General features: G+C 38.0%; 2 protein-coding genes across 2 annotated transcripts; both read left to right on the forward strand.

Moving 5' to 3' along the window:
• The first annotated feature begins 22,105 nt into the window (after nucleotides 1–22,105).
• LOC149808386 (DNA polymerase epsilon subunit 4-like) lies at nucleotides 22,106–25,444 on the forward strand. Its single transcript, XM_089976524.1, has one exon. The coding sequence runs from the start codon at nucleotides 22,148–22,150 to the stop codon at nucleotides 22,556–22,558; it is 411 nt and encodes a 136-aa protein (XP_089832650.1). The 5' UTR covers nucleotides 22,106–22,147; the 3' UTR covers nucleotides 22,559–25,444.
• A 14,089-nt stretch (nucleotides 25,445–39,533) lies between these two features.
• Nucleotides 39,534–117,543, forward strand: LOC149808387 (acid phosphatase type 7-like). The gene is made up of 12 exons (XM_089976538.1): nucleotides 39,534–39,751; nucleotides 57,200–57,394; nucleotides 60,275–60,460; nucleotides 65,909–65,934; nucleotides 71,262–71,359; nucleotides 76,398–76,466; nucleotides 82,398–82,512; nucleotides 87,979–88,086; nucleotides 92,076–92,204; nucleotides 96,392–96,463; nucleotides 99,389–99,526; nucleotides 113,637–117,543. Exons 1-12 carry the CDS (start codon nucleotides 39,646–39,648, stop codon nucleotides 113,694–113,696), a joined length of 1,302 nt encoding a protein of 433 aa, XP_089832664.1. The 5' UTR covers nucleotides 39,534–39,645; the 3' UTR covers nucleotides 113,697–117,543.
• The last annotated feature ends 26,636 nt before the right edge of the window (nucleotides 117,544–144,179 follow it).

Genomic DNA, 144,179 nt, shown 5'->3' on the forward strand with positions numbered 1-144,179 from the left:
CTCTTAATTTTGTTATTTATAAATGTATTGGTCTGATGGGTGTTGATGGGATTTGAGTGTTGTGTGTTCAATAATTTGGTGCCTGTGTGTCTTATTTATTTTATTTCCGCCTTGCGCAGTGGGCATGAGGACTGGGCTTTTGTCCCCTTATAGTCTTAATTTTTATGGGGACCTGAGTCTTTTTGGTGTTTATTTATACATTACCAATCTTCGTCACCTTGTGCAACCGGGCCTGGTGGCAGGGTTAGCCACCTTATACACATTATTGTTTCTTGGATGGGTGAGTTGTAGAGTTATTTGTGTAGTTCTTTCAGACATGTATGGTTAATATTGTATTAATAACCTGAACACATGCAGTGGAAGGGAGTGTTAATTAATTATTTTTTTTAATTTTTTTATTTTTTTTATATATAAATAATATATACATACACACATATATACATATATACACATACATACAGATATACACACATACATGTATATCTACACACACACATTTACATACACAGTTTTCTTTTTTATTATTTTTTATTTATTTTTATTTTTAATTTTTCCCCTTTTTTTCCAATATGGACTTGCCATTTGCCTACCTGTCTTACCCTACCGCTTTAGTCTTTTCAGGTGATTGATGTTTTGATTTGATTTTTTCCCAGTTTGTTGACTGTGTTATTTATTTCAGGCTAAATCTACTTTGATAAGACAGATATCTTTGCCGTATACTCTGGTCGCTATGACTTTTCAAAGACATCTGGTCTTTTTTATTTTCGAATTTTGAGTTTGTTAGCCTGTCTACTAGTTATGATAGGTTTGGACTTATTTGTTTTGTTTATTTTCTTAGCTTGTGGATAGATTTATTTATGTAATGTTATTTATGTGATATCTTACCCTACCGCTTTAGTTCTATCTAGTCATTGATGTTTTGTTTGATGTTATGTTTTTATTTTCTAATTTTTGCTTACATTTTATCATATTTGTTAATTTGTTCAAGGTACCATAGTATATTTGGTTATGTAGTTTCGATGGTTTTATTATATACCTTGTTTAATATTTCTGAATATGTTGTAGGGGATCCGTATTCCTTCTGTTGTTCTTGAAGTTAGTTCGTTAATTATGATATTTGGGGCAGGTGTTGAAAACATGGTCTAATGTTTCCACTGTTGGCCAATGGGGACAGTTTGTGGTATGGTTTGTTTCTTTCTTGAGATGTTTTCCAAAACTGCTTCTTAGTAAAGTTTATCCTGTTTTTGACCTATTAATAATGCGAAAGTCGGTCGTTTCTATGTCTTTAGTTGTCAAGATGGTTCTATTGACCTCTTTTTGCAGTTGGAATATATGTCTGCCCTTGTTTGTATTTTCCCAGAGTTGCTGACATTTCTTGTTTATTTTAATTCTTATTTTACTATATACCTCTTAAACACTGTAGTCAAGGTGTGATAGTGTATTGTTCATGAGGTTAAGTTTAGCACGTTGGTCACATTTGTCATTTCTTATTAGATTTATATGCGAAGGCACCCATAAGAATTCACTGCTTTGTTGTTTTCCTTCAATCTCTCTAATGGTTATCATTGTTTCATCTAACATTTTACCTTTGCTTTTTGTTGTACCAGTCTCCAAGGGTTTGAGTACGATTAGATATTCTGTTATAATAACGTTCTGACTGTACGTTTGTGTTTTAATCCATTTAAGTACCTCCTGTATTGCTCATAATTCTGCTGTATAGATGGAACAATCATCCGGGAGTCTGTCTCCGAGTGCAACCCGGTGTTCGGGTGTTATTATTTCAGCTGCTGTTCTTTTTAGTTCTTGGGATGTGGATCCGTCTGTATAGATTTTAAGGTGTTCATAGTATGTTTCCTCAATGGTCTTGCATACTTCTGTTAGTGTTCCTATAGGATTTTGTAGTTTTTGCATACTTCTGTTAGCGTTCCTATAGGGTTTTGTACTTTGCATCAAAATGTATGGGCAATAAGGTTGATTTTGGGGGTGTTCTTTTTCCATGGAGTAGGATCGCATATTTTGCACTGTTCTAACGCTTTCGCTTTATAAGTGTAAAGCTCGGACGTGAAGGAAAACATCCCCTGACACCAAAACTCACAAGACTGACTGGCTATTTGGATCTGAGACGCTTTCGCTCAAACGGGCATGAACGTCTAATTTATGTCTGATACCGACTATTTAATTAATCCGGGGTGGGGGGTTGGGGTGGATTTGAGCCTCTTCCCCGAGTCATTTCTTTGCTCTTAGAGTATTATTTAATTAAACCATCGGTCGTGAGACTAATACCTAAAGGTTAAAGTCCCTAACGACCTGGATGTAAGGCTTGCATGCGTGGGAATGAACCCAAAACGCATTAAAGTTGAATGATAATTCTTAAGTCTGTTCTACAGAGCCAGGTGTCTACCAAAGCATTACGTGACGCCCGTTGATGTCACATCGGAACACCTGGGTTTAGATGGGTGGAAATTGTTCCACATCTCCGTCATGGTACGAATGTCCAGGAGAGGTAAGGGAGGAAAAGGACCCGACAGAAGGCGCAAACGCACAGAGCCCTGAAACGCCAGCCCATACTTAATCAAATAAAGTCCAGTTATTTTAATGGACAATACAAAATAAATACCAATAATGTGTAAGGCACCTGTGCAATTAGTCAAATCGAAAAATGTTCCTAAATCATTCTATTTAGAGTTGGAATTTTAGTGTATAAAGTGTACACACACACACACACACACACACACACACACACACACACACACACACACACACACATCATTTTGTATTACGCTTAAACGTTCAGAATATTAAAATAAAATTTTGATGGCGGTATCGAAATGATCAGATTAGAAATATAGGTAGAGATATAATCGAAAAGCAGTCTCTAAGCCAAAAGGGAAACCGCATATTAATTTACTTTGGCAATTGTGATAGGTAGGTCGACCGTTTCCATGTCGAGTTTCGTCAGGAGTGCACCGGTACTGAATTGGCTTCCCCATGGGGTGTTTCAGTTGTAGTCCTTGCAGTCCACGGCAAACACTCGTCCTTGTAGGGCTGGTGGCTCAATTTTTTTTTACTCCATTCCAAATGGTACGTTCTTGGAGCACGTGGACGCTCGAGCATACTGCTTCCCGTGCGTCCCATCATGCCAATTCATCATAGCACTAGTTGGTACTCCGATGTTTTTCCCCCTCTATGGCACCTAAGTAAACCACTATTATTTCTTCAAGCAAGTGGCTTCCATATGAAGTAATTCGGCAGCAATATTCGCTGTCTACGGCTACAACATATTCTTTATAGGGCTGGTGGCTCATTCTTCTCCATTCTAAATGGAAATTCCTGGTGGCCGCACGTGCACGCTAGAGTTTACTGCTCTTCGATGTTCACTGGTCGAAATCTTCAACCTGAATGAAACTCATCAGATCCATTTTACTATCGATTACAGTATTTGACAAGCTATGGAAACGAAATACTTATAGACACACTTCTTTTTATATATGCATAAAACAAAGAAATGAAGTGCTTATATGCACACTTATATTTGTTAACGTATAGACAAAGATAGATACACAAATTTTGGCAATTGGACTAGGATCTATTTTCTAGAGTATTGGGGTAGCCCTAAAAAGGGTTGTTTTGTGGACTGTTTGTTTTGGCAATCTTTTATTGTCTAAGATTGCGTCCCTGTTTGGTGGCAGGCTTTCCCACAGGATAAGATTTGCTTCGTCGAAAAGAGGAGAATTCTTTCGTGTCTACAGGACAGTCGACAAAACCTCTGCCTGGTTCATGATGTTGTTGCTGCTGCTGCTGCTCTCTTTGCTTCTGAATTCTGTACTTCTCCGTCCATTCTTGTTTCATCTTCTTGATTTCTTCTCTGGAGACTTCTTCTATCAGGTCTTCAGCCCATTTCACCATTCTGACATTCTCTGTCTATTCAGGCTTGTGTATCAGGATTTGCATGACACGATGCAAATGCATGCAGGCTTCATTTAGGTTAGCTAAATTAGAAGTTACCTCCATAGTTTGACAAGTCAACAATGAATGGTCAGACTGGAAACTGCTTCGATTTATATGGTTCAAGCGCGGAAGCGATAGAAAACATCCGTTCGATTTTTGTTGGGTCGGAATACTATAGAGTTTATCTTAGGGTGATAGATAGAGGGAAGTCAAAGAACATGTATAATGACAAAAATTGAAAACAAACGACAGACACATTTTTATTCAAACAACTGATAACCAGCAATTTACAATAAAACAAACAGTTTTTGACAAGGTTGACAAAGATGTGAAATCAAGTTAGGTTTCCACTGATGGATGTCATTGGGCCATTGATGTACACTGCATTTCCTAGCTAAAAACAAAAGATAGCCATAATGGTCACAAAACCATTGTTCTGCTTTGTCATCGTTTCTAGAAGAGTTACGATCATAATAAGTCACTAAATCCTCTAAAAAATATATCCAAGACTGCGTTGATGAAGAAAATACACACAATATTTTCCACACGCTAGCGAATCTGTGCCTTGTAATTCCACATTATTGAATCATATAGCCTAGGCATGTCTTCTCATAAAGTCGATGATGTCGTCTTCCAAAGGTGGCAGTCCATACGAATCAAAATACTCGACACAACCCTCTTTAGGGAAGTAGACGGCTACCCATTGGATTCCTGGGAGATGACTGTCGTACGTGTTAATGACATAAGCTTGATGGTTTTGAGGTTTGCGATGAAGAAGTTCGTCTTTAGCACACACGACAAGATTCCAAGAAGTAGTGTACGAACTGTTGTTTTAAAGGTAATAAAGTTCGCAGGTGTCCGTTTTAGTTTTGTTGTTTTTTTCCACAGGTAATGATAAGTCATCAATTCAATCCTGAATTTTTACTTGAAAATCTCTGAAAAGTAACCGTTTCTTCGTTTGGTCTCCCCACTGTGAGCCAAGAGAGCTTTGATGTGTTGGACCTCTAGAGCAATCAGTCGAGGAGAGGAATGATCACGCAAGTCTTTATGTCACTGATGCAATACTGCTTCTTACGAGATGAGACACAAGCGTCCTCCAGATTCTCGTCCAATTTTTCAGCATCATACATTCATCGTGTTGATGATAATTTGACATCCATAGCAATCTCTCTTGATCAATGCCTTAATTGTATCAGCCAGGTGTTTAGCAGACAGGAGACGAAATCTTGTTCTTGTTCTGGCCATCTAGACCTCATCAGTATGCCCCCATCGTCTTGTACGGCTTCCACGAATTCCTCCTATTTCATTTCCATAGATTCTCCACCATTCAAAGAAGGGTTACAGTCTTCCATAGCTTCTAACAGTCTAGAACGACTTCTCTCAAAATGTTGATTTCTATCGTATTGTCGAATTTGGCATACAAGCTGACGTTTACCGTATGGGGTAGAGCTTCTGCAAACTGAAGTTCCACACGCAGTTGGCCAGATTTTAAAGGGTGGAAATGTCCCTTGTCACTGCCATGGTCTGGAGTGAAATCAAGGGCCCACAAAGATAACCTCCTGAATAATCTTCGTACGAAATGCCGTGACTGGTGTTGGTTCCTAACTGTCCTATGGCATCTTACAGGGACAAGTTCGACCTCAAGTAATTCTTCTGTGCAAAGTTAGGTTCAAAAGGATTGGTACACAAGGTCTTGCCATCGCGACTGACTTCGATTTTGGACATTCTGTAGTGCTTAAAATGGAAAGGATTTTAATCGTGGGCTCCATTGAGGGCTGTACTGCTAAAGACGGTAACGATTAAACGTTTGGATAACTGTCCTAAGAAAAGATGATCTTCCATCTTGGAGTCCAGACACAATGGTGAAGGTTTTCACTTCCAAGCGCCGTATCGGATACTTGGCAGTCGTTCTGCTCCAAGTGTGACTATTGTCGTTTCCCGCTTTAGATATCATTTCCACACGACGCACGTAAAGTCTTGGATAATGGTTTTGAACTCGTTGGCATGAGCCATCAATTGGAAAACGGTATTGCTGAGATTTAGTCTCAGGCGGATATCAGCTCCGTTTAGCAAATACTTGTCTTGCGACCACATGTCCAAATGCAAACGATCCAGCAATTCTAAACTACGTCCTTGCAGGATTTCTTTCGACGATCGTTAAAGCCTATATTGTGAGGATTGACATATACTGTCAGGACTATGCCGTTAAACTTGTCCTCGCCTGTTGTGTCAGGTTTCCATACCACGCAAGCACCCAGACGTGCTTGGTTTAGAAATCAAGTGCGTTTGTCGGTTTGCCATCGACGAGGGTGACGAACGTTTTGTTTCAACATCAGTATTAGGGCTCGCACTATCTCACTGCTCGATTTGGAAGCCAATGACACGACCCAGGCAAATAAGAGACATCGGCGAAATCGGCGTGCCATTCATGATCGATGCCATCCACTCGAGTTCGACTTCTAGAAAAATTGTGTCGGATGGGTTTGTGTAAGGTGTACGTGGCTTGTTCTTGTAACCATCTTTGCACTTGAGGTAAACGGGCACTTTTCAGTCGGGTTTTCAAGCACGATACAATTTCTGAACTCCTCAGTAACCTGCAGGATGGGTTGGATCGTAGTAAATGCTGGCTAACACCTTCTCCGTTTTTTCATAAGTCACCCATCTTCACTGACGCTACTTTGGATGAGGCGAGATAGTGGTTTAGAAACGGCTTTACGTGTCCGGAGTGACAAGGGAGTAGAAGTCGAGGGAAGTGGTAAAGGATGTGGTGGTGATGAGATGGCTTTGATCTTTTCTGTTCTCATTTCTGGTTTCCCTTCTTTCTTTTTCACATCTATCGAAGGAGGAGTGGGCATTATCTTTTAAACTGAAGCTTTGAATTCTCGTCGATTGGTGGGGGAAGGGGTCAACAAGGACGCTTCAGTCTTAAAAGGGATGGAAGCTGCTGACCCTGTTTGAAAGATTTCTCGTGTCGCTTCTTCTTCTAGTAACAATGGGACTGGGGCTCTCTTGACCGCTTGGGTGGCGGTGGTAGTGGTGATGGACGTTTCAGAGTTGATAGAGCTGTTTCGTCTAAAGCTTTCTGGCGAAAGAGTTGCAGTCATTGCAACACTTGACCGTACCGTTGAGATTTTTCCGTGTCTGACAAATCTCTCCGATCCATCAACTATTGCAGTTCGTGTTGTAACTGGGACATCTCGGTCAAATAATGATTGGGAGGTAAATGCAGGGTCCTTTGCTGTTGCCAACAATGGAATTTCATCCATCTCTTGTAATGCACTAAAGTCAGTGTTCGTCCATCCATCAGATTCCAAAGGTTACGTCTGAGATCTTTTTACACTGAGGTCACATTTATCTTCTTGATCCTTTTTTTATCTTCCTCCCATTAGTCCTTTTAGCATTAGTCCCAATACTCCTTTCAGAAAAGGTAATAACAACATGGGAAGAATTCCTCGGCATTGTACCAACATCTTCTTGTGACGGATGGGTATTTTATTTTTGACCACTTGGCGAAGAACGTGTCGATTCTTACCTTAGCATTCTTTCTGATGTTGAGACAATAGTATCGTGCCTTTCAAGATATTCAGGCAACATTCACACACGGTATCGACGACGTCTTTGGAGGATGTTTGAATGAGTTATTTTCCCATGGGTGGATTGGCTTTGGAAAGGATGGACAACTCGTCCCAAAGTTTGGCTAAATGAGAAGGAAGTATTTTCCTTTTCTTTCTTTTGGGGTTAGAAAAGGGAATGCTTCTGAGAGGTGACATCTTTGTTTGGTCCAGAGCACAAGAACACTGATTCCCATTCCTTACCGCAGGACTTTTTTTTATACTGGAATGAGTCGCCACTGATAGTCTTTACGTCATATCACGCGTCGTGAAGGAGTTCTCAACGGACGAAATAGGGACAGTTCTTGCTTGAATAAATCCACTAAACCCTGTAATATGCCCAATCTCTCTTAGACTTTGATTTTGGAGGCAGGTACTTTGTGAGCAGCTGCCGCTGCTGATAAAGAGTCGACGGTTGGCACAGCTGGATAAAAGTTCTTGGAGACGCGGGTTTCCATTTTTCCATAAAATGAAGACAAACGGGTGTCAAATTGGACTTGGCAGGCATCAATAGCAAAGGAGAAGTGGAAGAACATGTAGGTCGTGGTTTGCAAATGTAAGGTTGCGTTCTGACCGAAGTTCCTCTCTAATGGGTAGAGGCTGTTTTCTGGAGCTTTTCTTTTTCTGGGGACTTTTATTTTTCTGAGGGGGTGACCTGGTCTTGACACTGTGGCTCTTTTTCTTCTACTTGGTCCGTTTGGCACTTTTGAGTGTGGATTTATTCTTGTGGAGGACTTTGAGGGCATTGAGGTGCCATTTTAAGAGGGAGCGAATGATGACACCTCCTAGAGAACCGCTACCTCCAGATTTCAAAATGATTTCCTTTTTTGGTTTGAGTGTCGATGTGGAGATCTGCCAGTTGCGTCAAGGCTACTTTGTTTCTGTGGAAAAAAGCGTTTGGTTTGATGTGGAATGTGAAAGATGCCTTGCAGTAATTGACGTGCTGTCACCGTAAACCGTCGTAAAATTTCTTTGAGACTGGCTTCTAAGACATGAGCACGTATTTGTGGATTTTTCGCGACTGATGCCGTACAAGGCACGAATCAATTGGACGGGAAGATGATAGTGAAGAGATGTTATGTTGACGCTTTGTGAGACAGTCCTAAAGTGTCTGAGGTTTCTTAAGTCAACGGGGACGTGTACAGGCTCTCCATACTGGCACCAGTGGTGAAACAGATGGGTACGAAATCGCAAATAATAGGGGGTGGTAGGCTTTAAATCAACAAGTAAATAGGCGTGTAGGGTTCGAGTGGCATCGTCGTACGTATGAGTCAGCCAGGGAGTTCTTAACGGTTTGACTAACACTATCACTTGGATTTATTTCTAGGGCTTTTAAACAAGACCATGTATTGAGCATTGAAACTGATGGTGCGATGGGCTTTATTTTGTTGAAACAAATTTTGAGTGATGTAAATGACACTGGAATTACGATGATGTCCTTTGTGTGTAAACCACAGTTTAATTTCTTCATCCTCTTCTCCAACATGTCGTCGAAGATGACCAGATGGGTTTCACTGGAGTCAGACACGATCCCGTCGTCTTCGCCAGGAATGCCTTCCACAAACACGACGGAATCGCCTTGACTTTCTTGCAAGAGACTATACGCCGATTGCCACCCTTTGTAACACCACACGATCGGTTGAGGTGGGCGATCGATCAAATGATGTTTATGTTCGATCAAACATTTGATAAATTCGGTTTTGCACGATCTAAGTTTTCCTCGATGACTTTGAAAGTGGAGGAAGATGGAGCAGAGACAGTATAGGTGGCCTAAGTGTAGGGAATGTCACTTTTGACACGAAGGCAGACAAGACCAGAGGATTTTTTATTACTTTATTCTGGACACTTTTATTGCAATTATTAAAAGTGAACAACACGAAAGATAAAAATACCTAAAAGCCAAATGGTTAAGTACAGCGAAAAAGTGCACAACGATCAAAGTGGAATATAAACAAGTCACTGAACAGCATGTTTTTAGTAACATAGGTGCCCTGGGGACAGTGTGTAATGTTCTAGTCACGTACATCTGTCCCGTGAGTCTGTAAGTCACACATATCGTCGTACACATCTTCAGTACCTAAAAGCTGACGAATCTTTTTTCCCGTACCGGTCGAGAAGTATCCAGATGAAAACACAAGGCCTTTAACAGAATGAATCTTTTGTGGAAATTTAAAGAGACCACTTCCATGTCTTACTTGATGGTAAGTAATATTTTAAAAGAGCCCACAAGGAATCGTCTGGTAAGCGAAATCCCAGAAAAGAATTCACTAAGACACACAAAATACGTTGACCCCTATTCTTGGGACATTTTTCGTAATAAGTGTTGATTATCCTCCACAGTTTGAATACTCTCGTTGATTTCCTTCCACGGAATCTGTTGTATCACAACTGATAAAGATCGCGGCGATGCAGTCCGTTTGTATACCCTCTTTATGGTAGCAATAAGTGTACTTTCTGCACAGAAATGATCATACTCCAGTGGCGAATCTAAATGGTTCAGACACAACCATGCACTTCACATGCTGTTCAGAAGTTTCCTCTTGAACTAAGTTTAGGTTGTTTAAAGGTTTTGATAATCCTCTAACCCTTCTTCTGTAATTCGTTGCAGTATGTCTACCTCGTAGCAAAAAATCACTAACAATCCAATTCCAATCCTTCTTGTCCGTGAATAGAGGATCAATGTCTGACCACTGGAAATTTTTCATCAGAATCAGTCCTTTTATAATATTCAGGTATCAGTGGTTTAAACATTGGTGGCATAACGGATGCAATTGTTCCTTACGTTGAACTTGTATTTTGACCCACTCTCGGCAAACCACGAATGTTCTCTTGTAAAGTATCTATTCAGTGTCCTCAAAGAATCACGAATCTCTGGGTAGTGGAAAATAGCCTCATTTATATTTGTGATTGAAATGGTATCCTCCCATAATCAGTCTTCGTTTACCTTGGAAAAGAGAATATTTTAAAATGGAGAAATGATTCTGAGTTTGAGTTTCACTTGTATTTTGACTCTCGGTAACAGCGTTCTCTCAGTCCCAGATGTAGATTCTGAACGTCCTCTTCTAAACTAGACATTCACAGCAATGTCTTTCTTTTGACTGAGGTAATAAAAGTACTTTTTGCACAGAATAGATCTTACTGTAGTAGCGAATTGTAAGTATTAGGATTAGTAGCTACCAAAGTCTTCTAGTCCTCATCCAGTTCAACAATGTCGGAAACTGGAACGCTTTCAAATGAATCAGTTCTCTTATAGCATTCAGGTAACAGTGGTTCCAACATTTGTGAACCTCCGTTACGGATGCAATTGTTTCTTGCGTTTCACTTGTATCTTGACCAACTCTCGGTAAAGAATCTTGTAAAGTATCCCTCCAGAGAACACTGAGGTAGTCCCACTAAAGGTAGGTAATGACAATCCGGAGACCATCGAGCATGTTCCAGGTAAGCCGAGTCTTTCCACTCCCACTCGTGAAGTGACACACCGCAACTGAAACACTTGACCTTATCCCCTTTGCCCACGTAGATAAATCCGGCTCTGGCTAATTCTTCGGGGGTAGGTCCTCTCATATTATTAGGCCATTTTCCTCGGAACATTTGGAATCGACTTTCAAAGTTGCAGTATTCAGGCAAACGTACAGGGAAAGAATGTTCGTCTTTCAAGGGTTCATTTCGATGAGGGTATAGCGACAGGAGATTACTTGGGGTTGGATGACGTCGGTATGGTGGTAGCTGCATGGCTTCACGTGAAGGTTGACATCCACCATGAAAACCAGTAAAGAGTCCACGATAACGAGTGGCATCGCTTTCGCATCCGTCAGGTTTGACAGGCACATCATCACTTTCCATAGTAGGTGTAGTGGTAGTAGTAGTCAAAACAAACTTCCCATAATGTCCTGCTGAAGTAGTCATGGCAAAGATCCCATGATCTGGTACTGAATCGATGAGGTCACACCGTACGGCATACATGCAATCGCAAGGCACATCATCGCACTCGAGATTTTTCTCGCCTGATATTTGCTGTTTAAATGGATTCATCTTTCTCGCTTGGTCTTTGTAGTTACAATGAACTATCGGCCTTGGACGTTTTCCCTTTTTATATGCTGACCAATATCGACATGACCATATGGTAAATTGAAGTAATTGGGAAGCTGAACTCACGTCTGTTAAACGATTTGATAGACTTTTTCCAAGGGCAGAATGAAAATTTGGTGTGTGGGTAAACGTACAATCTTGTGCGATTCGTGGGTGGTCACTTTAAAATCTTCATCCTTTCCAGACTGCAAGGTTTCTTTCAAGACCCCAAAGTTCACTACTCGACATTAATAGACTTTTTCCAAGGGCCGAATGACAATTAGATGTGTGGGTAAACTTATAATCTTGTGCGGGTCATAGGTGGTCACATTAAAATCTTCATCTTTCCAGACTGCAAGGTTTCTTTCAAGACCCCAAAGTTCTCCACTCGACTGGGGCGATAATTGAGAGTCAATCCTTCCACTCTACACTCGGTGTGCAAGTCTCCTTGTCCCGGTATTCGTAGCTGTAATTTTTATGTCCACCACTAGCAAAACGTAGAATCGTGTCGTCGGTGTGCTCGTCCGTCCAGTTTCTTAAACGGACTTCTTCGATTTTATGGTAACAGTGTCGCAGACGATCTATGTAGATCCACTTGTCCGTGTCAAAATACAGTACACGATCTCCTAACATTTCTAAAACTTGGTACAATTTTAAGCGACCATGGTCTGTCACGTCAGCCGCAATGATGACATTTCCAAATTCGTCAGTCTCTACAAAGTCCAGGTCTTCTTCGTAATTGACTAAGATCAAGTCCTCACAAAGGAAGTCCGCGTGTTTCATGCATTTAATTTTGTCGTGAATCATGTGAAAGTAGCGGGAAGGATTGGACAAATAATGTCTTGGGTTAACACGGTCGTTGCGCCATTTTACCCCACAAGCCATTCAACATCACTTTGGCAAACGATCGCATTCCTTCGTTTTTCTCGATGTTGTCTAAAGAGATGACTTACTGCTCCAAGTATTTCTCTTTGAATTTTTTTTTTTGGTCTTCGGGAGTGTGGTACTAGGAACGATGGCCGCTGACTTCTTATTTCAGTTTCAAAAAAGCATCCACGTAGTCTGCGAAAATGCCTTTCTCAGTTTGGTCAACCATGTGGTATTTTTGTGTCTTGAGAAAGTGATAAATTTCGTACACTTCTAACAGTTAGTATGCCAGGTGCAGAGTTTTAAACAATTCCACGATGACCAACGTTCACGTCAAAGCGCGTTCTTCCTGGGTGTGCTGACAAGGTTGGTCTTAGTTGCATGTTTCGGTACAGGTACGACCAAGGGAAACAACAGTTTTCTTGTCGCACGAGTAATGTAAAAAGCGTATGGCTTTGACCGAGTATTCACGTTTGACGAAATTGGCCATTTGAGAGTTTATGATAGCCAGGGTGTTTTCGGGATGAACAATTGGCGGTATATTAAAGCACAATTGCAGCTTTCAAACAATCGACCCCTCCGTGCTCCATGAAAAGTTCTCGAAATTTTGCACAGCAACGCTGTAAGTATCCACGTCGGAACTATAATACTTTAGCATTTCTTCCTGAAAGTCGAAGGAGTCAGAGGAGTGAGTGTGTTACAAAGCGTAGAAAGCTTCTCTTTGTTCGGTGCGCATGTTGTCCGGGTGGTAATAGTGAACCTCAGGCATATGGGGAAGAACGGTGTGTTGATTGGCTTCGGTATTGAAAAAGTGCGGGAATAGCCTTGGTCAATTCTGTCATTCCAAGCGTTAAAGCCTTTCGACTCAAAGGCATGGCCAAGTAATTCGTCGAATCTTTAAACTACATTTGTTCCACTTTGATGGAAATGATTTTGGCTCCGTTCATAGTCACTTTGGGACGTTCGGTACTTTGTTCCGTATTTTATTAGAGAAGAAACAGTCCATCGTATCCCGAGAAAATGTGAGCCATCACCGTGGCATGGCGATGACAATCTCCGTAATGTTCGATGTCCTCTTGGCTCCACGTCTAGTCGATGGGGTCTAAGATCCATTGAGCAAAATCGGTCTGCGTGTTAGGTCCTCGAAAGATTTTTTCACGTCCTCCAGATATCTTGATGCAGTGAGGGCAATGACAAAAATCTCTTGGATACACTTATCTCACGCTCGGTGAGCCACACAGAAATTAGGAATGTGAATACCGGTCTCTTGCATGCATTCGAAATCGACAAAGATGAAATTGACGTTCTTCTGGTCATCGTCTTGGTATTCTTCTGGTCATCGTCTTGGTATTTTTTTAATGAAGCATTCGTGTTCCAAGTTCACAATTTGGTTATAAATGTGACAACATTTCTTTCCTGAACATACATGTGCCTTGGTATTATTGCTACCTATCACTTGTCCACAAGTAGGGCACAATCTTAAATGTTGGCAAGGACATTTCTTCAGGGCTGACAAAAGTGCGCTGACAACCATGGCAATGCACTCGTTCTTGTCCTTCGTCAAAACAGGGTTTATAGGCAAAACATCCCTCACATTTCAAACCACAATGTTTGTGTTACTATCGATTGTTATAGCCATAGTCACATTTCTCACAGTAATAGCTGTATCCCAGGAATCCGGTGATACTGGTAATGGCATCGAAATGTTCATAATGATGATAGACGTGAATGTATTTTCCATCTTGAAAATGTTGGCCTCAAAACAACAGAGGTCCGCGCACATTTTGAGGATCCACTTTGAAGGTGGAGCGTGGATCCAATACATCTTGCAAGTTTTGCATTTCAGGAATGCCAGAGGGTGTCTCTGGATAGCCCCGCTTGCGGTAACAGGAGCTGATTTTCTTCGATGTTTGGCTAGTTCCGATCATTGAATAGTTTTCCAGGCTCTTTGCCTTTCTACCGTGTCGTTCTTGTCGGCATACGTTCATCCCACCACGATGGCACGGGCTAAACACGTCTTGTCTTGAGGGTTGTTAATATGGACGAGGCTTTTCTTGTTGCTGAGAAGGTCGTCAAGCAAAAACACCTTTTTTGCGTCCTGTCCCTTCGGGAAGAGACATTTGGGTCATGGACAGTGTCGCTTTTCGTCATGAACAGTGTCGCTTTTCTATCGGTGAGATGAAACTTGTCGTTGGATTGTTGCACGTGTTGAATCTTGTCGATGAATTTGGAAGGTGTCAGTTCTGTTGGGCTGCTATACTCGATCCAAACGGGGGACTTCAAACTGTCATAATGAAAGGAAAGTCTCAAGCGATCGTGTTCTTTGGCTTCACATTATGTTTTTCATATTGCCATCTGCATAATATTCGTACCTTGGATACACGACTCCAGCTCCCACGGATACACACCTCCAGCTCCCATGGATACAAGTGTCCAGCTTCCGAGAAAGGTTGATAGTGATACTAAAACGGGATATCAGACCCTTTCTGCATAATGTGTTCCATAAGATGGATGGTGGTCTTATATAAAAGTTTTCCAAAACTACAAAGATACTGGATGGGGGGGGAGGTGAATTGGATTTCTAACGTAGCTTTAACAATTTTTCAGTCATATCGCTATGATGTCTGCATTGTAGCAGTTTTTAGTGATCTCTAGCACTGGGGCATCATGCTGCAGACATGTAGCATGATGTCCCACCCAGTCACATTATCCTGACACCAGGTCGCCAAGTCCTAACACTAACCTCTTAATGTTGAGCGCCAAGCGAGGCAACTGCTATAACCATTTTATAATAAGTGTTTGGTATAACTCGGCCTGGGTTCCAACCCTTGACCTTCCGCATCGGACGCTCTAACCACTTAGGTCACCGGAGCGGTCGGGATGGAAGGTACTTTTTCTTTAGTTACAAAAGTACGGGATGGAAGGTTATAGTGTAGACGCTTTTTCTTTACTTACAAGGGTAATAGTGTAGACGCTTCTTTTTAGCTACAAAGATACGGGACGGAAGGTAAATTGTGTAGAAGTTTCCTTAGCTGCAAAGATACAGAATGGAAGGTTATCGTGCAGAACAGTTTTATTTAGCTACAGAGATACAGGATCTTCTTATTGATGATGTTAATGATTTTGTTAATTCTATTGAAAAACTTGGCAGGGGGAGCTTATTTTCAAACAATAGGTCACTGTCTTTTTACGTTCAATACATTCGTGGTTAATCCTGATTTTCGTTTTCTCTGTACAAAATTTCACTCTTCTTGTTCGTTTCTGGTGTTTTATTTCATCACAGTTAAGTATGGGAATTAGTAGTGTCAGATTGTTTATTTTGCATCCTTTAGGTCCTGACTTTCTCAGCAACAAGGATAGCACTGCTGCAGCGATAGTCGTTCTCGATGTACAAGGTAGCACACAAACTGTCTGGGTAACAAATGGTTTATAAGCCGTCCTACAGTACGATGAGAAAAGAAACAGATCGTCGATCTTCTCCACTGTTCACTCCTAACCAGCCTGGCTTGTTCTACTATGTGTTGCAATCAACCTATTTGTTGTGCGGGAAAAGTATGACCTTTCTAGGTGCCACTAGTTGCTGTGAGGGAAAACTATGACCTTTCTATATGCCACTAGTTGTGTGGTAAAACTATGAACTTTCTATGTTTCACAAGTGGTGTGGGAAAAGTAGGACCTTTCTATGTGCCGCTAGGTGTGCGGGAAAATTAGGGCCTTTCTACGTAATACTAGATGTGTGGGAAAACTAGGACCTTTCTATGTGCCACTAGCTGGGAAAACTAATACCTTTCAAGAAGCCACTAGTTGTGCGATAAAACTAGGACCTTTCTATGTGCCACTAGTTGGGAAAACTAATACCTTTCAAGGAGCCACTAGTTGTGCGGGAAAACTAGGACCTTTTTAGGTTCCACTAGTTGTGTGGGAAAACTAGGACCTTTCTAGGTGCCACTGGTTGTGTGGGAAAACTAGTACCTTTTAAGGAGCCACTAGTTGTTTGGGAAAACTAGGACCTTTCTAGGTGCCACTAGTTGTTGCGCGGGAAAACAATGACCTTTCTAGGTGCCACTGGTTGTTGTGCGGGATAACTTGGACCTTTATATGTGCCACTAGTTGTGCGGGAAAACTAGGACCTTTCTATGTGTCACTAGTTGTGTGGGAAAACTATGACCTTTTTAGGTGCCACTAGTTGTGCGGGAAAACTAGGAACTTTCTATGTGCCACAAGTTGTTTGGGAAAACTAGGACCTTCTAGGTGTCACCTATATAAGTACAATATTTCTCCTATTGTTTGTTTGTTGTATAGTAGGGCGAGTTTTGGTGTTTACTTTGATGTTTTGGGTTTGGATTTTGTTTTGTGTTTGTGTCTGGTGTTGGTTTTCTGTGTTTGATTTGTGGATTTGGTTTTTTTGTGGTCGGTGTTTATGTTCGGTTTCGGATTTGGTTTTCTATGTCTAGATACAAGCTTGTAGAAACATGCTGGAAGTCGTGCATAAAATAAATAGTAACCCCAAGTCAGGGTAGTTTAGAGGGGGAAAAAATGCGCTGTAATAAAACAAAATCTTTACTTTCGCTGATTGTTTGCTGCTAATTACCCATTGTTTGCACATTGTATGTAGCTTGCTTGCCACGTCCGGAGGTGGGGTGGGGGGTAGAAGCTGTGGTGACTAGTCAGGACCTGAAATAGGCAATAGGTGGCACAACAGGCAATCTGGAACTACTGAAGTAAATTTATTATAACATTCATCTGCATTTCAGTATCATTTAGCGCTTACTAAACGTCATTGAATGTCTTACGTTCATTTGTCTAAGGTCTAAAGAGCTTGCTTTTACAGATCACCGACGTCTCGCGTCTGTGCTCATGGTTTCTCGGTTCGTCTAAGGTGAATATGTGAGAGAGTTCACCAGTAGATTGTCGTGGGTCGGTGGTTCTTACTGGGGTTCTCCGTCGTCCTTCCTCTACCAATTATACAGGCCGCTTTGTATAGCCTGTCATGTGCTGAAAAATGACTTTAAACTCGCAAAATACAAAAGCCAAATGGAACAGAAATGATGATACTTTCTTCAGGAATGCCATGTGTGTGTGTGTGTGTGTGTGTGTGTGTGTGTGTGTGTGTGTGTTTGCGCGCGTGTGATAAAACCAGTTCGGGATGTTGACTGATGAGACTGAACAAGGAGAAACTATTAATCGTACACATTTAAACTCGTCCCGTGGTAAATGGGACTTAACAATAAGTAGTAAATATTCATACAACAACCGTTGTCTACTGAAAACTCCAGACACGCTCAGACTATAAATAATTTTCCTCTAATCAATGCATGACCACAGATATCTCAACTACACATCTGCATCACAACTTTACAATTTGCATAGCAACATCCCACTGCATGGTTTCTCCTTATTACATTTCCGTAACGTAGCGCCAGTACTTCACGCCGTGAAAATATAAATACAACTCAAACATTAAACACAGGGAACTATTTTTCCGAATCTAAACCTAAGTCAGTCAAATCATGATTTCAAGCCTCATTTTGCCTGTAACTCTACACTATATTTACCATATATCAGCAATAAAAGGCGTCTCCAGATAATGGAATAATCCATTCTAAATTATTCAATTGAACAAATTATCAATCTCTATCACAAATACGTCACATGGAGACACACAATCAATCAACACAATTATAATGTATACGAATTATTTTGCTAAAGGTCTACTTATGCTGCCCTGACCCAAACTACCCACGAAACTAAACCATGTCATCATGAAATCTCATCAACACTGCTCTCTGTGACGTCTTTCTCTCGCAAATGGCTAATTATTCGGGCTGACGACTATTTCCCCAACACGGACTTCCCATAATCAAACAGTAATTTAAAAAATCTTATAAATCCTTAAAATGGAGAGGTATGCACAAATGGCACATACCCCAAATTTATTACAATACAGATTTGGTCACTCAACCTGTTATATAAACTTTTAACCGATTAAGCAGCTTTTCTCAACTTGAAAGCCATTTTCAAAATATTTCAGCCAACATGTGAACATCCGCCATTTTTGTTTAGATTCCTACTTACCACCTCCCTATCATCAAATTTAAAACAAAATAATAATAAAAAGAATAATAAAAAGACTACCAGTGTCCAAACTTTTACTAAAAACCCGGACTACCAACAATCATCCTTTTCAAGTAAAGTTAATATTTTACGAAAAACCCAGAGAACCGACAATCGCCCTTGGCCACAAAGGCTAATATTTTTTCGAAGAACCCAAAGTATCGACCTTCACCCTTGACCACTAAGGTTAAATTTTTACGAAAAACTCTAAGGCACATACCTTCAGCATAGGCAACCGACCTTCAAAGTTTTGTAATAAAAAGTTAGGTCTCATCATGATATATAAAAAATTCATACACTACTGACATTCCTCCTCGCCCAATGAAATTCAAAATAATATATAAAAACCAATGTCCCTGTTATTCACTTTTTAGGACACTTAATTACAGCATAAATCACCGGCCAATATACTTTTTTATATATAAAAAAACAACATATATTAGTGATTTTGAAACTATAGGAACTCTTGTTGTTTTGCTTTTTATATATACCGCAACAACCCTATCCCCCTACAAGTCGTATAGAAATTCTCTAGACCAATCAGCTTTATTGGTTTCCCCTATGAAAACCAGGTCACTTAATTTCTGATCGGCTGGCAATTAAAGGACCTGGCCTTGTTGGCAAGTTAGAAAGATCTGGAAATGAACAGTTGACCCTCGTCCTAGTTCTGAAACTGTGTCTTAGCTTTTATACAAGGGATGTTTACCTGAGAACTGATTATTCATACCTTAAACATCAGTCTTACTGGAGTCATTTAGATGTGTTCAATGATTATTTCGGAGGATTTATTTATTTCAAATATTCGTTCAAGGCCAACATCCTACGTCGCGGAAAATGATGCAATGAGGGACATTTAAGCCGACATATTTGACTGAACTGTTGAAAATGATCGGTTGAGGTGTTGGAAGAAATTACACGTCATACTTTATCCAAAGGAAGATAACTTATTAGCCGATAATCTGTTGTCTTTGGTACACACCATCATTTATCTGAAAGATTTGATTGTCACGGAATTTGAAGCGAAACTCAAATTCAGTCGAAGCGAAAATCCATTATGGCGTCTTACAATTCTCGGAATGCTTCACTTCCAATGACGTAGGTAGTAAGCGGCGTCATTGTAATTAAAAGGTACTCGTAAACTTCAGGACAAAGAAACTATTTTGGAATTACTGTGAACCCATGTAGAGACATTTTGTGTTATATTATTGTGATTCATCAAGATTGTTAGTACGTCAAATTATTCCAGACTATTGTCACATCAGCACGTTAGGTTGGACTTCATTCGGAATACAACTAAAACTGGTTTGGAATACTCGATACTTTTGTACTTGAGATGGAACTTTTAGGACCATTTAGGATTTCATTCACCATGCTGTAAGTTGTTTTTTAAATTTTCACTTTGTATTTTAGGGAAATAAAATATTTGTTGAATTTTACAAAACTTGCTGGATTTCATGCTTTTCTGTTACTTATCTTAAGATCAAATGGTCGTAACATATCAAATTACAATACTTTTATACAAACGGTCAAACCTAGCCATACTGTACCGAATATGAGTCCTAAATATATGTAAATATAAAAATCCAAAATTTGTAAAAACAAATCTACTGGCAAGATGCAATATTACATATATGTAAATAACCGTATATATATATATATATATATATATATATATATATATATATATATATATATATATATATATATATATATATATATATATATATATATATAAATTCAAACAATAAAATAATTTCGCACACTGAGCCATTCAAACAAGTATTCTTCTTTTCGTACGAGTTCTATAAATTTAATTTCAAAGGCGTCACGTGATCTATTTTATCGGTAGAGACTATTTAGTTTAGTAAAACTTGGAGGCCAATACATCTGTCCCAACGTCGGCATTACAGCCACAAAACAACGTTGGCCCAGACAGTGTTTTCCAACATCGGAAATTGAAGAATGGTCTGAGGTTGGTTCAACCATGCGAGTATGTATCTGCTAACGTTTGTCCAAAGTGGGCGTGCTATGAGGATATTTACTCGTAGACGTATTTTATGTTCAAATTTAGTTTTTTCTCAAATGTCTATAGATTAAATAAACTCCGAAATTCTGTTATTCCGAGGAAGCTGTATTCGTGGCTGCGAGTTGTTTACGGTCATCGAGAAAGTTTCGAATCCATTGACATGAACGCTCGTCGTCAAAATCCTTCAACAGCCATTAATCTTCTTTTGGGGACAATACATGGTGCCTTTGCTAAATCAATATGAGCAGTGTTTTTTTGTTTCTTCCTGAAGTGCAAGATTAATGTCGTGGAGCAGGGACCACATGCCCCGGGTCCATGTGATGGCAAACCACAATAAAATGCTTCCGGCTGGGTGTGGAACAGAGTAATTCTATTTAAATTTGTGGTGTTCTTTGGATTTGCATTTCACTGCGCAATATTCACGACAGTGACTGATTTTTAACACGGAATGATTGGGAATGAGTCATTTTTTATTTTGAGATGTCTTTTAGCAGTCTGGTGGAAGTGCACAATTAAAGTAAGTGTGAAAAATGGTCAAGAATTATGTTTTCAATGACCCGGAATGGAATCATTACCCTAGTAGGCTTTGATCAACTATCATTAAAGAAAGTGCAGGGTAATATCTGACAAGTAGTAGTGTGTGTTAATGTACTGTAATGGTACTATTCCAGTTAGGAATTCTAGTGTCATTAGAATGTTGGTCTGAGTTCAATTCGGAGAAATGTATGTAGGTATGACCCTATCTAGTCATAGAGGCACACTTCACCACCACCACCCCTTCCCATCTTGCATTGATGTGTGTTTAAATAAACCATATATAGGTTTAAACTGTCCAATACTTAGCCTAATATAGCTGTGATAATTATACACATATAAAATACCGTTTAAGGAGTCTTTCATCGTGTATTTATAGATATGTATCTTAAGTGTCCCGGCTCCCCCACCCTCCAAAAAATCTTAATCTGCTCCTATTTTCCAGTGTTTTATATCTCAGACCATAGCTGCTCAGTAACTGCAAAATAATAAATTCACCATCAATACGAGTTGCTTTTCAATAACAGACCGATTCAGTTAGTATGATCTTTAATCTATTCTCTGAGTAGCTATTCGAATAACTTTCAACTACAATTCTATATTATTCTTTTAAATATTGGTATGACATTTTTCGATTGTATAGTCCCTGGGTACAATGCAATCGCTTATTCAAAATGAGACTTAGTGGGGCGTCGTTTTCGATTAAATATAAACTATATTGCAGATTTACACCGTCTAATCTTGGTATCAAGAGCAGTTGGGATATTTAAACACATTTTTAAATCATGATATGTGAAATTTTTTCAAGAAATTGCCTTCTCCAAGATTTTATAAGGACAGATGGAGATTCCATAATTAACAGCATAACGACAGGACGACTGAGTCATGACTAATTGGTGTCCTTGCTTCGCAAGCCGGTGTGGGATTTAGTAGAGACAAACAGAACCGGAAATACTTTAAAAATTTACAGTTTTTTAAAATGGCGGGAGAGGAGAGCGAAGTTGTGCTAGGAAAGGAAACTACGAACTCTGACATGAATCAGGACTCGGTAAATGAAGAGGTAAAGAGTGTAGATGAATCTTCGAACGATAAAATATTCAAAGTACCACCAAATCCACAGAAAAGCGACATTCCGGCAAATGATAAGCTGCTGAAACTACCACTGAGCCGAGTGAAAAGCATTATGAAAAGCGATCCGGACGTTACATTGGCAAGCCACGAAGCAGTGATATTGCTTGCAAAGGCCGCAGAACTTTTCATACAGATGTTGTCAAAGGATGCAGTCGGAAGTACTGTGCAGGGCAAAAGGAAAACTTTGCAGAGAAAAGACTTGGATCATGTTTTGGACACTAGGGATTCCTACTTGTTTTTGGAAGGCACCCTCGATTGAAGCATAAAAACCTCATTGTACAACACAGTGGTTAATAGCATGATGATTCGTTCCATTTTTCAGCATCGTGTGTATTCATGGACAAAAATATTTTGACACTTGCTGTTTTAAAGAATCAGTTCAGACTTGTATAAAATAATGCATTTTAAGAAAATAACAGAAACTACATAATTATGTATGACATGTTATGAATATGTATAAAATAAAATTAATATGCAGGCTACAATGGGCTAATCCCGCATTTTTGGTATGGTGAAACATTTGGTATACTCTGGCAGAGGTCTTGCTAGGATTTTAAAACTAAAATTCCAGGACTCCAATTTTGGTAAAAATAGGAGTCCCACCAGGAAAAGTTGCAGTCCCCTCCCTGAAAATGTTGAACTTTGCAGATTACGAGAACTGTTGGTTGCCGTTGAGTTTAATTTACACATTCTTTATAACACTGACATGTAACACTTGTTTGGCCTTCAGAGTTGAATTCTGTCAATTTAAGGTCATATTCCAAACACTAAGCCAGGCTACATGAGTGCCTGCAGCTTAGGTCATGTGATGGGTGGGTCACATGACCCTGCTCTGGAAATCATACTGCACAAATATATATATATATACCAACAAGTTTAATCATGCAGATGAAGCTGAAAATGTCACAAGATTCTGTTAAAAATGCTTAGTAAATATTAGATTTAGTTTCAGACTGCTTACTATACTAACTATACAACTAACTTTCATGACCGTGACTGACTGACCCTGCCCCCTTGCAAAAATACCTGTGCACACCCATGATGCCAGACATCACACATTTTCTTACACTTGGCTACTGTCCCATCCAAACTATCAGTTCTAGCAACTTTAGCACACTTCTGAATCTCATTAAAATCTTTGTCATTAACTGTATAATACTTATTCAAATTTGCAAATGACATTTTGTCCAAGTCTTGATTTCAAGGTCACATTAACTGTTTATTCAGCTACAATCACAAATGAACACAATAATGGAAGCTAAAGTTCCTATATACTCTTATAATAACCACATGTACATCTCTGGGTCTTTCTGTCTCAGAATTCCGTTATTGTAAATATCAGTACATTTTCCCACCCAAGCAGCTAGTCGAAGTCTTTCAACTTGCAGGCCAGCTATTGTATTGTGTTCTTTTGATGTACATGTACTCTTATAAATACAGCAGGCACATCTGGGGGTCTTTTAACCACTGAATTCTGTCATTGTAAATATTAGCACAGCTAAAATGATCAAATCATCAACACATTTTCCCACTTAGTAGCTGGTTGAAGTAGGACTGGCAAGTCTTTGAATTTGCCACCCAGCTATTTGCATACGTATGGAAGACTTCTGCATGGGTGATTTTCTCTGTCCAAGATAACAATTTTTTGTCCAAATGTCAGTAATTAAGCGTTTCTGAGACCTGTCTGGTCTTGCCCTTCATCTTTTCTTAAAATTCTTCAGTTTTCATATAATTTCTATTTATAAAGTAATCTTTGTACATCATGGAAGTGAATGTCAACATGTCATTAATCTAACAAAATATTGTTATATCTAACTATACAATGACAGGCATGGGGTGTTTTTATTTATATTTTTTTTTGTTCTTGTTATCAGAGTTTAAGGCTTGAATGGATCAAGTTGGAGTCAGTTACTTACTTGAATGATAGCAATTTTTTATTGATTAGAAACTGGTGATAAAATTTAATTGTAAAATTATGAATGTGGAAAATAACTTTTCATTTTGCAACTGGTAAAGGGAACATTTAATAGCATTTGGGAGAGACTCATTTTGTCTAAATTATTTAACTCAGCCAAAACATAAAGAGGATCATAATGCTGGAGGTAGTTAGTCACCTGGCATTTCATTTACATGTAGTATTTACCGATATTTAAAGATGTAGTTGTCATACTTTTTCATACAACTGTACAAAGAGGCAGAGAATGATGACATTGATACTGATATACTGATAAAATTGTTAGTGATATTAAAGCATGGACATTATGAACATTTGATGAAGAAACAAAGTAAAGCTTCAGGTTCCTTGTAGCAGATAGCATGATATATACAACACTTATGGAACCAAGACAGATTTGTTACCAGAGTATATACATAAATCATACTGTGGCTGACTATTTGGTAGACGCATTCAAGGAATTCTATTTGTTTGCTTGTAATGTGTGTACATTTGGTAAATGAGCTATGTATACATCAGTAGAAAAATCATTTTTCAAGCCAAAAGGCAGTTAAATTGCTTGTAAAGAATAATTATGAATAATGTGATTGCTTTTTTAAAAGCTAATAGTGCTAGTTACTGTAAAAATGTGTCATGTTATGTATGTGTTTATTTAATATTATGTACATCATTAACATGTATACATAAAGTCCTACACTTGTTGAGTATATTTTTGTTCATAAAAATTGTTTAATAAGCCTACAGTAAATTTTTGCTCAGAGAAATTATTAAGTCAGCAGTTAGTATCACATGAATGTAAGACTGCGATATGGTATTGCCTTTGACAGCATGCATATTCATTTTCTGAGCAGCAGTTAAATATTTGTTTTCTTTCCTTTATGATAAAAAGGGATTATTCCTGATATTTGTGTCTTAAAAAGGAAGAATGTTTATTCTACTCTTTCATGTTCATAATAATGGAAGCATGTTGAAAGCAAACTTTACAAAGAGAATTCTAATCATGTAAAATTATGTACTTCAAAAAGTTGAGTGGTGTTTTGGTAAATTGAGTCGACCCATTATTTGCTACTGTGGCCTGTTGTTCTACTTCAATGTCTATTGGACAGTACCTATATTTTTCATGTTTTAGATACTTGAATTCAGTGTAACAATGTTTTAATTTACTGTCATTAAATATTGTTTTATATAGTATTCCTTTATTTTGCTGATACTATTATGCATAAATTGGTGCTAAAAATTACTCAGGAAGGCTCATGAGATCGCCTGTTGTCTGTCCTACATAGGTAGCTACTTGTCTTTACTTGCTTGCAAAATACTGCTCCAATGGCCTAGTGGTTAAAGCATCTGCCTCAGATATGGTAGTCGTGTGTTCAAACCCTGGCAGAGTCATACCAAACACTTATTAAAAAAATGGTACTAACAGCTGCCTTGCTAGGCACTCAGCATTCATAGGTTAGTGTTAGGACTGGTCAGCCTGGTGTCAGGGCAATGTGAATGGGTGGGACTTGATGCTACATGTATGCGTCATGATGCCTCAGTGCTAGACATCAATATAAACAGCCACAATGCAGACATTGTAGGTATATGACTGAACAATTGTTAAAGGTTGCCATGAAACTTGGGAGACTACTTTGTGCCAAGGTCTAGCTGGGGCAGTATGAAAATGGCATCATGTTGACAGCCAGTATGGCTGTCAGGGTGGCTGTTATAAAAAAAACATTATAGCTACTTCTCCTGAACTGATGTTCATATTGACAAGTGGTTTTCACTAAAAGACTTCATATAATTTCTCGTTGGTCCAAAGTGCAAATCTTGAAAGTTGTGCTAATGCTAATCACAAACATCATCTTTTTGACTAGGAGTTTTAACCAAGTTCCTCAATAAAAATGTTTCCAACCTAGCATCGGTATGGCTTCTGTGACGGCCAAATTTAAAAGTTTTTTCTTGCCATTGCTTCTGAACAGATGTTCTTATAAACATGGATTTTCTTCAAAATACTTTTGATATCTAGTTGGTACTAAATGAAAATTACATTGTACTGATTATACCTCCAATATGGCCACCATTAGACCATTTTGAAAATCTTGTTATTGCTACTCCAAAATGGCTGGTCATATGAGCATGAGAATTTCACCAGAAGACCTTTTATGGTGTCTAGTTGGCCCTAAATGGTGCCAGTCTGATTTTTCATCCGGTCTCCTGACCTGGCTATAAAGGTGAATGAGCTTATGGTACGGTCCTTGCACATCATTCAGATATTGTGCAGTTCACAATTGCTGTTTACAACTTCTCATTAACCTGCTTGACAAATTTGAAATTCACCATCAGATATGGCAGTTGTTACTTAAAATAGACAAATCTTTCACTGATTTCAGTTATCAAGCTAGACTTGAAATTTCAGAAGTGACTTCTTTTTGACAGAAGAGGGAGAAGTAAGAGCTAAACAGGGAGAAGTTGGAACAAAGCATTTAAATGCAATGTGTGTGTGTGTGTGTTTGTTTTCATTCGCTTATTTGAAATCTTTGTTTCCAAGTATGCATATTTGCATTTGACATTGGTTTTAAGGAATACTTTATTTTCAAGTAGAAAATTTTAGTTGTATGTATATTATAACATGTGTAGTTTGTGTTTAACCATTATGATATTCACATGCAGTGTATTTTGGCTGTTTGACTTGAAAAGAGAGCAACAGAAGCTGTATTAATAGAATGTAATGAATTTTAACTGAGTAACTAGATTACAGTATTGAATTGCTTAATCTACTGCTGTTAATCAAGAATATGTTTTTTACTTTCTTAACATTCACTGTCAAATGTCACTTGAAAAGATTTCTGAACTTGTTTGAAACAACCCCAGTACCATGTACATGAGAGCAGATACACCTGTCTTCAGATGATACTGTTCATCCTAATTTCTTTGTTGCCAATAGAACATTACTATAACTGTTCACAGACAAAATGTAACCATTCACTTTATAGCTTCATTACACCAGTCCATTGATAGGACTTCAAATGTAAGGTTTTTATTATTTGTCTACACACTAGTAGCAACATTAGGGGCCCTTAGTGGTCTAAAGCGTTTGTCGTTACGGATCACTGCCATCTCATCTCAGTCTGCAGGGGTTCGAGTCTCTGATTCAGCCAATGTGGGTATGTGAGAAAACTTGCCAGTAGCTTCTCATGGGTCGGTGGTTCTTTCTGGGCTTTTCCCGGATTCTTCCTCCACCATTAATACTGGCTGTCATGTATAGCCTATCTTGTGCTGAAAAATGGCATTAAACCCTACTACAACAACAACATGAATAAGTAGCAACATTAGGCATTGGTTAAATAGTATTTACTGCTTTTTTTTTTAATTTTCACAAAAATTAGTGAAGTCAGAAAACAACTTTTACCTTATAACACTTCTCGAATTCCACAACATAGCATTTTCCAATATGTTTCTGACCCTTTAATTGCATTTAAATAACAATATTTAGATCTTTCTTTTTATGTAATGTGTATTTTCCTGAATAGGTTTTCCCAGTCTAATAAAGTGGTACTTCCCAGACACAGCAATGTCTGCCATTATTTCTCCAAGATAGGTTCACTTACGGTTTCAAACTGATTTTATGAAGAAAATAATGTACATGTGTACACAATGCAGTTAAAATACTAATTTAATTGATCCTATTTTTAAAACATGACAGATGGGTCACTGATATCTGTTGTAGTTATAGGGACATATACTGACCTGTGGCGATACTCCTAGGTATCCTCCACCTTAGGCATTCTTTCAGGGTGTCTTTGTAGCACTTATGTGGTTGGCCTTGTTTTCTTTGGTTATGTGCCAATTCCACAAAGATCTTTTTCGGGTAATGGGTGTCATCCATTTGGATGACATGGCCTGACCAGCGACGTTGGGCTTTGATCAGCATTGACTTCATAGCTGTTGCCTTGGCTTTAGCCATGATTTTGAGGTTGGTAACCCTTTTTTGCCAATGGCTTCCAAGGACAGAGCAAAGCATCTGCATATGTAATTTCACCAGTTGCTTGACGAATATGCAGTATACAGTCAAGGTCTCACAGCCATAGAGCAGGGAAGTGAGGACCACTGCATTGTACACCTTCAGCTTGGTGGATAGGTGTTATGGTGGCGGTGTGAGATGTGATATGATCCCCCGCCTCTATGGACCATGCTTTGGCTATGGTTATCAAAGAGATGCTCGACCACGGTGGTATTGCCTGGATCGAGCAAAAAATAAAAGATTAAATCAATGGAGGGAGTAACAGAGATCTGAGCAAAGATATTGAATAGGATGACACGAATCTCTGCACTTAACTATAACAATTTAATAAATTGCATAAACAAAATTAAATTGAATGATATTTGAATGATACACTTTCCCTTCGAAATTGAATTAATAAAATTTACGCGAAATGCAATTAGCTGTTCTATTATACCGATAAAAAAAATAATCTTATAAATCGAGTGAATGACGTGACTCAGATTGCTGGCATCAGCATAACCTGGTTGTTTCTGGTCCTTTACTGTTGGTGACAGGTCAATGTTGCCATATTTCTTTTACTCCTCTTTCTCACTGTGTTTCTCTTTCCCACTATCATGTTCTCTCATTGCCCAACCTTTGGCTCCTCGACCGCTACTTGGCTCTCTGTTCCCACTATGTGGTGCACAGGTATGGAGCTATTGTTTTCCTCTGAGCCTTTCAGAGACAGGCTCTTTCTATGCAGCCTAATCTCTCTTTCCTTACCTCAACTTCTTCCAGACACCCGTCCCGTGGACAATTTTAACGAGAAAAGTACTCTATACTGATATCTGAACCAGCTTAATCTTCCACATAACAAATTGGACTGTCGAATTTCGCAAGGGAATTTACTTGAAACATTGAAATTTATATGAGAAACACACTACCTCGTTTAGCTTAGTCAATTAGAATTAACATTCTCATACCGCCAAAACTTTAACACTCCCATTGAAGTCAAAAAAATTATCTGTAGTCCGCCTTTACTAATAATAACTATTATGGAAAATATAATTTTATAACACCTATTTCAAATGACCCAAGATTTCCCAAAATTCTGAATCAGTCTTGTCTCTAGTTTGTCATTGTCTCCACTTGAGACCCTACGTTAAAATATCTATCGAATCATGCCTCCACAACAAGAGGTTAACCATCAGAAACTACCAATTTATTACGAACCTAGATCATACGTCATTCTTAATGTTAACGCGTCACATCCAATCCAATCAATCAGTCACATTGACTACTATAAAATGTGCTGCGACAAAATTTTGCACCATTATAATAGGGTAACATTGTGATGGTCGAGTAATATGTTGTGAAGCCTTCCGAGTGACTGGCTTCCAGTACCGATTCTTGCGGAGATCGTATCAGGCGAACCACCACTGGAGATGACACTGCCTTTGTATTTCAAGCTGTCCACAGTTTTCAGTTGAGTGACATCAATGGCGATGACAGACTGAGGCGCACTTATGTTTGGGGATGGCTGGAAAAGATATTCAGCCTTGCCAAGGCTAATTGTGAGGCCGAATAACTTGGAGGCTTTGGAAATTCTTGTTAAACATTGCTGGTCACTTGTCTTTAGTCCGAGTTTCCTCTCACCCTTGCCACCCCATTTCTTGATATTTGGACATTTATGTTGGGGTGTATGGTCAGAGTGCATTCCCTATCGAAAAGTTTGAAATCGCCTACACCCCAACATAAATGTCCAAATATCAAAAAATGGGGTGGCAAGGGTCAGAGGAAACTCGGACTAACTTGTCTTGTGTGCCATTAGAAATCACAGTCATCAGCAATCGGGACTTCCCTGGTGAGAACTTCCAATGTTTTCCTTTTTGCTGTGATTCGTCTCAGATCGAAGAGTGAACCGTCAAGCCGGTGTCTGATGCACACTCCCTCTTGCAGATCATGGGTCACGTGGTTGAGGACTTCATGGTCACAACTCTTTATTTAGGTTTTCCCTCGCTCTCGTCAGTATACATGTGTTATAACGTATCAGATATTAGCGCTGTTTGGGATTAAGTAATGAAACCTGGTATATTATGCATCATTAGAAGGTGCGCTGCAAACAACAGGTGGGCCATATCTTCATCGTCAAGGTCACGACTTAACAGTAAATTTTTGGTCACACTTTCCTTTCTGGTCGATAATCTTAGATCTGGTTGATACTTAGGGATACTGTTTTATATACTTACATATCAGTATTAGAGGGTGTGATGTATACCACATTGGTGGACGGAAGTTCAAGGTCAAGGTTTGGTAAATATATCCGGTTTTCGTCACACTTCTTTCTGCTTTTTAACTTTACAGCCCTTTCTACTCTATTATTGATATTATCAGTGTTCCCACGCTATCGTGAAAAAGTCGGAAGAAATGATAATTTTTTTCCCGACCGTGAAAAATCCTTGAATATTGCAAATATTGACGAAAGTCGGGAAAAACCCGGGAATTTTCCTCCACAATTTAACGCCCGAAACAATTACGTAACTGAGTCATAACTGAACTGATCGTGAGTTAAATGTGTCCAGTTCTAACCAGAATATTAGGAGGCTGCAATATGGATCATTTGGGTGCTTGCCATAAATTATTTGTTGAGACAATCCAGACGCTCAGTGGATTAGATTCGTCTAGTAGACTTTTTGTTTCACAGACAGATCGATATCCGTTTTTTTTTTTTTATATATGGAAGGTATGAAAACCAGTCTAGTATCACGAGAGGCCAACATGGTGGCGTTAAAACAAAGCCGCTTAGCGGATGGGCTAGCAAATTTAAACGTTGTTAAATCGGGTTAAACCTGCATGAAATCGATATGAAAATTATTTATTTTCTCAGAAATTGCGAGTATTAAACTCGTTATTTCTTTAATCTGCTGAAAGACGATAAAACTAATGCGTCGATGAAACTTGAGCTGGTACAAGCGATTTCGATTGCTAATCGCACGAGCACACATAATCTCACAACCGTCATTTTCAAATATTGTAGAAGAAAATAAATGAAAGTCGTATACTGGTTGTAATAAAAATACAAAAACGAAAGAGCACAAAATTCTCTATATTTATTGCGAGACCAACTTCCGGAGCTATGTTGTATCACGTGACTACCACGTTGACATGTGCTCTCTCACGCAGGGAGCATACGAAGCAGGGAACCCGACTACACTGCTTGATGAATCAGACTGGCCAAGTTTCTTGTAGTTGTTCTTGAAATAAATATGTTGAGAATGATATGTTCTTTCTGTTTTTACAAAAGGTATCAGACTTTCATTTAATATAATTAAAATTTTGTACAACAACATTATAAAGGAGTTTGCTGTTGATATCACTTGACTATTGGACTTCCGATGTCGTTATTTGAGATTTGTGAAGTCATGTGACTATTAACGCAAATGGCGAGTACTGGGTCAGGTTTCATCTATGCCGAGTTTCGTCTAGTCTGTCAGCGGATTAAAGACATAATGATTATAATACTTGCCATTTTTAAGAAAATAAATAATTTTCCTATCGATTTCATGCAGGTGTAAGTCGATATAACGTAGTTTAAATTTGCTAGGCCCGCTGGTAAGCTATCTTACGGTGGCGGCAGATTCAAATTTTTTTTATATGTAATTGCTCTGAACCCACACTCCATCCTAAATGTCCAGATGTGAAAAATGGGGTTGGAATATTCGGAGGAAACCCGGATTAGAAAAATTGCGAATCTTTGAAATGAACTATGGTGCGAAACTATTACACAGTGACATGTAGCTTGAAGCACTGGTTTCATATCTTAAATAGAATGCAAGAGAAATGGGAAATTGTCGTCCCTTTTATTATATATTAAGAAACGATAATAGCCCATGTATCAATACAGGTTTGGGGACTGGTTTATTGAACTACAAGAAGACAATTAAATATTACAGAAAATTCAGTCCTTGTTTATACAACAATATATAATTTTGAAGGTTCTTTGTCAAAATTTAAATCAACCCTTTTGTAAATGTATTTAAATGATGGAATTTGTAACCAAATCGTCGAAAGGAATTTAGGTTGGTTGAAAAATCTTGTTTGAGATTTTATTGGCACACATAAATTCAAGGTTAAACTTTTTTCATTACAAGGTAAGATTCTAATACTTTGCCTTTATTGGGATTTTTTTATAATGTGATAGGAAATGTTTAGTTTGTATAACATGCACATATATTGCTCTAGAATTCTATAGAATTAAAGGTTTGAAGGGAAACGAAATAATTTGTGCTCATTATGTTGTTTCCACGTAGCAACATAATGCAGGTCAGCAAAGTAAAGTTAGAATTTGTATTATGTACATTGAAATGACTTTAAATGCCAGTTTATAGGAATATGGTTAGATTTGTTTCGTGTGACTCATTTTGTTGTTTTGTACATGATCATCTTTTCTGATATATATGTTTTTAGAAAGTCTTGAAAGAGAAACATCTTCAGATTTGGGAAATGCATGTTTTATAATCCAAAATGTTCTTTAATTTCATTCAGTAATGGTCATATGTGAACCTTGAAAAAATTAATTTCATCCTGGACAAAACCTGGAAAAGACATGGAAATTTATATTTAGAAAAACATGGGAACCATGTATTATTATTATTATTATTATTACTCAATTCTTTATTGTATTAATCACAAGTAGCCCAACCCCCATAATTGTTTTACACTGTTATACGTGGATGACATGATTGCCTTTGCCGAAACTGCTACTCAACTTCAAAGAATTTTAAATAGACTAAAAGAATATTGCAACATTTATCTGGAAACTAAAGATAAACATGGAAACACCCCCACCCACTTGTAATTTTTCGAAAAGGGGGATATTTGAAAGGATATGAAATTTGGTATTTTGGTGATTGCGTGATAGAGACAGTATCTTCTTATAGATATATATCTTTGCTGAATATTCTCTTCTAAAAATTCACAGTTTATGTGCCGAAAAATGCTGACAGCACAAGCGGCAAAGGTACTTTATGGTTTGAAGACTAGACTTAAATTCAGTGAAAAAATTACGATTCTATAATGAGACAGAAACGATCTGAGCTGTCAACTGACTCCAGAAGCCTGTGTCGGCTGCCACAGTGTATCCTTAACTTTTAGTCATAACTAAATTTTAACAATTTAGCTTTAATTATATGAAGTCCCAGTGGTTTTGCTTTTTTGTTTGCTTTGATAAGGTTAATCAATCCATTCTTGTGCATAATCTAAAACAATTATGGCATTATGGATAATAAATGACAATGTTTTCTGTAATTGAAAGTAGCCTTTATGAATCAATGATTAATACAGGTGTTCCTAAGAATTCATATTGGGACTTTTTTTATTTTGTAAATGTTGTAAATTGTTGTTTCTCTTGAACAAGCAACATGTATGTAGATGCTGCTGCTTGTTATTTGGCTGGCAGAAGTGTTAAATCAGTTCCGCAGTCTGAACTAACTTGGGCGGGGTGGGGTGGGGTACCCTCCACAGATATGAACTTTTGAGAGACTGACAGGCGTAAGGTGAAGTTGTTTGCATTTTGTAAAATGCAAAATGGAGAGAATATTGGCATATCTCTGTTACTTTCATGTACTTTGGCTGAAATTTCTTTGGATATTGTACTTGTGGAAATTGTAATTGATCTAAGCACACATGTAACTAAAATGACCGCTCCCATGTGCTCGAAAAAACAAGCCTGAATTAGTCTAGAGTACACTATCTTTAGCAGGTATTGAAAATGGGGAAAATGAATGTTGCCGGACTACACAATACCAGCTTCTGATAGTGCAATGAATAAATTACCAAATATATCAAATGTACAAAATCTTATCGGCTCTTCTTTTTTTTTTCTTCAGTTTACCACTCAAGTCCAGGAAGTGAAAATCCCCAAGCGGAGCTAGCATTATTTTGGTTAGGTGCATATCAGAAGTAAGGCCAAGCTGTATACTTTAGAAAACATACTACAACAATCATTCATACACCAAAATAAAGGGAATTCAAAGTTCTTTTAACAATACCAAAGATGTACAAGATATTTTAACAAGTGAGGAAAACCGGTGAAATTCTTTTTCTTTGAAAATCTAACCTAATGCAAAATATGCAACTGTAGAGTGCCACCTAAAGTCAATAATTGATTGAACATCAAGAAGCTAAGTCTCCACATTGGCAAGACCAGTTCAATGCTCATATGTTCTAGAAAAAAGCAACATTACTTTTTGACACTAACATATTTCTCAAACTCAACAATGAGTCAGTCTCTAGAGTCGAGAACTGCGAGCGATTACTTATAAATTATTTAAGATAATAATTAGCTTTCCAACTGCAATTAAATAAAGCATTTGTAAAATTAAATATAGTGGGATTCCAACATATGTTTCTTCTGTCATTCCAATCCATACCAGGATAATCATATATAAGATTCTCGTTATACCACATATCAATTTATTTTCGTCCGTTTTGGTGCATTCTGCCAAAGTCTTGGATTGATAGGCTTCAGAAACAGAAATCACAACATGCGCATCATTTTAGTGTCATTTCCGAACTCACCTTGTTCATCAGCTCTGAGTAGTATAAGTAGACGATTGAACCTCAATGGGACTTCCATGGACTCCTGTTCAACTCATATTGTCCCTAGACAGGTCCAATACATTGTTGCTATACATTCCCTACGTTAAATTCCCGTTGTCTCTATACAGGCCCACACATGTTAAGCATTCTCAGTGTTAAATTCCCATTGTCACTATACAGGTCCACCCATGTTAAAATCCCCTTCTCCCCCAGTGGGCCACGACAATTTTTAAAATGGAAGTCCCATAGTCCCTATATCGCCCCACTATACTACTCATACATAAACAACTAAATATAGACATACACAAACAAACACAACATACACAAACAAATATTTATACAATACAAAGACAACAAAAGTTTGTGGTGTAAGAGACGGTATGTTTGTGAAATTTCATCTACAAAAAAGACAAAACAAACACAACAAACAAACAAACAAATACATATGCAACACAAAGACAAAAAGAATGCGTAGTGTAAGGGATAGTAGGTTTGTGAAATGTCATCTCCTTTTCCCAATCTAAACAATGGCGTTATTGATAGTGCGTGTATGAGGTACTGGATTGTATATACGGTGTGGGGTTGTATATTTGTGAGATTTCGTCTCCTTTTACACCCTAAACTAATACAAGGTGTGTGTGTATGTGTGTGTGTGTGTGTGTGTGTAATTGACCATTCTAACTTAAAACCCTTTAGCATGACCCTTCACCTTTGACCCTATAAACTCTTTTGACACTATAAACCAGATTTGATGCCATAGAGTACGCCCATATCTACTCTATCGCCCGTTTAACTTAGAAATTCCCATACTTACCTAGACTAGCGCATATCAAGGTCAACTCGAACACTTACTAAATGATCGCCCAAATGAGGTCAGCCACTTATAACAATGCTACGCTCTGAAGCTATAAATATATACTTGAGGTTTTCCATAGGATTTCCCACAAATTGTTGCCATAAATATATATGACGTTTTTCCAGGGTTTCTCCATAGGATTTTCGTACAAAAGAAGATCACCCAAAGAGTCCTTTTCAGAGCCACTCATTTGTCTGGAAAAGATATGCTCTTTCACTAATACCATCTACCAAGAATTATTTTTGTTTGTTGTCTTTGTGTTGCATAAATATGTTTTGTTTGTTTTTCTATGTTTTGTTTGTTTGTGTATGTTTATGTTTTGTTTGTGTTTGTCCCTGTAAGTCCATTTCACCTATCTACCTACCTACTTACAGTAGCGCGAATTGAGGTCATCTTAAACACAGTTACTAATTCACTGCCCGACTGAGGTCAGTCACTTGCAACACTGTTGCCATTTTCCCCCTTGTGACCTGTGCCTTGACGTCACCCATGTTTAATTCCCCTTGTCTCTATACTGCTTCACCATGTTAAATTCCCATTGTCCCTATAAATTTCCTTGTCTCTATATTCAATATTTACTTTTTGGCGTGGAAGTCCCATTGAGGCTCAATCACCTCTCCTTAACTAGAGTAGCGCGAATTGAGGGCAACTCGAACACTGTTACTAATTCACTGCCCAAATGAGGCCTGCCAATTGCAATACTGTTGCCAATGACATCACCCATGTCCAGTTCCCATTGTCCCTATAGTACCCCACCATGCTAAATTCCCCTTGTCCCGATTTTCAATATTCACTATTGTGCATGGAAGTCTCATTGACGCTCAATCGATCGTCCCCATATATTATTGCTCAGTGTTTTAGTATTCCAAACAAATCAGCTACGATTGGCGATGTTTAATATCGAAAGCCGTGCATGGCTCTGAAACACTTACAATACCAGTTTATATTAAAGTCTCTAGTGATTTCACCACTACACTAGATAAGTTTCAAAACGGGATGTATATATTTGTAGAGATCGCGACAATTCTTTTTGGAAATTTGAAAAACAGGGCATGGAATGTCCTCACATTAAATATACAACTCCTACAAACTTTCAAGAACCTTGAAGGAAAAAAAATCATTTTAACATTTATGTCCTGTGATAAAGCGTGCTGTCATCTTTCAATTCTGACTCTTTATAGACGTATCATTGTTTTATGTAAAATGATTTATGTTTAATAATGTTTTAATATCTTCTTGTCTGTTTGTCTGAATCCTTTAAATTCGTTTTTATATGTATTTTCTTGTGATAAGCTGTGTTATCATGCTTTAACTGTTTTGACCCCTCTTAATTGTTTTATGTTATGTGATATATTAGGTATGTAATATTATTTTACTGTGTTTATATATTTTATTTTTAATATATGTGTTTGCACGTTTTATTTTTAATATCTGTTTGTATATTTTATTTTTTATATCTGTGTTTGTATGTTTTATTTTTAATATCTGTGTTTGTATGTTTTTTTTTAATATCTGTGTTTGTATGTTTTATCTGTAATATCTGTTTATATGATTTATTTGTAATATCTGTGCTTGTATATTTTATTTGTAATATCTGTGTATATTTTATCACAAGTACATTTGCATTATCTTAATGTGTGGTGATGCTTTTATTTTCGCATTGTGTCTAGTGGCTACTATAGCTTCCATGAACTAATTGTGTCTAGTGGCTACAATAGCTTCCATGAACTAATTGTGTCTAGTGGCTGCAATAGCTTCCATGAACTAATTGTGTCTAGTGGCTACTATAGCTTCCATGAACTAATTGTGTCTAGTGGATTCAATATCTTCCATAACTAATTTTTCTTATGTAATTGTGTCGCATTGTGTCTAGTGGCTACTATAGCTTCCATGAACTAATTGTTCTTATGTAAATTAATGCAATTTCGACTCTGAATTAAAAACAAACAAAAAATTGTCTTTCCATCCCTAAGTTGCAACTGTTGACTACTCATTTTATGGCCATTGTGTTCTTTTCTTTGTACTCATTTTACGTTTATGCTTATGCTTGCCTTTTTACGAAGTCACTTAAAAAGCACGGTATAATCATCCGTAAATCAATCTCTCTCTCTCTCTCTCTCTCTCTCGGGACGTCATTTCGACTTTTTTTCGGGCGGGGGGTGGGGCAAAACTTGATTCATGCAAATGTCAACGCGCTGGCTCAGGCTGAATAACAGATTAGAGAGATAGTAATAGCAGGGACGTCATTTGAATTTTGTTAAGGGGGGGGGGGGGCAAAACCTGACGGGCTTGTTAATTTTCGCATATAGGCTACAGCAATTTTACAGCACATGCAAATTCGGGGGGTGGGGTGGGGTGCCCCCTGCCCCCCAAATGACCCCCCTCCTCTCTCTCTCTCCGTGAAGGACACACGGTTCTAATGATATGGAACATAAAATATATGGGTTTGGCCGACCAGAATTGGCTAATAATGTAAGTTATGTTTTAGGGAAAAGAATCTTTGAGAGCTAGTCCTAGTTGTACTTGAAAAAAAATAGTCATTGTTTTATTGATGGAATTTCAGTCGTTTAACAGTCTTGAGTTTGGAACACTCGTTACTAAAATTAGCACCCGACTCTTTGGTGCGGAATTGAAAGCACATGTTTCAAACACATGCAGGTCCCGAAAATGCTGCGGCTCAAATCCTTTCATCGACACAGAATCTGACATCCAGGTTTCATCTATACTGATAAATCTAGGTCTGATCATGAGCACTCAACATTTTTAAGTTATTGAATTTTTAACATCATGGTGTTTGCATAGGTTTACTATAGGAACTGAATTAGTACCGCATCTCTCTCTCTCTCTCTCTCGCAGGAGTCCGAGACGTATCGTCGCAAGTTAGGGGCGATAATCAACCAATTCTGTTTATCACAAAGGGACGTATGTATGGATTATCGACAATGGGTGGGACTTTCCGCCTCTTCCATCATATTCTAGAGAACAGTCTAGTTCACTAACCGCTTAACTGTGTTAGTCGTGATTTTATGACGAAAAGTAACTGCTGGGAGAGAGTTAAGGGAACAATACTACCATATTGTTACATGTGAACGAAAGAAGTTGAGGGGGCAGGGTCCAGTTTTTATGTACAAATTTAATGTCGCATACACCTGCCTAATATAAAAATTCATTAAAAGATAATACATAAGTGAGGTCAAAAAGGTCCATATTTCTGGATAGGTATTATGTAGCGCAACATAATCATATCACACACTTGAGCTGACAAGTCTAGTGAAGTTCTTAGAATAAAATGTTTATGCACCCCAACCCCTATTTTATACATTCATTTTTCACATCCGAAGGCAATTTTTGACAGCATGTGGTATTCACAGTGCAAACGCAAGGCCTTTCCCTGGATGAAAATTTTGAAAAACGTTGTCTACTAAATAGCTTGATGCAATTCAGAATAATTGTTATCCGAGCCGTTTTTGAGATATTCTACTTGCCTTGAACCCACGTGTCTACTGCTATGGGAGGGTAGCTCTTCTTCCTAGTCGACTATTGGTATTTCACTATCATCATACTGCAGAGTAACTATGGAAGGTTATGTCTGACATCAGTTTTAAGAACAACACAAGCCCGAAACACCTAGTTCACAAATATATCCATATCTTTAATTATTACACAATAATAGCTCAAAAACTCACACCATACCCTTAAGTTAAGAAATTTGCCAATTTACGAAACTGGACCCTGTCACTCGAGAATATAATTCTCAGTGGCGACACCTGGTGGAAATGGCCGAGCGATGTTCCGATCGATGTGCAAAACTAGTCTGGTACCTTGCTCACGATGCATTGCACACAGAGATAATGGAGGCCAGGGTACCAGACTACATGCAAGAAGTGTCCGAATAACCCGAAATTCCCGTAATCACATGATATATGAGGAAAATCATCAGGTGATCGTATATTTAGTGTTTCCAAAGAAATGGCGAGGACAGAATTCTTGATTCATCTCGCTGTGACAGTTGCTCACTTGATTTCCTGTCATGGCCTTTCAGTGCAGCCGGAACAGATTCACTTGTCATATGGAGGTAGTTTTGAGAGTCTTGATTTCCTGCGTCTGCTTCACAAAATATTGTACTGAGTACAGACGACCAAATATTTCCTTGTTTGATGATGAGTATGGGAGTTAATGACTGCGGTCCCGTATGTAAAGCATTAGTTGAAAGCTGAAGAGTTTAGTATGGCATTTTTTTCTTTTCCTGTGGGAGTTAATGACTGCGGTCCCGTATGTAAAGCATTAGTAGAAAGCTGAAGAGTTTAGTATGGCATTTTTTTCTTTTCCTATGGGAGTTAATGACTGCGGTCCCGTATGTAAAGCATTAGTAGAAAGCTGAAGAGTTTAGTATGGCATTTTTTCTTTTCCTATGGGAGTTAATGACTGCGGTCCCGTATGTAAAGCATTAGTTGAAAGCTGAAGAGTTTAGTATGACTATGAGTGTACATGGGGTATCTGATAACTAGATCCTTGAAATAAATAGACTTGTCATCTCGCTTTCAGCAATCTCCATTTCCTCATCCTACCCTCCCCTTCCACTGTTCATTTTTTTTTCTTAATAGACACACACACACACACACACACATATATATATTATATATATATATATATATATATACACACACACACAAAGTGCTATGGCTAGCTGGCCAGTGATGTCTGTAGCTATAGTCTGGCTATACTTCCCGTTTGTTTGTACCGACTACTGATTTAAATAACGGTAATCTTTAATGTGATACAAGTGCACAGAACTTAGTTGATTCATTCATTGATTTAAATTTCTAACCTGAATGTGACCAGAGCGGCCCTAATACTTGCATTCTCTGCCTCTTTCATGCTTAACACACTTTCCATGCTAGCATGGCGCCAGTTTGCATACACTATGGGCAAGTTGATTTCCTCAGACAACATTGTGGCATAGTTCATCCTATTTGGCAACTGCCAGATAATTCAGTAAATTATCATAATGTTGAGAGTTTAGAGTTATATGCTTTGCACCTATGTATATAGAAATTACACCACTTGTTAAATCCACGTGAAAGGCATATTTGTAATTGTCATTCTTTACCTTTGCTTGATTTGACATTATAAATATTGGAAGCAGACGACATAGTATTTTCCTTCCACATACATGTGTAGTCATTGATAAACTATTTCGCTGAAAATGGACTTTTCCAGGAACTGGAAATGAATCTTGAGCATGGCTGTAGTTTATATTTAAAACTTCCACTTAGCATGAAATGCACAGACAATGACAGTGTTATGGCCTCCCTGGACACAGGTTAGAAATTATAAATCAGTGACTGAAATGAGTAAGTTCTGTGCATTTCTGATCTAATTTATACTTTTCATTAATGAAATTAACAGGGAGGTACAAACAAACAGGGAGGTATAGTCAGACTATAGGTGTGTTATATAGCTACATCCACACATAAAGAGTGCATCGACTGTGTTTATAACATGCACATTTATAATTTAAAGAATTTCTTTTCTAGACTTAGGAAAATTTGCAGTACATACTGAAAATTCATTTAATTTCAGTGGATGATTTTGCTCTAATAAGGCCTTGATTTTTACCTAATTGCTAATTTAATGAAAAGGCATACCTGTCTCTGCTTTGGCCGTTAATTACAAATACTCTAGCTTTGGTTCACTAGTTACAAATCAGTGGTCTCGCTAGGATTTTAAAAGTAGGAGTCCAGGACTCCCATTTTGGTAAAATGAGGAGTCCCACCATCAAAAGTTGCAGTCCCTTCTTTCATACAGAATCAAAAAAGACGTGAGTGCATCTTTTTTTAGATGGAGAGGTTTTCGTAATGTAATCACTCACTTTAATGTAGCTTCATTACAACAGTACATTGACACGATTGCAAATTTATGGTTTATTTATTTGTCTACGTCCTTGTAGTAATTTTAGGCAATGGTTAAACAGTATCTGATTTGCTGTTTTTTCCCCGTATTTTTGCAAATACTTGCCAGGTCGGAAAACAGCTTAGACCTTAAAGCGCATCTCGCGAATTCCACAACATAGCATTGTCCCATACATTTCTAACCTACATAATTTGCATTTTAAAGTTAGATCTTTAATAAAATAATACCTTGGCTTTGCTTTGAATGATCTGTATATTTTTTCAGAAAATATTTGCCCGATGATTTATGAAAACAGACAGTCTGATAAACTGATACATCCCAGACTTAGCGAAGTCCGCCATTATTTCCTGTTAGGCCTACTGGTTCACTTAGAGTTTCAAACTAATTTTATGACAAAATAGTGTATAAGAGGCAATTAATATATATCCAGATCACCGATTCTGATCTTAAAACACGTCTGTATGTTTTATCATCAAAGGATATCATGCAGAAAATTGATAGTTGCTACCTTACTCGGAAAAGAGTTAATGGTCAGTCAGCTATCAAAACATATGCATGTGAATGGGCAAGAGTTTGTTTGTCAACGTAATTGATATCAAATCTAGGCCTAACTACTGATGTATTGATGAATACATTTCTCTACAACACTAGAACTAACTGGGCTAAGGCGAGCTGCATTTAAAAAATATGGTCAGTCAATGTACCTCTTAAATAGCTCTTGTTCGTCCATCAGAGTGATACTGAATTTTGTCAATCCAAGTAAGGACTTATTCCAAACACTAAGCTAGTATCACACACTTTCTTACACTTAGCTACTGTACTATCCGAACTATCAATTCTATCAGCTTTAGCAATCTTCTGAATCTCATTACAATCTTTGTAAGTTTGCTGTTTGACCCCAAAATACTTATCCAAATTTACGAATGGCATTTTGTCCAAGTCTTAACATGTCTTGATTCTCGTGCACTACTTATTCCGATACATTTGGAAATGAACACAATAACGAAAGCTAAAGTTGTTTATTTGATGTACTTTTATAAGTAACCACATGTACATCTCTGGGTCTTTCTGACTGTGAATTCAATCACTGTAAATATCAGTACATTTTCGCATCCAGCTGCCAGTCAAAGCCTTTGAACTTGCTGCCCAGCTATTGCATCATGTTCTTTTTGATGTACTCTTATAATGGCAACATGTATGTACATCAAGGGGTCTTTCAGTCACTGAATTCTGTCATTGTAAATATCAGCACGTCTAACTTATCAACACATTTTCCCACAAAGCAGGTGGCTGAAGCAGGACTGGCAAGTCTTTGAATTCTGCCGCACACCTATTACATGCATAGGGAGGACTCCCGCCTCAGTGATTTTCTGCATCCGAGATAAAAAAAATTGACGTCCAAAATACGCGTAATTAAGCGTTTCCGAAATCTCTGCAACTATTTCAGTTATTTGTGGCTATATCATTTAAGCACACAGGTTTCAAATAGTGAGAGGTGTAGACAATAAATTCTTATTGACTTTCAGACATACCCAGTAGGCTTGTTTTTTTCAACCATAATGAAATGGAAAATCTGGATGCAATTTTGAACCCAGTAAAAGGATGTACTTCCTGCCAGGTAGTCATTGAATACCTGGTATATTGAAATGTTTAGCTGGCATATGTTTTCTACAAGGATCAATTTGTGCCTTAGTTTTGAGAGAGGATGTATACATTTTTATATCAAGGAATGAAACAATCAAATGCATATCAGATGAAAATGGATCTTATTATTGTGGTACCAAATGTTTCGGACCAATTGTCACATACAGCAGTGCTCAGAGAAATATTTTTGTAAGACACAGGCCCACTTTGAAAAATCACAAGCCCTGACTCAGATTTTACAAGCCCTGACTCCAATTTCCATATGCCTAAAATTGCCATACTTATTTTTTTTTTAAACTATTATTTGTCACATAAAACTTGACAATTACAGTACTTCAGAAATGAAAAGAAAAAAACACAATCATATGAAATTGAATTGTGCGTTTATTCAGATCTAAAATCGTTCACATAAAGCAATGTTTTCATCCAGGTCCTGATGTCTTCTATTGTCCCGTGTCCTCCTGACTCAATGGATCAGCAGTGTTCAAGTTCATTAGTATCTGAAGATTGTCTTGCTTTATAACTTCTTGCCATTTCAGTGGCAGCTGCACACCTCACAAATTTTTCCATAATGTACTTATCAACAATGATAGAAATATTAAAACACATTCTTCAGTATAATTCTAAATTATTCATTGAGTCAGTGAATGCCACCTTTTCCTGAGACCCTAAACTGTTTGTTTGAATCATTAATGAAATCATTGCTTGCAGCAGGACACCAGGATTGTTCTGTGTGTGCAAAGACTGTTGACAGTAATCATATTGATTTACTTGATGGGTGGCATAACATTTGCCCATTTGCACTGTAAGCATATATTGTATCTTGTCAAGTGCGAGATTTTAGTAGGTACTCAATTAACACAAGAGACAGATCAGTTAATCATCAAATGGAGTTCAGACTCGTGATCACTTTCTAACTGTTATGATAGTGATGGCAGTAATTTCATTGCTCCAATGGATTAATGGTGGCCAGGTTTTAGTGACACATCAGCAACATCACTAACAGGGGGATAGTGGATTAGCATTAATTTTGGCCCTGATATAACTGCCATTTTACTTGTAAGAATATGTTGTAATACAAGATGCAAACAAGCAAATAATAAATTCCCAACTGCAGCATTACAGTAAGCCCAAACTGGATCAATAATTTAAAAAACCCAACTTCAGTCAGTAGTAAAGATTTAAAGGAATTTATCTTTGTTTGAGATATTGCACATAGGTAACAACCATGCCTTGTATAAAATGAGAAAGAGTGGAAATTTCCAATAAAGACTTGTTGCTTCTAATCACATATGAATTGAATCAATTTATTATTTGACCATAAAATCCAATTTTAGGAAAATATGTAATTTTATATTTTAACACAAAATTCATGCCTTTCTGCTTAAATTCTTTCCAGTATGCTTTTTTGTAGTTTTTATTTGTACTTTGGTAGAAGGGTGCCAATTAGAGTTTATTCAGGATGATAACTTTCATCTTTTAAAAAGAAGTCTTATCCTAATAGAATGTAAATTTTATTATGCACTTTTTATCTATTTTATGTGAAATACAGTAAAAACTGCTATGAGTGACCTCTGCTATGAGCAACCACCTGTCATTTCCAACCACAATTGTAATGCACAGATCGATTTTATTATATAAATGCTCTGTTATGAGCGACCACTTGCTGAACACAACCAGCAACCATGATGTCTTGGCAAAATATGCATTTCGACACTGCTATGTACAACTGCATTGAAAAAACAAGGATAAACTCAAACAACCTTTATTTAATTCCTGTAAAAGCTACTGCTCATACTGTTCTAAAAAATTTTAAATAGTAAAACATAGGCTGGCTATTGATGTGTGATTTTTGTTAGCTATGCCTATAATGTTTTATAGTTTCCTGCTTTGTATGCTCCCTGCATTGTTCTCCGCTATTTGTATCGGGGTGAGCAATGCAGGGAACATAAAAAGTGGGGAACCAGACTAATTATTCCCACACTTAGCCTTCTTCCCAGCATTATCATAGGATCTGGCATCCATATCAACAACCATATTGCGAGAACAGACACCACTGACCTATATGTAATCATTTGTTACAATGACCACTTGATTAGTAATGATTGTTCTGATCAAAATCAAACATTAAAGGAATATTAAAAAAAAATAAGGATTGTTGCTACCGGTGAGAGATGCTACAGTCCGTAAACCAGGCTAATGTGTATGTCATGAATTGCCGTTGTAGTGCCAAAGTTGACGTAGGGGTCACATATGTTGTTTGTCTTTAGAGTTAATTCGTATTGCTGGGGGTGAATAAGGTCATTGTCTATTAAACCAGCAAGAGAGAATCGTTTGCGGGATTCCATTGATAGTGTTCAAGACTTGTGATGTTTGTTGTATTTCCCCCTGATGTTAAGTGATTACATCCCAATCACAAAGCTGTTGTCTATTCAAGTTAGTGTGACCGGTTTCCACACTTTTCTTATAGAGTTAATCCCTGTATGTCATCTTTGAATGAAGCCTTTGACTTTTGTCTCTGAGTAAATGGTTCTGTTTCTGGATGAGATAATAATAATAACAATAATAATGAGGACTTTGTATAGCGCCTAATCTTTAGAAGCTCTAAGCGCTTTACAACATTAGACAAGACCTATAAGATAAAAAACATATAATGATATGATTACAAAAACAAACGCCATGAAATTAGTAAACATAAAAAAAACGTGCTAAGAATATTTAAGGTCGAAAACATTATTAGGTCTTTAAGTTTGTTCTTGCAGTAGAAATAAGTGAGTTTTGAGAGCCCTCTTGAATGTGATCACTGTGTCTTTGTGTCTAAGTTCAGTGGGCAATTCATTCCACGTTGATTGGCCCTGGTTTGCAAAAGAACGCTGTCCATATGACTTTGTTTTCATAGTGGGAATAATGAGTATACGATTGTCAGAAGAGGAGCATAAGTATCTTGCTGGTGTGTACACTTGGGTGAGGTTGGATAGGTATGTTGAACTCGAGTCTGACAGTGAAACGTAGTACAGAGAACAAATTTTGTGTTTGATTCTGGATCTAACGGATAGGCTGTGTAGGGTACAGAGCAGTGGGGAGGTGTGCTCTGATCGTGGTACTCTAAGTATGATCTGAGCAGCTGTGTTTTGAACTTTTTGAAGTTTCTGGAGCAGATATTGAGATGAACCAGACAGAATTGAGTTACAATAGTCCAGTCTTGAAAGTACTAATGAACACACAAGTGTTTTAGTGGCATCAGCTGAAAGATATTTGCGAATTGAGCTGATGCGTCTCAGCTCGAGATATGCAGCCTTGCATATGTTCATGACATGTTGGTGCAGTGTGAGAGTACTGTTCAGAGTAACACCTAGGTTTTGTACTGATTGTGTGAATTTAATGTTGGTGTTGCTGATATTTATTGTTTGAGGTAAAGGATGTGAATGAGAAAGTCTTTGTGTTGTGATCAGAATGGCTTCAGTTTTATCATCATTCATCTGCGGCTTGTTACATGTCATCCATGATTTCACATCAGAAATGCACCTCTCTACACCTTGGATGGTAGCATCAACTTCAGTTGGGTGGTTAGATTTGTATATTTGGGTAATTGTTTCTTTTTATTTGTTAGAGATGCAATGCACATATATAGATTTTTCATATTTTCCTACAGCCCAGTCAAAACCGTCTTTACGTTGGATATTACAACTGAGCACTAATAATTTTAACACCTAGAACCTTAATAACAATGGACAAACCTTCAACTAAAAAGAGACAAATTTTAAGGCTGGAGAAAACAATTATTGTAACTGAAAGAAGTGAAAAATAGCAGACCACTCACAAAAAAGAGGTTTAAACATTGATAAAACAAATTTAGGTTGAAATAAAGGAAAAGGAGTAATTCAGAAACGATTTCATATGCAAAAATATGTGATCTTCAAATGTAAATATGATTTAATGTTTAATGATAGAAGTATATCTTTATTGCTGTATAATTTTGTTTTTAGATGAATATATACAATATTTAACCAAAAACTAATTATAAAGAATAGAATATATGTACAGTGATTGTGGTTATTTTTCTTGAAATTATTCTGAAGCTGGACCTTGGAAACTGGTCTTTTTTGTACAAACCTGCTATGAGATACCACCTGTCTTGAGAGACCACTTTTTGTTGGCAGAAAGGGCAGTCTGTCATAACAGGTTTTACCATAATTGTATTGTCCACTTTGAATGATGTTACTAGTGACAAGATTGCACATGAGAACATTATCAAAACAAAGAAAGCATGTGACCAGGATGGTTTCCCCCACTTGAGCATCATGTGCTGATGCATGTAATCAAGGATGTTAAGAATTATTCAAATCATTATGCATAGCATACATAATTTTTCTTCTCATTGCAACATTTAAATTGTTGCATTTGCATTTAAGTACTATTATTATATATAAAATACAGTTAAGCTGTATTTAGCAGACTAAACAGAGTTACTAAGCTAAAATCATTAAGCTAAAATTGGATGGCTTCCCTAGATAATGACCCATTAGTATAATGATGTGGAGGAGTGTGGAAGTAGATAATTTGTAATATAGGTAATTTATTCAAAACTGCATAGGTATTGGGCATGGTTATGGACTTTATATTTGCATTTAAATCGAGTCCAACTGCAAACAGCATAGATCCTGATATGCTGTCACATAATGTGCATGAAGATCAGGGGCTTTGTTCTTTGTTTGCTAATTACTCTTGATAAACTACATAGATCCTGATCTGCTGACACATAATGTGCATGAAGATCAGGGGCTTTGTTCTTTGTTTGCTAATTACTCTTGATAAACTGCATAGATCCTGATCTGCTGTCACATAATGTGCATGAAGATCAGGGGCTTTGTTCTTTGTTTGCTAATTACTCTTAATAAACTGCATAGATCCTGATCTGCCATTGCATTATGCAGATTGCAGTTGGAATTTTTAGTAAGTACATATAGTAGTTTGCAAAATGTCAGTATACAAAATTGTTATTTGACCAGCAGTTTTGGTTGGCATTCTTTTAACAAATTGAGATCAAAAGATGTGACTTTTAATCATGAGAGTAGGACCTGTATTTCGTGGCATGTGACATTGTCACATTTCATGATAGACCCAAGCAGGCACTAACAAGGAAAATAATAAGGCTATAGCTTACAATGATGTCTAATAATGTAGATGCATGAAAAATGCAATACCATGGTTTTTTAGGCCAAAAATAGCTGTTTCCAGAACCAAAGGTTTTTGCTCATGTTAGATTTAAAGCAGAGGCCTAATCAGCTTGACACAGACAGACAAACCTTTGCATATCTTAGTGTAACTTTGTTATTTTATAGAAAAGCTCATAAGCAGACAAAAATCATGTTCAAATTTAACCCATTTTTCTTATGTGTGGACCAATGAATTCTGTTGGAAAAGCGAGAAAAACTTTCTTTTGAACTTCCTTTTTAAGTGTAAATGAAAATAAGCTTCTGGCTTTGAAAAGTTATTATGGAACCATTTTAGAGAAGTTGGCATTAGTTGTCCTCAGCAAACATTTTGTAATGGGCTTTTCTTTCGGATTACAGGGTATAAAATTATCACTGAAAATACCCAAAATGTATTTGGACAGGGTCTCCATGAGCATGTTGTTACGTGTTTAGGCTCTTGCAAAATGTAACAAGAAAAAAGTGAAGACAACAAGCTTTGTAAAATTTAACAAATAATTTATTTCTCTAGAAAAACAAGGTAAAAATAAGAAAAAGAACTTGCGGTTTTACAAATCAAATCCAAAAATAATCCAAGAATTAAAAAATAGAAGTCCTAGTAATAAAAAGTCCTAATGAAGCTGAGTTCGAATCCCATTGAAATCCAAAATGGAAGGCGGTGACGTATGCTGTGGTCAGCATTGTATTGATGTGTCAACAGTTCTTAAATGAATCACAGAAAATAATATTCCAATTTGAATTCTGTATAAATTTTGATAAATGTCCTTGTCCATGAATTAATTTAGAGCACTAGTATTTCCAGGGAAAAGAATCACTTTTCTGTAAAAAATAAAATAATTAGCCACAAAACTGGTCACAACAGGACGTCTCCAGTGTTAAGGCAAGTATGACTTATTTCTCAAAATATCAATAATAAATCTAGCTGTAACGCAAAACAGATGCCCAGACATGGGTCAATCCTTTGAAAAAACCTAATTGATATATGTTATTTAACGGGGGGCCCCGAGTGGTCTAAAGTGCTCTCCGTCACAGATCACTGCCATCTCACCTCTGCCTGCATGGGTTCGAGTCTCTGACTCTGCCAATGTGGATATGTGAGAAAGCTTGTCGGTAGCTTCTCGTGGATCGGTGGTTCTTTCCGGAGTTTTCCCGGGTTCTTCCTCCACCATTAATACTGGCCGCCATGTATAGCTTATCTTGTGCTGAAAAATGGTGTTAAACCCTATAACAACAACAACAACATGTTATTTAACACATAGTCCAAGTATGACCTTGATTCTGCTTTATGAATCTTACTCTTACTTTGCTACAAGCTATCACTGGGTCTGAATCAAGGTCAGGAACTAGGTCAGCATTAGATGCAATGTTTTTATAAAGTTGTTTATGTCAAAAATAAAAAAAGATCAGTCAGTACTGAACTCTATTCCAGTAAATAAAGTTATATTACAATAGCATGTAATGGAATAAAAAAAAGTTTAAAACAAACAAGCATTTTAATTAAATCAGATGTAAATTAAATCAAATTTACATAACAATGTCAACATTTCCTGTAGAAAAGATCTGTCATAATACATTATTTAGGCATATATAAAAAAATGGTACTGAAAGATAAGGTCCTCAGTTAAAACATTATTTAGGCATATTGTGACGGTTGCATGCATTGAGGTGCGGTTCTTCCAATATATATTAATTAAATTATGATGAAAGTTCCACCCGGGCTCATGGGGTTAGAAAGTTAAATTAGTGACGAGGTAGATTTACAGCTCTGAGCCCCCAGTCAGCAATGCCGACGGTTAAATTATAGAGAACACAAAGATGAAATTCAATTAATAACAATTTAATAAATTCAATAATTTAAAATGATAAACTCTCAATCACCCGTCTTTCCCTCGACCAAGTGACAGCCTAATTCATCCCATGATTTACATTGTGAGTTTGATTTTTTTCCCCCTGTCCTTGTGTCTACTCATCTCTTTCTTTCCTGCTAATTCCTTCCTTCCTTCCATTCCTCCAAAACCTCCTTTGACCTTTTTCCCTCTCGACTATCTCCTCCTCCAATTTCGATCCCAATTTCCTCTTCCTCCCTTCTCTCCCCTTTTTGTCCTAGACTTCAGCTTCTCCTGACTTCTCTCCTTTCTTCTCCTTTTCAATGTCCCTATCTGAGACTACGGGAACAAACTGTAACTGGTCAGTCGCTCAAAGCTTCCTTATTTGAAGCTGTCTGTACTTAGAATTTCCTGTTCTAAGATATTCCCGCCAATAATGAATGGCTGTTCGGAGTTATGCTATCCTCCTCTGGGCAATTTCTCTAGTGAACTAATTCTTGCCGGAAGACGTGGAGATATCATTCTAGCACAATCAGGGTCTCTCCCCATCTCGATTCTGATTGGATGGCACTGTGACCCTGTCCAATCGTCTTAGTGGCCAGTTCAACCTGGCTGGCTGTCTGCAGGGAAAAGAAGTTAAGACACTTCCACTTCTTTGGGCAACTTCTTTTGATCTGGACAAACGTTTCCACATCTAGGTGATAATTGACTATCTGGTGGCCTCGCAGCTCCTAGGTCTGGCTCTCCACTTCTAGCCATGGCAATCTTACATAAGGGATTAGTGCTAGCCTGCGGCAATGTTTAACATCAAACAATGGCTTGTCAGAGTTACCTTGATTATAAATGTTTCAAACTGGGGCTACTCTGAGTCGGTGTAAACGTGACACCCCCCCCACGCTTGAGAATAAAATCGGGATTTTATTCCCTCAAAATTACTTCAAATGCAAAGGCATTACTACTCGAAATAAAGAACAAAATCATCGCAACACTACACACTGAGTACGAACATGAATATATATATATACACAGCGATCTATACCATTTCAGCGCTTCTGCTCATGAAATCGGTGCCTACGTTCTCAGTTCCTTTCACGTATCTGATCTGCATCTGGTACTGCTGTAAGAACAGTGACCATCACATCAATCGTCCAATCGACAATTTCGCCTGCGGGAGATAGGCAAGTGGGTGGTGGTCGGTCTCCAATATGAACTTCCGCCCATATAAGTACGCTCGAACCGTGATATCCCGAACACGATTCTGAGGCATTCTCTCTCCAATATGGAGTAGTTCTTCTCGGCAGCAGACAACTTCCGACTGCTGTACGTGACAGGAAAAAGCGTCTCATCGTGCTCCTGCAGTAGTACTGCTGCCAGTCCCATGTCACATGCGTCGGTGTAAAGAACGAAGTCTTTTGCTAGATCCGGTAGATGGACAGCTGCGTAGGATGTAAGTCTATCCTTCAGCGTTTGGAAAGCATGCTCACACGCATCTATCCAAATAACCTTACTCAGGGCCCGTTTCTTGGTTAGGTCAGGCAATGGCCCCACAAGCGCGCTGAAATTGGCCACATACCTCCGTTAATACCCGGCCAATCCCAGGAATGACCTCACCTCAGTTTTCGTGGTGGGCCGTGCGGCATTTCTCAGCTGCTCCACCTTCGACTTCTCTGGGGACAGCGTGCCTTGGCTCAGGGTATGTCCCAAATAGTCCAATGTCCGGAACCCAAGGTGACATTTGGAAGGGCGAGCTGTCAATCTCGCCTGACGTAGCCGCTCCAAAACGTCAGCTAACAGAGTGAAGTGTTCGCCCCACGTCTCTGTGGCTAACAAGAGGTCATCTATAAAGTTGTGGACACCCCTATCGCGCAAGGGTTCCAACAACTTCCGCATCATCCTAGTAAAGACGCGTTCTGGGCGCGTTCTGTACCCCCAAGTCCTGTCGGGAGTAGCAAAAGCGAGCTTTGCCCTATCATCCCTTACCGGAATTTGCCAACACCCCTTGGACAAATCCAGCTTGGAGAAATATTTCGCTTTAGAGACAGAAGCAAAAATCTGTTCTGGGTCTGGTAGCATTTCAACTTGAAATTCTGTCACCTGATTCAGCTTCCGGTAGTCGACACAAAACCGATGGGTGCTGTCCATCTTCTGCATTAGGACTACCGGAGAGCTGTATGGAGAGTCGGCGGGTTCGCTTACTCCCAGAGCAATCATCTGCTCAATCTCCTCCCTTACAACTTGTCGTTTTGCGTGGGGCAAGGGGTAGGGTTTCCGCTGGACTGGCCGGTCGTCCACCAGCTTTAACCCAAACTCGACAAGCGACATTCTCCCGGGTATTTCCGTAAGCACGTTGGAATACCCGGCCAGCAATGTCTCAGTCTCTTCCCGCTGTACCGCAGTCAACATGGGGTTGCACTCCACGTCTGAGGGTGTCTCAGCCCTCATTAACGGACAGCTCGGGACAATGTTGGCGCCTTCCGTATCGCCTTCGGCGTCCTCAGTGACTATCGCGGCGATTACAAAATCGCTGACGGTCTCTCTTTCCCGGTATCTCTTAAGGAGATTGGCATGGTACAATTTCTCCTTCGTTGGTAGCCTTATCCGATATGTTTGACCTCCGACCTTCTCGTTGACAACGTATGGACCTCTCCAGGAAACTTGCACCTGGTTGTGTTCTTGGGGCAACAGCAACAACACCTTGTCCCCTACTTCATACTGGCTTGGTTTTGCGCGCTTGTTGTAATTCTTCGCCTGACGCGCCTTTGCTCGCTTGAGGTTCTCCTGTGCGAGGGAACAAACTTCCTCCAGTTTGTTGTGCAAGTCCGTGATGTACTGGTAGGTAGTGCGTACCTCCTTCACAGCGTGATCGTCCATCCACAGCTGTCTCAGTATGTCGATTGGGCCACATACGGTCCTCCCGTACAAGAGTTCAAAGGGAGAGAACCCTAAACTCGCTTGTGGTACTTCCCGGTATGCGAAAAGCATGGCAGGAATATACTGATCCCAATCCTTGGGGTGGCCTTCGCACAGCTTCTTGAGCATGTTCTTTAGGGTCCCGTTAAACCGTTCGACCAGACCGTTACATTGGGGGTGATACGGTGTAGTCGTGAGGTGCTTAATTGACATCAGTCGGTTCACCTCCGCCATCACATGACTCATGAATTGCGTCCCTTAATCGGTCAGGATCTCGTCGGGTACTCCGACTCTTGACCAAATCCCAAACAGCAGTTTCCGAATCAATATTACGCAACACGACGGCCTCCGGATAGCGTGTAGCGTAATCTACGACCGTTAAAATAAACTGATTTCTGTGCGACAATGCGGGTTTTATCGGTCTGATCAAATCCATTGCGACACGTCTAAATGGTTCATTGATAAGGGACATACTCCCCAAGGGGACAGGTCGATGATCCGTTTTCGGTGCCATTCTCTGACACTTGTCACAGGAGAGACAGAACCGCTTAACGTCTCCCTGGACCCCTGGCCAGTAGAATTCTTTGACAAGACGGTCACGCGTCTTGGCAATTCCCATGTGTCAACCCATGAGACTCTCGTGCGCGAGTTTCAACACTTCACCTCGCTTCTCCTTTGGCACGATGACTTGCTTAAAGTGTTCGTTACCATTCCTGGCGTGGCGATACAAGATCCCCTTCTTGTACGCGAACTTCACCGCGCCATTCGGAGTTTCTTTCTCCATTCCTGCTGCAGCGAGTTTGTGCAACTGCGCCAGAGTTGCATCTTCCTGTTGCAGCTTCCTCAACTCGGCCGGAAGAACATTACTCACTGGTGTCGATGTAACTTCCGTCAGCTTCGCTTTCGTGTGCAGGTTTGGGGGTTCGGTTGTGGCAACACATAACGACATCTCAGAGTGACATCATGTGATAGACCATACAAGCACGCAGCTTCAATTTTCCCCTTCACATACGGTGAATTGAGGTCAATGACAGCCACTGTCAATGAGTCATGCGCGCTGTTTGCGTACTGAACTTCGATTACCTCCCCTGTGTAATCCTCGGGCTTAACGTACTTCTTGTCGACAAGGACTGGGATGCTACACCCAGTGTCATACAAGATGGTGGCACCTTCTCCGTTGACAGTAGCAGACTCAAGGTTTGCTGTTTTACAGCTTGCCTCCGGCTCGCACTCCTTCCTAGCGACGGCATTCACCTGGGTCTGCCTGCCCTTGGGACAGTCCCTGGCAATATGCCCCAGGCGCTTGCAGTTGTAACACGTCGGCGGCCCTCGCCAACCTGCAAGTCCCGCTTTCGTGGGTGAGGCCTGTCCAGGTCCATGGTTGGCATCCTTACCTGTAGATCCCCCTCTGACCCTCCCATCGCCCTGACGGTTACGGACAGCGGCTCTACCTCAACCACACGGCGTGACTCAGTGGGTCGAGGTCGGTCCGCACCCCCGGAACCTCCACTCTTCGAGTGTGCCTGCTTGTATTGCTCCGCCATGCTAGCGATCTCTTTGAGCGTCCAGTGCTCTCTCTCTCTGCTGGAAAGACTGTCAACTCGCGACGGTAAGTACTCAGGACATGTTCCTTGAGTATAACCTCGCGTAGCCCGTCGTACGATTGTTCGACTTTGGCCATCTTCAGCCACTTCTCAAATAACCCAGGAACACGGTTGTGGAATTGAGAGTGGGTCTCCGTTGCCTTTTTCGTCAAGTCCCGAAAAAGTTTACGGTACGTTTCAGTGGTCAGCCGATAATGACAAAGAAGGGCCTTCTTGAATGCATTATAGTCGTCAGCATTGTCTGCAGCTAAGCCGTGGTAGACTTCACGAGCTGCACCTTGCAAAAAGGCTGAGACATTAATCGCCCAATGTTGCTCAGAAATTTTATGAGCGTGAGCGAGTTTCTCAAACTGCACAAGAAAATCGCCGATAGACTCCTCCTTATCGTTGAACCGCTGCATATTTATCTGGACTTTCTGGGTGTCTCTGTCCGCTCATATCTTGGCCAGCTCTTGGTCCGCTGCTATCTTGGCCAGTTCTTGGTCTGCTGCTATCTTAGCCAGTGCTTTCTCCGCTGCTTTTTCTGCCTTCCGTTCCTTGATTCTTTCTTCAATAAATGCTGCCAGGCGATCTCCCTCATATCCGAGATCTTCCGAACCCATGGCATGGTACTCCTTGATCATTTGCCTTTCTGTAGCCATATTGTTATACTAATAGGAAGTGATACCTTGTCTCGACCTTACTAACAATGGACAAATACTTACCTGTCGACAGCAACTAATTTCGTTCAGGTAAGATATTTGCTCGATATTTGCTTCACAATTACTGCAAGTAATCAAAGATCTACCAAGCATGCAAATATCAAATATAACAAACACAAGATGAGAAAATCATAAAAATTCAAAATACACAGGATGGAAAATATCTCACAACTATTTCACACTGTTCACTAATACTCCTAACAAATAAACTTTAGGTCATAAAATAATATTTATGTCTAATTCAAATCCCGGTCAAAGCGCCCACTGTGACGGTTGCACACATTGAGGTGGGGTTCTTCCAATATATATTAATTAAATTATGATGAAAGTTCACCCGGGCTCGTGGGGTTAGAAAGTTAAATTAGTGACGAGGTAGATTTACAGCTCTGGGCCCCCAGTCAGCAATGCCGAATGTTAAATTATAGAGAACACGAAGATGAAATTCAATTAATAACAATTTAATAAATTCGATAATTTAAAACGATAAACTCTCGATCACCTGTCTTTCCCTCAACCAAGTGACAGCCTAATTCATCCCATGATTTACATTGTGAGTTCGATTTTTTCCCCTGTCCTTGTGTCTACTCATCTCTTTCTTTCCTGCTAATTCCTTCCTTCCTTCGTTCCTCTAACACCTCCTTCAACCTTTTTCCCTCTCGACTATCTCCTCCTCCAATTTCGATCCCAATTTCCTCTTCCTCCCTTCTGTCCCCTTTTCCTCCTAGACTTCAGCTTCTCCTGACTTCTGTCCATTCTTCTCCTTTCCTCCGTCTCTCTATCTGAGACTACGGGACTAAACTGTAACTGGTCAGTCCCTCAAAGCTTCCTTATTTGAAGCTGTCGTACTTAGAATTTCCTGTTCTAAGATATTCCCGCCAATAATGAATGGCTGTTCGGAGTTACGCTATCCTCCTCTGGGCAGTCTCTCTAGCGAACTAATTCTTGCCGGAAGACACGGAGATATCATTCTAGCCAAATCAGGGTCTCTCCCCTATCTCGATTCTGATTGGGTGGCGCTGTGACCCTGTCCAATCGTCTTAGCGGCCAGTTCAACCTGGCTGTCTGTCTGCAGGGAAAAGAAGTTAAGACACTTCCACTTCTTTGGGCAACTTCTTTTGATCTGGACAAACGTTTCCACATCTAGGTGATAATTGACTATCTGGCAGTCCCGCAGCTCCTAGGTCTGGCTCTTCACTTCTAGCCACAGCAGTCTTATGTAAGGGATTAGTGCTAGCCTGCAGCAATGTTTAACATCAAACAATGGCTTGTCAGAATTACCTTGATTATCCATGTTTCAAACTGGGGCTACTCTGGGTTGGGGTAAATGTGACACATATAAACAAATTGTTGGTACTGCAAGATAAGGTCCTCATTTGGAACATTATTTAGGCATAAAAGAAATGGTACTGCGAGATAAGGTCCTCATTTGGAACATTATTTAGGCATATAAACAAATTGTTGGTACTGCGAGATAAGGTCCTCATTTGGAACATTATTTAGGCAATTAAACAAATGGTACTGCAAGATAAGTCCTCAATTATAACACAAAAAAATGGTACTGCAAGGTAAGGTCTTCAATTGGAACATTATTTAAGCATATAAATAGTATTGCAGAATAAGTGCCTTGTATGGAAGATTGCATGAAACAAAGATAAGAAGGGATGGAATTGCAGTTGGATTATGCATTGAGTATATGATTTGCTATTTTTCAGTTGATGCCACCAAGATGGCAGTCACTTGGAGTACACCTGATCCAACAAATGCCTCTGTCGTGGAGTATGGAATCAATGGCTTCAGTCAGGTGGTAACAGGAAGAATGATAAAGTTTGTAGATGGAGGGAAGGGAGCAGTTGTCCGTTACATCCACAAAGCTGTCATGACAGCACTCAAACCTGGGGCAAAATATGGTTAGAAAAAAGAATGAGGATTTCTAAATTTGTCGTTACAGCTGTTGTCTGTTAAATGTGATACTAGCGTAGCTTTACTTTCCTGTTGCTGCCATTTTGTTCTCTTTTTCTAAAGAATTGCTCATGTCAGTTTTAAATAGATGTAAACATTTTTTAAATATTACTTTGTCTCTACCTTGTTTTCTTGAAAGTGTCACATCTTCAAAATGAAATGATTAATTTTCACTTTGTCTTTTTTATTCATTTTGTCAGAGGGATGCAATTTTATGTATTTTTTCAAAACTTTTGTGCATCTTTGCTTTCATTTTCCATGTAATGAATTCATAACTACTGAATTACAGTTGTTCTGTTATAAAGACTCTATGGTCTTAAACTAAGTAATAGAAAAGAGTGAAAAACAAAAAAGTTCTGTAAGCTTCAACAAATAATTTATACAAAACAAAGTAAAAATTTAAAATGAACTTACAGTTATGTGAATTACGTCCCAAAATAAGCCAGAAAGTTCTATCACCAGTCCTAATGAATAATGTTCTAAACAAATTTCATTGTTGGACTAATTAAGATCCAGCATTGAAGGTGTTGATGTGCCTGTAATGGCCTGTGTCATTGTGATGTGACAACAGTCCTACAGTTAATCACAATAATATAATCCAAGATGTCTTTGTTTGAATTTACTGTAATTCCCAGTTAATGACTTTGTCTAAGAATATTATTGATCACTTTGTAATTACAGAGAATACTAATTTAAATAAATAATTCCAACCCAGATGAAATACTGAACAAACAATATGATTGATTTCTTCCAAGATGTTTACAAGATAAAATATGTTACTTAAGCTATAATAAGGATGTGTTAAGATCAGGTTGGCAGGGTATTGTTATGGGGGGAAATCCAATAAGCATGACTCAGACACTAATAAATTGTTTACTTCTATAGATAATGATCCTAATATTTAACCTATTCTCTTTGAAAAACCATTAGATATGTATTTTTTGTTTACCAAATACAAATATACCAGTGTCTCTGGTCAGGAACTCAGTGAACTTGATTTTGGACAAGGTCAGGTCCAAAAATACAATTAAACATAACACACAATGATGGAGAAACAAAACCTAACAAACAATACAATTAAATATACATAACACTGTTTAAGACATTAAACTCAGAAGACCAGAAGAGTGTTAGTTTGATTCCACCCATCAGGACCATCTAGATTGGTTACCATGGTGTGTTTTGGTAGAGGCACATGCTTTAGCATGATATGACCTTCATATTGTTGCATACCTGCCATAACATGCCATGTAAGATGAGAAACATTATTATGGACACATAAACCCCTTGAAATGGTTATGTTTTGAAAAACAATTTTCAGAAATTTTAGCCCCGTTTTTTTTTCAACAACAGAAAATGAATATTTCTTGACCTCCACAATGTATGTATCTAGTGTGTAGTATGTGTATGAATAGTAAACAGGCCTGCTTAAAGCTCGATGTGTATAAATAGTAAACAGGCCTGCTTAAAGCTTAATGTGTATGAATAGTAAACAGGCCTGCTTAAAGCTCAGTGTGTATGAATAGTAAACAGGCCTGCTTAAAGCTCAGCTAATCCTATCCTTGGGGCATGCAGCTGATATAAGGCAATTAATAGTTAAGGTGGTCAGAGATCAACAACTACCTTTCCGACATTACTTAATTGGCTAACAATAGTTTGGGTGACCTGTTGAGCAGGGGTGACTGCAGAGTTACCTAAGGATGGGACACATACTTGTATTGGTCAGCTGTTAAGTTTTATGGATGTAGGCCAAAACATGTTTAGAGGTCAAATGGGGAAGGGAGGGGGAGTGACCTGCCCCTTGTATGGGTGCTCAAGGTATTGAGTCAAACTCTGCTGTAGGAGAGTGCTTTTAGCTAATAGGTAATATAATTATTATAATCCAGTATGTACATCCAAGTCATCCTGAAGAACAGGTATTATTACACATCACTGCATCAAATGAGAATGTAGAAGCCCAACTTTAATGAAGTTAGTGATCAGCAGCTTTCTTTGCACCACAAACAGTAGCAGCACTGGGTTGTCACTTTATCGACCCTACCTGCTTGAATTGATTTGTAGAATATTTATCTTCTCAGACTGAACAAAATAAGCATTTTTCATAACTTTAATAAGCTGGCACTGAGTCAGTTATCCCCTAATTACAAACAGATTCTATTTATTTCTTGATCATATGATCAGCAAATCTTGTTGTCTCGTATTGGAATGCACACAGAGTATCATTTTTCTTCATTGCTTGTATGATGTGATTGTTTGAAATCAAATAAAATCTAGGCTGTGAGATTTTGGATCATATGACCAGGCATTGTGAGAAATTGACAGATGGAAGGTTCACTTTTTAAACACTAGTTTTGTCTCAAGTGTCAGAGACTAAAATATATCTTTATTGTTATGAATTAATAGCTCTAAACTATCTGGTTGTCAATTTCAGGTAGGTAAGAGTTGATACAAGGTCATTTGATTATGCTAGTTGCTATGTAAAGCTAATATCCTATATTACCACATGTTTTTTGGAGAATTCCAACTTTCTGATAAGGATGCGCCAAACTCTCATCACAATATAACTGTCCAGATATTTAATACAGTGTCAGAGGAAACTTGGATTATTCGTGTACATGCCAACCAACATCTAATATCCTAAAACATGCTTTGAATACTTAATTATGTAGTTTAAACAGCTGCCTTTTGGTCATGAGAAAAGTCTCCTGAGATACCAGCCACATAATCCAAAGTATTATATAAATGTGTCTGTTTAAGAGAGGTGACTATTTAATAGACATGATGTTTTAGTTTTATTGAAAGGTTTTTCTTCATATTTTATTGTACAGTGTACCATTGTGGTAGCCCTCAGTTTGGATGGAGTGAGGTATTTTACTTCACAAACAGACTGGAAGACTCAAATTGGAGCCCACGAATTGCCATGTTTGGTGACATGGGCAACATAAATGCCCAGTCACTGCCCAGGCTACAGAAGGAAGCAGAGATGGGCATGTATGATGCAATACTGCATGTAGGTGAGTACGTGTTTAGAAGTCACATACTTTATGACACTTCTAGTTGGAAAAAAATGGGAGGGGAGGTGTCAGAGGATTAATAAAGAAGCCTAAGTCCTTAATGTCGAGTTGATAAAGAAAGGCCTAAGTCCATAGTATGGGGTTAATAAAGAAAGCCCCAAGTCCTTCTTAGCGTGGGGTTAATAACAAAAGCCCTAAGTCCTTAGTGTGGGGTTAAGAAAGAAAGCCCTACGTCCTTAGTGTGGGTTAATAAAGAAAGCCCCAGGTCCTTAGTGTGGGGTTAAGAAAGAAAGCCCCAAGTCCTTAGTGTGGGGCTAATGAAGAAAGCCCTAAGTCCTTAGTGTGGGTTAATAAAGAAATCGCCAAGACCTTAGTGTGGAGTTAATAAAGAAAGCCCTAAGTTGGGGGCCCCGAGTGGTCTAAAGCGCTCTCTGTTACGGATCACTGCCATCTCACCTCTGTCTGCGTGGGTTCGAGTCTAGGATTCAGCCAATGTGGGTATGTGAGAAAGCTTGTCAGTAGCTTCTTGTGGGTCGGTGGTTCTTCCCGGGGTTTTCCCAGGTTCTTCCTCCACTATTAATACTGGCCGCCATGCATAACCTATCATTTTTTTAAATTTTTGTTTTAATTTTTTTTTGGGGCACCAGACAGATGCCCCGCCCTACTTAGCCAAAGCTTTAAAAGGTTTTATGTGTTTTTGTTTCCCCCAAAGGTGTGTTGCTTGTGTTGTTTTTAAAAGGTTTTTAAAAACTCTTTTTGGTTTAGAAATTTTGAGTGGGGTATTTCTATTTTTCCCGAGTGTGTTTATAGGATTGATCGTCCAAGAGTGATTTATATTATCCTCTTGGGGTCTCTTCCCTAGTTTGATTGGTCAACCTTGCTAGGGTCACCTACGTCCCATGTTTGCTATGTGTGTGTGTGCTATATGTTTTGAGTGCTATTTTTGTTTTCATGTTGGGACAGCAAAAGTATGTCAAATATAACCCAGTTGTCTTATCTTCTCCCGTGTTTATCCATACACCGGGAGTGTTCATTAAAATTTTGAAATTTTGCGGAGAGTGTTTTTTATATGCTTACTTTTAAAACCTTATTGGTTCATATGTGTGTATTAAAACTTTCCACTCTGTCGTATAATATTAAGATTCAGACTGTGCTCGAGGTGAGGTTTATACTTCTTTATTTTTGTATGTCTCCCATCTCGAGCAGGTCTGTCTTGTATTGGAAATTTATGCCAAAAAGCCAGAAGAGTTAATAATATAGTTGTCTCCCTTTCGGGATCGTATGTACAGTAATGATCTGTACTAATGTTAGTAAAGTAATTTGATAAATGCTAAATAGGATAGGGTAATAAAAGGGCTGTATATTGTATAAAATGTATAAAGGGTCCAATCCATAAGGGTTCTTTTCCAGACTCTTTTATGGGCCTGTTCACTTCGCATCGTGCCATGTGACATAGCCCCATAATGTCCTTCTCCGTACTTTCCCTTACGGTTGGAAATATCATTTTTTATCTTGTTATTATAGCTTGTCCACATGATTTTATGGTTGAAACTATAAAGTTGATTATTTTGTATAGTGTTTGTTTGTTGAAATTTCTGTCCAAATACAGTATGTTTTGTTGTTTATATGTGTCGTTTTTTTTATTTCAGATATAACTTTTTCTCTGTTTTCTTTTGTTTGTGTGCAGTGTAGTAGTGTATTTTAGTAAAGGGACCTTTTTTACACAGTGGACATTTAGGCGGTACTCTGACCATATGCCGTCTCGCTGCCGCCTCTCCCGTCAACCACGCATCATGCATGTATTTGAAGCAGAGGCTTTGAATTTTTAGGGAGCCTAGTTTCGACCAGTGCCCCCATGCTCTTTTCCAATTGATATATAAATGTTCTCTTTCTATTTTGCATAAAATTTTTCCCGTTATCTCTTCTCTTATCCATGTATAAGTCAATTTCTCATCAGTTTCCCATAGTTCTTTTTTATCTCTGTATTTAAATAATAAGTCTTTAATACTCTTAATTTTTCTAGGGCTCTCAAGCAATTTAGTAAGATGATTGTTTTTATAAATATCCTCCCTATTCCTTAGTGTAAAACCAAACCAGTAAATGTATATTCCCTCCCATGGTAATTTAGGATCTGTATTTATTCTTTTAAACCTATTTAAAATATTTGTTACTTTTAAAAGTATGGGGCTAGGTATTCCTATTCCCCCCCCTTTCTTTGGCCCTGTATAAAGTTTCTTTATTAACATAATGCATTTTAAAATTCCATATGTATTTAATAATCTGGTTATCTATATTATTTAATGTTAGGTTATTTATGTCAATAGACTTCATGATATAATTTAAATTTGCGTACATATATGTTTTTGCCATTGGTATTAAGCGCCATTAGAACTTCTCCTTGCCTTGGCATAGATTGTGTGTCTCCAAAGTCTAACAGCTGGCATCCTTTTGGGTGGCAAACAACTAATCTCCTATCTTCCACTATTGTTTCAAAATACTGTTTTAGTTTAGACCCCCATGGCACTGTTCTTGGTTGCATCGTTTCCATATCCATTTTCTCACAGGTAGGTGCTGAGCTGTCTTCAAAAGATTACAGGTCGCACACTACTATGTATATGTTTGTTAAGGAGAAAAACTGATTTTTTTGAAAATTTTGCAGGTCAAGATACCTATTCTTTCAAATGCTAGTTAATTTTAAGGTTCCCTTAAACAATTTTTGCTGTTCCTATGTGTAAATCTAGGTGATTTAGAGCAGATGTCTAAACTGTAAAACGTTTAGACGTTGTAAGTATAGCTCAGTTCTGTCAACTGCTTGCTAATCCCAGCCGGGATTAATACATGCAGGAGTCAAAAAAAAGACTAAATGTAATTAATTAGATGGATATCAAAACATACAAAGATATTAGTACATTGAAATTTCTCACCACACTCTCTATATCCCACTTGCTATGTCCTTTGCTTTGTCCTTGCCATTTTCAGATGATAAAACAACAGACTGTACTTCTCAAGAAGGAGTATAAGAATAGCCTATCATGTGCTGAAAAATGGCGTTAGCCCCACAAAAACAACAACAAAACCTTAAGTCCTTAGTGTGGGATTAATAAGGAAAGCCCTACATCCTTAGTGTGGTGTTTTAAGAAAAGGCTTATGATGAAAATAATTGTGTTTAAAGTATAGAAAAAGCTGCAGTATGGGTAGTACATGAAATTTGTATGTGCAAATTTGTAATGTGTTGTCATCTGCAGTTTTTGCTAATGAGCACAGAAATGAAAACTAATTTTAAAATAGCCATCGTCATATGGACCTACATCACAGTGTCACAAAAATGCCATTTTCTTTTTTCTCTATACAAAGCTGACATTCAGATGCTGTTTGTATGGAAGAGTTGTTTCAATTCTGTATCTTTCGCATTTTGGGGAAATTCTTAAGTGCAGATAATAATCAATCTGAATATTTGGATGACTTTAGCTGCATATAGGTGAGGTGTGTTAAGGAAGCTGATTCACAACAGTAAGCAGTACTTGTGTTATTTTTTACTACACTGATAAAAAAGAATGAGTTATAGTAAGAAATAAAAATTCCCTGGTATTTTTTCATTACCACAATCATTTTAAGTTGCATTAAGCTTTTTCATTTGCTTTTGAGACTATATTTTACCCTTGTACAGATTCAAAAGAACTGACAAACATGATCAGAACTGATAATGCTAAGATAATTCTTACATAAATGTGTGAATATCTGATATACATATAAATTAATATCAAAATTTATTATTTCTTTATTTCAAAATCTGATTATATTTCTTAATTTTAAAATCATGATATAAAATGTCAGTCATTAGTTCACAATATTGTTTACTTTTTTAGTTGTATCTATCTTTTGATCTGGTAAAAATGTATTGTCATCTGACTATTTTAAGGAGTATATTTTGATTCGACATGCGTATGTATATTGTTTTGTCTGTCTTCTCTATAAATTGTTGTTGTTATAGGGTTTGACACCATTTTTCAGCACAAGATAGGCTATACATGGCGGCCAGTATTAATGGTGGAGGAAGAACCCGGGAAGACTCCGGAAAGAACCACCGACCCATGAGAAGCTACTGGCAAGCTTTCTCACATATCCACATTGGCCGAGCCCGAGACTCGAACCCACGCAGACAGAGGTGAGATGGCAGTGATCTGTGACGGAGAGTGCTTTAGACCACTCAGCCACTCCGGGCCCCCTTCTCTGATAATAATAATAATAAAAATAATTCTCTTTAAATGTCAAAGCATGAACATTTTTAACGATCTCTTATTAAAAATGATACAAAAATATTATTAAGCCATTTTTAAAAATTCAGATTACATTAATTTGTAATGTATGACATATAATAAAAAATGAGAAATTATATATTCTACTACATTATATTTTTATTAGATGGAATGGCCTAATATACATCACAATATGCTTGGTTTTAACCAAAACGTTCTTGCATGTAAAAATAAAATTTGGTACATCTATTCCTGTCTACAGCTTGCAAAACACAAACCACTATAACTGCGAAAATTAAAATAATGGGGATGAAACTTAAGTGAAAAATTCTCAGTCATAAAAATATAGCATGATATAGACTTTCTTATTTTTTCTTATTACCTGCCTTTTAAAACACACCAGCACTGTCTGGAAATGTGGCAGGTATGTGATAGAGACCAAGTACAGTACTCCCTCACAATAACAAGTGGAAAAGATGTGAAGCAGTAGAGAAACTTTGCATAGATGCAGTTATTAAATGAGTACTTAAATCATACATGGGGAACAAAACTGAAATGTCTTCTTTATTTTGATATATCTTATTGGTGGCTGAGCTTGCTGATGGGGTAAAATAATCAGCCTGGAATCAGAAAATGGAGGTTGGGCAGAGTTTAGACCACGTGAATTGGTCACCATGTGTTTTTTACTGTGTAGAAGGCAAATAAGTAATGTAAATAGTTTTGCTCAGATGAATTCTCAATTTAAAGAATGAAAAGGCAAACAATTACTAAATATTCATGACTGCTGAATATTATCACAACTGCTGAATATTATCAAAACTGCTGAAGATTATCATGACTGCTGAATATTATCACAACTACTGAATATTATCACAACTGCTAAAGATTATCATGACTGCTGAATATTATCACAGCTGCTGAATATTATCATGAATGCTGAAGATTATCATGACTGCTGAAGATTATCACAACTGCTGAAGATTATCATGACTGCTGAAGATTAAAGTAACTTGTGTAGGTAATTATCATTTTGTATTGAATGTTCATCTCTTGTATTGATATGGAAAAATTAACAATTTATCAAATAATCATTTCACACCCCTAGTTAAATATGGGGAAAACTTGACAAGGAAACATGATTGCATGGGAGAGATATGACTGTGCAAGTCTATGTGTTAAATTTGTTTTTCAGGTGATTTTGCATATGACATGGATTCAGTAAGTATAGATTTTTGCATCTGATGATAAACTCACATCGTACCAGGGTCCATGCTTGACTAAAATTTTAGGGCTAAGTGAATTCTCTCCCATATCAGAATGAGGTGATGGAAAAATAGGGGGCATAGGGAACGTAAAGAGGTCAGAATTAATGGTCATCATTTTACTAAATCTTTGATCCAATTAATGGAAAAATAAAAGAAATTATTCATTGAACTTTATGAAAATGTTAACATTTTTCTTTGTTTGATGTAGCAAAATTGCATGGCTTTGCAAAAGATGTTAACCTTGAAAATAGGTTGTTATTGAAAATAAGTGACACATTGAAGTATAAGCCCACTTTCTTACTTTTATGGGATGAAATACGAAATAGACATGTTTACCTTTACTACGGGACTGTAAGTCTCCACAGTATTAATTTACCTGTGATCAGCTACAAACACATAAATTTCACTACAGCTTAATCCTTAATGGGGAAACTTTGATAGGAAAATCCTGAATATTTAAATAAACTTGCTGTCATAATTGTTAAATTGATGCAAAACATGAACCAAAAGCATAAATTTACATGTTCCATATATAGGCTGCTGAACAGAAAACAAAAAACCAGAAAAGATCTCATAGAATGCTCATTATACAAAACATACTAATAAATCTCTCATAGAATGCTAATGATACAGTATACTAATAAATCTCACATATGATGTTCATTATACAACATGTTAATAGATCTCATAGAATGCTCATTATACACCATGCTAATAGATCTCATAGAATGCTCATTATACAACATGCTAATAGATCTCTCATAGAATGCTCATTAAACAACATGCTAATAGATCTCTCATAGAATGCTCATTACACAACATGCTAATAGATTTCTTGTAGAATGCTCATTATAGAACATGCTAATAGATCTCTCATAGAATGCTCATTATACAACATGCTAATGGATCTCTTGTAGAATACGCATTATACAACATGTTAATAGATCTCTCATAGAATGCTCATTATACAACATGCTAATATATCTCTTATAGAATGCTTATTACACAATATGCTAATAGATTTCTTGTAGAATGCTCATTATACAGTGTTTATAGATCTCTATGAATGCTCATTATACAACATGCTAATAGAGCTTTCATTAAATGCTCATTCCATTGTTCATTTAAACAATCAGCAAAAGTACAGCTTAATGATGATTTGTTGTTTGACTTCATGATTCTTATTATTATCCATGATATGAAGTTCTTACCTCATTGTATCATGGCACCATAATGTTTAATATAGCATGTTATCTTGTCCATCCATGTCCTATTTTCTTCTACTGCTGACAAATTTTGTATGAAGCATGCATTTGTGGCAAGGAAAAATGATTTGTTTTGAGCTCAAGATCAAAGGTCAAGGTCAAAGATTGAAAGAAGGAAGACTCTTTGCACATGATAACTTGACTTGTATACCAGATACCTTGACCAGAGTTTTGAATTGCTTTACATTTGAGATAAGATACTGTGGAAAAATACTAAGTTAAAAGTTAAGGTGATGTTCGTTCTAAAGAAAAATGGTTTCTGCACAATATCTTGAGTTCTTTATAGATGCTTTGACTAAAAATTATGGATACCTTTCATTTGAAACAAGAAAGATACCTGTTAAAATTTGGGGTAAAAGATCATATATCAAGGTCATTGGAATTAAAAGATGGAAAGATGGCTTCAAGAAAGCTGCTCATGTACATCTCTTTTTGAAATTATTTGATAAATAATTTTTAATCACTGAATTAAAGGATTTCCACAACTCTTTGATAACTGGGAAATCATAAAATAAGTGTTCACTATTTTCAGTGTCTTGTTTCCAAAATTACATTTATCAACATCAATAAAATTTGTTTTGGTCAAAAACTGATTAATTACAATAATTCTGTGGACTGCTCTGGTGGACTAAGTGGTTAGAGCATCCACCTCAGATGCAGAGGGTCTTGGGTTTGAACCCATGGCTGAATCATACCAAAGTCTTATAAAAATGGTGCAAGTAGCTGCCTTGCTTGGTGCTCAGCATTAAGAGGTTAGTGTGGTAAGTGACTGGTCGGCCAGGGGTCAGGATAATGTAACTGAGTGGAACATAATCCTACATGCCTGTGGCATGATGCCTCATTGCCAGACGTCACTATAAACTGCCACACTGTAGACATTGTAGCAGTATGTTTGAAATTTTTAATTCTGTGTTAAAAATCTAAATCACACACACACACGTAAAATAATTCTGTGTATGAATTCAAACTCAAAAGGCAGTAATGGTTATATTTTTGGTGCATTTCTTTGCTGTATTAGAGATTTTTATCCATGTTTCCACATTAATTATCTTGACCATGCCACGTTTTCCATAAGTTATTTTATTGTACTCTCCACCAAATCTTAATATACAGTTTTTAAAATCTTATTTATTTATTAACAGTAAAAAAGAGTTTAAAAAAATCTGAATTTATTTAGAGTGTTTCCCTTGTTAATAGAACTATTTATTTGTCTTTTCCATTGACCTGTTATGTTTTTAAAACAATTGAGCAATATTCAATGAAATTATTAGTGTGAGCTTTTTGATGCAGTGCTTCAAAATGTAAGAATGATCCTTGATTATCAAAAGATTTTGGACACATCATTCTGTTTGACTGCCATTTTGTATAGGAATAAATATTATTAATATTGAAATTTAGAATGTCCTGAGACAAGGATTCTTTCACTGATGAGGGCTCATTTTTCTGTCTTGTTAAGGCAAGGATAACATGTTGCTAAAATCTGTTATTAATACAGTTACTAATCTCTGTGAATTTTGTCTCCCCTAATATTAATATCTGGATTCCTCTTAAACTTTTCCTAGAACTTTTGTAGCCACATTCTGTCAAATTCTTTCTTCATTTGTAATATGGTGTTTAATCCAAGTGATCTTTTGTTTTATAAAAGAGTGAACATAAACCATGCCTTGACCACCATCTCTAGAAAAGGCTATAGTATATCTCCTTTAACCCTTTCAGTTTTGCCACTCTAAATAAATATTTTAGAAATAGTTCAATTCATTTTTTATGTATAATGGAGGACTGGGCAATGCAGATAATAAATTAATAAATTTTTGCGAAATCAGTGACTTTATCAAAGTTTTTTTTTCCAGTAAGATTTCTCTTCATCCAACAATCCAGAAGTTTTTTTAACTTTAATTTCTTCACATAATTTAATTCTAGCATATTGTCTAGGTTTAAAGAGAACACTATTCCTAAAAGTGAAAAAGACCTAAACATTTCAGTGTCTAGGCTTTTTTTTTCTTCTGAAAATTTGTTCTTTCCTATCTAATTGGCTTTTGATTTTAATATTTTACAATGCAAACCAGAGACAGATGCAAATTCCATGGGTTTTGATGGTAGACTGTAAAGACTGGAGAACCATCCTATAGTAAAAAGGCATAATCTGCATAACAATCCAGTTTAAATTCTCTGTCATTATAAAAGATAACAGTGACATTTCTATTATTCCTGGGATGTTCTATTCCTGTAATAAACAGCTATGGGGCTGATGGATTTCTTTGATGGCAACCTCTCTCTAAATGAAAGAACTGAGACAGATGACCATTGTTAAAAATACTGTACTGGACTTGTTGCAGAATACATTGACAGATAAAATCAGCAAAAGTTAAAAGATTTCAGAGGACTTTCCAACAAGTCCCACTCAACTGAGTCCAGTGATTTTTCAGAATCAATTAATAATGGCCAGACTGATCTGTTTTGTACAAGTAGTTCATGAAATCACAAAAAATTATAGTGTTTTGACCCATAAATCTCCCTTTCATAAAACCTTTCTGATTACCATTTATAAGAGAAGGTAGGAGCTTCTTTAGCTTAATAACTATTGAAACTTGCTCTTTTTATAGTCTACATTAAGCCGTGAAATTGGTCTCTGATTACTTATAAGTTTTCCATCTTTATCATCTGCAGGATTGCATGTGATAATTCCCTGGGACTAAAATTCAGAAAGTTTTGTTTTCATGTCCGAAACTTTTAGATCTTTATAAAAATCAACCAAAATATTTCGAAAAGAACTTAGAAAATTCATGTTACCATCACACAAGTTTTTATCATGATGCAGAAATGTTCCCTTGGCAAAGCCTCAAAAGTGAGGCCATATACCTAGTTAATAAAGCCCTGACATTTAATTTTAATATAATACAAACAAAAAATATTCTGTTAATCGTGTATAGGAATGAAGAGTATCAATCACATTATGATAATAAGCAAATAAACATAATCTTTCTTAAATGGTGTACCCTGAAGCATTAAGTTATTAATAATTTGCCTTAAAAGCTGGAGCCTTTTTATAGTGCAAAAACTTAGATTAGCCTATTGTCAGCCCTAATCTGTGTCGGCATACAAGTCAAGTATTGTTGTAACCTCATGTGCCTTTTGAACATTTTATGGGTCCTCGTCTCACAGAGAAGTGTACTACAGTACATGCTAACTGAAATTAATCTGTTCCAGCATTGTCAGGAATTCTGCAACTACAGTTCATTTTAAAGTTTAATGTAAAATTCAGTTTGATTGGGAGGGGTTGTAAAATTGAAATTTGGGATCGAAATCTGTTTTTGGTATTTTGAATTAAGAGGTTTTAATTTAATGAGAAAAAAGATAATATTAAGGTAGGAAAAATTCAAGACTTCAAATATTTTTCAGTCTGGAGAGGATTCTGTTATACTGAGGTTTCAGTTTTGAGAAGTTTCATTGTAATATTGCTCTGTTCCCCAGGGATATGGTAAAAAGTACATTAAAAGTGTTGGAGTTAAAATAGGTAGCTGATGGGATGAGTTGGTTTTTTAAACGATACTTGTATCATTATAACTGTATAGTGATGTTCAAAGTTTTATAAAACCAAGGTTTTATAAAAATTGGTTAAAATCACATCATGTGATGCAGAACTTGAAATTGTTAGTTAAAAACCTCAAAAGGGACAATTTTTCTATTCTTGCACACCTCATATGTTATTTGATAATATTTGTCAGTAGTTTTGAAAACATAGTTCATTTTTTTATTCTGGAGGTTAATTTTTTTGGTTGTTTATAATTATATGTAGCAATAAGCATAGGATTAAAGAAGTTGTTAATTGATTACAGACTGTGCGTGAATAGCCTTTGCTTCACTATGGCTGTTTATATTGTGTTTAGTTGATTTTCAAACCTTATATCTTTTGCTGTGACAGTTCATGAAGTGTGTGATCAATTTTGAAGCTTCATGACTTGGTAAATTCTATAAAATATGAGGTTCAGTTCTTATATAATCATTTTATGTACAGGATAATGGAAGCATTGGAGATGAGTTTATGAGGCAAGTTCAGCCGATTGCCTCCATTCTTCCATATATGACTTGTCCTGGAAACCATGAGGAACGTTAGTAAGTATATGTTATTTAACTATCAAAACCATGTTAGTAAGTATATATTTTTGAAATATCAAAACCATGTTAGTAAGTATATACTATTTAAATGTCAAAACCAAGGGAATAATTATTAAGTATATATTATTGGAATATACCATCTAAATATAAATTATTCACATTGCAGCATTATTGTAGAATGTTTAGTGTACAATATAAAAACAATAAAAATCAATAATCCACTTATGACATAATTATGATTAGAGAATTTTATTACTGCAGTTTTATGACTGTCTGTTATAGTTGTAATTAAAGTGGCAGCTATCTTGTATGGTGTATCCAGTATAGATATACTGACTTTCTTTTTAGAAGTGGGAGTATCCACATCACAGCCATGCACCTTACAGTTAAAACTATCACCCATTATTTTACACTGATATTTTTATTTGTATTCATCATTGATTTGGGTAACAGAAGTATTGTCTTCTGAATATTTTAATTATTACTTTAAATGTAATGATACTTAATAGGACTTGAATTTGTATTTTTCAGACTGCATTATTTTGAAATGTGTGGCATATAATTAGCAAACAAAGATCCATATTGTACTTAAATGACATTTGTATGATTCAGAGAATTTTGTCCATCATTACATTCCCATTTTTTTAATTTTACTGGTTATAGCAGTTGGTATGATGCACATTGTATACAATATAGATGTACTGATTTTTATTTTACCTGCACAAGCATCCACATTACAGACATGCACCTTATAATGTATATTAAAAATATAATTTCTTTAATATTGCAATTGATGTTCATAATTTTTTGTACTGAATTGCTAAAGTTTGCGCTGATGGAACAAGTTTTGGTTTGAAATTTTTAAGGTGTGAAGAAATTAAATCATTCTCAGCTAGATTCTAACTGTGTTAGGTAAATACTTTTAAAGACAGGAGGTGTGGTACGATTCATAATGGACTGGACCCAGAACATAGTATAGTTTAGAAATGCAGGCATGGTTAGCACCAGTTGTATGGATTAGAAGTGCAGGCATAATTAACACCATTATTATATAGATTAGAAATGCAGGCATAATTAACACCATTAGTATGGATTAGAAATGAAGGCATGATTAACACCATTAGTATGGATTAGAAATGAAGGCATGATTAACATCATTAGTATGGATTAGAAATGAAGGCATGATTAACACCATTAGTATGGATTAGAAATGAAGGCATGATTAACACCATTAGTATGGATTAGAAATGAAGGCATGATTAACACCATTAGCATATGGATTAGAAATGAAGGCATAATGAACACCATTAGCATATGGATTAGAAATGAAGGCATGATTAACACCATTAGTATGGATTAGAAATGAAGGCATGATTAACGCCATTAGTATGGATTAGAAATGCAGGCATGATTAACACCATTAGTATGGTTTAGAAATGCGGGCATGACTGACATTTTTAGCATGGGTTAGTGATGCATGCATGACTGATATTTTAAGAATGGGTTAGAGATGCAGGCACGACTAACATTTGCAGTATGGGTTTGAGATGCAGGCATGACTAATTCCATTAGAATAGTTTAGAGATGCAGTCATGATTAACACCGTTAATATGGTTTAGAGATGCAGACATGACTTCTAACACTATTACCATATTTACCATATATATTGGGACACAATCAAATAATTCTTTTTTTTCCTGTCCCAGAACTTATGGTGAAACTTCTGTCATCTAGGTCATATGACCGAAGACTTAAGAAACGATATAAATTTGTAATGCATTTGTGCTTCCCCCCCATTGCACGTTGCAATAAAATAGATAAACAAAATGCTTATTTGATAATAAAAAGGAAGAAACTAACCTTGTATTGTTATCATTTATTCCTTTTATTTGAACATGAGCATTAAAGAATAAAATATATCCACGAAATCCATATATGTAGCATAGGCTTCCATACTGTAGCATGTATTGCTTATGTCTGATAACAAGACATGTTGTTCATTGACATGAACATTTAGAAACAAATCATGTTTGGTTGTGCTCAAAGGTTTGAATATTTTGACTGGATCCAGCAAAATCGCAAACAAGAGGGAAATAATCAACTGATATCTTGAAGAAAACTGTCATTCACCCATGACATGTTGTTAGATGCAAACTAACCAAGATTGAATTGTATCCAGGTTTACTGTATGACAGTATCTCACAAATAAAAATCATTATTTGAAAACTCATTCACTTGAGTGCAAGTGGCAATCTTTTCGCCAGCACATGTTACAAAAGTATCATTAAAACAAGTTATTGCTGTGTATAATATATACACGCAGACATCAATGCTCCTTCGTATTAATTATAACTGAAGATGCCAAGCACATAGAAGCCTGGGTGGTGAATAAACACAACTTACAGCCAGCAGTAAACTCCTTCTTTGAACTTATCAACAGGACATCAAAGATAAAGGTTATTTTTATTACAAAGCAAGCCGACCTTGGAAGTTGACTTTGGATACTTTGAAGTGGTGGGTTATTTTTAAAGGATATCAATAGAAAGGTTTATTTATTGTAAAGCAAGCCAACATTGGAAGCAGACTTTGGATTCTTTTAAGCATGCCTATTTTTTAAAAGTAATATACAAAGATGGCCGAGATATGGAATATAACTTTGGTTCCTTTTCACCGGTATTCATCGGAATTTCGAAAATAAATTGAAGCAATGGAACAATGTTTTTTAAAGTGACACAATATAGTGCTTTGTGCACAGACAGCATCGATGGCCAAGTATCGCCCAGAATATGTGGAGAAAATAAAATCGTGTGTTGAATTTGTGAAGACCAGAAGAGAAGCAGATGATTTTGTGAGTGAGAGGGAAATAATCAACCATTATATTGAAGACAACTGCTGTTCACACATGACATGGTGTTAGGTGCAAATAACCAAGATTGAATTATATCCAGGTCAACTATATGACAGTATCTTGAAAATAAAAATCATTATTTGAAAACACATTCACTTGAGTGCAAGTGACAATCTTTTCGCCAGCATGGGTTACAAAAGTATCATTAAAGCAAGTTTTTGCTGTATATACTGTGTACCGATTTTTATTAATTATAACTTCAGATGCCAAGCACATAGAAGCCTGGGTCGTGAATAAACACAGCTAGCACCGAGCAATAAACTCCTTCTTTGAACTTTCCAACACGACATCAAAGACAAAGGTTGTTTTTATTACAAAGGAAGCTGACTCTGAAGCCGGTTTTTCTTCTTTTTTTTGAAGGATATCAATAAAAAGGTTATTTTATTGCAAAGCAAGCTGACCTCGGAAGCCAACTTTTGGATTCTTTTAAGTGTGCCGATGTTTTTTTTTGTGTGGAATATACAAAGACAGCCAAGATATGGAAGATAACTTTGGTTCCTTTTCACCAGTATTCACAGGAATTTTGAAATAAATTGAAACATTGGAACAATTTTTAAAGTGACACAATATAGTGCTTTGTTCATCGATGACCCAGCGTCGCCCAGAATATTTGGAGAAAATAAAATCATGTGATGACGTCATGAAAGCCAGAGGAGAAGCAGATAATTTCGCCAACAACATGATCGTTAACATGGATGAAATTCTAGTGTACTTTGATCGCATTCCTGAATGGACTGATGATAAGATGGGGGTCAAAAGTGTGAAAATTAGCAGGACTCGTGCAGATTTGAAAAAATCTGACTTTAGTCCTTGCAGTTTCTGCTGCAGGTGATATGTTGCCTCTAACAACTTTTCAAGGTACAAGAAAGCTAAGAAAAAGTATTCTTGCACCGAAAGAATGGATTGTACATGTGCAGGAGAAGTGTTGTGTTGATGAGCTGTTGCCGAAGTGGATTAAAGAGTTTTATCTCAGGTACACAGTTTTATGTTTTAAAATAAAATTTCAGTTGAAGTGCATTTTCTGAAATGTAATTTTCGAATGATTTAAAAGGTGTCCCACAACTTACGACTAAAATCAACGATGTGTCCCAGAACATACAGTGCACAAAAAAAATACTTTTAAAATTAATTTATGGTGCCTCAACAAATATGGTGTTCCAACATATATGGTAAATATGGTAGCATGGTTTAGAGATGCAGGCATGACTAAAAACATTTTTAATATGGGTTAGAGATGCAGGCATGACTACTAGCACCATCAGTATGGGTTAGAGATGCAGGCATGACTACTAGCACCATCAGTATGGGTTAGAGATGCAGGCATGACTACTAGCACCATCAGTATGGGTTAGAGATGCAAGCACGACTAACACCATTAGTATGGGTTAGAGATGCTGAAAGCACGTACTGACATTTGAGTTTTGAGTGATTATTCAAGAATCAAGTCAGCATTTTAATTTTTTATTTTTTCAGAATCCTATGGCTTGTTTGAATATTTGTTTAAGTGCTGATATACAAAATGAAACATTTCTATGAGAAAATTTGCCACTTTTATTGTGGCAAAGTAAAATGTTCCTAATATGCGTGAGAATAGAGAGTTTGGTTAGAAAGGGTTCTTTTATATGCAGTGAGAATGGAGAGTTTGGTTAGAAAGACTTTTTTTTACATATTAGACAGGTTTTGTAAATGACAGTTATACATATTTTTGTTTGAGATTCCCAAAAATGTTCAATTTAAGCTGATGCTGTTTATATAATAGTCAATTATGTACATATATCTTATAAGGCAAGTGAAAAATGTTTGGATGCATGGTGTGAGTTTCATCTTTCAGAAAGAAATGAGATTAACATTTTCTCACTATTCCCTTTTTATCCATGAAATTCACAACCTGATCTCCTTAACATTAGGAAATTTCTGCTCTCTCCAAATCCAGCCTACTAGAAAGATAAAAATGTATTTTCATCTATATATCATATAGATGAAGGGAGGTATCATATATATGAATGGAATTATTGTATATTGAGGGTTGAATTCAGAGGTAGCTGAGAGTAATTTTCTAATGTTCATGTGATTTGGTAAGTATATTTGGAGAAACATTATTTATTTATTTTAAATTTCCTTTTTCAGTAACTTTTCCCATTATAAGAACAGGTTTATGATGCCAGGAGATGAAGATGGATACAACATGTTTTACAGGTAACACACACACTTAATTATTATTTCACCATTTAATGCATGGATAATATGGTCAGTGGATGTTTTTTTATATACTATTATAACATCTGCTCATTCGACAAGACATCTACAGTAACACCAGGGAATATGCATATTTTGTGTTACCATACAATCTGTTTCAGTTGATATAAAGTGCAAAATAGTTTTGTGATATCACCTGATCCAGCTTAGTTAGACATCTTGGCATCCGTCCGTCTACGGGAAACGATGGCGTAGCTCCAAAGTAAGCTTTTGTTTATCCTTCTTTCTAGCTCTCTTTTCTGCTTGTTTTATTTTTCTCTCTTCCTCTGCGTTTTGAACTCCCTGCCTGACAGCTAGACGCCAGCTGGGACGGTTGTTTGCACAGCTCTCCCAGTCGTTGACATTGATGTTTGCTATCTTCATATCCTTCTCGCATACATCTTTGTAGTGCAGATGTGGTCGTCCAGTTGGTCATGCACCTTCTGCTAACTCCCCATATAACAGGTCCTTGGGAATGTGGCCTGGGTCCATTCTCTTGACATGGCCAAGCCAGCGAAGGTGCCTCTCGCTGAGAATGGAGAACATGCTGTTCATGTTGGTGCATTCTAGAACCTCTGTGTTGGGTACTTTGTCCTGCCACTGGATGTGCAGAATGCGCCACAGACATCTCAGGTGGAAGCTGTTGAGTTTCCTCTCATGTCTTACATATGTGGTCCATGTTTCGCTGCTGTAGAGAAGTGAGGTGATCATGCAGGCTTGGTAGACACGCAGTTTGGTCTTCTCTGTGAAGTTGGGGTTGTTCTAGACCCTCTGGTTAAGTCTGGCCATCACAGCTGCTGCCTTGGCAATCCTGCTGTTCACCTCAGAAACAATGGAGAGTGAGCTGGAGATGTTAGACCCGAGGTATGTAAAGTTCTTAACAACTTCCAAGTTGTACCCATTGATGGTGACAGAGGGAGGGGAGTCTGATACAGCTTGGCACCAACAGCATTGCAGGAGTTGCCGGAATGACATTGAAGTCAATGTCAGACCACCTTAGGGACTCCATCTCTGGATTTTCTGTCGGGGTTTACTCCTTTAGCCTTTCCCATGAGTGGGTATAGCCACAAGGCAGCAGAGGTTTGGAATCGGAGTTTTCCTTCTCCTAGATGAGCTACCATCCAAGGTTTACGAGTCCCATCTACCCGAAGCAACTGGTTTTAAGGCGCCAGTGGCCCGCCTTCACTCCTTCTCCTTTTAGTGGAAAACGTGGTCTGCCAGATTTCAAATCTAAGCCACTTGCGAAGGCCAGGAGCTGGATTTTAGTTGACAGAGGCAATCAGAGACGCAAGCCGTATGGGGCATTTTTGGAGGATTGGGGCACTTGTCTTCCACTCCCACCCCGGGCAATGTCAACCTTAGACCACATAGTTAGACATACAAACTGGAAATCAGAACCAAGTATAAAGGCTGCATTTACCAAAAATTTCTAAATATATACACATTATACAGTAAAAGAAATGATGCAGTTTAATTGAATTTGTTAGAAATTCCTTCTTTTCCCTATCTACTCATTAGGCTTACAGCCCAGATGATAGCTATTTATATGTAATGGTGTATTGCCACATGTCACTTGGCTTGTGATTATTTCATGTCTTAATCACAGGATTCAGTTTGTGAGATACAGCTTTGTTGAATACTAATATGTCTGATATTTTAGTTAAAAATCCTTAGGACTGTCATGATATTGTTTCCCATTGCTACATATATGTACATGACGTAGAAATCAGTACTACTAGAAGTACTGCCTGAACATGTATATCGGATGAATTTGTAAGGTCTACAAAGTCCTGGTCATGTATATTGGATGAATTTGTAAGGTCTTCAAACAGCTGGACATGTATATCAGATGAATTTGTAAGAACTTCAAAGTCCTGGTCATGTATATTGGATGAATTTGTAAGAGCTTCAAAGTCCTGTGCACGTATATTGGATGAATTTGTAAGAGCTACAAAGTCCTGGACATGTATATTGGATGAATTTGTGAGGTCTACAAAGTCCTGGTCATGTATATTGGATGAATTTGTAAGAGCTACAAAGTCCTGGACATGTATATTGGATGAATTTGTGAGGTCTACAAAGTCCTGGTCATGTATATTGGATGAATTTGTGAGGTCTACAAAGTCCTGGTCATGTATATTGGATGAATTTGTGAGGTCTACAAAGTCCTGGTCATGTATATCGAATGAATTTGTAAGGTCTAGAAAGTCCTGGTCATGTATATTGGATGAATTTGTGAGGTCTACAAAGTCCTGGTCATGTATATTGGATGAATTTGTGAGGTCTAGAAAGTCCTGGTCATGTATATTGAATGAATTTGTGAGGTCTACAAAGTCCTGGTCATGTATATTGGATGAATTTGTAAGAGCTTCAAAGTCCTGTGCACGTATATTGGATGAATTTGTAAGAGCTACAAAGTCCTGGACATGTATATTGGATGAATTTGTGAGGTCTACAAAGTCCTGGTCATGTATATTGGATGAATTTGTGAGGTCTACAAAGTCCTGGTCATGTATATTGGATGAATTTGTAAGGTCTACAAAGTCCTGGTCATGTATATTGGATGAATTTGTAAGGTCTTCAAACAGCTGGACATGTATATCAGATGAATTTGTAAGAACTCCAAAGTCCTGGTCATGTATATTGGATGAATTTGTAAGAGCTTCAAAGTCCTGTGCACGTATATTGGATGAATTTGTAAGAGCTACAAAGTCCTGGACATGTATATTGTATGAATTTGTGAGGTCTACAAAGTCCTGGTCATGTATATTGGATGAATTTGTGAGGTCTACAAAGTCCTGGTCATGTATATTGGATGAATTTGTAAGGTCTACAAAGTCCTGGTCATGTATATTGGATGAATTTGTAAGGTCTTCAAACAGCTGGACATGTATATCAGATGAATTTGTAAGAACTCCAAAGTCCTGGTCATGTATATTGGATGAATTTGTAAGAGCTTCAAAGTCCTGTGCACGTATATTGGATGAATTTGTAAGAGCTACAAAGTCCTGGACATGTATATTGGATGAATTTGTGAGGTCTACAAAGTCCTGGTCATGTATATTGGATGAATTTGTGAGGTCTAGAAAGCCCTGGTCATGTATATTGGATGAATTTGTAAGGTCTAGAAAGTCCTGGTCATGTATATCGGATGAATTTGTAAGGTCTAGAAAGTCCTGGTCATGTATATCGAATGAATTTGTAAGGTCTAGAAAGTCCTGGTCATGTATATTGATGAATTTGTAAGATCTACGAAGGGCTGGACATGTATATCGGATGAATTTGCAAGGTCTACAAAGTCCTGGTCATGTATATTGGATGAATTTGTGAGGTCTAGAAAGTCCTGGTCATGTATATTGGATGAATTTGTAAGGTCTAGAAAGTCCTGGTCATGTATATCGGATGAATTTGTAAGGTCTAGAAAGTCCTGGTCATGTATATTGGATGAATTTGTAAGATCTACGAAGGGCTGGTCATGTATATCGGATGAATTTGTAAGGTCTAGAAAGTCCTGGTCATGTATATCGAATGAATTTGTAAGGTCTAGAAAGTCCTGGTCATGTATATTGGATGAATTTGTAAGATCTACGAAGAGCTGGTCATGTATATTGGATGAATTTGTAAGGTCTATGAAGGGCTGGTCATGTATATTGGATGATTTTGTAAGGTCTAGAAAGTCCTGGTCATGTATATCGGATGAATTTGTAAGAGCTTCAAAGTCCTGGTCATGTATATTGGATGAATTTGTAAGATCTGCAAAGGGCTGGACATGTATATCGGATGAATTTGTAAGGTCTACAAAGTCCTGGTCATGTATATTGGATGAATTTGTAAGATCTGCAAAGGGCTGGTCATGTATATTGGATGATTTTGTAAGGTCTAGAAAGTCCTGGTCATGTATATTGGATGAATTTGTAAGATCTGCAAAGGGCTGGACATGTATATCGGATGAATTTGTAAGGTCTACAAAGTCCTGGTCATGTATATCGGATGAATTTGTAAGGTCTACAAAGTCCTGGTTATGTATATTGGATGAATTTGTAAGATCTACGAAGGGCTGGATATGTATATCGGATGAATTTATAAGGTCTACAAAGTCCTGGTTATGTATATTGGATGAATTTGTAAGATCTACGCAGGGCTGGATATGTATATCGGATGAATTTGTAAGATCTACAAAGTCCTGGTCATGTATATTGGATGAATTTGTAAGATCTATAAAGTCCTGGACAAGGGTATCGGATGAATTTATAAGATATACATGTGAGTCGACACGTGTATAGTATGAATTTGTAAGGTAACTTTGTTGCCATTGTGTGCCTAACAAAACTAGCACTTTGTGGGAATTCTTTGCAGTGGTAGTATTCTTACTTTTACATTTCTTCACTGAATTGTAAATTTCTTTTCTGAGTTGTTTTCATGGATCACAATCAGAGTCATCCTTCCATATCATGAGTGATTTTATTGATTCTAAATCAGGGAGGATAAACATAAAAACCTACAAGTCAAATACAGAATAACTTATATGGTCTGAAGGCATCAGGAAAATGTGTGATACAGCATTTTAAGAAGTCTTCTTACATGAGAGGGAAGATGCATACCTGTGTTAGAATATGCGAACTGCATATAGACAACAAAGGGGAATCTTAATATTGATAAAACTCTTGTTGAGAATAAAAATAAAAAATTGAACATTGAGCCCACAAATCAGTTGTTACAAAAATGAAAGCAGAAGAAATATTTGCTAAGGACTTCAGCACCAATATTATTGGAGAACAAGGTTAGTTGATGTAAAAATGAACATAGTGAAATTCTTCCACTATTGCTTAAAGTTTCTTAGTTTTCAGATGATATTTTTTGTTTCAATGAAGAAACAACTTTACAAGACATTATGATAATAATGGCCACCAGGAGCATTTTGATATGCTCCCAGAGTCTAAAGTGCATTTTTGACTGAGGGCCTTCATCCCTCTGAACCAACTGATCAGGGGTACCACTCTTTGATACCCTACTGCGGTAGGATCCCCAAACTAACCCCTTTACAATTTCAGTTTGTATTCATCTAAAGAACTCAAATCCTGTATGTTTATAAAAGAAAGCACCACAAGATTATTATGTAAATCTTCTTTTTTGGCAATGGATTTATGCAACTTGGTTTACCTAGCCCACTTAAGTCCAGCATAGAGCATGCCAGGAGCATCAAGGCATAATTGAGACCATCCAGCATAAAGCATGCCAGGAGCATCAGGGCATAATTGAGACCATCCAGCATAGAGCATGCCAGGAGCATCAGGGCATAATTGAGACCATCCAGCATAGAGCATGCCAGGAGCATCAGGTCATGATTGAGACCATCCAGCATAAAGCATGCAAGGAGCATCAGGGCATAATTGAGACCATCCAGCATAGAGCATGCCAGGAGCATCAGGGCATAATTGAGACCATCCAGCATAAAGCATGTCAGGAGCATCAGGTCATGATTGAGACCATCCAGCATAAAGCATGCCAGGAGCATCAGGGCATAATTGAGACCATCCAGCATAAAGCATGCCAGGAACATCAGGGCATAATTGAGACCATCCAGCATAGAGCATGCCAGGAGCATCAGATCATGATTGAGACCATCCAGCATAGAGCATGCCAGGAGCATCAGGGCATAATTGAGACCATCCAGCATAAAGCATGCCAAAAGCATCAGGTCATAATTGAGACCATCCAGCATAGAGCATGCCAGGAGCATCAAGGCACAAATGAGATGTTTAAAATTTTCTGGAAAAGATAAAATTATATTTTATTTGCACACAAATTGTCAGTACATCGAGAAGTAATTGTTTTAATGTCTGAAATTTGAATAAATGCTGGTGTACTAAATTCATTTATGTATTCTTTCAGCTTTGACTTAGGACCAGTCCATTTTATATCTGTATCAACAGAGTTCTACTTCTTTGTACAGTACGGGTTCTTACAGCTCATCAGACAATATGAGTGGCTTAAGTCTGATCTGGCGGTGAGTCACAAATCATCATTAAAACTTAGCTGAAGCAGGAACTCAGTAAACAGAGCTGTAAATAGTTTATTTAATGTATTTTTTTATGCAATTTTTAATTCACCTGGCTGTAAGGCCAAATGAGCTTGTGTTATAACTTACAGCCGCCTGGCTGTAAGGCGATATGAGCTTGTGGTATAACCTATAGCTGTTATGTCAGGCATCTCTAAGCAATTACTATTTTAAACTTGTCAAAAACTGTTAGACCAAGTTTTACTAAAATTTGCAAAAAAAACCATCTCATCATGAATGGCATTGAGATTTATACATATGATGCGAATCTACATTCAGATATTTACATTAAACATCTTCTCAAAAAAAAAAAACATGCTGTACAGATATAGTAAAATTTGATTGAAAACATCCTGGCATAAAGACTGTTGAAGTTTATTCATTATGCCAGTCTGCCTTCAGATATGGATGTCATTACTTTAGAAAAGAAAATGACTGTATTCAACTTGACAAAATCCACTAAACCAATTTCAGCCAAACTTGGAACAGAGTGTCCGGCATAAAGGTCATTCATGTGATTCTTTTAAGTTCATTCTGTCAGTCTTCAGATATGGTTGCCATCACAAAAATAAATACCAATTGATCATCTATCAATGCCTGCTATTTTCAACTTTTCTGAAACTCTAACAGACCAGTTTGCACAAATTATGTCCAATCGGACATCAACTGAATCACCATTAATGAATTGGGAAAAACTTTAAAAGAATTTGTGTCCAAAAGTGCTGAACAAATTTTTATCATATTTGACACATAACATCCTTAACTGAAGACTTTCAGAATTTATACAAATGGTGCTGGTCTGCCATCAGATATGGCCACTGTTACTGCAAGTGGCAGAAAATTTTCAAATGACTTTTTCTGAAAAACTGTTCAACACAATTTGACTGAAAGCATTGGACAAAAAAGGCATTATAATTTTGCACAACACTAAAGCTGACACACCATCAATGTGGCCACCATTACTATAATTGGAAAAACCTTTAACATTTTCATATAAAAAAACTGTTGAATAATATTTCACCAGGCATGGCAGAAAACATTCTGTGATCTTTCAAACTGATGCAAAGGATGCTGATCAGAAGTGGATGCCAACTTGGCACAGTGTCCTGTCATATAGGCCTTACAATTTTGTATAATATGTCCAAAATCACTGAACAGAATTTGATTATATTTGAGACAAATCATGATGGTAATGTATAATTTTCAGATTTGTACAAAATGACATTGATCCACAATAAAATTGCCCCACTGTTACTAAAAATATGTTAACTCTAAAACTTTTGAATAGAATATGACCGAAAGTGAAATGATACCCTTCTGCCACTAAACACAGTTTTTGCAAATTGCAAAGAATGCATCCTGTCATGGAGGAGTTTAAGGTTTGTATATGTGATGCTGATTCACCATCAGATATGCCAACTCTTACTTAAAATAAAGAAACCATTAAACAACTCCAAAACTGTTAAATATGATCAAACATGACAGAAAACATCCTGGCATGAAGACTTTTAAAGTTTATAAAATGATGCTGCCATTTCTAAAAATTAGAGAAAACTATCACTGGCTTCTTTCCTAAAACATCAGTTTAGAATTTTAACAAACTTGATGGAAAGCATCCAGGAATGATAATCTTTTAAACTTGTACAAACGATATAGGTCTTCTACCAAATATAGTTAATACTCCTAAAAATATAAAAGCTTATGAATTGATTTATGAAACTACTAATCAGAATTCAACAAAATTTGATTTAAAAAGTATATTTTGTTATGACTTTATAGTGTTAAAACAACATTAAAGAGCAAAACCAGCAAGATTGGTATAATTGAAAAATATTAATTCATTTCCCTAAAATGCAAAGTGAAAGAATCAAAACATAACATACAGTATGATGAATGGAATCCTAAAAATGTTTAATTTTCTATCAATTTCTTAAGTTTTGAGTATTCCAAATGAGTTTGATAGGTATTGTGAATGATGATCAGCAATGTACTGATGTGTCAGCAGTGCAGGAGAAATCATTATGATATATATAATTCCAAAATGTCTTTAAATAAATTCACTGTAAATCTTCACAATCTATACCCCAAAAGTCTTTAAATAAATTCACTGTAAATCTTCGCAATCTATACGCCAATAGTCTTTAAATAAATTCACTGTAAATCTTCGCAATCTATACCCCAATAGTTTTTAAATAAATTCACTGTAAATCCAGCTATTATATACCCCAATAGTCTTTAAATAAATTCACTGTAAATCCAGCTATTATATACCCCAATAGTCTTTAAATAAATTCACTGTAAATCCAGCTATTATATACCCCAATAGTATTTAAATGAATGTTAGAGTGCTATAAGTCCAACAAATAATTATATTAACTAACTTTTTCTCTGAATAACTCTTCCAATACGCATTGTAATCCTTTTTCATGCAAGCTGATACACAATTACTAAAACATAAAGATGGTTCAGTGATGCATTTACATTGCACATTGAACTAGTAAGCAGGGGTCACATGGATTACACTAGCTAATCAAGAATTAGGTCAATAGCCTTTTTAGAAAACCCACAACCTCTATTCACATCATGTGATGTTTACTTGAAACTTGAATGGATCTACACATTACAGACCCATTCAAAGGATATTAGAATTAAAAGTGTGATTAACTAAATGACCCATATACAGAAACTATTATGAAAATAATACACATACTATACAGATATACATACAGCTTCTTCACAAGACCTGCTCAACAGAATTTGACCCGACTTGACCACGATCATCTGGTCATTGAAGGCATTCAGAAATGGTACTGATTTGCTGTCAGATAAGGCCACTGTTAACAACAGTGCACAATTTCATATACCCCTTCTCAAAAAGAATTTGACCAAATTTTATAGAAAGGATTGTGATATAGAGATCTTAAAGTTTGTATTAAAAATTAAACCCCAAAACCCCAGCTGACCTTGATAATATTTGACAGTGTTCAGATTTATACAAATGATGCTATGTCATGGATACATCATACTGATGTTTCACCAAATATGGATGAATATACAAAAACTTAAGAAACCATGAAACCACTGTTCTCATAACATATGCAATCAACTACATTGGAAATTGTTTTAACAGAAAGCATCCTACTGACTCAGATTTCTTGACATCAGCTCCTCCATTTTGGCCATTAGGCAGATGTGAGCCAAATGAGTGGTCTCAGGCCAACTAGGTCCTCTTGTTAGGTCTTTTAGTAACTTTATTTTAAAAAAATGTTTTTCAGCACGTATGGGAGTGCTTCTGTATTGCAATTAAAATTATAGTAAATACTGTAGAACTGGAGATCCCTAAATGAATTTTGTTTTTCTTTCCAGCCTTCAAAACTTTAAAAATTGCTATAATATAAGAAATTTAGTTTTCAGAGTGTTATAATGTATGCAGCAGTTATTTCTTTCTGAAAAACTGCATTTTTTAAAAAGAATCTTAGTTTTTCAGAGCAGAAAAGGATCAAAATTTGTATTCATTAATTGCCAATACTAATGAGAAGGCCATGACCTGCATGTTAAATTAAGGCCATGACTTCCATGTTAAACCCAGGCCATGACCTGCATGTTAAACTAAGGCCATGACCTGCATGGTAAACTAAGGCCATGACCTCCATGTTAAATCCAGGCCATGACCTGCATGTTAAACTAGGGCCATGACCTGCATGGTAAACTAAGGCCATGACTTCCATGTTAAACCCAGACCATGACCTGCATGGTAAACTAAGGCCATGACCTCCATGTTAAATCCAAGCATGACCTGCATGCTAAACTAGGGCCATGACCTGCATCGTAAACTAAGGCCATGACTTCCATGTTAAACCCAGGCCATGACCTGCATGTTAAACTAGGGCCATGACCTCCATGTTAAATCCAGGCCATGACCTGCATGTTAAACTAGGGCCATGACCTGCATGGTAAACTAAGGCCATGACTTCCATGTTAAACCCAGGCCATGACCTGCATGTTAAACGAGGGCCATGACCTCCATGTTAAATCCAGGCATGACCTGCATGTTAAACTAGGGCCATGACCTGCATGGTAAACTAAGGCCATGAGCTCCATGTTAAATCCAGGCCATGACCTGCATGTTAAACTAGGGCCATGACCTGCATGTTAAACTAGGGCCATGACCTCCATGTTAAATCCAGGCATGACCTGCTTGTTAAACTAGGGCCATGACCTGCATGGTAAACTAAGGCCATGAGCTCCATGTTAAATCCAGGCATGACCTGCATGTTAAACTAGGGCCATGACCTGCATGGTAAACTAAGGCCATGAGCTCCATGTTAAATCCAGGCATGACCTGCATGTTAAACTAGGGCCATGACCTGCATGGTAAACTAAGGCCATGACCTCCATGTTAAATCCAGGCATGACCTGCATGTTGAACTAGGGCCATGACCTGCATGGTAAACTAAGGCCATGACCTCCATGTTAAATCCAGGCATGACCTGCATGTTAAACTAGGGCCATGACCTGCATGGTAAACTAAGGCCATGAGCTCCATGTTAAATCCAGGCATGACCTGCATGTTAAACTAGGGCCATGACCTGCATGGTAAACTAGGGCCATGACCTGCATGGTAAACTAAGGCCATGACCTCCATGTTAAATCCAAGCATGACCTGCATGTTAAACTAAGGCCATGACTTCCATGTTAAACCCAGGCCATGACCTGCATGTTGAACCCAAGCTATGAAATAAATTTAAATTGCACAGGAATGAGACATCCCATACATGACAAAAATATAAGTGAATGAGAAACTTTAGCTAAATTTTTAACAGAACTGTTGATAGCAGTGCCATCACTGACCCAGAAAAGTGACTGTCTTACTTTTCCACTCATTTTTGTTTGCTAATAAAGTACAGTTTTAAATAGTTCTAAGATTGATATACATATATTAACATATGGCTCACAAATGTATGATAACATGCTTTGTAAAATACATATTGGTCTGGTTTTTCTTGATGAAAATATTATTTGCACTATACAACTCACCTGGACAGTCTGTGAATTTTAGGGAAATGATAAACTACAAGTTACTCTGGTTGATTTTCAGTTCTCTTTAAATTTATTTTGTCTTTGCTAGAATAATATCCAAAATAATTGAAGAATTTTGTAAGTCTCTCATTGAACAAATACTAAAGGTTAAAATTAGTACAAAATAAATGAAATTCTTCTCAGTTTCCTTTGGTTGAATTTTTCACAGATTTTACCAAAGTTCTTGCAGCATTATTATAGCATAGTTCCAAGACATAGTAAATTATTCATATGAAATACCCTGAATGACTATTTATTGCATCATTGTTTTGTTCTTTATTCATAAGAGATACCTGAATGATCATTTATTGCATAATTTTTTTGTTTCTTTCTCAGGCAGCCAACAAAAATCGTGACAAGAGGCCGTGGATTATTACCTTCGGACATCGGCCTATGTATTGCTCTAACAATGACCATGATGACTGTACCAGATATGAGAGTTTGGTATGCATAATTCATTTTGTTTAATATAAGGAACATAATTTGTTTTAGTATCTATCGAGGATTTCTTGTAGATACATCGTTTTCACTAGGGTTGTTCTACTACCGGTACCTCATCAGCAAAGATGGAAAAAGTCGGTACAAGACCACCTTTTAAAGGTACATATGCTAATCAACCAATCTCATCAATGCATGGTTTATCACTTGCATAGAGTGGAGAAAATTATGTTGTATATGTTGTAAACAATACTTTGGAAAAAAGAAAATGAAATTCCAAACAGGATCACGAATTTTATTGTATTTGTAACTCAGTAAATTATCAAGTCAGCATCATTAAATGTAGATAACAGTTCATAATTTGTTTTATGTGAAGTATTTAAAATGAATTAAGTACTTTGAGCTCCACATTTAATAATGCTGACCTGATAATTTGACGATTTACAGAATAAAATTTGCGATGCTGTGTGGAACCAACTATAGTGTAATCCCATTCCACTATTATCACTATCAGTCACCAACTTAATCCACACACAATTATCAACTTTGGTTCAGAGTTCACTTATAAAGTAAACAGTTAAAGTGTTTCCATGCACTACATAAAATGTTCAGATTTAATGGCCTGGTGTGATTGAAAGCTTTCAACTTCATCACGGCTAGATCACATGGCTTACTGGTATCTATAAATAGAAACCTGCAAAATCCAAACCAAGCTTGTCTCCCAGCAAACAAGCATAATTAAACTCCATAATGAAGACATTTCTTGATATTCAAGCATTTATTTCACAACTAAGAGAATATCAGTGTTGGTTTTCAGGTCTCAATACAATAGATATAATGTCAATGCTGATGCATGGAAGTGAAATATTTAATTGCCCACTGAAAGAGAAATTCTTGGTTTCTTGATTTATTTGCAGTCGTTCTTGATTAATCCACGCTGTATTTGAAATATGTGCCATAGATAGCCTTTGACGAGTAATCTTTTGAAATTGGAACATTATGTTCATCTTCATCTGCAGCACTTGTACTGTCAACTGGGGTAGATTCATCGTTAGTGCTTTAAAAAAAAAAATTATCAATCACTGTGCCAGGATTCAACACAAATGGAATGTAGCAGAAAGTGACTCCTTTGATTAACGCCTATGAAACAGAAAGATTAGTGCTTTTGTTTTTATTGTTTCATCTTGAATAAATATCAAACCCTTGCAATCCATCAAAGAGATAAATTGACTCTCCTTCTGGTGCTGTGTTGTTGCTGACAATCACTGGTCAGTGTCAACAGGGATATGGGACTACAGCTGCATGAATAAAATAAGTCTGCTTTGTACAAACTTTGATGTTGTGACAGTTAATTTTCAAGACTTAAAACACATTTTAAAGTTTATCGGTACATGAAAACTGACAGCCTCATCTTTTTCCGGTACAGAGGAAAATTTTATCAGTACAAAGTGGCATATACGGTTGTAACAGAACCTCTATACATAATAATTCTTTTCGAGGCAGTACTGTTTTTGCTCAGAATTCTTCAAAAGGCAGTAACTCTCTATTCCTATTACATCAGCAATTCACTTTTCAAATTCACACTATAATTGAAATTCAGATTTATCACAGAAAGTACATTTTACAAGGATAATGCATACCATGAATGTAACATGTGGGAAAAAACATGCTCTTTTTGTTGAGGAGTCACTTTTTGATTGTGGCAGCAGCAGCTTCTTAAGGCTGTTGTTCATTTGCACATATTTCCTAATGAAATGGTAAAAAATCCTTAATAGATTCTCATCATATATGGCATGAATCATTATGAAACTAAGACAGTTCGTTCTATGACATGCATTGGCCCTGCTGACTTGGGGTCAAGGTTAGGTTCCTATTAAGATGTTTATGTGGACCAATCACTTTGCTTCCATTGTTCTTGTTAGAGTTATTGTCCTTTGTCTTGTTGCATGACATAATCTCATTAGTACCTCTAGTCCAGGAGCTGTTGATGGATTGCAGTGAAAGTTGGTAAATGTTTTGGTTTTAACCTGAAAAGGTGTATATATGTAAAATAAAATCACTGTAATACTGCCATAATTGTAAAGTTATTGCCCTTTTTGTCTCATTTTTTACACATTGTATGACACAGTCTTGGAAACACAAATAGTCGCCAGCTTTTGCTGGCTTGCCATGAAACTAAGTAAATATTATAGTGATCATGTGAAAATGTGCATATCGATGAATAATTTTGTTCCTGCAATTTTAGTTACAATTATTGCCCATTTTGTTTTCTTGTGCAATGGAGTGAATGAACCATTGTTGATAATGGAACTAGTAACACATTTTGTCTTGCATTTTTGTATGGGTTACTGTGTAACTTGGTACTTGTTATTGTTATTGTCTAATGATGCTCATACTGACAAATCTTACTGCTTTTCTGATTTGTTGTGAGAGTTAATTCTCTTGTTGTCATATCATTAAACTCGCATTTGTTTATAGAAGACTTGTGAGCTTTATTTTATATCTTAGACTCCTCTCCATTCTTGAAGTAGACTAACCATTCTTCACATTTCATTTGCATATGGTTCCTAAACCCTTTGACAGATTTTATTCATACTTGGGCTGTATCATTTTTTGAAGCTAAGACAATTGATTGTAATACTTGCTGAATTTTCTATTTTAACTTGAGGTCAGGGTCACAGTCATAGACAATTTGTCTTACGTTTTTGTCAGTTTTTGGGGTTTGCCAGTATTGTCTACAGCCATTGATAGACTCTCATAATAACTGGCATCATGAAGCTAAGAAAGTTAATTCTATGACAAACTTACATGCCCTTTTGACCTTGGAGTCAATGTCGCAGTCATAAAAAAAAAGATTTTGCTTACTTTTTATGTTACTTATTTTCATTTGCTTATATTTCCAAAACTCCTTTGATGGATTTTCTTCATACTTTGGATGAATCATTTTGAAGCTAAGATAGTTTATTCTTTGGCATGTTTTAGATCAATACCTCATGCGTTAGATAAATGTTTCATGTTTTAGATAAATGCCTCATGCTTTAGATCAATGTCTCATGCTTTAGATCAATGCCTCATGCATCTAATAACACCTCATGCTTGAGATAAATGCCTTATGCTTTAGATCAATATCTCGTGCTTTAGATCAATGCCGCATGCTTTAGATCAATGCCTTATGCTTTAAATCAATGTCTCATGCTTCTGATAACACTTCATGCTTTAGATAAATGCCTCTTGCTTTAGATCAATGTCTCATGCTTTAGATCAATGGCGCATGCTTTAGATCAATGCCACATGCTTGCTTTAGATCAATGCTGCATGCTTTAGATCAATGCTTCATGCTTTAGATCAATACCTCGTGCTTTAGATCAATACCTCATGCTTTAGATAAGTGGTTCATGCTTTTTAGATAAATGCTTCATGGTTTAGATAAAAATGCTTCATCGTTTAGATCAGTGCCTCATGCTTCTTATAAACACCTCATGCTTTAGATCAATGCCTCATATTTTAGGTAAATGCCTCATACTTTTGATCAGTGCCTCATGCATCAGATAAATGCCTTATACTTCAGATAAATGCCTTATGCTTTACATGAATGACTCATGTTTTAGATAAATGCCTCATGCTTTGGATCAGTGCCTCATGCATCAGATAAATGCCTTATACTTCAGATAAATGCCTTATGCTTTACATAAATGGCTCATGTTTTAGATAAATGCCTCATGCTTTAGATCAGTGCCTCATGCTTCAGATAAATGCCTCATGCTTCAGATAAATGCTTAATGCTTTAGATCAATGCCATGTGCTTTAGGTCAAGGCCTAATGGTGTAGATCAGGGCTTCATATTTTAAATTAATTCATATTATTTTACAGCAGTAAATTGATTGTGGACATGACATGCAATCCCTAGTCTTGTTGTTTTAAGACAAAATTTGATTTCATCCTTCTGCCAATGCTTCATAAATGCTTCATTGATTGCATTTTTGTTCTTTCGAAAGGTTCGTGTTGGAATTCCATTTATCGAGATAGGAGGTCTGGAGAAAATATTCTATGAGAATGGAGTGGATGTCATGTTCTGGGCTCATGAACATTCTTATGAAAGACTTTACCCTGTCTTCAACAGGAAGGTAAATACATAGATCAGTTGTAAACATTTGCATTCATTTGTCTTCGTTAGAGCTGACATGGATATAATACATTATGTTTATATGTGTATTTTTTTTCAGAATAATTCTTTTTGTATAACTCACTTTTAATCTCAAATTTTGTGTAGCTAATGCCACAGTCTTCAAAATTAAGTTGGTTGCAGTGCTGTACTCAGTGATGTACACAGACTAATGCCTCAGTCTTCAGAATTAAGTTGGTTGCAGTGCTGTACTCATTGATGTACACAGACTAATGCCCCAGTCTTCAAAATTAAGTTGGTTGCATTGCTGTACTCATTGATTTACACAAATGCCCCAGTCTTCAAAATTAAGTTGGTTGCAGTGCTGTACTCAGTAATGTACACAGACTAATGCCCCAGTCTTCAGAATTAAGTTAGTTGCAGTGCTGTACTCAGTGATGTACACAGACTAATACCTCAGTCTTCAGAATTAAGTTACCTACTAACCATGTGTTAAAAATCATTGTGTTTGCAAACAAATTCATTCTTTTTGTTTTATATTTTTCTTGTGATGGATCATTTACAGCTGAGAGCAGACATGTTTCAAAAGCAAGAACTTGTTCATTGCATTGATATCTCAGCATTGCTGCAAAGTATATAAAAGAATATTGCTATTTTGATTAACACTGGTTTATCAATTCCTACTGGTATCTACAAATAGTCTTAATACAGTAAACATCCTTCATTTAGTTAACAAAAGGACATACCAGTGATTTCAATAGTTTTAATTCCACAACAACAGTTCTGCAACAATAAATCAATGTTGGTTTTCTTAGTTCAGCTGTCATGAAGCCATGTCGCCTTATGGTGTGACACTATGTGTCAGCCATGTCACCTTACGGTATGACACTGTCATGTATCTGTCCATTATTACCTATCCAGTTTTGACCAAAATTTGGCATTTTGGCTTGAAGAGCTTTCAAACAGATATATATGCTGCCAACCAGTCTGCCATCAAATATGGCCACCAATACTAAAAATAGTATTAAAAAAACCATTATGGAATTCCTCAAAACTGCTGAAAGAATTTTGTCGAATTTGACAGCATCCTGGCAGGAAAACCTTTCATTTTTTTAGAAATGGTGCCAATCCACTTTCAGATATGAATGCTGTCACTAAAATACAAAAAGTTGTGAGCTGAAAAAATCTTTAAACAATTTGTCCAAAACCATTGAATAGAATTTGATCAAATTTGACGTAAAACATCCTGGCATGAAGGCCTTTCAAGATTTTCCAAATTATGCTGATCTGTCATAAAATATGGCCACCATTACTAGAAAAAGTTTTATGTATCTTCTTCTCCAAAACTGCCAAATGCAATTTTAAAAATATACTCAGGGGAATTTGTGAGAAAGAGTAGTATGAGAATGAAATAGGAAGAACTAAAGTTTCGATAACTCATTTGGTTCCAATTAATGTTAAATTTCTAAATGACCATTTGTGAAATAAATCTTTAATTGACTGCATTTTATCAATAAAATTGTCTTCTTAAGAATTATCTTTATTAAAGGTATATTTGTTAACAAGTGTTTCGATAGCTCTCTCTTAGTTCCATCTTTCTCTTTCTTCAACACAGGGTAATCAGAGTATCTTTTTCATTAGCTCTACTGGTACTGACCAGGAGAGCTTATGGGATGGTCATTTGTCTGTTGCCTATTTGCCCATTACATTTCCTAAAGTAATTGGAGGAATACCATTAAACTTTACACACACACAGACACACACACATTCATCCCATGGTCTGGTTGGTCCTAAATGTAAATGGTACTACCTGGACATCCAACATGGCTGCCACAGTGGCCATCTAAAAAATCTTGTTATCACTATATCCCCTGAATAGATCATCATATCAACATGACGTTTTCACTAAAAGACTTTTTATATCTAATCAGTGTTCAAGGAAAATGGTACCAATTTAATGTCCAATATAGTCACCATGACATCCGTCTTGAAAATCTTGTCGTCACTTCTCCATAAAAATGGATGGTTATATCTACATGAGGTTTTCACCGAAAGACTAATTATGATGTCCAGATGGTCCCAAAAAAAATTATGCTGATCTGATGTTTTGTTATCACTGCTTCTTCTGAATAGAAGTTATATTGACATAATGTAGTCACCAGAAGACTTTTTATGTTTAGTTAGTCCTAAATGAAAATGGTACTGATCTGATGTCTGGTATAGTTGCCACAGTAGCCAGTTTGAAAATCTTTTTTATCTCAACTCCTTCTTAATGAGTGGCCATATCAGCATGGAGTTTTCACTAAAAGACTTCTTACAATGTTTTGTTGATCCAAAATTAAAATGGTACTGTTCTGATGTCCGATATATGGCCATCTTAAAATTTTTATTTTTGTTACACCTTTTAAAAGAAGGGCCATTAGTACTTTCATTCGGACCCAACATGGTGGCTTTCTTAAAAATGTTATCTCACCTACTTCCAAAAAGAGGGCTATAACAACTTGAGCTTTTCGTCAATAGACTTCTTATGATATGGGGGCGCTCACCAGTTATTATGTACTTTTGAGAGAGTGACGTATGTAAGGTGAAGTTGTTCGCATTTAAAACATGCACAGTGGAGAGAATGTTGGCATACCTCTATGCTACATTAACGTAATGTGGATGATATTTCTTTGGATATTGTACTTTGGAAATTGTACATGATTTAAGCACACTGCTAACTAAAATGACTGCTCCCTTGTGCTAAAAATTCAGCCTGAATTAGTCTAAAGTACACTATCCATAGCAGCTATTAAAATAAGGAAAATGAATTTTGCAAGACTAGACAATACCAGCTTCTGAAAGTGCAATAAATGAATTACCACATATATAAAATGTAAAAAACTTTATTGGCTCTTTTTTATACAATTTACCTTTGAAGTTTATGAAAATGACCAAGTAGAACTTGCACTTTTTTGAAAGGTGCACATCTGGAGTAAGGCCAAGCTGTATACTCTATAACCCATATTACACCCATCAATCATTCATGAAAATAAAGGTAATTAAAGGTTCTTTGAATTATACCAAAGATATACAAGGTCTTTTTTAAATAGCCAGTATAACCAGTGAGGAAATTCTTTTTCTTTAAAATTCTAACCCTATGCAAAATATGAAACTGTAGAACACCACCTAACTAGTTGGCCCTAAATAAATATGGTGCCAGTCATACATCCAATATGACTGCCACAATGGCTGTCTTAAAAATCATATTGTCACTACTCACTCTGTATGATCATTTTGATCTGGGGTTTTCACCAAAAGACCTCTAATGATGTCCACTTTGTCCCAGATTAAATTGTTACAAATCTGTCAACTAATACTTTCAACACAGCAGCTAATTCTAAAATCTTGTTATTACTGAATATCAGAGCTGGCTTCAACACTCAACAGTTAAAAGGAAGAAATGGCGTGATCATTAAGTCCTGGAAATTCTTTTCGCCCAGTAGAATGTCAGACCCCTCAAGAGACTCTTCTCAAATTGGTCTTGATATTCTTTTTGCCCAGTAGAATGTCAGACCCTCAAGAGACTCTTATCAAATTGGACTGGAAATCTCAACAAAAGACTAACAAATCGACAACACTAGAAGCATTTTTCAATAAGTACTGAGAATCAGAAAGCATAATATTTTTAATTTATTTACTAATTTATTATATATTGATATTTGCCATTTATCTCCACATCTTTATCTCTACATCATCGTTAAGTGTTATCTCCACATCATTGTTAAGTGTGGTGCTTTGCAATTTTACACAGATATATAAAGGTATGGTGAAAAAAGGTCACTTTCTCGTGTCTCATGTCTCTGACATCATTCTACTGGAAATAAAAATCAACAATGACCATACACAACTAAACAAAGTAATATTAATGCCAAAGATAGTTACTCATTTAATTATAGATGGGACAGACCTTAAAAGGTGCATATTTTTTTTAATTAAAAAAGTTGCTCTGTTCAAAATCTACAATAACTAAGAGTCATGGAATATTCTTTAAGCTATGATACTTTGTTTCATAGTAATGGAAGAATACATGTTAAACTGAATTTGTTCTTTAATAGTAATATAAAAATACATGTTAAACTCAATTTGTTGTTCCATAGTAATGGAAGAATACATGTTAAAATCAATTTGTTGTGTTATATTTTACAGGTGTATAATGGAAGTATAGCCAATCCATATCTCAACCCAAAAGCACCTGTACACATTATAACTGGCTCTGCAGTAAGTATCATATGACACCGCCTGAAGCATTTTGTATGAAATTATGTTTACCTCACAACTGTATCATATCACAACACCTGAAACATTTTGCATGAACTCGCCCTACCTCACAACTATATCATATGACAAGACCCGAGGCATCTTGTATGAACTCGCCCTACCTCACAACTGTATCATATGACAAGACCCGAACATCGTGTATGAACTCACCCTGCCCCACAACTGCAAAAAACAGAGGAAAGGGTTTAGTCATTAGTCTAAAAAGCACTCAAAGAATACAGTTAAGTCAGAATCCTGAATTCAGGTGTTATGAGAATGGTACAAATACCAGGTTTTTTTTCCACGAATCATACTGGCTGCCATGTATAGCCTATCATGTGCTGGATAATGGTGTTAAACCCACAAAAGAAAGAAAGAACAATTTACTTATTTATGTACTAATATGACCAGCAAAATTTTTAACACCCCAGGCATTGATGGCAAAAAAATTTGTGAACAAAATTTATTTAATTTATTGAGACTTGAATTAAAAGTTATATTTTGGCTTAGGTAAGTCATCTGTTAAGAAGTTATATGTGTTTGGCATCAAAATGTTTTCAAAACAAGTGGTAGTAATTAATCAGCAATTAACATGTTTTGTTCAGATGGCAAAAAGAGATGGAGATTTGATCGTAACAAATCTACAGAATAAAGTCAGAATTAAATTAGTTTTTTGGAATGTCTTCACATATTTATAAAGAACGCATATTAGAGTTATTAATAGTTTTAAGGGTATGCAAATAGTTCCTTACTCTGACATCATGAATGCATGAAATCTTTTATATAAAGTGGCAGGAAATGCAGGTAAGCTTATACAATTTAAGTTTGACAGTAACAATTTGTGAAGTTAATTAAAAGCAACTGTAAGGTATATACTAAAATTAATAAATCAGTATAAATTTGAAATTAATACATTTTTATACTTGGAGATACTGTTTTCTTATTGTTTTTTATGGTTGGAATTATTGTTTTTTGTACAGTGATGTGAAATTAAGTGCTGTTTATATGAATTCCACATGCTCTTTAACCTTTTTTACAGACAGGCAATTTACACTTTTAAGATTCTAACTGGAACATTGCATAATGTAAAAAGTGGTTAGTTTATTTTCCATTTTAATATCTATAAATCATATCAGGTAAATAGGGGTGAAATAGTAACTTTTGCCATGTATCAATGTTTCATGATCCACAGGGAAGAAGGGAATTATTGACAGCACCCACTCCCCTTGTACAAGTGAAACCTTTACCTCATGGAAGCATTTTAGGCCACCTCTACCCCATTCTCATCGAAGCACTGTTGGACGCCTCCATCTAACTCGCATTCAAGCATGTTTGGATACCTCTTCCATATGGAAGTGTATTTGAATGACTACAGTAAACATCAGCCATATTGAGCTGGTTGTCATAGCCATACCCTCAGGGACAACCCCTTATCAGACACTACAGGCACTGAAGTTAATAACCATAACATTGTTGCTCTTTAAAATCTAGCTGGAATTTAAAGTAACTGGGCCAGATTTCACACTCACTCAGGTCAGATATGAGCTGGTATTTAAAGTAACTGGGCCAGATTCCACACTCACTCAGGTCAGATATGAGCTGGTATTTAAAGTAACTGGCTCAGATTCCACACTCACTCAGGTCAGATATGAGCTGGTATTTAAAGTAACTGGGTCAGATTCCACACTCACTCAGCACTTGAGTTTGGATGATTAAAATTAGGACTATGAAGGCTTGGCTTCAGTAGGTCAGATATAAGCTCCAATGTCAGTAGATGGATTAATGATCATTCAAAAAAATTGGATGATTTAGTGATGTATATAGAAAACTAACTGGTAGATATCATGGATGATAAAGGTTATCTAAGGTTGGTCATACAACTTCACTGACTTGATCGTGAAGAAGGTAATTCATGATTTTAAAGCAAATAAAATATTCATCCATGAAAAATAATTATACAGCTATAAAGATCGGATTTTACTCTGAAACCCATATATATATATATATATATATGTTTACAAAAAAGTTGAAATGGGTAAAATTTATGTTGAACTTAACATGTACTACACTGCTATAAATTTTACAGAAAGCCTATGTCGATTGAGTCATGTAGGTGACAGGTGTTCTGTTTCTAGCACACTGCACTCTGTGACTTGGCAAGAAGACACAATGCAAAGTAAAAGATAAACTTCATGTAGAAGTAGTTATTGAATGATGAGTGACGTACTTAAATCATTCTCAAGGATTACCGGCTGAACATGCTGACATGAAACAATTAGCATAAAATGGGTCTAGGGTTCAGATTCAAACCAAGTTAGTCACCTTGCATTAATTTGTAGACAGAAATGAGTGTATGTGCCTCAAATTCTCAATTTAAAGAATAAATAGGTAAATGACTAATAATTCTTCTAAGCATTGTTTTTTATCGCTTCATCACCTCTTGTATTGATATGGGTATTAATATGGAAAAACTATTGATACATTAACACCTCTACAAATAATCAATGTTGTCAGCAGTATCAAACAGAATAATGTTAAATCTTGATTTAAGAAGAAATGTTATATTTGCTGATACTTGGGTCAAGTATAACAAAAAATATATATTGCCTATAGAGATCTCAGGTCTGTTATAACATGTAATATTGAATTGCCTATAGGGTTGTAAGGTCTGTTATAACATACAGTATTGTTTAGCCTGTAGAGTTGTCAGGTCTGTTATAACATGTTTTGCCCATTGGGTTCCCAGTCTGGTATAACATGTTACATTGTATTACCATTAGCATTGCAAGGTTTCATATAGCCTGCCAGGTTTGTTATAACATGTAACACTGTAGTGTTTGTAGGGTTGCCAGTCTAGTATAACATGTAACACTGTATTTTTTGTAGGGTTGCCAGGAAAACCATGATGGTTTTATACCTGATCCCCGGCCGTGGTCAGCATTTCGCAGCGACGACTATGGCTATACCAGGATGACTGTCATCAATGCCACTCACCTATACCTAGAACAGGTGTCAGATGATAAGGTATGGTTTTAGATTTCAGCTTAATATGTAATTTGCTTTACATACTTATTGGAAATTAATAATACAGATAGAATGATAATGGTGCTTTGGTGATAAGAGGACACAGGTTAACAACAAGTGGGCAATAATTTCAAACCCCAGGAAAGCAAAACTTGTTCCGAGTTTTAAATAAAAATACTTTAAGATCAAGGGCCATAATTAAGTTTAATTTACAACATTGTTCAAGTGGACCCTTACTCCAGAGGTGGTTGCTATGGGCTGTTTGTGTTGGGTGGAGAAGCACCACTAGTATCACAGTGGTTCATAGAATATAATTTCTCCTTCAAATACGTTCCCCGATCACATTAATGTTAGGGATATAAGCCTGCTACCTCTCGAATCCAGCCCTACTAAAAGACGAAACTTCATCTTTTCTGTCTATCTCATATAGACGAAAGGGCAATAACACTTGTCCCTTACCTCCCCTTGCCACCGCCAGGTGTCACTAGTTTTTAAGCTTTGCTTGTACTGATAACACGTACATTATACCTCCAAACAATCCAAGCCATCTTAGTGTTAAATTGGACCATCCGAAGTTAAATTTGGATTTATTACGTTGGACAATCATTCTTCTACAGGTTGTATACATTATTTTAACAATTTTTTCAAAATTGAGTGACTTTGTCACCCTTATGGATTTCATCTAATGAAGACCATGTTACACACGCTATCGCTGAACTTGTGTTGTCAGTTAAGAGTTAACGCGACACTGACTAATTTCGCTTACTCCGTTAGTAACGGTTGTGGTATTAGCGAATTAATAACATGCTGAATTGCTAATTTGTGCTTTGTTTTCTTTTCTTGTGTCGTTTCAGTAGAAATGTCAACCAAATGCATGAAATGCAAAAAGTTCAAAGCAAAAGAAGACAACCATGACTCTTGTATTATATGTACCAAGTGTACATCATCTATACCATGCAGCGTGTGTAATACTTGGACAGAGCAAATGTGGGCTGATGTAGTCCAGAAGGCAGCAAAAGGGAGGGATAGACGGAATAAGTCGAAGAAAGATAGCATTTATGTCCTCAGTATACATCCGAAGACAGCCTCCATTGCAAGTCTTGTGGGGGAAGTTGGGGTCCCCCCTCCACCTAAAGTTCGTCGTTTGCAACCGTCAGCCACAGTAACATCAGCAGCAATGGAGGAAAATAATGTTGACAGGGTACAACAGTCCACCTTTGAACAGATGTGTCGTTTGGTCCAGGAAAGGACGAGGCAGCTATTGACATCAGGCCAGATATTACCCTTATTTCCCTTGCTTGCTTCCACAGCTTTTTCTGACTCTTTGGGGGAATGTTCCCCCAATTTTAGGCTGCCCTGTGGCGTAAGTCCCCCCGCATGTCCAAGCATGGCCTTCGGGCCTGTAAGTCAGGACGCATGGGGTTTTTACCGGATCCATCGGATCCATTTCATTATACAATCTCTATGTCACCGGCTGTCCAGCTGTCCCAGCATGGGGACCCTATTGCTAAAACAGTCCTACCAAATATAATTTACGGGGATCTTAGTGATAAATCTGTCCATCAAGCTGTACCGCCGGCAACATACCAATGCTGTGGCGGAGATTTTAGTGAGAAATCTGTCCGTCCAGCCAGGCCATTGGAGCAGCCAGTACCGGTGATAGCAGGACCGTTGCCAACATTCAGGCCGACCACAAGCCAGACAAACCAGCCGGCTGGGCCGGCCCTCCATATGTTCACGGCTTATCCACAAGGGAGAGTTAGTGACAGTGTCAAGGATGACGGAATTGCATCATCTATACAACCTGGTATGCTCTATCCAGAAATGCAAGCTATTCCAGAACACGACTCGGCACACAGTGAGGGTGACAAAACTCCTGCAAATCAGCCGTACACAGATCTAACCATGGAACGGACTGAGTTTGGCTTCAAGGCGGCAGTGGAAGAAATTTATAGGGTGTTGGCAACTTAAGAATGCCCTCCACCTCCTACCGCCACTCAAGACTACAAAGTTAAGGCATCTGTATATCTTGACGGGGAGGAAGAGACGCCGTCCTTCCGGCTCCTTCCCCAGTCGGCAAAAATTAAGGAGATCAATGATCGTCTATCAGGACGAATAGGTGATCCGGGGAATGCTAAGGCGTTCTTTTCAGAAAGCCAAGTACCAGTGACATTCTCGTGTCACTGGTACAAAACTCATTCAGACACCTTCAGTACGGATCTTCTGGCCCTGGACAAAAATATGGCAGCAGTTCACGTGTCCGCTCCACTGTTTTACAAAGTGGACAAAAATGTGTTCCATGCCACGTCAAAGCTAGTCCGGAACGTAGTCGCTAAGTCTTCAATGTTAGACTTGGCTTCATTAGCCATTTTCCGACTCGCAGAAAAATCCGACAATGACCACGCTTGGGAAGCGACGGCTGGATTGCTAGAGTTATTAACAGGGCAGCTCACCATTTCATGGCTAATGCGTTGACTGCTTCTGCCAACTTAGACCTGATACGACATGACGCATGTCTGTGGTCCACGTTGCTCAAGCCCCATCATACTCTGGCTTTATGGATGACTCCGTTTGGGTCGCCTTTACTCTTTGGAGGAAAAATTGAAGAAGTTTAGAAGCAGGCAGCTCAGGAACTGCCCCTCGAACTCGCCGCCCAACCCTCACAGGCGTTTAGAAAAAATCCCCTGCTACAGCGGAGGGATGATTGGCGGACCAGGGACAAGGGATCCTTACAATCAAATGTGCAGTATAGATCCCAACCCAATGTCAGGAGACAACAGTCTAATCAAGCTAGGAGGCAACCATACAGAGGCAGTAGGAAACAAAGTTTCTCCGTCTTCAAGCCTCCTAACTCTAAAAGTTGACATACCCTCCCCACCACCAGCGGACAGACTACCTGTGGGCGGCCGCCTCCTGCAATTTCAGGACCACTGGACCATCTTTTTTCCTCAAAACGATTGGGTGATCCAGGTCATTTCAGAGGGGCTTCGGATTTCATTTATCCAACCCCCTCCCCTGTCCTCCTCTCCCCTCTTCACAGATGTACCGTCTGATCGGGAGAAGGATACCTTTCTACAGCAGGAGATATGGTCGCTCATAGAAAAACGGGCGGTGGAGATTGTGAAAAAACTGCAATCGCCGGGGTTTTATTCCAGGCTGTTTCTTATCCAGAAGGCAAATGGCAAGTTGAGGCCGATCATTGACCTGAGTCACCTCAACCAATACATTTTACCGCCGAAATTCAAGATGGAAACGGCGAGATCAATCCGTCTTTCCATCCGGCGGGACGAGTATGCCGACAGTCTAGATATAACCGATGCATATTTTCACGTCCCTATCCACCCCGCATCACGGAAATTTCTCCGATTCACTTACCGCGACGCGGTTATCAGTTCCAGGTCCTACCATTTGGCCTCAACATCAGCCCTTGGGCTTTTACCAAGGTTATGGATTGCATCGTCACCCTGTTCCGTTCGACTTCATCTACAAGGATGGCAGTGTACTTGGACGACATCCTCCAGAAACATATGGTAAGTTCTATTCTGCTCAAAGGCAGAAACGATTTTTTAGCACTTTTAGATCATCTAGGCTTTCTCATGAAGTGGAAAATGTCCAATCTCCATCCATCCCAGCATTTTGTCCATCTGGGTATGGAGTTTCTCACCGATCTGAATCTGGTACGGCTTCCTCGCGCTCGCGTAATCCAGATCGTCGAACTCGTCTAGTCCGTTTCCAACAGGACGTGGATTTCAGCGAGAGAATTCTTGCAACTCCTCTGATTATTCAGTATGGCGGTGGACTTGATTTCGTTGGGCTGTCTTTTTATGCGTCCCTTACAAATGACGTTACTGGCACAATGGTGCCCCTTTTCAAGTCTCCTCAATCAAACAATAATGATCACGCCTGAGATGCGATCATTCCTGTGTCAGTGGCACAACCCCGGTTGGCTGTCCACAGGGATTGCTCTGGAGATGCCCCAAGTGGAGATAACGATATGAACCGACGCCAGTACCTACGGTTGGGGTGCCCACCTGTTGCCGGACTTTGCTACAGTCAGCGGCACGTGGGAGCCAGGGAAGAGGCCTCTCCACATCAACCTTTTAGAAATGAGGGTTGTCATCAATGCCTTTCATTTCTGGAAGGATCAACTCTCAGGAAAAACTGTCCTCATTATGTCAGACAACTCTGTGGTGGTGACTTACCTCCTCAAACAAGGGTGCACCAAATCACCAGACCTGTGCATTCTGATCTGGCAGTTTCTACGTTGGTGCAACAACCTCCACATTAACATACAAATCAGACACATTCCCGGCAGACTCAATGTCTTGGCCGACACTCTATCCAGGAAAGGTCAAGTCATTCACATGGAATAGTCACTCCATCAATCAGTCTTTCTTCGGATTTGCACACTTTGGGGGCATCCAATGATCGATCTTTTTGCGACAAGGTGGAATCGCAAGTTGCCCATCTTTATTTCTCCGGTTCAGACCCAGAGGCTTGGGCCGTGGACGCTCTGTCAATCAGCTGGGAGGGGTTGTGGGCATTCGCCTACCCTCCCACGGTTTTGGTACCGAAAATAATCCAGAGGTTAAGGGGTCAGAACTGTCAGATGATTCTGATTGCCCCTCTCAGTCCTGGGTCACCGATCTACTCGATCTAGCGATAGATCTACCCAGGAAGATTGCAACCAGCCCAAATCTTCTCAAACAACCTCGGTCATGGGTGTTTACCCCTGCCCGGACCGTCTTCTTCTTCACGCTTGGCTCTTGTCCAGACAGCCTTGCGAGACAAACAATTTAAACCTTTGATTGTGGAGAGAATCTCAAGAGCAAGAAGGCCCTCCACTCTGAAGGCTTACGAGGGAAAGTGGCGTGTTTTCAGGGACTGGTGCCATATCAATAACATTGTCCCTTTGAGTGTCTCAATCCCTCAACTGGCCGACTTTTTTCTCTGGCTTTTCAAGGAGAAACAGTTGGCCCCAATTACTATCAAAGGCTACCGCTCCATGATATCAGACACATTCCGCCATCATGGTAGATGTGATATTGGGCATAACAAAGATCTATCAGATCTTTTAGCCAATTTTGATTTCAATCAACCAAAATCCCTCACCCTGTTTCCAAAATGGAATCTGTCCTGGGTTTTAACATGGCTCAATTCGGACAAATTTGAACCTTTAGCCCACACTTCGTTAAAGCTACTATCATACAAAACATGTTTCTTGATAGCCTTAGCTTCAGCATGCAGGGTGAGCGAGTTACATGCCCTTTCCAGTGACCCAAACTTTCTTCAGTTCAGATCAGATGGTTCGGTGGTCCTCCTGACACAACCAGGCTTTGTAGCCAAAAATAGGTTACCATCCATTGGCAATCAAAGAATCGTCATTCGCTCGTTCTCTTCCATAGATAAGTCAAGAGCAACAGCCATGCAAGATCCTGTTCGTGCACTCAAGCACTATTTAAAACGCACAGAGGCGTGTCAGGACACACGTAAGCGCCTCTTTCTTCCGGTCAAAGCTGGTAAACGGGATATCACCCCTCAAGCCCTTGCTTCATGGCTGAAGTGTGTTATATACGCTCAGCGTACTCTGAGGTCTTACAAGATCAGAGTCGCCTCATGAAGATTACAGCTCATGAGATTAGAGCAATCTCGGCGCGCCTTGCATTCGAAGGCAGTGTTTTGATCCGAGATATAATAGAAGCTGTTGGCTGGCATGCAGAGTCAACCTTCTCCAGTTTTTATCTCAGAGATTTGGCTTCGCAGAAGCAAACCTTGAATCTGGTAGGTCCGGTGTCGGCAGCCCAGATGACCACCAGACCATTTAAAACAATCAGCACAGCCTATCAGCTTTGCTGGATTCGCCAGTGAAATTTCGTAGGTAAGAAGATTTCAATAACTATCTTCTTAACCGTATATAGGTGTCACATATCATGGGACCCTAGGCTGTGTTGCTGATGAAATTAGGAGAACGGGTTATCTTTCAAATGGGGAATCCAGCCATCATTCCCTAGAAGGTACCTGGGATGGAGGTAGGATGCTCAGCATTCCCTCCTCCTATTACCTATTCTCCTAACGTTAATGTGATAGGGGAACGTATTTGAAGGAGAAAGCAAATTTTTAGTAAATTATGTTTCTCCGAGAATACATACCCGATTACATTACTTAAAAACCCTCCCAACCACCCTGCTATGTGAGCATCCTCGTATAATATATATCGCTCACCTTAAAAAACTAGTGACACCTGGCAGTGGCAAGGGGAGGTAAGGGGCAAGAGTTATTGCCCTTTGGCCTATATGAGATAGACAGAAAAGACAAATTTTCGTCTTTTAGTAGGGCTGGATTCGAGAGGTAGTAGGCTTATATCCCTAATGTTAATGTGATTGGGTAAGTATTCTCGGAGAAACATAATTTACTAAAAATTTGCTTTCTCAGTGTACAGTATTCTTTTCTACCAAGTGTTGAACCAAAATATTTTTTTTATTTCTGATTTTAACAAAGATGGTTTTGCCTCTGAAAGATCATTTTGTCTGGCAAGTTGGAGCAATTTGTCCTTTTTCAAGGACTCTTAACATTCCTGGCTAACAATTTAATTTTCAAAGTTATAAATGAAATGTGAGAGGAACTTAAAATATTAGGAAGTGAATCAAAGCTTATTCTTATAAAGGTCTATGAAAGTCCTAAATGAATGAAAAGTTCTTTAAATTTCAAAACTGGAAATGTACTGGTTCTCCAAGAACCATCATGTTGTCAAGATGGTGTTGTCCAGAATTCCATCAAATAATTTATAACAGTTCAAGAATAATATTATAGTCCAAATTATGAGCACTTTCTGTTTCCACTGAACATTTCAAGCAGATGTTTTTCATCTTGAATAATATCTTCATACAACATAAGACACATCTGTAGACTTACAACAGGAACACAAGAAATGTGAATGACTCCAAAATTGGAATGAAACTGATTGCTCAGTTCTCTTGTTATATACTAGAATACTCTCTATTGCAACTGTTTTTTGCAATAGACCTCACATGACAGAATACACTACTCATTTTGCATCAAACTTGACTATTCATGTGACCTAGACCAACCAATGGGAAGTTAATGAATCCTTCTAGAAACAACAAAATCCCATCAGCCAACAGCAATTAAGCCATATGCATCATTTAAGTCTTATTATTAACATTATTATTAATAATTGTCAACACATTTGTAAGCATCTATATATAGATCTTATGCAATACTATACTCTTAACAGATTCAGGTCTTTGTAGTAAGACTTTTTTTTTTGTTGGTATAATTTACAGCCATGAATAAAAATTATAAAAATTAAATATAATCATGCACCAGGAGTTACAAAAATATAGATATACATAACAGTGTCTCTATCCACCCCACATCATGGAAATTTCTGTTTTTCTTACTCCAGCATGGTTTATGTTTCAAGTTCTACCCTTGGGTCTAAGCATCAGCCACTGGGCTTTAACTAAAATCATGGACTGCATCATCACCCAGTTCCAGTCAACTTCATGTACAGCGATGGCAGCATTCCTGGATGATATCCAGAAATATATGACAAGTTCTATTCTCCTCAAGGGCAGAAACAATCTTCTATCACTTTTGGATCATCTAGGTTCATCATGAACTGGGGAAAGTCAGATCTTTATCCATCCCAACGTTTTTTCCATCTGAGGATGGAGTTTCTCACTAATCTCAATCTAATATGGCTTCATCACGTTTGCATAGTCTGAATCGTCTAATTCAGGTCTGTTTCCAAAAGGGCTTGGATTTCTTTCAGTTCTTGCAACTCCTTGGATTATTCAGTGTGGCAGCAGAATCAGTCGCACACTGCCATCTTTTTGTGTGCTTTACAGATTACCTTGCTGGTCCAGTGGAGCCCCCAGTCAAGTCCCCTCATAAAAAGTCATGATCATACACAAGTTATGATTATTCCTATGTCAGTCAGTAGCATAGGGGTTCCTTTGGAGAAGCCCCAGGCAGAAATAACAGTATGTACCAAAGTCAGTACATATGTTTTGGTTGCCCACTTTTTGCTAGACTTTGCTACTTTTGCAAGCGAGAGCAAGAGGATCAAACTTTCCACATCATCCTATTTCTAAATGAAAGCTGTCATCAAAGCCTTATAGTTCTGGAAGAATCGACTCTGAGGGAAAATGTTCCTAATTCTCTGACAGTTCTGTTGTGATGATATGTCTCCTCTAATCAAGGGGCAGCAAATCACCTGACATGAGCTATCAACATACAAATCAGGTGCATTCCCAGCAGACCCACTGTCCTGAATAACACTGTCCAGAAAGGGTCAAGCCATTAATATGGAATGGTCTCTGTCAGCTGATCTTTACTGGATTTGTACACTTTGGGGGTATCCGAAGATCAGTTTTTTTGTGACAAGTTGGAATTAAAGTTGCCCACCTTCATCTCCAGTTTCAGACCCAGAAGCTTGGGTTGTGGATGCATTGTCTATCAGTTGGGAGGGGTCGTGGCCATCCCCTACCCTAGCATGGTACTGAAAATAATCCAGAAACTGAAGGGTCAAGATGATTCCGATAGCCCCTCTCAGATGGGACAAGTCCTGGGTTGCTGTTCTGTTCAATCGAGGATTATATCTGCTGAGGCAACCACTGTCATGGGTTTTCCACTCCTGCCTATACTGTCTTTTTATGCTTGGCTCTTGCCAGGACAGCCTTGCAATGGAAAGAATTTTCAGCTGAGATTGCATACATGCCAACCATTATGCTTTTGGCATAATCATGACACTTTTTTGTACTAAATTATGCCTTACACATATATGTATTCAGTTTACAAGTTTTTGGTATATCCCTCTCAAAAAAATAATTTTTTTTCATTTTTATTAACATCCCATTAATCCCACAGACTATTCTAGACAAGATGGCTTCTGCATAACTACAACATAAGAGTACGCTTGTCCATAGACTTGCATGCACTTTCCTAATAGTATTATGTTATATTTATAGCAGCTGCCCTATTTCCAAGAAACATGCTGGTTTCTACTTTCAAACTTTTGACCCTCAGTTTCTATTTATAGCAGCTTTATGGCTTAATTAGGAGAGAACAGACTGGTTTTCTAACTTCTAATCTTTGTTTGCAGATTCTTTGTTCTAATTCATATCTGGTACGGAACCAGTGTGTAGGTGTTTGGCGCTAAAAGTCAAGTCAGATTTATTTTAGTTGATGCGTGTGTTAGAGCAAAAATGTTTTTCAAATAATTTCAAAATGGATTAGAAAAAGATGAAAAACTGATTCAAAGATAAACACATGAATGACATAATACAGCATTTCATTCTAGGGCAGCTACACGCCCATTGCAGGTGTAGTATTAAATATTGTCTCTGTTATATCAAACAACACTGACTTGAGAATGAGAGCAGCATAGCTTCAAAGAAGTTTATGAAGGACTGAATTTAGCAGTCACTTTCTTCCTCAGTAATGTTTTTGATGTGATCACAGACTTTGAAAAATGACCAGGGTTGAAGTTTAATATTACACATGGGTCGTTATTTAACAGGACATTTAAAACTGGGTCAGATTTTAATGTGCAATTTTGATCACTGCCATTGAAAAATGACCCAACCAGGTCAGAATTCAGCAACGGTCAAAATTTAATCTACACAGACTATGTGGAAAGGATTTTAATATCAGTCATGGAGGTAAAACAAAGAAACGTTGAATTAGCTCATTTTACTAACTCTAATAGTAAGGTAACTTCTTCTTTACAGCAGAACTCAATTGTGGACATGAATTTTATAAATGCAGAGGCCTTATTTACCAAGTTCTTAATAGAACACTGACTGCCCTTAGCGGTAGAAGACTATGTTGGTCCTTTGTTCAAAAGGCTGTTTCCTGATTTCAAAATTGGAGAAAATATGCATGTGCAAGAACAAAATCATCTAATATTGTTTGGTGTTTAGCAGAAAATACTTCACTTAAAATTGCAGAAGCCATGAAAATTGGACTTTTTCCTCACCAGGGGTTGGCATGTATGAGACTGTAATGAGAATCTTGCTTGCAAGAAATTATCACTACTTTTGCAAGAGGTTCCTAGCCACCACTAATTTGAATGTGAAGACACAAGCACCATAATTGATCCTCAATTTGGTGTTGTCTGGGGAAGACCCAGCTTTCCATGCATTGACTGAAATAGTCTTACAGATCTTCTGCATCTCTTAGAAAAGGACCATTCTTTTATGTCCAAAAATGTACAGTTTGGTTGAGTGAATGACATTTTATGCTGCTCTAAATTAAAGACTCATGTATTAACAGGTCTTTTGTTTTGCAAACCTCATTCAGGCTAGTCAACCCAAGAAATAGTACTGGAAGTAAAGTCTAGTTTTGGTCCTGCTTCTCTTCACAACAACCTTCTCACAAAAAACAATCCTATACCTGTTTGTCTCCTGATTCTGATACCCAATGGCCTTCACTGGAATGTACACTCTTTTCGTGATAAGAGAGGTTGAAGTCCTTCACAACATAACCCAATTTCTTACTCAGGGCCTTTTCAAGGTCATAGCTGTTTCAGCTAACATCTTTGTGCACCCAAGTTGAGCATGAAACCATTCTGGAGGAAGACTTTGCTGGTATAAAATACAGGAGAGCGTCTCTTTGTAGCAAGGCATTTCATTGTTACATTCTTGCTTCATTTTGGATTGCTTGTCAACAAGGACAAATCTATCTCATTCAGTCCTAGTTCTGAAAAAAATATATATTTTGAGTTTGTTTGCTGCGACAACATTCCTTAGGTATCAGCACCTGCCCTACTTCCACGTGAGTATGGTTTTGCCTATGAAACCCCTGGGGATGAAAGCCATGGTGAATGCTTTTGATCAGAGCAATTGTGCATTGATGATTTAGTTTTTTTCATGAAGGCTATGGCTTTCATTGACAAGAACAGATTTCTGCTCATGGTGATCAGTCCTTTGTCTTCTTTAGAACCTTTGTCTTGCACATCCTCAAGATCTTGTCAGGGCTAGGAAATGGTACCTGAAGTAGATTGAGCATAGGGAGATCTTGCTTGTTTTTAACCAATGAATGAAGGGATGATATTTCTACTAAAGTCCTGGATATGATAGGTATTTCCATTCAGGATCTGATCTGGATATAACGGGTATTTCACTGAGGCTTTAATGTCCTGGATATGATAGTTATTTCACTGAGGATTTGATTTCATGGATATGATGGGTATATATAGACTCAGGTTCTGATATCAGGACCAAGGTATGATGGGTATTTCCACCCAGTCTCTGATGTGCTCAGTACAATGGGTATTTCCACTGAGGTTCTGATGTCCTGGATATGATGGGTATTTCCACTCAGGTTCTGATAGTAGGACCAGGGTATGTTGGGTATATCCACTCAATCTCTGATGTCTTGAGTATGATGGGTATTTCCACTCAAACTCTAATGTCCTGAATATGGTGGGTATTTCCACTCAGGTTCTGATAGTAGGACCAGGGTATGTTGGGTATATCCACTCAATCTCTGATGTCTTGAGTATGATGGGTATTTCCACTCAAACTCTAACGTCCTGAATATGATGCGTATTTCCACTCAGGTTCTGATAGTAGGACCAGGATATCTTGGGTATATCCACACAATCTCTGATATCCTGAGTTTGATGGGTATTTCCACTCAAGCTCTAATGTGCTGGATATGATGGGTATTTCCACTCAGGTTCTGATATCAGGACCAGGGTATGATGGGTATTTCCACTCAGTCTCTGATGTCCTGAGTACAATGGGTATTTCCACTCAGGTTCTGATGTCCTGGATATGATTAGTATTTCCACTCAGACTTTGATGTCCTGGATATGCAGGGTATTTCCACTCTGGCTCTGATGTCCTGGATATGATGGGTATTTCCACTCAGATTCTCATATCAGGACCAGAGTATGATGGGTATTTCCACTCTGGCTCAGATGTCCTGGGTATGATGGGTATTTCTACTCAGGTTCTGATGCCCTAGGTAAGATGGGTATATTCCACTCTGGTTCTGATGTCCTGGGTATGATGGGTATTTCTACTTAGGTTCTGATGCCCTAGGTAAGATGGGTATATTCCACTCAGTTTCTGACATCAGGACCAGGGTATCATGGGTATTTCAAAACGATCTTGGATGCCCTGGGTATCATGGGTATTTCCACTCAGGTTCTGACGTCCTGAATATGATTGGTATTTCCACTCAGGCTCTGATGCCTTGGATATTATGGGTATTTTCACTCATCTCTGATGTCCTGGATATGATGGGTATTTCCACTCATGCTCTGATATCAGGACCTGGGTATGACAGGTATTTCTTCTCAGGCTCTGATATCATGACATTGGTATGATGGGTTATCAGTTCAGCAGCAATTAGATAACCCAGATCAGCTGAATTTTTTATGTGTGTCAAATTAGGGTTAGATCAGCCATTACCAGAATACCTTTCAGGCACAAATTTTCTGTAACTGACCATATCCAAATTGTGTGATAGATCTCAGAGATGACATTCTCAAGCTCTTTCCTCAGAGACAGCTCCAGTGGCGTGGTTATAGCGTCCACCTCATATGTGGGATGTTGCTGGTTCAAATCCTGGCCAAGTCATACCAAAGACTTACAAAAATGGTACAAGCAGCTGCCTTGCTTGGTACTCAGCATTAAAAGGTTAGTGTTACAAATGGTTGGCCTGGTGTCAGGATAATGTGACTTGGTGGTACATGATGCTACATGTCTGCAGTATGATGCCCCAGTGTTAGACATCACTATAAACTGCCACACTGCAGACATTGTAGTGATATGACTGAAATATTGTTACAGCTATGTTAAAAATCTAATTCACATACACACACTCACATGCTTTCCTCAGAGGTCTTTAATTGAAAGAGCTTAGATGGAACTGGTGGAATCTATAACAGCAGTACAACTGGCTGCTGTCCCAGATTGTTCAGCTTTTTGGTACAATCCAGGTTTCTCTACTTTAAATGGATTTGAGGAAGCAAAAGTTTTTAATCAAAAGCACATCCTTGCACAACATAGTCCATATTTCAAATGAAACTCAGAGCTGCTTCATATGTCTTAAGAGACCAGAGACTGAGACGGTGCCATCCTGGGGGAAGGGGATTGTGCCAACTTGTGGGTAGGGGATGTAACTTCCTCAATCTTTTTTCTGTTCTCTACCAATTGGGTAATGTATTGGATCAGACTTGGAATATGGGCTGATGCTATCAGCATCTGAAATGAGTTTGATAATGAGTGTGATCAACCTATATATTTATACAGTGATCTTGCACTTGATTCACTGAGCTTGCTACCATTCTGTTGGACATATTTCTGATCTGACTTGGATCATATTAATAATATGGACCTGTGTCATCATTATCGTACGTAATAATGAGCATATGCATATTAATGAGGTGGTCTTGCATCCGATTGGCAGAGCTTAAGACTATTTCTGCTCAAAATAGTGGATCACTTCATTTTTGAACTCAATCCACACATACTACTGAAGTGATCTTGCATCTGATTGGCTGAGCTTGTCAACACATGCAACTAGATTTATAATATTTTTGTCAAACTTTTTATCGTCATAATGCTAGATGAGTTTGATTATAAGCAAGATCTACTCACATTCATTGCATCAGATTTGCACAGTTTTTACCATTTTGGAGACTGACTTTCAGTTAAAATTTTCCCCAACATGGTATATAAGCTTATATCAATATTGTCTTAGAGATAGGTTCTGTATAATAAGCGAGATATTATAAGATGTTCTTGAATCTGATTGGTCGAGTTTGTGACCTTTCTAGATCTAGAGACTTCTTTTCGATCAGATGTAGATAAAACTTGGTGTCATCAAGATAATGAATGATTATGAACAAGAGACTTTTGCATATTGATTATATCTTTATCTTTGGAAAGAATTTCTATCAGACTATAGTAAAACCAACATAATATAAAATGTGTGAGAAAATCTTAGTTATTTTCTTACAATACCATATTAGCCTGTTTGGTGAAATGGTCAACTGTGCAATTAATTTAAGCTTGGAAATTAACTTTTTAAACTTTTTTTTTTAAATTTAAAAGAATCCTTTCTTTTTTAGGGTGGCCAGATCATTGACAAGCTGATGATAGTCAAGGAGAAACATGGTTCTTACAATTGAGGAAGTACTGATACCAAGTATTCTGTAATGTTTTGTGGAAAAAAATTATGATCCTGATTTTTCAATATGTTTCTTGTCTTAATGAATATACTTAATGTATTTTTACCACTCTATCAGTACTTTTTTATATTTCAAGTGATTTTCTTTTATTATTCCAATGATTTAATCCCAGTGAATTATTTATTTGTAATCTGATTTTTATGACATTTTTCTGAATTTATCATCTTTTAAAATACTGAAGTTCCTACATGTCAGGATCTTTTTTATCATTAATGGTTGAGTTCAGATTTCTCTTTCTCTCCACATTTGCCTAAGGCATATTTTTTAATGAATATGCTGATATCTCTTTTGTATAGTCAGATTATGGTTTTAGAAGTCACTTGTAGGAAAAAGCACCAGAGACTTTTGTGTGGTTGCTTTATAAAGGTTCATTTATGCTACATTCAGACTTGTGTTAAGCAGTACTTTGGTAAGCAAAGTGACCTCTTAAAGCAGGTGGTTGATATATATGTACTATTTCACCTCTTAGTTTACTTGAAGATTGGTTGGCTTAAAATAAGGGATTAGCTAATAATTTAACCTTTAAGATGTGCATATCGGTATAGTTCATCTTTAAAGGGGTCAAGAGAATGACTAGTAAAGACACTAAAACATTGTAATGTAATTGTGGTGGCTTTTATGCAGGTCACAGTCAGTATTCTTTGTATCATATTGTATTGTTGTAAAATATTTATGCAGTCTTGGGATACGTATATTTAAAATTGATATTTCTGGTCCCAATTGTTGTATGTAAAATTTTTATCCAGTCTATTAAAAACCATTGTTTGCATTGAACAGATTTATTTTAACAGGCTATTTATTTTATCTATGTAAGTAATTTATTTTTTACTTTCTTTTTATAGCATTTTAATGAATTTGTAATCTTGTAAATAACCAATACTCCCACCTTTTTAATCCAAAAATTTACAGTTCAGGTTGTTGTTTATATCCACATATCTTTGCAGCTTTTTAATGTTCTCAGATTTGGGTTTTATAGGTCAGCTGTTGGAAATATGACAAGAGGCTTTTTAAGGTTGCTTTAAAAAGGGACATTCAAATTAGTGGCAATAGGCAACTCTTAAAAGCAAAGAAGATACTTCTTAAACAGACTATTGCTGTATACACACACCGCTTACTTGTACAAACCTGAAAGACTGAATAAGAACAAGGGATTATTTAATTTAACCTTTGAGACTATGTTAATATCATGTTGGTATCTTTAATCATTGCCATATGAATGGCATTGCCATGTATTTATTTAAGCTTAAAAAGAGATCATTGAGCAGATATTTTTTTCCAGTTTTATATATCGACTGTTGATCCTCAGACTTGTCAACCCACTAAATTTTATGTGGAAATGAAGTAATTCATTAGAATTGCAATCATTGCCCATGCCTTCTCAAGAGTTGGTACTTTATGACACCTGTTAATGACGCTGGATATGATATATCATCATGATTTATTTTACACCTGAAAATTTGAGGTTTTAACAAATGGGGTTTATTTTTTAATTATAAGAGTGGTTAAATGAAGAGGTATTGGTATTGTTAAAAATATACTGCCTGGGTTTTTGTGTATTCAGGTCACTTTTAGCGTGTATGAATCCTGCAGTTGTGTATCCTAGAATAGTTCATTCATTATGTGTGCACTTGCAAATATAAATTTCTAGTCTTTGCGTTACTTGCAATTTGTACTGTTCAAATTTAGACACTTGTAATTTTAATAATGTAGTTAGTTGTAATTTTACTAAATGTAGTTAGACAGTTGTAATTTTACTAATGTAGTCTTTGTTACAAGATTATGTCACTTGGTGCTTAATATTTATAGTGATGCATATAAAATGTATGCTGTTCATAGGAAAAAAAACAAATATCGTAAAAACTATCAACAATGACATGAAAGTTTTGGAATATTTAGTTCACTGTAGACACTTGAGTTTTATTGTACTGTGTGTTCTTTGATAGAATATTTGTCATGTTTTCCACCTTGTTTCCCACCTTTTATAAATGCCAGACGACCTTGTAAATTATAAAATAATACCAAATCATTTATCATGATTCAGGTACCAATATCTTTATGTTTTTCATGTTTTCTCCAGTTTTGTTTTTTCATAATATTTGCATGGTTTTCCTCAGATAAGAGTGACCTCCACTATTCCTGAAAAGCAACTGAAAGAATTAATCCAATTCCTGTCATTTCTTGACTCAGAAAATTTTGAATTTTCATATGCTTGGTTTGAAAAACAAAGATTCAGTGTCCAGTTGGATGCATCATCTGCTGTCAGGTGACAGAGGTAATTTTAATACTTTGACAACCCAGATAACCAATCTTTGTATATCAATCACATTATTTTGTTTTGGTATGTTTAAATTAGGAGTCTTTAAGTGAAAGCTAGAGAGGAATTTTTAATAAGTGTGTGCCATATTTATAATTCCTTATTGTTAATGCCTCCTGCCATATCTGTAGAGGAGGTATATAGTCTTTTTCATGTCTGTGCTTTCTTGCCATGCCCCATCATGTTCATCACGAATTCATGTTTGAACAGTCTTGATGTGTCTTATAGAATTTTGACCTCCAACTTTGTCCTTCAGTTTGTGCACAATAACTTCAGTACAGCATGCATTTAATATCAAATTTTGTATGAGATTTAATTCAACGAAGACATACAATAACTTCAGTACAGCATGCATTTAATATCAAATTTTGTATGAGATTTAATTCAACGAAGACATACAATAACTTCAGTACAGCATGCATTTACTATCTAATTTTGTATGAGATTTAATACAAAGAAGACATGGGCCAAGTTTGATTTTTACTGTTTTCCAGAAGAAAAAAAACAGTATTGAGTTATGGCCCCTGTTTTACTCAGCACTTTGTTCTTTAATTGCATCTTAATTGTATCAAACTGACAGGAACAGCTTTGGCACATAGACACATTTTTTAGCTTTCATTTTAGAACTTTATTACATTTTAAGATGTATTTGTGGGATCTTCTAAACAGTGCATAGCCAGATTTAGAAAAGGGTGGGGAGTGTGGGTCAGTCCAATGGAGCTAATGGCTTACAGGTTTGGGCAACTGCAGGATCCTTTGACCTACATCAAATCTGCCAACACATGTGTGTCAGCAAATAATTATAACCCATTGTAACAAGCATTTGGATCAGTTAGAATGACATCATTTGATGCAGAAAACTATATATTAGTTCATAACATCAGAAAAGAACTACTTATATTAATATATTTCTGGTTTGCTTTGGCAAAGTTTGTAAACAGTGGTTAAAATAGTTCTATAATTCTGTTATTTATTTCATGAGATTTGTCACTTATTTTTAGAACATTTTGTAATTACAAGAATGAAGTTAATATTTTATCTCATGAAGCTTAGAAATCAATTATTCATGAATGTTCTTCACTTCACTACAGCTGTTCATGTAAAGTTTAATTGATTTTCAGGCTTCCTGTCAAATCTGTTCTTAAGCATATAGTTGAACTGAAAACAGGTTCAGGTAAAAATTTCACCTCATTGCTCTTTGAATTCTATATATACTATGAATATCTCAAAGTTCTTATAAGAAGCTTGTTTAACGGTGATTTTTTGCAGAGTCCAGCACTAGTCATGCTACATTTCACCTGTTTATGGTCTACTGATTGGAAGGTTCTTTTAAGAAGCTTGTATTGTTTTTTTGTCACATTCTTTACCATGCAGCTTGATTTACCTGAAAGTATATATTTGTTCCATGTAAGTAAAATATGAAATTAAAAGGAAGAAATGCATTCATACAAGCAATAAATGATTTTTCTCAAAGACAGGAGTTTTTGTTTGTGACCTATCTTGACTGTAGCTTGTACAGAAGGTTATATGGCCCACCAGTTGTTCTGGCACTGTAGTTTGTACTGAAGAACAAATGATAGACTCATGACTCTGGGACTAGAAGATCCTATGCTTTACCCATGATTCCAGCACTGTAGTTTGTACTGAAGAACAAATGATAGACTCATGACTCTGGGACTAGAAGATCCTATGCTTTACCCATGATTCCAGCACTGTAGTTTGTACTGAAGAACAAATGATAGACTCATGACTCTGGGACTAGAAGATCCTATGCTTTACCCATGATTCCAGCACTGTAGTTTGTACTGAAGAACAAATGATAGACGCATGACTCTGGGACTAGAAGATCCTATGCTTTACCCATGAACCCATGATTCCAGCACTGTAGTTTGTACTGAAGAACAAATGATAGACTCATGACTCTGGGACTAGAAGATCCTATGCTTTACCCATGATTCCAGCACTGTAGTTTGTACTGAAGAACAAATCATAGACTCATGACTTGGGGACTAGAAGATCCTATGCTGTACCCATGATTCCAGCACTGTAGTTTGTACTGAAGAACAAATGATAGACTCATGACTTGGGGACTAGAAGATCCTATGCTGTACCCATGATTCCAGCACTGTAGTTTGTACTGAAGAACAAATGATAGACTCATGACTCTGGGACTAGAAGATCCTATGCTTTACCCATGATTCCAGCACTGTAGTTTGTACTGAAGAACAAATGATAGACTCATGACTCTGGGACTAGAAGATCCTATGCTTTACCCATGATTCCAGCACTGTAGTTTGTACTGAAGAACAAATGATAGACTCATGACTTGGGGACTAGAAGATCCTATGCTGTACCCATGATTCCAGCAGTGTAGTTTGTTAAGAAGGGCCACTGCTGTACCCATGGTTCCTGCACTATAGTTTGTTAAGAAGGGTCACTGCTGTACCCATGGTTCCAGTACTATAGTTTGTTAAGATGGGCCACTGCTGTACCCATGATTCTAGCACTGTAGTTTGTTAAGAAGGGCCACTGCTGTACCCATGGTTCCAGCAGTGTAGTTTGTTAAGAAGGGCCACTGCTGTACCCATGGTTCCAGCACTGTAGTTTGTTAAGAAGGGCCACTGCTGTACCCATGATTCCAGCACTGTAGCTTGTTAAGAAGGGCCACTGCTGTACACATGGTTCCAGCACTGTAGTTTGTTAATAAGGGACACTGTTGTAGCCATTGTTCCAGCACTATAGTTTGTTAAGAAGGGACACTGCTGTACCCATGGTTCCAGCACTTTGTTAAGAAGGGCCACTGCTGTACCCATGCTTTGAGCACTGTAATTTGTTAAGAAGGGCCACTGCTGTACCCATGAGTACAGCACTGTAGTTTGTTAAGAAGGGACACTGTTGTAGCCATGGTTTCAGGACTATAGTTTGTTAAGAAGGGACACTGCTGTACCCATGGTTCCAGCACTGTTGTTTGTTAAGAAGGGCCACTGCTGTACCCATGGTTCCTGCACTATAGTTTGTTAAGAAGGGCCACTGCTATACCCATGGTTTCAACACTGTAGTTTGTACAGGATTGCCCAGTGCTGTACTGATGGTTGTGGTACTAGTTTGTAAACAAGATCCTATGCTATATCCATGTTTCTAGCACTGTTGTTTATTTGCAATGGCAAGTGCTTGAAACATGATTTGACCTGAATGGATGCTTGGATTAAATGACAACACAACACAATATGTGATGAGAGATGGAAGTTTATGAAATGAATTGATAAAAATATTTATATTCTTTACAAATACAGCGTGATTCTTTCAAGCTCTAAACATACAACTCATTCATTTACTTGACACAAATATTCACAAATGGAAAAGTGAAAATGTGATTGATATATTTTCATGTAATGAATGTAAGATTCATATAATCTCATGTAATGAAGGTAACTCAATTGTACTCAATTGAACTACACCATATGTTCCATTGAAACAATATATACAGTTGGAACAAACATGCACACAAATTTATAAATCAGCACTTCCATCCTTGTATGGCCTTGATGGTCACACCTACATCTAAACCCATAAGACAGACATACAGGCAGCCAGACCGACAGCCTGATACACCCATACACACAGACACAGCTGAAATGAAACCAAGCCAGTCATAATAACAGATATGGAATTAAAATCTATAGACCCATGCTACTACATTAAACTGTTAATAGCAACTTATAACAGTGCAAAAGTTCACAACATATCAAATCCGCATAGTGGTAAAGGCAACATTTTATGCTACAACATTAAAACTGAATATGTTCCACATATCAAATATAAAAAAAAATGTAACACTTACCCCATCGATGTAGAACAAAATGGAGAGCGTACACTCCTTGACAAGATCCCAAAAAACTAATGTGTCAGTTAGAAAAGAAACTTGCCTTAAGTCTACAGGAGAATGAGTATTAATAAGGGTAGAATACCATTACAAACCATGTTCTTTGTGTCCCTTGATGAAAGCGATCTATGACGAGATACATGCTAGTTCGGTCGCTTAACTAGAAAAACAATTATCCATCCTAGGTTGTTGTTGTTGTCATGGGGTTTAATGCCATTTTCAGCACAAATTAGGCTATACATGGCGGCCAGTATTAATGGCGGAAGAAGAACCCGGGAAAACCCCGGAAAGAACCACCGACCCACAAGAAGCTACTGGCATGTTTTCTCACATACCTACATTGGCTGAATCCGAGACTCGAAACCCACGCAGACAGAGGTGAGATGGCAGTGATCCATAACAGAGAGCGCTTTAGACCACTCGGCCACTCACACCTTCCATCCTAGGTAATATTGTACACATGTACGATGAAAAATATTAAATCGTTCTAAGGTAAAACCAAGTTATTTCTCGCCTTACTCTGTGACAGTGTTGTTCCCATGGTTGTGGCACTACAGTTTGTCCAGAATAGCCAAATGTTGTACCCATGGTTGTGGCACTACAGTTTGTACACAATAGCCAAATGTTGTACCCATGGTTGTGGCACTACAGTTTGTACACAATAGCCAAATGTTGTACCCGTGGTTGTGGCATTACAGTTTGTACATAAGAGCCAAATGTTGTACCCATGGTTGTGGCACTAGAGTCTGAACACAATAGCCAAATGTTGTATTCATGGTTGTGGCACGACAGTTTGTACAGAATAGCCAAATGTTGTACCCATGGTTGTGGCACTACAGTTTGTACAGAATAGCCACCTGTGCAATTTTCCAATTGTTTTAATTGTATAATTTCCTTTACTATTTTGACAAAAAAGTTAGAATTTTATGTACATGGTGTACCTTCAATTTTCTAAATAGTACCAATCAGCTTGGTGTCAGGCACCCTATGTGATTTTTGTGTAATGTTATGTTTTCTTTGGTTTTGAATTTTAATGGCGGTAATCAAAGGATCAGACCAGGATTTTGGGGATATAGCTTTTATCAAAAGAGGACTTCATAAGCCAAAGGAAGAACCTCATATAAGAAGGTAATTTGAAAGTTGATGTTGGTCTTCTTTTTCTTCTTCTTTGTTTTATTTTCTTCTCTTCTTTCTTCTTTCAGTTGGTCTGATGTTGAAGTAAGGTCCTTTGGTTCTGACTCGACTTTCAATGTTATAGGCCGGCCATGGTGTTTGCAACTGGTCCATTGGTCTGTCATATCTTGTTTTCTTGTTGGAAGTTTTGCTAGTACAATGTACCTCTTAATTTTGTTATTTATAAATGTATTGGTCTGATGGGTGTTGATGGGATTTGAGTGTTGTGTGTTCAATAATTTGGTGCCTGTGTGTCTTATTTATTTTATTTCCGCCTTGCGCAGTGGGCATGAGGACTGGGCTTTTGTCCCCTTATAGTCTTAATTTTTATGGGGACCTGAGTCTTTTTGGTGTTTATTTATACATTACCAATCTTCGTCAGCTTGTGCAACCGGTCCTGGTGGCAGGGTTAGCCAACTTATATACATTATTGTTTCTTGGATGGGTGAGTGGTAGAGTTATTTGTGTAGTTCTTTCAGACATGTATGGTTAATATTGTATTAATAGCCTGAACACACGCAGTGGAAGGGAGTGTTAATTAATTATTTGTTTTAATTTTTTTATTTTTTTTATATATAAATAATATATACATACACACATATATACATATATACACATACATACAGATATACACACATACATGTATATCTACACACACACATTTACATACAGTTTTCTTTTTTATTGTTTGTTTTAAAATTTTATTTTTAATTTTTTTTTCTTCCCCTTTTTTCAATATGGACTTACCCTTTTCCTAGCTCTTACCCTACCTCTTTAGTCTTTTCAGGTGATTGATGTTTTGATTTGATTAGTTTCCTAGTTTGTGAATATAGTTATTTATGTGATGTTGTTTTCAGGCTAGATCAAATTTTGTTTTGGTTTGATTTTTTTCCTAGTTTATGAGTTATTTATGTGATGTTATTTTCAGGCAAAATCTATTTTGATAAGACAGATATCTTTGCTGTATACTCTGGTCGCTATGACTTTTCAAAGACATCTGGTCTTTGTTATTTTCGAATTTTGAGTTTGTTAGCCTGTCTACTAGTTATGATAGCTTTGGACTTATTTGTTTTGTTTATTTTCTTAGCTTGTGGATAGATTTATTTATGTTATTTATGTGATATCTTACCCTACCGCTTTAGTCCTATCTAGTCATTGATGTTTTGTTTTTGATGTTGTGTTTTTATTTTCTTATGTTTGCTTATATTTTTTTCATATTTGTTAATTTGTTTAAATTACCATAGTATATTTTTGTATGTAGTTTCGATGGTTTTATTATATACCTTGTTTAATATTTCTGAATATGTTGTAGGGGATCCATATTCCTTCTGTTGTTCTTGGAAGTTAGTTCGTTAATTATGACATTTAGGGCAGGTGTTGAAAACATGGTCTAATGTTTCCACTGTTGGACAATGGGGACAGTATGTGGTTTGGTTTCTTTCTTTCTTGAGATGTTTTCCAAAACTGCTTCTTTGTAACATTTTTCCTGTTTGTAACCTATTAATAATGCGGAAGTCGGTGGTTTCTATGTCTTTAGGTGTCATGATGGTTATGTTGATATCTTTTTGCAGTTGGAATATATGTCTGCCCTTGTTTGTATTTTCACAGAGTTGCTGACATGTCTTGTTTATTTTAATTCTTTTTTGACTACATACCTCTTGTACACTGTAGTCAAAGTGTGATAGTGTATTGTTCATGAAGTTAAGTTTAGCATGTTGGTCACCTTTGTCATTTCCTGTTAGATTTATATGCGAAGGCACCCATAAGAATTCACTGCTTTGTTGTTTTCCTTCAATCTCTCTAATGGCTATCATTGTTTCTTCTAACATATTACCTCTGCCTTTTGTTGTACCAGTCTCCACGGGTTTGAGTATGCTTAGAGATTTTGTTATAATAACGTTCTGAGTGTACGTTTGGGTTTTAATCCATTTAAGTGCCTCATGTATTGCCCATAATTCTGCTGTATAGATGGAACAATCATCCGGGAGTCTGTCTCCATGTGCAACCCAGTGTTTGGGTATTATTATTGCAGCTGCTGTTCTTTTTAGTTCTTGGGATTTGGATCCGTCTGTATAGATTTTAAGGTGTTCAGAGTATGTTTTCTCAATGGTTATGCATACTTCTGTTAGTGTTCCTATAGGGTTTTGTAGTTTTTGCATACTCCTGGTAGTGTTCCTATAGGGTTTTCTAGTTTGGATCCAAATGTCTGGGCAATAAGGTTGATTTTGGGGGTGTTATTTTTCCATGGAGTAGGATCGCACATTTTGTACTGTTCTAACGCTTTGACTTTATAAGTGTAAAGCTCGGACGTGAAGGAAAACATCCACTGACACCAAAACTCACAAGACTGACTTAATATTTGGATCTGAGACACTTTCGCTCAAAAGGGCATGAGCCTCTAATTAATGTCTCATACGGACTATTTAATTAATCCTGGAGGAAGGAGTTTGAGCCTCATCCTTGAGGCATTTCTTTGCTCTTAGAGCACTATTTAATTCAACCATCCGGTCGTGGGACTAACACCTAAAGGTTAAAGTCCCTAACGACCTAGCTGTAAGGCAAGCATGAGTGGGAATCAACCCAAAACGCATTAATGTTCAATGATAATTCTTCAGTCTGTTCTACAGAGCCAGGTGTCTAGCAAAGCATTATGTGACGCTCGTTGATGTCACATCGGAACACCTGGGTTTAGACGGGTGGAAATTGTTCCACATCTCCGTCATGGTACGGATGTCCGGGAGAGGCAAGGGAGGAAAAGGACCCGGCAGAAGGCGCAAATGCACAGAGCCCTGAAACGCCAGCCTATACCTAATCAAATCAAGTCCAGTTATTTTAATGGACAATGCAAAATAAATACCAATAATGTGTAAGCCACCTGTGCAATTAGTCAAATAAAATAAGTTAAAAATGTTCCTAAATCATTCTATTTAGAGTTGGAATTTTAGTGTATAAAGTGTACACACGCACACACACACACACGTAAATCAAAATGACATATCATTTTGTATTACGCTTAAACATTCAGAATAGTAAAATAAAATTTTGATGTCAGTATCGAAATCATCAAATTAGAAATATAGGTAGAGATATAATCAAAAGCAGTCTCCAAGCCAAAATGGAAACCGCATATTAATTTACTTAGGCAATTTTGATAGGTAGCTCGACCGTTTCCATGTCGAGTTTCGTCAGGAGTACACCGGTACTGAATTGGCTTCCCCATGGAGTGTTTCAATTGTAGTCCTTGCAGTCCACGGCAAGCACTCGTCCTTGTAGGGCTGGTGGCTCAATTTTTTTTTACTCCATTCCAAATGGTACTCTCTTGGTGCACGTGGACGCTGGAGCGTACTGCTTCCCATGCGTCCCATCATGCCAATCCATCATAGCACTAGTTGGTACTCCGATGTTTTTCCCCCTCTATGGCACCTACGTAAACCACTATTATTCCTTCAGGCAAGTGGATTCCATATGAATTAATTCGGCAGCAATCTTAGCTGTCTACGGCTACAACATATTCCTTATAGGGCTGGTGGCTTATTCTTCTCCATTCTAAACGGAAATTCCTGGCTGCACGTGGACGCTAGAGTTTACTGCTCTTCGATGTTCACTGGTCGAAATCTCCAACCTGAATGAAACTCATCAGATCCATTTTAGTATCGATTACATTACTTGACAAGCTATGGAAACAAAGTACTTATAGACACACTTCTATTTTTTATACATCAAACAAAGAAATGAAGTGTTTATAGACACACTTATATTTGTTAACATATAGACAAAGATTAATACACAAATTTTGTCATCGTCATCGTTTCTAGATGAGTTACGATCAAAAGAAGTCACTAAATCCTCTAAAAAAATATCCAAGACTGCGTTGATGCAGAAAATACAAACAATATTTTCCACACACTAGCGAATCTCTGCTTGTAATTTCACATTATTGAATCGTGTCGCCTGGGCATGTCTTCTCATAAAGTCGATGATGTCGTCTTCCAAAGGGGGCAGTCCATACGAATCAAAATACTCCACACAACCCTCTTTAGGGAAGTAGACGGCTACCCATTGGATTCCTGGGAGATGACTGTCGTCCGTGTTGATGACATAAGCTTGATGGTTTTAAGGTTTGCGATGAAGAAGTTAATCTTTGGCACACACAACAAGATTCCAAGAAGCAGTGTACGAACTGTTATTTTAAAGTTAATAAAGTTCCCGGGTATCCGTTTTAGTTTTCTTGGATTGTTCCACAGGTAATGACAAGTCATCAATTCAATCCTGAATTTTTACTTGAAAATCTCTGAAAAGTAACCGTTTCTTCGTCTGGTCTCCCCACTCTGAGCCAAGAGAGCTTCGATGTGATGGACCTCTAGAGCAATCAGTGGAGGAGAGGAATGATCACGCAAGTCTTTATGCCACTGATGCAATACTGCTTCTTCCGAGATGAGACACCAAGCGTCCTCCAGATACTCGTTCAATTTTTCAGCATCATACATTCATCGTGTTGATGATCGTTTTGACATCCATAGCTATCTCTCTTGATCAATTCCGTTACTGTATCACCCAGGAGACTAAATCTTGTTCTTGTTCTGGCCATCTGGACCTCATCAGTATGCCCCCTTCGTCTTCCACAGCTTCCACGAAATCCTCCTATTTCATTTCCATAGATACTCCACCCTTTAAAGAGGGATTACAGTCTTCCATAGCTTCTAATAGTATAGAAGGACTTCTCTCAAACTGTTGATTTCTATCGTATTGTCGAATTCGGCATACAAGCTGACGTTCACCGCATGGGGTAGAGCTTCTGCAAACTGAAGTTTTGCATAACACTTTAGATAACACTTCCACACGACGCACGTAAAGTCTGGCTTCTTGGAGAATGATTTTGTACTCGTTGGCATGAGCCATCAAATGGAAAACGGTATTTATACGATTCAGTCTCAGGCGGATATCAGTTCCGTTTAGCAAATACTTGTCTTGCGACTACATGTCCAAATGCAAACGATCCATCTATTCTAAACTACGTCCTTGCAGGATTTCTTTCGACGATCGTTAAAGCCTATATTGTGAGGATTGACATATACTGTCAGGACTACGCCGTTAAACTTGTCCTCGCCTTTTGAGTCAGGTTTCCATACCACGCAAGCACCCAGATGAGTGTTCTTGGCCTCTTTTCCGTACGTCAAGAGATTTTCCAGGTACGCTCCGTAAGGGTAAGTATCCATGCTACTGCTGACGAGTTTGTTATTCAAGTACAAATCCACTTCACTGAACAAGAAATGCATGAAATTGTTGACGGGAGCTACTCTATCATCGGCACCTGGAGCGGTGTCGACCGTTTTGATCGCTTTGACTTTCAGGTACAAGTATCTGCTATTCAGATCGATGTAATCTTCGGGCTGTCCTTTGATTTCAAACTCAGTGGGAGCTGAATCCGTCAAAGAGGAGACGGGGTGAAATTCTACCCATTGGTATTCTTGCATCATCATCATGGTGGATGGCATTACAAACATTTTTCTCTCTCTTTTCTTGGTTTTTCTAGCTCTGAGGGGTTGAAGTCGTCTGGATGGGTGTCATCGTCGTCTCTTTTTGCCTTGTCCATGATGTAGCGTCAGGGAAGCAGGAATGCCTGACTCGGAAGTGTCCAGGGCATTTATAGGAATTTTTCGTCAGCCCTGGATGCCTTTCCCGTTTGAATCAAGACATTTTTGTCTGCTCTCAAGAAAGCCTCTTTGTGATTTTGTTTGTCGATGATGATACTTTGGAGAAATTATTTGCCTTGTGTCAAAGAGACATCTTTCAAGGCGTGCAGTCCTCGTGTCACCATCGGTTTCAACACGGGGGCTACCGAACGAAAGGCCGATTTCAACATCTCTTAAACCATGTCCTCGCTGTCGAGCGACTCCTTGGTACACAGTATACATGACTTACGAGTCGTTACATAATAGTTTTCTAAAATGGAGTTTCACTGTTACTTTCCCTTTGGTGAACGAAATATTTTGTCCCAGATCTCCTTTTATAGCAATGTTGACAGTGTCAAAATACTACTTACTGACGGGTAAATAATGAGAATGTACAAATTCGCGGTGAACGTGATAGGTGTTTCCACCTTCCTGGTCAGTGGTTGCGCCAGAATCCACTTTGAAAGAAATGACACGCAGTAACGGTATGGAGGTATGTCCCACCACGTTGTACTCCACCACATCAGAGTACACATAAATCAAACTGAGTCCTTGGTTCAGTTCTACAGTGAATCTAAAGTACTTCGCAAAATCCAAGTTGTTAGTGACGAATGGTCCGGAATCACCTCGCTTATTCATCTAAATCTTCCCACGCAAAATGTCAAACAATTCTGGACAAAATTGAATGGCCAACGTTTTGTTATCCGAAAATTTCGTTAGGAGGCGACGAGCTACTATATGGAACTTGAGGGTGACACATTTTTGTTTTCTCTCCAAGGCTTTACCAAACAGTTCATTGAACCTGTCAGCAATCGTGTCCATCAAATGTTGACCGCTAAAATAATAGCCTAACGGAATTTCAACAGTATAGATGCACCGTGGAGTAGTGGGACTACTTGTCATTTCTTAGAGTCATGTACAGTCGCATTTTTATCCAAGTGCTCTTGCACTTGTGCGTCCAGAACTTCGGCCTCAAAAGAATTTTGCTTTCAGCGGTTTTCGATTTGTTTAGGGTGAATCGTTTCCACCAATGCCACTTCCCAATGGGATTCGTGATCCAATTGGATGGCCTGAGGTAATTTGGTCGTGAAACAGCAAGAGGTGTTTTTGGGAAACACCTCCATGGAACTGTCACTGAGTTCTGCTGTCCGAGGGGTCACTGGAAGTGAGAGGGGTATGTAAAAGAGGATTATTCTTGTTGTTGCAGTGGTGACTGATGGGAGGGTGACAGACATTGGACGCAAGGCTCCCGTTGTTCCCCGTTCGAGGAGTATTTCAGGGAAGGATTGGGAAGAAGGTAACCGATGCAACTGCTCAGTAAAATGGTCCATAATTGTTTGTCTCTTTGTCGCAATTTTAAATTGGCAATTGCAGCACCGAAGACACAATACACCACAAAGATTTGACAGAAAAAGACGATTTGCGTTTTAGGCACACGTTCTCCACATCACACCCACAAGGGTTGCTTTTGAAGATCTTGTAGAGAAGAACTGGGTGAAGGAGTGGTCTTATTTGTAGTGTTGAAGGGCACGATGGTTACTTCTTTTTATAGTCAATGACTTGAGAAGCGTCGATCCAAGAATCAAAACTGGGAGGATATCCTTTCCAACGTGCTTTCACTTCTTTGACACGTCGTTTTCCCCACTTTTCGGGTTCTTCGTTCGAGAATGCTTTCGATATCGTACACTTCGTCTTCTCTTTTGGTCACGCGTTGTAACTCGGGCAAGTAAAACGTTCCTTTTAACACTTTCCCGTTCATGTCTTCCGATTTAGTGATGACGGCCACGCACTCCTCAAGTGACAGGAAACAATTCAGTGATCCAGTTGGGTAAGTAACCTTATTCGAAAGTGCATTTGGTTTTGCCAATGCGAACCCAATCTCCTGCTGCCAATACTCCACCTTTTTATTTTATTGTTTTTTTTGGGGGGACAGCCACCGTAAGGGGTAAGGGACGTACCAAACGGCGCTCAAAAACGGCCACTTTGTTGTCGGGAGTCACCTCTTGGAGGGGGGAGGGAGAGGGCACATCAGATGTTCCGATGGCAAGATTGAATGTACGCTTGGACTATGTGCAGTAAAACGTCGATGTACTTGACAGTGGGTTGATGCGTAATATACTTCCACATGCGTTCTTTTCTGGTGTGTTGAAAATGTTCCACAAAAATGAATGTCACATATATTCAATTCTTTTTTGAAAGCTTGGTTCAGAAATTAGGCGCCTTTGTCGGTTTGCCATCGAAGAGGGTGACGAACGCTTTGTTTCAACACCAGTTTTAGGGTTCGCACTAACTCACTGCTCGATTTGAAAGTCAGTGACACGGCCCAGGCAAATAAGAGACATCGGCGAAATCGGTGTGCCATTGATGATCGATGCCCTCCACTCGAGTTCGACTTCTATAAAATTTTTGTCGAATGGGTTTGTGTAAGGTGTTCGTGTCTTGTTCTTGTAACCATCGTTGCACTTGAGGTAAACGGGCACTTTTCACTCGGGTTTTTTCAGCACGATACAATTTCTGAACTCCTCAGTAACCTGCAGGATGGGTTGGATCGTAGTAAATGCTGGCAAAAACCTTCTCCGTTTTTTCATAAGTCACCCATCTTCACTGACGCTCCTTTGGATGAGGCGAGGTGGTGGTTTAGAAACGGCTTGACGTTGCCGGCGTGCCACGGGAGTAGAAGTCGAGGGTAGTGGTAATGGAGGTTGTGGTAATGGGATGGCGTTGATCTTCTTTTCTGTTCTCACTTCTGGTTTCCCTTCTTTCTTTTTCAGTTCTATCGAAGGAGAAGTGGACATCATCTTTTTAACTCAAGCTTAAAATTCTCGTTAATGGGTGGGGGAAGGGGTAAACAAGGACGCTGAAATCTTACTAGGGATGGAAGCTGCTGACGCTGTTTGAAAGATTTGTCGTGCCTCTTCTTCCTCTGGTAACCGTGGGGCTGGGGCTGTCTTGACCGCTTGGGTGGTGGTGGTAGTGGGGATGGACTTTTCATCAGGGTCTTAAAATCTTTCAGAGTTGATAGAGTTGTTTCGTCTAAAGCTTTCTGGCGAAAGAGTTTCAGTCGTTGCAACACTTGACCGTACCGTTGAGATTTTTCCGTGTCTGACAAATCTCTCCGATCCATCAACGATTGCAGTGCGTGTTGTAACTGGGATATCTCGGTCAATAAAAGATTGGGAGGTAAATGCAGGGTCCGTTGCTCTTGCCAACAATGGAATTTCATCCATCTCTTGTAATGCACTAAAGTCAGTTTTCGTTAATCCATCAGATTCCAAAGGTCGCGTCTGAGATCTTTTTACACTGACGTCCCATTTATCTTCTTGATCCTTTTTTATCTTCCTTCCATTAGTCCTTCTAGCATTGTTTCAGAAAAGGTAAATAACAACATGGGCACAATTCCTCCGCATTGAGCCAACATCTTCTTTTGACGGATGGGTATTTTATTCTTGACCACTTGGCGAAGAACCTGTCGATGCTTGGCTAAGCATTCTTTCTGATGTTGAGACAATAGTATCGTGCCTTTCAAGATATTCAGGCAAGATTCACACACAGTATCGACGACGTCTTTGGAGGAGGTTTGAATGAGTTATTTTCCCATGGGTGGATTGCCTTTGGAAAGGATGGACAACAAGTCCCAAAGTTTGGCTAAATGAGGAAGAAGTCCTTTCCTTTTCTTTCTTTTGGGGTTATAAACGGGAATGCTTCTGAGGGGTGACATCTTTGTTTGTTCCGGAGCACAAAAACACTGATTCCCATTCCTTACCGCAGGACTTTTTTATACTGGAATGAGTCGCCACTGATATTCTTTACGTCATATCACGCGTCGTGAAGGGGTTCGCAACGGACGAAATAGGGACAGTTCTTGCTTGGATAAATCCAGTATAGACCTTGATTTCGGGGGCAGGTACTTTGTGAGCAGCTACCGCCGCTGCTAAAGAGGCGACGGGGTGGCAAGCTGGATAAGAAGTTCTTGGATACGTAGGTTTCCATTTTTCCATAAAATGAAGACAGAGAGTGTCAAATTGGACATGGCAGGCATAAATAGCAACGGAGAAGTGGAAGAACCTGCAGGTCGTGGTTTGCAAATGTAAGGTTGCGTCCTGAACGAAGTTTCTCTCTTATGGGTAGAAGCTGTTTTCTGGAGCTTTTCTTTTTCTGGGGACTTCTCTTTTTCTGAGGGTGTGACCTGGTCTTGACACCGTTGCTCTTTTTCTTCTACTTGGTCCGTTTGGCACTTTTGAGCGTGGATTTATTCTTGTGGAGGACTTTGAGGGCACTGAGATGCCATTTTAAGAGGGAGCGAATGATGACACCTCCTAGAGAACCGCTACCTCCAGATTTCAAAATGATTTCCTTTTTTGGTTTGAGTGTCGATGTGGAGATCTGCCAGTTGCGTCAAGGCTACTTTGTTTCTGTGGAAAAAAAGCGTTTGGTTTGATGTGGAATGTGAAAGATGCCTTGCAGTAATTGATGTGCTGTCACCGTAAACCATCGTAAAATTTCTTTGAGACTGGCTTCTAAGACACGAGCACGTATTTGTGGATTTTTTCGCGACTGATGCCGTACAAAGCACGAATCAATTGGACGGGAAGATGATACTGAACGCACGTTACGTTCACGATTTGTGAGACAGTCTTAAAGTATCTGAGGTTTTTATAGATTGTTTTCTTAAGTCGACGGGGACGTGTACATGCTCTCCATATTGCACCAGTATTGAAACAGATGGCTACGAAATCGTAAATAATAGGGGGTGGTAGGTTTTAAATCAACAAGTAAATAGGCGTGTAGGGTTCGAGTGCAATCGTCGTACGTATGAGTCAGCCAAGGAGTTCCTAACTGTTTGACTAACACTTGCACTTGCAATTTATTTCTAGGGCTTTTAAACAAGACCACATATTGAGCATTGAGACTGATGGTGCGATGGCCTTTATTTTGTTAAAACAAAGTTAGAGTGATGTAAATGACACTGACATTACGATGATGTCCTTTGTGCGTAAACCACAGTAAAAAAAAATTTCATCCTCTTCTCTAACATGTCGTGGAAGATGACCAGATGCATTTCACTGGGATCAGACACGATCCGTCGTCTTCGCCAGGAATGCCTTCCACAAACACAATGGAATCGCCTTGACTTTCTTGCAAGAGACTATACGCCGATTGCCACCCTTTGTAACATCACACGATCCGTTGAGGTGGACGATCGATCAAATGGTGTTTATATTCGATCAAACATTTGACAAATTCCGTTTTGCACGATTTAAGTTTTCGTCGATGACTTTGAAAGTGGAGGAAGAGGGAGCAGAGACAGCATAGGTAGTATAAGTGTAGGGAATCTCACTTTTGACATGAAGACAGACAAGACCAGAGTTTTTTTTACTTTATTCTGGACGCTTTTATTGCAATCATTAAAAGTGAACAACACGAAAGATAAAAATACATAAAAGCCAAATGGTTAAGTACAGCGATAAAGTATAAATCACAACGATCAAAGTGGAATATAAACAAGTCACTGCGCAGCATGTTTTTTTAGTAACATAGGTGTCCTGGGGACAGTGTGTAATGTTCTTACAGTCTCTACATTGGGTACAATCACATAGGGGGTCCTCCCAGATTGGTCTCTCTGGAATGTCCATGACAGTCCTGTCCTGAAAGGAATGGTTTTCTTCGGTGATGGGTTCTTCTTCTGGCACTGTCACTAACACTTGTTTCAAAATTAATTATTTCACTGGACATTTGAGTTTAGGTAAACAACTCTTAGGCATAATTGGCCACTTCTTTGGTCTAAGCCTCGAAGCCCAAACTTTTCTAGTCACGTACATCTGTCCCGTGAGGCTGTAAGTCACACACATCGTCGTACACATCTTCAGTACCTAAAAGTTGACGAATCTTTTCTCCAGTACCGGCCGAGAAGTATCCAGATGAAAACGCAAGGCTTTTAACAGAATAAATCTCTCGTGGAAATGTAAAGAGACCACTTCCATGTCTTATTTGATGGTAAGTAATATTTTAAAAGAGCCCACAAAAAATCGTCTGGTAAGCGAAATCCCAGAAAAGAATTCACTAAGACACACATAACACGTCGACCCCATCCATGGGACACAGTTCTCGTAATAAGTGTTGATTATTCTCCACAGTTTGAATACTCTCATCGATTTCCTTCCATGGAATCTGTTGTATCACAACTAATAAATGTCGCGGCGAGGTAGCCCGTTTGTATACCCTCTTTTTTTGGTAGCAATAAGTGTACTTTCTGCACAGAAATGATCATACTCCAGTGGCGAATCTAAATGGTTCAGTCACTACCATGCACATCATACGCCGTTCAGAAGTTTCCTCTTGATCTAAGTTCAGGTTGTGTAAAAGTTTTGGTAATCCTCTAACCCTTCTTCTGCAATTCGTTGCAGTATGTCTACCTCGTAGCAAAAAATCACTAACAATCCAATTCCAATCCTTCTTGTCCGTGAATAGCGGATCAATGTCTGACCACTGGAAATTTTCATCAGAATCAGTCCTTTTATAATATTCAGGTACCAGTGGTTTAAACATTGGTGAAATAACGGATGCAATTATTCTTTGCGTTGAACTTGTATTTTGACCCGCTCTCGGTAAATGTGTTCTCTCCACTCCACGGGCAAACCACGAATGTTCTCTTGTAAAGTATCCATTCAGTGTCCTCAAAGAATCACGAATCTCTGGGTCGTGGCCAGTTGCCTCATTTATATTTGTGACTGAAATGGTATCCTCCCATAAGCAGTCTTCGTTTACCTTGGAAAAGAGGATAGGTTAAAAATGGAGAAATGATTTTGAATTTGCGTTTCACTTGTATTTTGACTCTCGGTAACAGCGTTCTCTCAGTCCCAGAGGTAGATTCTGAACGTCCTCTTCTAAACTAGACATTCCTAGCAATTGCTTTCTTTTTAGTGAGGTAATGAAAGTACTTTTTGCACAGAACAGATCTTACTCTAGTAGCGAATTGAAATTTTAGTCACTAGTTCACACACTACAGTTCGCAACGAATTTTCCTCTACAGACATAATTTGATAGCGTAAAATATGTTGGTAATCCTTTAACTCTTCCTCTGGAATTCGTTGTAGTATGGTCACCATGTAAGTATTAGGACTAGTAGCCACCAAAGTCTTCTGGTCCTCGTCCAGTTCAACAATGTCGGACACTGGAACGCTTTCAAATTAATCAGTCCTCTTATAGCATTCAGGTACCAGTGGTTCCAACATTGGTGAACCTCCGTTACGGATGCAATTGTTTCTTGCGTCTCACTTGTATCTTGACCAACTCTCGGTAAAGAATCTTGTAAAGTATCCCTCCAGAGAACACTGAGATCGTCCCACTAAAGGTAGGTAATGACAATCCGGAGACCATCGAGCATGTTCCAGGTAAGCCGAGTCTTTCCACTCCCACTCGTGAAGTGACACACCGCAACTGAAACACTTGACCTTATCCCCTTTGCTCACGTAGATAAATCCGACTCTGGCTAATTCTTCGGGGCTAGGTCCTCTCAGATTATTAGGCCATTTTCCTCGGAACATTTGGAATCGACTTTCAAAGTTGCAGTATTCAGGCAAACGTACAGGGAAAGAATGTTCGACTTTCACGGGTTCATTTCGATGAGGGTATAGCGACAGGAGATTACTTGGGGTTGGATGACGTCGGTATGGTGGTAGCTGCATGGCTTCACGTGAAGGTTGACATCCACCATGAAAACCAGTAAAGAGTCCACGATAACGACTGGCATCGCTTTTGCATCCGTCAGGTTTGACAGGCACATCATCACTTTCCATAGTAGGTGTAGTGGTAGTAGTAGTCAAAACAAAATTCCCATAATGTCCTGCTGAAGTAGTCATGGTAAAGTCCCCATGATCTGGTACTGAAGCGCTGAGGTCACAGCGTACGGCATCCATGCAATCGCAAGGCACAGCATCGCACTCGAGATTTCTCTGGCCTGATACTTGCTGTTTAAATGGATTCATCTTTCTCGCTTGGTCTTTGTAGTTACAATGAACTATCGGTTTTGGACGTTTTCCCTTTTTATATGCTGACCAATATCGACATGACCGTATGGTAAAGTGAAGTAATTGGGAAGCTGCACTCACTTCTGGTAAACGATTTGATAGACTTTTTCCAAGGGCAGAATGACAATTTGGTGTGTGGGTAAAACGTACAATCTTGTGCGATTCGTGGGTGGTCACTTTAAAATCTTCATCCATTCCAGACTGCAAGGTTTCTTTCAAGACCCCAAAGTTCTCCACTCGAATGGGGCGATAATTGAGAGCCGATCCTTTCACTCTACACTCGGTGTGCACTTCTTGTCCCGGTATTCGTAGCTGTAATTTGTATGTCCACCACTAGCAAAACGTAGAATCTTGTCGTCGGTGTGCTCGTCCGTCCAGTTTCTTAAACGGACTTCGTCGATTTTATGATAACAGAGATGCAGACGATCTATGTAGATCCACTTGTCCGTGTCAAAATACAGTACACGATCGCCTAACATTTCTAAAACTTCGTACAATTTTAAGCGACCATGGTCTGTCACGTAAGCCGCAATGATGACATTTCCAAATTTGTCGGTCTCTACAAAGTCCAGGTCTTCTTCGTAATTGACTAAGCTCAAGTCCTCACGAAGGAAGTCCGCGTGTTTCATGCATTTAGTTTTGTCGTGAATCATGTAAAAGTAGCGGGAAGGATTGGATAAATACTCTGTCTTGGGTTAACACGGTCGTTGCGCCATTTTACCCCCAAGCCATTCAACATCACTTTGGCAAACGATCGCATTCCTTCGTTTTTCTCGATGTCGTCTAAAGAGATGCCTTACTGCTCCAAGTATTTCACTTTGAATTTCTTTTGGTCTTCGGGAGTGTGGTACCAGGAACGATAGACGCTGACTTCTTATTTGAGATTCAAAAAGCATCCACGTAGTCTGCAAAAATGCCTTTCTCAGTTTGGTCACTCTTGTGGTATTTTTGTGTCTTGAGAAAGTGATAAATTTCGTACACTTCTAACAGTTAGTATGCCAAGTGCAGAGTTTTAAACAATTCCACGATGACCAACGTTCACGTCAAAGCGCGTTCTTCCTGGATCTGCTGAAAAGGTTGGTCTTAGTTGCATGTTTCGGCACAGGTACGGCCAAGGGAAACAACAGTTTTCCTTGGCAAAGGTGAGTTAAAACGGGGTGGTACAAGTCCATGGGAAGCAGAACTTTATATTTAATTAAGTCTTCGTATTGTCGAATGTTGTCCAGGTCGATGTGTTCCGTCAGCAATTGTGGGTGTCCTGCGGAAAAGTGATAATATTTGCACACGTAAGGATACAGCGAACACGCGTCTATGTATTTGATTTCTTCTCCTTTCTCCTCGTCGGCGTGGTACAGCAAACAGGTGGCATTCGTCCGTCCTATATACAAACAATCCCGCGGGTTTCGTGGGTCCACCAGCTTGTAACTTTCCACGATACGTTTAAACTCAGCATCAGTTTTCAAACGGTGATCGTACTCGTGTTCCCACATTTACAACACTTGGTATCCTTGCTGTTCTAACTTCAAGCACCGCTGACGAGTGGCCTGGTATAAATCTTCCATGGTCCGTTGTAAAAACTGATATTTAGTGCCACGTTGATGGTAACAGATGGGACATCCGTGAAATAAGCATCCGTTAAACACGTACACGATCTTGGAGATTTCTAAGTCAAAGCCATCTACCGAATACTTTCCGATGGTCTTTTCGAATCCTCCATTGACAGCGTGCTGGACGCATTTGTCTTTCTTGTCGCACGAGTAATGTAACCAACGTATGTCTTTGACCGAGTATTGACGTTTGACGAAATTGGGCGTTTGAGAGTTTATGATAGCCAGGGTGTTTTCGGGATGAATAGTTGGCGGTATACTAAAGAACACGCTTTGGCAATGGCTTCTTTCAAACGATCGATCCCTCCGTGCTCCATGAACAGTTCTCGAAATTTTCCACAGGAACGCTGTAAATATCCACGTCGGAACTATAATACTTTAGCATTTCTTCCTGAAAGACGAAGGGGTCAGATGAGTGAGTGTGGAAAGCTTCTCTTTGTTCGGTGTGCATGTTGTCCGGGTCGTAATAGTGAACCTTAGGCATATGGGGCAGAACGGTGTGTTGATTGGCTTCAGTACTGAAAAAGTACGGGAATAGCCTTGGTCAATTCTGTCATTCCAAGCGTTATAGCCATTCGACTCAAAGGCATGGCCAAGTAACTCGTCGAATCTTTAAACTACATTTGTTCCACTTTGATGGAAATGATTTTGGCTCCGTTCACAGTCACTTTAGGACGTTCAGTACTTTGTTCCGTATTTTATTGGAGAAGGAACAGTCCATCGTATCCCGAGAAAATGTGAGCCATCACCGTGGCATGGCTATGACAATCTCCGTAATGTTCGATGTCCTCTTGGCTCCACGTCTCGTCGATGGGGTCTACGATCCATTGGGCGAAATCGGTCAGCGTGTTAGGTCCCCGAAAGATTTTTTCACGTCCTCCAGAAACCTTGCTGCAGTGAGGGCAATGACAAAAGGCTCTTGGATGCACTTATCACACGCGCTCGGTGAGCCACACAGAAATTAGGAATGTAAATACCGGTCTCGTGCATGCATTCGAAATCGACAAAGATGAAATTGACGTTCTTCTGGTCATTGTCTTGGTATTCTTCTGGTCATCGTCTTGGTATTTTTTAATGAAACATTCGTGTTCCAAGTCCACGATTTAGTGACAAATGTGACATCGTTTCTTTCCTGAACAGACATGTGCCTTGGTATTATTGCTACCTATCACTTGTCCACAAGTAGGGCACAATCTCAAAAGTTGGCAAGCACTTTTCTTCTGTGAACCTTGTGTATTAAGATGTTGTTAGTAACAGGCAGGGCTGACAAAAGTACGCTGACAAGCAGGGCAATGGACTCGTTCTTGTCCTTCGTCAAAACAGGGTTTATAAGCAAAACATCCCTCACATTTCAAACCACAATGTTTGTATTACTATCGATTATTATAGCCATAGTCACATTTCTCACAGTAATAGCTGTATCCCAGTAATCCGGTGATAATGGTAATGACATCGAAATGTTCATCGTGAAGATAGACGTGAATGAATTTTCCATCTTGAAAATGTTGGCCTCAAAACAAGAGAGGTCCGCGCATATACTGAGGATCCACTTTGAAGGTGGAACGTGGATCCAATACGTCTTGCAATTTTTGCATTTCAGGAATGCCACAGGGTGTGTCTCTGGATAGACCCGCTTGCGGTAACAGGAGCTGCTTTTCTTCGTTGTTTGGCTAGTTCCGATCATTGAATAGTTTTCCAGGCTCTTTGCCATTCTACCGTTCACCGTTCATCCCACCACGATGGCACGGGCTAAACACGTCTTGTCTTGAGGGTTGTTAATATCTACGAGGCTCTTTTTGGTGCTGAGAAGGTCGTCAAGCAAAAACACCTTTTTGCGTCCTGTCCCTTCGGGAAGAGACATGTGGGTCATGAACAGTGTCGCTTTTCCATCGATGAGGTGAAACTTGTCGTTGGACTGTTGCACGTGTTGAATCTTGTCGATGAATTTGGAAGGTATCAGTTCTGCTGGGCTGCTATACTCGATCCAAACGGGGGATTTCAAACTGTCGTGATGAAAGGAAAGTCGCAAGCGATCGTATTCTTTGGCTTCACATTATGTTTTGCATATTGCCATCTGCATAATATTCGTACCTTGGATACACGACTCCAGCTCCCATGGATACACCCCTCTAGCTCCCATGGATACAAGTGTACAGTTTCCGAGAAAGGTTGATAGTGATACAAAAACGGGATATCAGACCCTTTCTGCATAATGTGTTCCATAAGATGGATGGTGGTCGTGTATAAAAGTTTTCTAAAACTACAAAGATACTGGATGGACGGTGTGTTTGGGTGGGTGAGGGTGAATTGGATTCCTAACGTAGCTTTAACAATGTTTCAGTCATATCGCTACGATGTCTGCATTGTAGCTGTTTTTAGTGATCTCTAGCACTGGGACATTATGCCGCAGACATGTAGCATGATGTCCCACTCAGTCACATTATCCTGACACCAGGTCGACAAGTCCTAACACTAACCTCTTAATGTTGAGCGCCAAGCGAGGCAACTGCTAGAACCATTTTATAATAAGTGCTTGGTATGACTCGGCCGGGGTTCCAACCCTTGACCTTCCGCATCCGAGTTGGACACTCTAACCACTTAGGTCACCGGAGCGGTCGTGATGGAAGGTACTTTTTCTTTAGTTACAAAAATACGGGATGGAAGGTAATAGTGTAGACACTTTTTCTTTACTTACAAAGATACGGAATGAAGGGTAATAGTGTAGACACTCCTCTTTAGCTACAAAGACACGGGACGGAAGGTAAATTGTGTAGAAGTTTCCTTAGCTGCAAAGATACAGAATGGAAGGTTATCGTGCAGAACAGTTTTATTTAGCTACAGAGATACAGGATCTTCGTATTGCTGATGTTAATGATTTTGTTAATCCTATTGAAAAACTTGACAGGAGAGCTGATTTTCAAACAATAGGTCACTGTCTTTTTACGTTCAATACATTCATGGTTAATCCTGATTTTCGTTTTCTCTGTACAAAATTTCACTCTTCTTTCTGGTTCGTTTCCGGTGTTTTATTTCATCACAGTTAAGTATGGGAATTAGTAGTGTCAGATTGTCTGTTTTGCCCCCTTTGGGTCCTGACTTTCGCAGCAACAAGGATAGCACTGTTCTAGCGATAGTCGTTCTCGATGTACAAGGTAGCACACAAACAGTCTGGGGAACAAAAGGTTTATAAGCCGTCCTACAGTATTTCGACGAGTACGATGAGAAAAGAAATAGATCGTCGATCTTCTCCACTGTTCACTCATAACCAGCCTGGCGTGTTCTACTAGGTGTTGCAATCGATCTAGTTGTTGTGCGGGAAAACTATGACCTTTCTAGGTGCGACTAGTTATTGTGAGGGAAAACTAGGACCTTTCTATATGCCACTAGTTCTTTGGTAAAACTAGGATCTTTCTATGTTCCACAAGTGGTGTGGGAAAGGTAGGACCTTTCTATGTGCCACTAGTTGTGCGGGAAAAGTAGGACCTTTCTATGTGATACTAGTTGTGTGGGAAAACTATGACCTTTTTATGTACCACTAGTTGTGTGGGAAAACTAGTACCTTTTAAGGAGCCACTAGTTTTTTGGGAAAACTAGGACCTTCCTATGTGCCACTAGTTGTGTGGGAAAACTATGACCTTTTTAGGTGCCACTAGTTGTGCGGGAAAACTAGGAACTTTCTATGTGCTACAAGTTGTTTGGGAAAACTAGGACCTTTCTAGGTGTCACCTATATAAGTACAATATTTATCCTATTGGTTGCTTGTTGTATAGTAGGGCGAGTTTTGGTGTTGGCTTTGATGTTTTGGGTTTGGTTTTGGTTTTTGTGTTTGTGTCTGGTGTTGGTTTTCTGTGTTTGATTTGTGGATTTGGTTTTTCTGGTAGTGTTTATGTTCGGTTTCGGATTTGGTTTTCTATGTCTAGATACAAGCTTGTAGAAAACATGCTGGAAGTCGTTCATAAAATAAATAGGAGCCCCAAGGTCAGGGTAGTTTTGAAGGGAAAAAAGTGCGCTGTAATAAAAAAAAATCTTCACTTTCGCTGATTGTTGCTGCTAATTATCCACGTGTTGCACATTGTATGTAGCTTGCTTGCCAAGTCCGGAGGTGGGGTGGGGGTAGAAGCTGTGGTGACTAGTCAGGACCTGAAAGGGCAATAGGTGGCACAACAGACAATCTGGAACTACTGAAGTAAATGTATTATAACATTCAGCTGCATTTCAGTATCTGTTAGCGTTTACTAAACGTCATTGAATGTCTTAAGTTCACTTGTCTAAGGTCTAAAGAGCTTGCCTTTACACATCAGCGACGTCTAGCGTCTGTGCTCGTGGTTTCTTGGCTCGTCTATGGTGAGTATGTGAGAGAGTTCACCAGTAGATTCCCGTGGGTCGGTGGTTCTTACTAGTGTTCTCCGTCATCCTTCCTCTACCAATTATACAGGCCGCCTTGTATAGCCTATCATGTGCTGAAAAATGACTTTAACCTCGCAAAATACAAAAGGCAAATGGAACATAAATGATAATACTTTCTTCAGGGATGCCACATGGCAACATTGGACACTTTGTGCGTTGGAGATGCTTGTTGTTTGCAGACCTTCACAAAATCATCGTAAAAAAATGTGTGTGTGTGTGTGTGTGCGCGAGCGAGCGCATGTAATAAAACCAGTTCGGGATGCTGACTGATGAAACTGAACAAGGAGGAACTATTAATCATACACATTTAAACTCGTCCCGTGGTAAATGGGACTTAACAATAAGTAGTAAATATTCATACAACAACCGTTGTCTACTGAAAACTCCAGACACACTCAGACTATAAATAATGTTCCTCTAATCAATGCATGACCACAGATATCTCATCTACACATCTGCATCACAACTTTACAATTTGCATAGCAACATCCCACTGCATGGTTTCTCCTTATTACATTTCCGTAACGTAGCGCCAGTACTTCACGCCGTGAAAATATAAATACAACTCAAACATTATACACAAGGAACTATTTTTCCGAATCTAAACCTAAGTCAGCCAAATCATGATTTCAAGCCTCATTTTGCCTGTAACTCTACACTATATTTACCATATATCAGCAATAAAAGGCGTTTCCAGATAATTGAACAATCCCTTCTAAATTATTAAATTGAACAAATTATCAACCTCTATCACAAATACTTCACATGGAGACACAGAATCAATCAACACAATTATATTGTAATACGAATTATTTTGCAAAAGGCTTACTTATGCGGCCCTGACCCAAACTACCCACGAAACTAAACCATGTCATCATGAAATCTCATCAACATTGCCCTCTGTGACGTCTGTCCTTCGCAAATGGCTAATTATTCGGGCTGACGACTATTTCCCCAACACGGACTTCCCATAATCAAACAGTAATTTAAAAAAATCTTATAAATCCTTAAAATGGAGAGCTATACACAAATGTCACATACCCCAAATTTATTAAATAAAGATTTGGTCACTTAACCTGTTATACAAACGTTTAACCGATTAAGCAGCTTTTCTCAACTCGAAAGGCATTTTCAAAATATTTCAGCCAACATGTGACCATCCGCCATTTTTGTTTAGATTCCTACTTACCACCTCCCTGTCAACAAATTTAAACAAAAAATAATAAAAAGAAAACGTAGACTACCAGTGTTCAGACTTTTACGAAAAACCCGGAATACCAACAATCATCCTTTTCAACTAAAGTTAATATTTTACGAAAAACCCAGAGAACCGACAATCACGCTTGGTCACAAAGGCTAATATTTTTTCGAAAAACCCAAAGTACCGACCTTCACCCTTGACCACTAAGGTTAATATTTTACGAAAAACCATAGGGCACATATCTTCAGCATAAGCACCGGCCTTCAACGTTTTGTAATAAAAACTTAGGTCATAATCATACAATTATTTTTTAAATTCCTACACTACTGGCATTCAAGCTCGGCCAATGAATTTCAAAATAATATATAAAAACCAATGCCACTGTTATTCACTTTTTAGGACACTTAACTATAGCATAAATCACTGGCCAATATACTTATTTTTATATATATAAAAAAAACAAAACAATATATTAGTGATTTTGAAACTTTAGGAAATGTTGTTTTTTCTTATACCGCAACAACCCTATCCCCCTACAAGTCATATAGAAATTCTCTAGACCAATCAGCTTTATTGGTTTCCCCTATGAAAAAAGGTCACCTAATTTCTGATCGGCTATCAGTTAAAGGACCTGGCCTTGTTGGCAAGTTAGAAAGATCTGGAAATGAACAGTTGACCCTCGTCCTATTTCTGAAACTGTGTATTAACTTTTATACAAGGGATGTTTACCTGAGACTGGACTTCCGATGTCGTTATTTGAGATTTGTGAAGTCATGTGACTATTGACGCAAATGGCGAGTATTGGGTCAGGTTTCATCTATGCCGAGTTTCGTCTAGTCTGTCAGCGGATTAAAGACATAATGATTATAATACTTGCGATTTTTGAGAAAATAAATAATTTTCCTATCGATTTCATGCAGGTATAAGTCGATATAACATAGCTTAAATTTGCTAGGCCCGCTGGTAAGCTATCTTACGGTGGCGGCAGATTCCAAATTTTTTATATATAATTGCTCTGAACCCACACTCCATACTAAATGTCCAAATGTGAAAAATGGGGTTGGAATATTCGGAGGAAACCCGGATTAGAAAAATTGCGAATCTTTGAGATGAACAATGGTGCGAAACTATTACACAGTGACATGTAGCTTGAAGCACTGGTTTCATATCTTAAATAGAATGCAGGAGAAATGGGAAATTGTCGTTCCTTTTATTATATATTAAGAAACGATAAGAGCCCGTGTATCAATACAGGTTTGGGGACTGGTTTATTGAACTACAAGAAGACAATTAAATATTACAGAAAATTCAGTCTTTGTTTATACAACAGTATATAATTTTGAAGGTCTTTTGTCAAAATTTAAATCAACCCTTTTGTAAATGTCTTTAAATGATGGAATTTGTAACCAGATCGTCGTAAGGAATTTAGGTTGGTTGAAAAATCTTGTTTGAGATTTTATTAGCACACATAAATTCAGGATTAAACTTTTTTCATTACAAGGTAAGATTCTAATACTTAGCATTTATTGGGGTTTTTTATACTGTGATAGGAAGTGTTTACTTTGTATAACATGCACGTATATTGCTCTAAAATTCTATAGAATTAAAGGTTTGACGGGAAACAAAATAGTTTATGCTCATTATGTTGTTTCCACGTAGCAACATAATGCAGGTCAGCAAAGTAAAGTTAGAATTTGTATTATGTACATTGAAATGGCTTTAAATGCCAGTTTATAGGAATATGGTCAGATTTGTTTCGTGTGACTCATTTTGTGGTTTTGTACATGATCATCTTTTCTGACATATATGTTTTAGAAAGTCTTGAAAGAGAAACATCTTCAGATTTGGGAAATGCATGTTTTATAATCCAAAATGTTCTTTAATTTCATTCAGTAATGGTCATATGTGAACCTTGAAAAAATTAATTTCATCCTGGACAAAACCTGGAAAAGACATGGAAATTTATATTTAGAAAAACGTGGGAACCATGTATTATTATTATTATTCGTCAATTCTTTATTGTATTAATCACAAGTAGCCCAACCCCCATAGTTGTTTTACACTGTTATACGTAGATGACATGATTGCCTTTGTCGAAACTGCTACTCAACTTCAAAGAATTTTAAATAGACTTAAAGA

The sequence above is a fragment of the Sinohyriopsis cumingii genome, chromosome 1 (genome assembly GCF_028554795.1).
Source record: "Sinohyriopsis cumingii isolate HCF-2022 chromosome 1, ASM2855479v2, whole genome shotgun sequence".
Lineage (NCBI taxonomy): Eukaryota > Metazoa > Mollusca > Bivalvia > Unionida > Unionidae > Sinohyriopsis > Sinohyriopsis cumingii.

Excerpts from the sequence above, each read along its gene's own strand:
- LOC149808386 (XM_089976524.1), top strand. The coding sequence starts at position 22,148 with ATGGCGGGAGAGGAGAGCGAAGTTGTGCTAGGAAAGGAAACTACGAAC.
- LOC149808387 (XM_089976538.1), top strand. The coding sequence starts at position 39,646 with ATGGCGAGGACAGAATTCTTGATTCATCTCGCTGTGACAGTTGCTCAC. Across the intron at positions 76,467-82,397 it reads GGATACAACATGTTTTACAG|CTTTGACTTAGGACCAGTCC; the intron begins GTAACACACACA and ends GTATTCTTTCAG. Across the intron at positions 99,527-113,636 it reads AACAGGTGTCAGATGATAAG|GGTGGCCAGATCATTGACAA; the intron begins GTATGGTTTTAG and ends TTTCTTTTTTAG.